Genomic DNA, 127,404 nt, shown 5'->3' with positions numbered 1-127,404 from the left:
CTATATTTAATATAGCGTTGAGAGCTATCGTTAATGTGGTTCGCAGTGCACCGGAGATTCCGATGAGCGCCGCTCTTTGGACTCGCTCAAGCTTTTTAGCCAGGGTAGTCTTTTCGAGCGCCCTCCACTAGACGAACACACCATAGAACAATATTGGCTTGACTACGGTTTCGTAGAGCCAGAACACCACCTTTGGTAAGAGTCGCAACTTTTTCCCTATAGCTCCCCTGCGGCAATATAAGGCGACCGATGCCTTCTTGACTCTCTCCTCGATGCTCGGCCTCCAAGAAAGCTTTCTATCAAGGATGAGCCCTAGGTATTTCCCCTTATTAACAGGTAGGAGACGTCAACCTCCTAGTAAATAAAACCATTTCGATTTTACTTGGGTTGACGGCTAGGCCGCTTCTATTTGCCCAGTTGGATACCACGTTTAGGTACCCTTCGGTGAGCTCATAGACGGTATTCAGGAATTCACCTTTAACCATAAGAACCACATCATCAGCAAAGGCTATCACCCGACAGCCTTGCTCCTCGAGTTCTATAAGTAGCTCGTTTACCACCAAGATCCAGAGCAGTGGGGAGAGTACTCCTCCCTGCGGAGTTCCCCTATTAACCTTTCTGGTTGACTTGGCACTACCCCACTCCGCTGCGATAGTTCTGTTTGAAGCATAAGAAACATTTCAATGCCATTTGTAAAAATTGCTGAGTTCATAAATTGGTTAATATGGTAAATTTATTCTCTCACTGAATTGCTGCCTTTCTCCTCTCAATGATCGCATTTCAGAAAGTTATACGGACTATTTCCAATAATTTGTTTGCCAATAATATTATTGAAAGAAATGTCAAGCCTATGTCAATTTTGGAGTAGAAATAGCGGACACAGCAAGTGTTTAAGCAGCGGGAACAAAAAGAGAAGTGCTACAAACACAACATAATGCCACCAATAGTTTTTATCTTTCTTTTAGTTTTACAATGTCATAACTTATCAACTACATAAACACAAGTTATTTCAACGCTACTACTCTGAAAGCCAACTATCGGCGAAGTCACCGGTTAATTACCCAACAGCGATACCAATGCTATCCGAAACTCTTCTGTAAGTGTGATCGTTTATCTTTACTTACGCAAAGTCATTATGAGTGGCTCGTTGTACTTGTGTTAGTTTCCCTGCTAATTCTTTCAATCTATCGGAGTTTCGGAAACCGTGGCTTGCTGGGTATTATGTTTAAAGAGTTTTAATATTTTCCAAGTGATCTTCAAAATACAAAAGTTTTTAAACTTGACGTATAGATGTCGCTATGAACTAGAAAAGTTTGGTTCTTAGCTAGATCTCTTGCTCAAAACTTTGATATAGTTCGTATTACTGATGCCTGGAAATACTTTCAAAAATTGTATAGAAAAGAAAAATATAATTATTTATTTCAATATAATAGCGATGTTTTTTTTTATGAAAGATTTATGCGTACGCGCGACAGCTGTTATATTCCTTGATGCTTATGGAAATAAAAAGAACACCGCATATTACCATGTTACGAGAAAAATTTTAAGTGATAAGATTACATTCAATCTATTCACTAATGTAGACTGCCCTCACTGCCGTTGAAGATTTATAAAATAGCTGTTTTTGACATTAAAAATTGCACAGCGTTTAACACTTATTAAAAGAACACATTGAAATGTCGTCTTTTTACTATAAAAGTGGCTAAATCGTCACATCTCGTCATGCTGATCATTTATAACATAAACGTATGTACTTTATGGTGTATCCGTCGTTTCTCTTTTGATGTTACAAATATCGTGGCAGACTTTATATAGCTGTCCCGTTCAGGGTATATATATATATGTATAAACTTACAAATATCTGTGGAAAGGTATAAGTAAATGTAACTAACCTCCATGTGCTGTGTGTTTCGGTATGTCGGTAACAGAAAAACTTAATCCTATTGTTTTAATCCACACATAGTGTTGGGGATACATATTTGATATTATATATATACATATTATCAAAATGAACATACAGTTGTGCTTTAAAAATAATAAAATTATGTACTGAGCTTATAAGCTTTTATAGTATGTACAATGGAAGGACGTACGTATAGTATGAGTAACATTAAGGAGTTGTTAGTGAACATATTTTCTAAGGAATATTTGCAGCCATTTTAATTTATAATAAATTTATAAAATAAGTTATAAAATTGTATAATAGTTGTAAAATTATTATTCATATATAAGTAAGATATGAATAGGCAATTTAATAAAAGCTTGATTCAACTTTTCTTCGTCATTATATTGCATTACTAGCTCAATTAGCATTGTAACTAATTCAAATTTTATATAGAAACTGCTTTGAATAGTAATAGTTCGATAATATTATTGCATTAATACATACAAGTTTAAAGGCTGATAACCATTTTTAAATTTTTTTTCCTTATAGAAGGAATCTAATGCAACCCAGAAACTCATAATAAGTATAATTTTTAAAAAACGGTGTTTAAATACTTTTTTTTTTAATTAGAAAGACAAATTATGCTTCAATTAATAGTCATATAATGCAAAAGGGTAAAGTCACTTATCATATAAGTACTACTACCTGAAAACATACACGTAATTGTATCATATTATAAAGGAACACCGCTTGACCGCATGTTAACCGTTTCCTTCACATAAAATTAAAATATTACTACTGCGACTTAAGTTGTAATTAAAACTTACACGAGCGCTCCTACATACTCACATACATAGTCACACATACAAATGTAATGAAATAATAATGTGTCCGGACATTTTGCCTGCTTTTGGCCGCGAAAACCAGCATAAGTTGAGCCCTTCTAACGACGTTGCAGTAATTAACAATAGTAATTTCATTACATATTTTTGTAATGTATTACAGCCATACTCAAGCATGTCGCCTAGCAGCCAGCATGAAAACAAAAAACTCATAAATAAACTTGCCTGAAAGCGCTAAGCTTTTTATGTGCATGTGTATTAATTTAAAACTCTCTTTTGTGCTTAGTGAGTACATGAAATTGTTAAAAATACATGGTTGTGTGTAAGTTTTTTAGCTCTGTATATGACCATAATCAGCGAAGGGCGTAAAGAAAATACGAGGAAATTTTAAATTTATTTCTGTTTCATATAGAGAATAAAATATGCATTTACACAGTAATTTGTCATTCTATATTATGCCGTATAGTGTAAGCCGGAACGTGTATTCAATGTGGGTTAGTATATCTAGTTATAATGTACCGTAATGAATTCAGCAAATTTTAATCAAGGCATAAATTTGCATAATATGAGCAATCGGACTAAAGCCTCGGCTACCTCACATTCCACCTTTCGGTATTTTACCAGATTATTTAATAAACGGCAAATCAATGAAGATGTCAAACTAAATCAAGGGGAATCTAAGATATAGCGATAAACATTTAAAAATTTGCGAAAGCAGTATAACAGAGTGAGTTGAAAAAAGAATCATTTTTTTCACTTGGTACTATAAAAAATATGTTCTTAGATGCTTCTAAGAAATCTCTCTCAGAGCTCTTAATGTAGCGGGAAGGTCCTCCGCCGCATAATTTTATATTTTATTCCTATTATCAGATAGAAAATTTCATATCTCGCTTCCAACTACTTGAAAAAAATATCTCGTTTAATAAATTTTAATTGCTGTAAACAAAAGTCTTCAACAAATTTTTCGCAAACCTAACCGTTCAAAATATATTAACGGTTAAATTTTATTATTTTAAGGCAAACTTGTTTTTCTTCTCGCTGAAAAAAAAATTATTGGAAATCAGAAAACTTACAATTTTGTTGGAAATTTACTGCTTAATAAAAATGGCCTGAATTATATTTTTAATCGACAAACATCTATAAAAAAAAAATTATAATACAAATAAAAAAAAATTTATTTTTTATGAATTTTACAGTACAATGAAAAAAAATTTTTTTTGTTTTGTTAAAAATTTAGTGCTTTATAAAAATGGGCTGTACTATTTTTTTAATCGACAAACATTAATAAAAAAAATTATAGTAAAAAAATTGGTAAAAAATATAAAAAAAAATAAGAGACCATTTTTTAGAGCATGCAGTGATCTACAAAATCTCTGAAACGAGATATATTTTTAAATAGTTGGAAACGAGTTTTCAATTTTACAATTTTTCTATCTGATAATTAGAAACAAATGGTATTTGTAAAGCGGAGTATCTTCCCGTTACAAATAACAGCTCATATTTGCAGAGACTTTGATACAGCTGTCTAAGAACCTATTTTCCAGAGTACCAAGGAAAAGAAATATTCGTTTATTTATCCACCCTACAGTAACTACAAGGTGCGTTCCAAAGTAAACAGAAAAAAAGTAACAAAGTAAACTCTAGTGGCGCCATCTATATGTCGACTAGTGCGTTAGAATCTGCTATCCTTTATCGACTTCCAGTAAAAATTTCATGACATTTCATTTATTGAAAGTGAAATTATTGCGTTTCAAGTGTCAGTATGTTTTTGTCATCGGTGCGAAAATGAGCTTCGAACAAAGAGCCATCATTATATTTTGTTTTAAAATTGGTAAAACTTTTACTGAAAATGATGATTGCCTATCCCGTAGCAGAGTGCACGAGTGGTTTCAACGTTTTCAAAGTGGTCATGAGGACATAAATGAGAAATGAGCCGAAACCCAAAAAATCGCGCCTGGAGAAGTCAAAAGTGAAAACAATGCTGATTTGTTTTTATGATTCCAAGGGTATTGTCCACAGAATTCCACCCGGCCAAAACGTTAAAGCGGTATTCTACCTTGGAGTTTTCAAGCATTTGGTAGCACGTATTCGTCGCATTCGGCCGGAATATCGCGAAGATGGAAGTTGGCGTTTGTTACAGGATAATGCGCCGTCTCATCGATCGACGCATGTGGCCGATTATTTGACCAAAAATCACATTTTAGTAATCACCCACTCCCCGTATTCACCTGATATGGCACCGTGCGGCTTCTACCTTTTCGGAAAAATGCATTTGCCGATGTAAGGAAAGCGTTATGCAGACATGGATGCCATTCAAAAGGCTTGCACCGGCATACTGGCGGCCATACCGGGCAACGAGCTAAAACACTCGTTCGAAATGCTTTTGGACCGTGCAAAAAGCTGTATTAAAGCAGAAGGAGACTATATTGTATAAAATTAATTGATTTTGCCGATAAAACCATTTATTCTGTCTTTTTTTTTAAAGTCCTGTTTACTTTGGAACGAACCTTGTATATACTATTTTAGCTATCTCCATAACCACTGCTGATTTCATGCCGAAAATATTATAATAATAAATAATTTTGTTACTAACTTTTGTGAAAAGTTTGGTACCAAAAAAATAAAATAACAAAAAAAATATATATATATATATTGTATATCATAGGACTGTGATATTTCCTTCTGGGTGCTACAAACTTCGTGGAGAATTTAATAAGTATATCCTGTTCAAAGTATAAAAACAGCATGTTTCCATTTTTACGATATCGAAATCTAGTTCTCGTCTAACTGAAAGGTGAGTTATATGTATGAATGTATAGTATACAAATATATACATATGTATGTACTGAATTAAAGCTTTAATATATACACTCATGTATTCAACTTTAATGTACACTTAACCCAATAATGTCAATGAACTAAATAAATGCTGTTGGCATTACAATAATAATAAAATCGATTTTCGCCAAAAGGGATGACAGCTAAATGACCTTAATATGCTTGGCAATCAATCACTAAAATAATATCAAAACTAAGCACATACATACACCGACGCCTCACTTGCAGCAAATATTTATAACCAGCCACACCTTTGACAATTCGAGCCGAAAGGTTGAATGTTTGCCGAAGAGCCTTGAAAGTTTCAACATTGACCATTTACTTACGTAACGCAAGGCAGGATGACAAGCGAGAAGGGTGTTAAAGTCTCCTAAACACCCAGTGCGAACCACTGTTAAATGATAATTGAGATAATATTAATTTTATATACACATCTATGAGCGGAGTGCAAAGTACCAAACTTCGGTAACTTGTGAAATATCATAAATATTTTCAGTGTTACGTTGCAAGTAATTAGTAAAAAAAAATTACTGAAATAAATATTTTTGTGCCATTTGTTGTATTTTGAAATCGATATATTGTACTTTATTAAAAATGAAGAAATATATTTAATACATATGGACAAAAAATGTATAGATATAATATATATTACAAATTATAGTATTTCCAGTTATCTGATCTGAAGACATGATAGGAAAATGCATCTCTAAATACATAATTGGATCTACAAATCCGTCGAACTTCGTTACATACATATATTTTGACTGCCAGCGCTTTCAAAAATTTTACTCTTAATAATTTATATAACGCAGCCAGCTCTTTTGGAACACGAGTACTAAAGAATTATTTTGAAACTGAAATGAAAAAACAGTAGTCGAAAGCATTTTTTTTTACATTATGACCTTAACACCCTTTTATTTTATTTTTACCCTGAATAGGGTATATCTAGTTTTCCAAGATGTTTCTAATACCCAGAAGGAAACGGCGGAATCCCTAAAAAGTATATAGGTATATATATGTAAATGATCAGCATGAAGAGTTGAGTCTGTCTGTCCGCCTGTTTGTATATACGCGAATTAGTCGTATAATTTTTGAGGTATCTGCAAGACCAACTAGAGCATATATATAGCTGCCATACAAACTGGTTCCTTTGGTGTAGCCGCAGAGAAAATTTTTTCTTCGGTTTTTATTTTTTTTTTCATCAAACTATATTAAATTTCCATTTTATCAGCAATTTATTAAATATTAAATAACTACGTGACTTTTCGCAAATTACAGAAAACATAATTATTTAATTTGCTTCGTATGAGCCCTTTCATGTCAACAGCATTTGATATGTAACTATATACGTACGTACTTCTTCCGCACGTGCTTCGTTTTAATATATTACTTTATGTATATTCAACGGCTTAATTGATAGTGCGCAGCTGCGCGTGGAGGCAATGAGCATACAATGACAGCAACAACAATGCAAATCGACTATTTATTGCAGTTAGGTGTGCTTTAAGGAAGCTGTTAATCGCAGTGATTAGATAATTTTACTAGATGCAAACAATTGCAGCAAATACTAACATTATCATTTTGTTAAAGAAAGCTTTAAAGTAATTCTAATAAAGCTTCTGTGCGAATTAAGCAAAGCTTCTCACCAAAGCTGCATACACTGTATAACAACAACACATTTAAATGAGCACAACGTTCGAAAGCTTTCACCTACTTCTCGTATGTTTGTTTCTGTGAAGCTTGTGAAATATATTCAACTGCTGTTTTACTAATGTTTTTACCGCTCACCCGTTTGTGCCGCTCCAATTGATGTCATAAAGCTTTTGGCTCACCAGCTGTCAGCTATTGTCAATTAGGCGATACTTATACTTTTTTCACTGCAAGCATTTTGTTTGCACACAAATGTATTTACTAATAATTTTGGTATATTTTTTTTAAAATGTGCAAAATGCGTAAATTTCGTTAGAGTAGAAGGAAATAAAAATGTGTTCTGTATTATTTAAGGTTACTCATACGCCTGGTATTTCTCCACAAATATATTGTTGTACAATAGTAGCAAGCTTTTCATTTTCAAAAAAAGCTTTGACTTTTGGGACTGTATACAAATTTTGTTGTATGACTTTTAGAGAAGTACTCGAAAGAAAATCAACAAAAAAACCGTTACGATATTACAGAATTAAAAATATTTTTAGCGCAATTTTACTAGAGTTCACTGATTACAAGTTTCCCCCCTAGTTAGTCTTATTTTGATCCTTTTTCATAAGAGTTAAGGATTTTTTAGCTAAAAAAAAACATTAAAATTTCACAGTTGAAAGTTTTAATAAAATAGCTTACATGGATTAAGTACCAAATATTTAAAAAAACAGCTTACATCGACAAAAACGCTACAAAAATTAATTTGAAATTATTTTCAAAATTTTGTATTGGATATTCAAATAATTTCCTTAGGTAATAACACTTTTTTTCAGCGTATTCATAATTTATATACATAGCTGTTTTCATGCCTTTGAATTTCTAAAATTTTAACTGTACAACCGGGCAGCTAAGAAGGTTGTTAACTATGATTTTTCTTAACTTGTTTGCATTATTTAAAATCACATATTTCATTTTATTAACTAGCTATTTATATTTTTTTTTACCGCATTCTCTAAACAAAACAACAACAATTATATAAGGTTATAATAACAAAGCGCCACTCAAGTAAATCTAACTTTGCTTTATTTGATTAACATTTAATCAAGTTTTAACTTCATTAGCACCTATTTAAGATTGTAATTGAAAATTGCTGCCCATTTGCATAATTGACACGAAATAGAAACCGCAACGAACCACAAAATTTCAAAATAAACCGAAATGTAACATGTGGGTGTGCTTAAAAAGAGCAACTCAATTGGCACTCGTGCTCTCATATGCAAAAAATCGGAAACAGCTGATTGCTGCTGTTAAAATACACAGCTGCATACATATAAGTATATTTCTACATAAACACTTATATTACATTTATATATCTATATAGGTATATATTATAAGCTTGCCGGCGGCACAAGCCCACCAGCAAAAGGCGCCTATGTATTATACATAAACACGTTCTTCTAGCGCTCGCATATATAGGTATGTATGTGTGTGTAATTAGAAAGAATTTCACACACACACACACACCAGTCAGCAAATATATTGAATTAGATTGTTGCGGCAAGCAGAAAGCATACATATGTGTTATCAGAACTTTTTACGTGCACAGTCACACAACTGAACCAACAGCGGCAACATATTGGTGCTGTGGTATCTGTAGAATTGCTAGCACAGCCAGTTGATGAGTTGCTATCGCGCTAAACGGTTGTCTTGCCAGTGTTTTACAAATTTACGTTGCGTTCGATACGCCGACTTCGACACCGACGTGTATTGGCGGTGACGCTTCAACATACAGACCAATCAACTAAACAACCAACTTATTTAGTTTACTAATAAATCAACAATATTGAAAGGAAAAATTCTTACGCTAATTAACGCTTGTAGATGTGTGTGCGCCGAAAACAGAAATTAAAACGTTTGCGTACACAAAAGAAATTATCTGAAAATATAGAATTGAATTGAAGCGTTTAATAAAAGTAAATTGAACTAAATTGCGTACAAAAGGAAGTGATGAATTAGTGAAAAGTTTTTGCAAATATTTTACTAAGTAGCTGAAAGCAAGCTTGTGATAGACATACATACATACGTAACATACATATATGTATACAAATTATTACATACATATGTGCGATTAAGTGTGAGTTTCTCAAGAAATAATTTTTGTGTACATCTTTCAGAAACAAAAATATTATATTTCAATATTGTTTGCAACGACAAAACATACGCATGTAACTGTATTTGTCTATATAAAATTGTTAACACTGCCCGAGCTTTTCGTCCTTGCAAGGATATGCAGGCGAAAGCTTTTCGAAAGCAAATAATTTAGGATGTACATACATTGTAAATCATGCACAGATACACAGAAAGCGGTATACACAAGTGTATGGATGTACAAACTTAGTTATACACATATATAACATATTCATATATAACATATGTATAGGTGTGCCTGCAACATATTGTAGCAGGCACAACTTTAAAAACACACTTATAATTATGAGTATATAAAGGGCTCTAAACTAAAAACAGCTGCTCACACTAGAGATTTTATTAAAATAACTAAAACTATAATGAAATAGAAAATTCTTTAAATATTTAATGTGTTAAGTTTTTCTCAAAAAAGTTTTAATTAATTAATTAATTAGCAAAATTTAAAAAATTAAAGTTGAAAATTAAAAGCATATAATGCAATTTGATTTATGTTGGCAAATTAATTGTTTTGACTAATAATTTTAATTTAATTATTTTTTTTTTTGCAACTAATTGTGTTTAGTTATTTATTAAATTAATTTGTCGAAATAAATTAAATGAAATTTTATGTTTAGATTAGATATTTTATTAGTAAAACTAATACAATAACGAAAGTGTCAAGTTTTAGTCAATAAAATTATTTATTTATTATTGAGAAAATTTAAAAATTAAAAATTTTAAGCAAATATTTCAACTTAATTTATTTCGACAAATAAAGTATGTGTTAACTAGTTAATTAATTTTGTTTTTGTTAAAATAAATTAATATTTTTGACAAATTTTTTATGTTTTATTTAATTAATTAATTTCCTAAAATAAATTAAATTGAATTAAAGGCTTAAAATTTCATATTTCCAATTTAAAATTCTGATAATTCTTTTAAATCTCGTCAATTGTTAATATTGTAATATGCTATTCATCACCTCGCTGGAATTTGCAATCGAACTTTTATCAAAGCAAATTATTTCAAAATATCAAACGCTGCCAAACCGTTCAAATATAAATATTTAGCGTTCATATGTGCATTGTACACACACATTAGGGCAAGCGAAAAAGCAAACAAAACTAACCTTGTACTTAACGGTTGTTATAAACCTATATACAGAGAAGAAAATATGCCGGAAAGTCCAAACTTTTTCCTTCATTTTAAAAGCTGTCAAAATATTCCTTAATTATTCGTTAATCTTACAAGTTTTTTTATACGAAATTTGTTTTAAAGTGGCAACGATGCACATTATACCAGCCTTAATTGAGCTTTCCTAAATCTTTTAAATTTGATTAATAAAAGCATTCTTAAACTACCTTGTTTTATTACATTTTAACAATTTGCTTATATTAATAATTATTATAATCTATATTTTCAGTTTTGAAAAAATGGCTACGCCTGTCAGTAAAAATGTTTTAATTCAGTTTTTTGAACATCCTTAGCTCGACTGCCATATTGCGCATATAATTTTTTTCCGATAATTTTTTTTAAACAGGTGGCAACATTTTAACGTAACGTAAATTTTATATAATATGCATATAGCGAGCGTGATGACTTTTTGTTACGTAACACAATTTCGTTGCAGGGAATCGGTTTTATTACCGTGCATCAAAGATTTTAACATCAAAATGTTTAAAAGCAATTCAGATAGAAGAAAATATTATTGTATGTTATACTGTGCCAGTTAAAGCCATACATAGTTACCGCTACATATCTCTATATGTGTGATTACATTCTACCTATTAATATATTAAATTACAATCTAAACATGTACCATTTTCTACAACAAATGTGTCTATTCAATTTCCAGTGAATGCCGTATAATTTAATTCTAACGCAAGTGATACCTAATATATATATATATATATATATATGTTATTTGACTATATCATTTTTTTGTGATTTAATAAAACTGTAATTCCTGCAAAAGCAAATGCATATATTTACGTTTTAAGTGCAAGTTTAAAATTTTAAAAACGAAACCAAATAATTTCAAATAACATGGCAGCTGTGCAAACCATCGATCAAATTAAGCTGGGCTTTAAGTAAGTAATCTTTACACTTAATTATACTGTTCGTAATTGCGAAAATATGTTATGTATTTAATAATATGTATTGTATTTACTGTATTCGTATTCAATATAAAACCAAACCACATTTGAAATTTTTTCAGAATTTAGTTGTAATTGTATTACGCAAGTTAACGAGCTTCTGGTATTTTTAGCACATTTAGGTTATAGTTTCCAACTATTTTTGTTTTCTTTATTATATTTTTATTTTATTTGAAAAAAAATTTTATTGATAGGAAGTTTCAAGCGAAATCTTACACGTTAATATTTCCATTGAGGATTTAACTTTTTTTCATATTACGTTCCTTACATTTATATTAAGTTTTACAGTAATACATTTAACATTTTTCATGCGGTGTTCTTAACACATTATCAATTTGTTCAGAAATAATAGGAAAATGGTAAAATATAGGAAAAAAATATATTGAATTAAAAAAGCAATTAATACAAAACTACATTATATTATATTATTACAATGCTGTAGTAATCGGATTTGTACATTTATTCTAACTACAAGTTTTTTCTTCATGTGCGTGAGTCTCATTACTTTTTGGTAACGATGGTCTTTTTAAAGTGCTCAGTATTTCCACGAAATTACTTATTGTTTTTTATTTATTTGTTCATATGTAAGTAATTGCATTTTGGTGCTATTTATACAATACTTTAAGTCCTCTATTTGTATAAAACAGTCAATGACTAATTGCACAAGTTTTGTTAAAAGAAACTACTTATAAACATATATACTACATATACAAAAAATAACTGGAATTATTGTGGCATACAATCTGGCAGTTGTTAATGTGAAGACTTAGAAGATACCATAGATATAGTCGGAACAGTGATTATATATATTTAAATTTTTCTTCTTAAAAGTTACGTATTACGAATGTGATATTTAAAATTATAAAAATTTTTGTTTTAAATAATACACAAAAACTTTAATAAAATTAATTATACCAAGCAAATTTTTTTTTTGAGCAGAATTGCGGTCTACCGTACATTTTACCGTAGACTTTTGATTTGACGTACCCTAAAAATATACAAGTAGTTTAATATATAGAAAAAGTAACATAACCTTCATACAAGTAGGTAGAAAATTACAACACTCAATTCTAGTAAGTCGTGCGGTCGTCAAAAATTCATCTTAATAAAGGGTTGGCTGGAGAAAGGCTACTAGTAAAACATTGTCTATAAATTCCTTTTTGTATTTCTTCTTCCAAGCTAAGCAACGATAAAAAATAATTTCTGGCATACTGTGACAGATTTTGTCGGAATATTGCAATTTAGATTTATATATTTATGAAAGCTAAGGTATGAACAGAGATATTGCTTAGTCTATAGTATAAAAATAAGAAATCGGAGGCAGTATTTATTAGGGATTATTGGTCTATAAATATAATTTACAGCGCCTACGAACAGGGATGACCTAAATTTGATAGCTCCTGGCAGACATGCTTGTTTACGGATTTGTGCCAAATTTTGTCATTGTGTTGAGTAAAGCTTGCCATTTCATCGTGTCATGATTCACTTTGTTTCAATGCTTGGAAATTATCTGAGATTATTACGCAAATGCACGTTTTCTGGAAAATCCAAAAATCCGAAAAAATTTGCATTTGTAATCACAAAAATTAACCGTTGAGTGCGGATTGTGGTATGACGGCATCATTGCGCCTTATTTCGTTCGCAATGAGTCAGCAAATACGATTTTACCCGGAATTTGATGAAATTGACGCAGACAATCTCTATTTACAACAAGACGGTACGTCGGATCATGCTTCACGTCTAAACCTGAATACACTGCGTGCAAAGTTTGGCCACCCGTCAATCTCGAGAATCGGCGCAGTAAAATGGCAGCCAAGATCGTGCGGTTTAATGCCTCTAGATTATTTTCTCTGTAGTTATGTTAAATCAAAGGTTTACGTCAAGCAACTAGCAACGCCCAAGGAGCTCGAAGACAACATTCAGCGCACTTAAGCTGAAATTCCAGCCGAAATGCTGCAGTGGGCCATCGAATACTGGCGTAAACGGATTGAGATATGCAAACGGAGACGTAGTGGTCATTTGGAAGACATTTTGTTCAAATCTGGCATAAATTTGTCTGCATAGTAACAAATAACGGAACCCATTTTTACAAAATTTAAATGTTTTTTTTTTTCAATTTAAGCTCCACTCGTTTAAGTGCATAACCATTTTTTTTTTTAATTTTTGAGAATTTTGTTCCAAATATTTAGTAAGATGTTATGAGTTGTAGTTCCGTCAATTAATAGCAAAATTCCTTAAAAAATTGTCGTATTTTTTCTCGATTTCTCTTGCAAACTTCTTCGATTACGAAATAAGTATATATTTTTGGTACAAATAAAAATAATCTGAGTTTTGTGATTTCGGAAGTTCTTAATCACAACGCCACCTAGCAAGTTCTTTGGTAAAACAAAGACGTAATCAGAGATTTTAGCTACTTTTATGTAAATGACTAACAAGCAATTACTATTTAAATACAATCTTTTGCACTACATACTCGTTACTTATTTAAACAACTTTCTTAATTAATATTTATTGATCATTAAAGAAATTGTATGCGTTCACGTAAAAACGCTTTATTTGCCATTTAAATAATATGTATATATAAATACATGTATGTAAATCTACAAGCCATGAAAATAAGAAAACAAATATTACAATGAATTTTATTAATAGCAAAAAGTTGGCATAGACTAGTAGTGGATTTGAAAGACACAATGACTATTTTTTTTAAGAATAACAGCAATGACAACAATCACTAATTATGAATGATCTCACTTTAACTGGCGCAAGCGTCGGTAAGAGTATTACATAATGCCGCCTTCAGGCAACGCTGAGTAACGGCAATGGCTAAAGAGCAAACATGTGAAATTAAAAATACGAAGGTGGGTGTCTACATATGTATATTTATGAAAATATCAACAGCTTAAAGGTAAATGGGCTAGTATTTAGCACGCTAGCCTGTCGTAAAACTTGATGGCATAAACAATGAGAGCCGGCGGCTATTTTGAAAAATAGAAGCTAGAATATATTCAAGGTCAGTGGGAATTATATCACTTATATTGTAATTTGCTTGGAAAATTAAAAACTTAATGGGATGAGTGTCAAATATTTCCAGATCTTAACAAATTCCAACAAAATTATTTTAGTAATTGAGGTTAGTTGTCGGCATGCAAATCTTAAAACTGTAAATTTTAAGCGACGTCAATTTCGTCGCTAGAAGTAGTTCATGTCGATGTGTTTTAGTATAGTTAGTGTTTTGAATAATTTAAATTTAATAAATTTCAAAGTGGATTACAAACTGGATTCAGTAGACCATACAGTGGATTCTAACAGAAATAAATTTTGTAGGTGCAAATTTGATGCCAATCTACCGATATACAAACGTACATTTTGTAAAATTCATTAAGACTTCAGATTTCGCGTTCCACATAATTGTAATGAGATCATAGTCCGGTGATCCAAGTTTCTGAATATCAGCTCCGATTGATCCATATGACATCTGATTTTAGAGTTCTACTTTGTAGTTTTAGAGACCGATACAATCACAAATAGATAATAATAACAACCCTACTGGCATTACAGACATGCCGTTATAAATCTGGGTAGAAGTAAATTTTTGAGCACATTTTCTGTTGCTGAACTCCTGTCGCTAGACGAAGGTGGCTGTTGCTGAATGGGCATAAAAAATCGCCAAGCAAACATATGATATAAGAAAATAGCATGATTAAAGTAAAATAAAAATAAAAATGTTTGCGTTGACTCAGACTTTACTCATGTTTATATATTTGGTTGCATTACATACATTACATTCGTTATTTCGCAGCTTTCAACACGTTCAGCCTAACCTCACACAATCCACTTTCAATGACCACTGCTTTTTGAAAGCTCTCCACTCTATGCAGTAGTTTTTTGGTTTTTCTTATATAAACTACAGACTCTACAGAATTCGAGCGATGCTGAAAAAGAGCTTTTCATCTCATTCACCAAACGCACACACAAACACGCAATGTGAAACGGAGAGGTCATGTTAAATGGAGATGAGAAAAATACACAGATTCATGCTCTCAGCAGCACGTGCAACCGCTGAAAGTTCTCTTGCTGTAACAGCGTAAGTTGATGTGTAAGTGCGTGTGTATATAGTAAATATATAAAAAGTCTTGTTTAGAAAAAAGGACAATAGCCTCGGGAAGGCGTGTACATATCTACACACACACATGTTTATTAAAGCTTCAGCTATGCGCAAAAAGTACATACTGCTGTGCAAATATTGTTGTTGTAACTAAGCTCTATTGTCAGTACTGCAAATATGCAGCAGCTCTTGCATGCATATGCATAAATGACAATACGTGAAGGTCATGGGATAGAGGGTAGATGTTTCCTAAGGCCATATATGCATATGTGTATGTTACAGTACCGAGTAAATATTGGTTGAAAACTATTGCAAACGCGAAAAAAAATAATATACTTTTTACATATTCGCTGTAGTTCATGTGAATTTGATAACCTTTGTCCGTGACCGTGATTTAATTTCATTTCAAAGCTACTTTAAACGAGAAAAAACGTAAACTTCATTTGCACCGCAACTACAACACACTAGAATACAATTATGATGCATATTATTATGCATTTATACGATCGAATAAATATTCCGAAACTAATTTCAACAAACACTGTCTTGATTTTTCTTATACGTAGTCAACGCATTAAAGACGGGTATGCTAGTAGCTATATATATATACTATGCCGAAGTCATACTTTTTCGAGTCTAAGAAAAGCTTAGTTTTTTATGAACTTACTGGATATTTCGTCCATCAATGATATCGAAATATACAAAGAGATTGTATTTAGTAAAAAGATTTTAATTTTGACGGAGAGCTGCTACAATGGATGACGTGTTCGCTAATCGATATTCTTATATCGATAGATTGTCAAAATTATTAAACAATTAAATTTTTTTGCGGTCTAATCAGACCAAATCAACAGGTTAAGCGCACGCTATAAAGAATGCCAGACCAAATTTGGTATATATATACAAGTATATATATATATATATATATTATATAGTTTTGGTACAAAAAAAATGTCTTTCGCGCCCCATAGTCTAATAATTTTCGTGAGTTACCTTCTATCGCTAATCTGTACTTGTACTTATTTTTATGTAATAATAATTTAATTAAATTATTAAATATTCTATATTTTCATTATTTTTTTTTTTTTTTTTTTTGCTATGATACTTTCCGTTCTTTTAATAATTTATCGCTTTCACGTGACACAGATGAGATCTGCAAACAACATTTTATAAAAATTTTGGTGCAACCTATCAAACTTTTGTTATGTCTAGAGCCTTCTAACAAATAATCTATATATAAGCGCATAAATCACGAGCCAACAAACAAATATTTATTTGTATAAGTATTTATTTGACAAATTATAATATAAATAGAATGTAGTACTTTTATTCGTAAATGTCAGCCAGCCAAAACAATATCTCTTGAGCGAAATTTTCAAATCCACAAAATCCATATATAATTGGCTTTATGATTTCTTCCGCTGGTGGAAATTTGGCGTCACTATTGGCATTGAGCCAAACCATTTTTGGTTTATCTTCTGTAAACAAAAAAATACTCAACGAGCTTTTGGGGCATATGTTTACATTTTGATAGATATACAAACCGCACATTACATTATATACATATCAGCGTATGTATTTACCTATGTGAATACATATATTTTTTTGTTAGTATATAGCTTTGTTTGCTTATGTTATAATACATATATGTGACTATTCAACAAGTTGCTGATTCTTTTTATGCTCGTCGGTATATTTTTGTTACAAAATTGATTCATTTTATTTTTCTTTTGAATGCATAACCAAATAGCAGAAATCGAATTTTTGAATTACTAAAAATATGAATCGGTATTTATGTATCTCAAGGTATATTTGTGATTGTGTTAGTAAATAGCCGTTTATGTTTGGGCTTAACTGCTAATATTAGGGATTTTACCAGTTATTTTTAACAATTTGTCATACACGGAATAGAAAAATATTTGTATACAAATTTATTTATATTTCAATCTATTTTTTATTTTTTTTTATTTTCCGCTTACCTAACACCCGCATCTCATTGTTCGTAAAGTTTCAGTTACTTAATTCCTTAGAATTTCGATTTCATGCCACTTTATTTGATTGACCGCACCTCTAAAGCAACAAATAAAATGCTTACAAAAGCAAGCATATGAAAACGCCGTAAAATGTGTCAAAATAAACACCGCGCAGAATGATGACTTTGATGACGACAGATAATTGGCTCAGCCACGTGAATATGCAGCAACACATTCATACTTGCATACAAATTTACCGTTATGTTAGCATTTACAAGTATATGTGTAGGTACATGAGTCCACTATATTTGGTAATAAAGTACAACTGGCGTTTGAGCAGCGAATGATGGCATCTATTTTTATTATAGCATCAATTTCATTTACCGCTTGCGTTCAAGGTCAATTTTGCGCCTAGTCAATGTTGACTTTCAAGAGAAATGGGTTATAAAACCATGGGGTTCAGTCATTTCAGTATTTCACTCTTTCCTATTTTTAGACAATTGACCACACCTGCCGTGGATTATTACATAATTGTAGGCTGACACGCAAAATGGTGAACAGAGTTTCAGAGAGTTTGTGTAAGGGTGCTTATAGCAAGTTGACTTGTTGAATGACACATATATAAGTATAAAGGGTGGTACAATCATTTAACCATTTTTTAAGACGGTTGAAGAACATATACTTTTTGACGTGCGAGTCATAAGAAGAAGCAATTTTTCCCATTGAAATTGAGCAATTTGATATAAGAAACCTTGATTTTCATTTTGATCATAAACCATGATATCATATAATGGTTTGTATTCTGAACCTACCTTATCTAACTATCTCTATAATAGCATTTTCTCTATCCATGCATTTAGGTCTACATAATACGAAAGGACTCAGTTCTATATCAGGTCAAAGGTCTTAGTCGCCTCGGCAATATTCCTGAAAATGATCACTTGAAACTATTCATATTTTTTGTCTCGCTTCTTCTGTCTTTTTGAAGGACCCAAGTCACGCGAAAATCACCCCTCAACGGAATACCTTACTGGCTTCAAGTCTGCAAATCGCCACCAAAGTTTTGGAAAATTTCTGCGAAACTGCGAAGATATCTAAAGTTCGCACGAATGGGTATTCGAAAAATAAAATAAATTTTCTAAAAAAGAATTCTTGTTATGTTGTTCTCAAACAGACAAACAGTTATTTTTTTAATAATGTAACAGTTATAATAACTGGTTAGTAGTGTGCCACCCTTTAAAGCTAAAGTGAAGTGAATTCCCTCATATTCTCCCTTGTCATATAATAATTTTTACATATATATATTCTAAATACTTTCTAGTTTAACCCCTTTTGTAACGCTAATAAACGTTGGCCGGGAACTTGAACGACCACAATGAAATCGACACCATACATACACGCGCGGAGGGGTGTGTAAAAAATTAAATACAAACGATTTTATTGCAAAAAAGGAATTATTGAATGAAACGATTGCAAACTGTGCTATAATTTTTTTCAATCAAATCAATTCCAGTCACGCCATAAAAAACGTAATATGAGTTTGAAGTGTATGTGTATACGAGTATGCAGGTGCATTTTATAGTATGCAAAATATCAAATAAAAACGCCGTACCGTGAAATCTTTTTGACACAGCAGCCAAATACATACATTGTATGGCAATTTCTGTTCTGCTCAACAATTGAATTCTACAAAGCTTTCCTTTGTTGTTGCCGCATTGTATTTGCATGTGTCGGTGCACACTATACTACCACGTACACCGATTCACGCTTTTAAATAGAATGGCATATGGGCAAAAATTCAAATGTCAAGTTTATTAGTCCAACCGCCTACGAGAAGTTTTGTTATTAGAGGTGTAAGCCTTAATTAGAAATATAATAAATTATTATATTATTTATGCCAATTTCTGAAAACTAATTTCAATTTTCGTTAACTCGCTTAATTTAGAAAATTTTTCTTTGCACTTTACGGTATATTTGGCAGCAGCTTATTGGCAATCACTGGCCTTGAAATATCAATATTGCACACTATCTTTTCATTAATTGAGAATAATTGAGTTTTATTCGCAGCATTTTTAATTATTTGTTGTAGCGAAAAGTTCAAAAATGTCAATTAAGATAATCGAAGTAATTGATTTTTTTTTTTAAATTCATCAACAAAGACACACATGGGAAAAAGCAACTGCGTACGATTCTAATATTAGCAACTTTTTTTTTCACAATTGACTCATAGCTTCTCACACAATTTTAAATTACAGCAGGCCCTTTCACTTTACAGCATAGTACCTAGGAAGATATCGACAATAAAGTTTGCACAAATAGTGCCCTCAAGGTATGAACTCTCTGGTTGAATTTTTATCAATATAAAATGTCTCAAAACGGTATGGCGATAATATTTCAATTAGCTTTATTTTACTATATTTGGTTGTAAAAATTATGACATTTAATATTTTCAATAAACATAACACTTTGTTGATGAATATAGTGATTAATGTTAGATTGATTAATTTTACATACATACAGATACAAATATGACGGACATAAAAAAATATAGTAATGAAACCTTGTACCAAATATCATTGTTATCTCTTCCCCAATAATGAATGTAGAATTCTTTTGCAACGTTTTTAAATATAAATTTTGCAAACCCCCGAAAATATTTCGCCGTCTTTAATCAATGTAAATCACGAAAGTATAAAATTTAAGGTTACACCCGTACTTGCGAACGCAGGAAGGGCCTTACTTGTTTAATAGAAGATTTTGCCAACACCTGAACGTATTTCGCTGCTTTTTAGTTTTGCGATAGTATAAAATTTTCGGTTACACCTCAACTTAGCTGTTTCTTTTCATGTTAATGACGTCATATAAACCAAGCAAACGATTTTTATACTCTCGCAACATGTTGATTATACTTGTTGTATAGAACAGTTTTGTTCACCTAATGGTTGTATGTATCTCATAAAACGAATCGAGCTAGATAAAGGGTTATATATAGATACATATATACATAAATGATCAGAATGACAAAACGTGTTGAAATACGAATGTCTGCCTGTCCTTTCGTCTGTCCGTGTAAGCGAAAACTTGAGTAAAAATTTAGATATTTCTAAGAAACTTTCTACATATGAGAGGTCAGTTTGCAGATGGAAGTAATTGTACCATAACTAAGTACTAAATTAAGACTCAGAACTTTGATTTGATGCAGAGGATCATAGAAGTGGAGGACACCTGCTAGCTAAAATTTTTTAAAGCGAACATGGCTCCGCCTCCTAAATGATTTAATGTACATATTTTCCAAATCGCTAAAGCTAAATCAACCAAACTTGCTGAAAGGAAGTTATTTTTAAACAAATGCGTACAATCAGATAATAACCACGCCCACTCCCTAACATATATAACGAATATGTTGCAACCTTTAAAAAAGCGCTAACTCACTGAAAAAATGCGCCACAAGCAATAAATTTCAAAAACAAAATGATAGAGAAAGGCTTTATAGGTGCTGGTATGAAAATTGGACAAAAGGCGTGCCACCGCCCACTTTCAGGTGAAAGCCCACATATCAGAAATTACTTGACCTCTTTCAACCAAATTTGCTGTAAGAGGTTACTAAAATACAACTACTAGACACTGCGAAAATGGGTGTAATCGAATGACAACTACGCCTACTTCCGTTTAACAAACTTTTAAATTCCATCTCAATTTTTCACTGCAGTATACAAATCAAACATCAATAAGCTATTAGCGTAAGATTTTGCCTAAATTGTGCACTCAAGATACTTAATGTTATTCCTAAATATTGTATTGTCGAAATCGTGCTATAACTTTTCAAGAACCCAAACACCAAATATGTGGACACCCCAGTGTATGTGGTTGATTTGTTTACTGAACATATCGGTCAATCTGTGAGTTCTTGTATTATTCTTTGAGGAGAATATTTTTGTGATGACTGCATGATCTTGTGGCAAAAATATTTAAAATCGGTTGAGTACTTCCTTTAGCCCCCATATATCTAACTTAAATATTTAGAACTTTCGGTTGATTTTATAATGCATCTGTCGTTCAATATGTAGGAAATCGCAATAAAATTCAGAAACAATCTCTTTCTAATCTTATTAGATGCAATACTTCCTACTTTTAATTAAAATATATTATATACGAAAATCACAATGCATATCACTTTACCCAGCAAGAGTATAAAATGTTCGGGTATACCAGAAGTCAGCCCTTCCTTATTAATTTTTCGATTGACATTTTACAATAAACTATTTAGAAAATAGATTCTGAAAAGTTTTTTCTCACCAGCCTTTATAGCCCAGATCTTACTACAATTGCTTCCGGTCGATTCAGAACACCCTCGTGTGTGTTCGAATATGAAGTTATTTTGCAAAAAATTCATAAACAAATAATGAAATTCTAATCTAAGTCACACATATACCAGTTTGTTAATGTGTGCTATATTCTTAATTTTTGGAACTAATCTAATAAGTCTCATTTCGAACCTCATTTCCAAGCCTTAATAGCTGCTGCTAAATGTAACAATGTAAAATTTTGAAAGGAAAACCGGTCTAGATTAATATATAAATATATGTGTCCGTATGTCAAGCCTCATTTATATGTAAGTAATTTAATATATTATGTCAACAAAAACTATGCTTACTCAGCAAATTGAGCTTGATTTGAAAAATATGTGAGATTATTTGTGAAATTGATAGCATAATTTCAGCTAAATTTGATTACATTTATGTTTGTTTCCAAGTAAGAAAGCAAAATTATATGGGATTAGTAATATTATACATTAGGGGCTTACCGGCGTTAGATCTAATTTTTTGTGATTTTTGCACCCAGCTATTAAGCGCTTTACAACTTGAGGTTACTTTATTTTGAAAAGGCATAATATTTAATAAATGTTGACTTGCCGAAAAATAACGTATGGGTTTTTATAAATAATAGCCGAAGTTATGCCCGGAGACCGCCTTATCAGCAAATGTTTACAAACATACAAGCAAACAAATATAAGCGTGACATTTGTATTTTGCAAGTGTTTTGAGTATTTAATTAATTAAGTTACAAAAAGTAAGGTTAAATCAAGAAACGACTACTCTTTGTTACCTATGAATTAAATGTTATTTTACTGTTCGTGCAGTTAGGTTTTTATTATTGAGAAAAAATCGAATGAAACGCTCAGAGCTCAGAGCAACTTAAATTTTATGAATATTTATTATTTAGACATAATGCCATCCAAAATGAATGACTTAAGTCACATTTTTCGAAAGAACTTTTCTAATGATTTTGGAAATTTCAGAGCTTACAATTATTAATTTTTTTGTATCAGGTGAATTCCCTTGAATAGTCAAATGTCGAATGTCATGTTTTAAAAAGTCCGTGTTTCCATAATTGATAAGAAAATACTCCTAATGGTTTCGAAATCAATCTTCTGTGTAACCACTAGGGTGGGTAAAAACAAACATTTTTTTTCGCTTTCTGAAAAATAAGTTCTTATACAACTCAAAGGAAATATCTCCAAGTATGAGCTCTTAAATGTAACGGGAAGATCCTCCGCCTTACATTTTTTTCTTATTACAAATTTCTATATAAAAAAATCATATCTAGCTTCCGACTAATTGAAGAAATATCTTGTTTCATAGATTTTGTAGGAACTTGAATGCTAAGAACTCACGCAACAAAAATAATACACAATATACAAGGTTCCGTTCTCAATATCATTTATAGTGTTGTAAGTTATGTATGCTAAGAAAGAGCATGGCATATGTTGCCTACATATTGGCGCATTTATTTTACAGTATTTCATTAACAACGTGTTGTTATACCGGTTTCAATGCAAATCATTTCATAATAGTGGGAACTACTCAGAGCGGAAATTAATCGATTACGATGGGTTCCAAGTGCAAAAATTCACACATTTTCAGAGCTATATGTAGGTAGAACTACGCATTATATTCCGATAAAAAATATAATATTCATAATTTTTTTACTTTATCAACTATGTCAAAGTAAAATATTATGTTTGTTTATCTAACGCTAAATGTGTCAGCTGAAATCAAAGCAGCAATTTATGAGCTTAATTTTGTGTACAGTTACGTGTGCTAGCAGAAACATCAAACACTTTGATAACAAGTACTTACAAATTTTTGGTTGTACTTATCTGCATAATTTGCATAGGAATGTCCGGGAAATTAGAAGCGCGTATCAATATCGTTTAGACCTCTAGACTATTCTATTATGAATACACTTTCAAGCCTTTAAGAATCAATATTAAATACCAGTTTGATGAATGACGATTTTCTGCTGACCCGTCTGATTATATTAAGTTCCTTTTGGGGGAATTGGCGTTGATAAAGGGTTGGCGATAACAGAAAATTACAGCGATATGATGAATCATCAGCATTATTTTGGTATATTTAGTATGTTGACATAACATAAACGAAAAATGTTTGAATTTGAATACATTTTTTTTTTTGTATAAACATAAAATGTTTTCTTTATGCTTTTCTGCGCACCCTTATCTACGCTTTTACATAACTTACCGTTAAATGCGCAGATAATGTTATTTAGTCACATGCAGCAATTGCTCTTCTTTAAAACAATACTTGAATGATTGATTTTTGTGCGGTACAACAGCAGGAAAAGAAATTTTTATAACGCATTACATAAGAGATATATAATTATATATAAATAGTTAATTATGAGAAGATATAAAAATACTTTTTCCATGCCTCCTATACCGATCAAACTTAGTCATAAAATCACGTTTTATAATAATAATAAAATAAATAAAAAATTATAATAAATTATATTGTCACAGGGTCGGCAACTTTACCTTTAAGATTATGTCTTATTTAAGCGATTTTATTTCAAAATAGAGTAGAAATAGGTATTTAATATAAAAACATTTTCAAAAGCAATACGCTCAGTCTGGTTTTATCAAACGCTCGAACATCTTATGTCCCAGCCGCTTTAGGCGTTGATTATGACTGAAAGGTTTCTTCTGCAGACAAGCTTGTTTCAGTATTTAATATTATATAACTTTAGCATACACTTTTTTATTGAAAATTATACATATTATCTTAATATATATATATCTACATTACAACTACTAGTAATGAAATATCTCTTCCATTTTCTTTCTTGCTCCTCTGCGCTATAGAATGGTCGACTTCAAAGTACAACAGCGACGCTTTCGCACTAATGAAAAAACAATTGTCAGCACCATATATGGACCCGTGAAAGGTGTTAAACGTAAGTCCATATATGGTGATTCATATTATAGTTTCGAAAAAATACCCTTTGCCAAGCCACCAGTAGGTGAGCTACGCTACAAAGCACCACAGCCGCCAGAACCTTGGATAGAAGTGAGAAGTTGTACGTCGCGTGGTCCCAAGCCACTACAAAAACATTTTGTATTCCAAATGACAGATGGCTCAGAGGATTGTCTCTACCTAAATGTTTATTCAAAGAATGTAAGTCTATTATATTTTACTACTTAGTTATAATATCATAAGTAAGATTTCATTTGTTTTGTAGTTAAGTCCGGATAAACTTAGGCCGGTCATGGTGTGGATTTATGGTGGCGGCTTTCAGTTTGGTGAAGCTTCACGTGAACTTTATAGTCCGGACTATTTGTTGCGCGAAGATGTTGTCATTATTTCAATAACCTACCGGCTAGGACCCTTCGGTAAGACATTGTTTAAGCAAAAGCTTTATAGTTGTATATATACTCGATAGTTTATAGTTCTCTTTTTTCCTTTCTCAGGCTTTCTTTGCATGGATAATCCCGCTTTTGATGTGCCTGGCAATGCCGGTCTCAAAGACCAAGTGATGGCACTACGTTGGGTTAAAGCAAATTGTGAACGTTTCGGTGGCGATAGCAATAATATAACAATTTTTGGAGATAGCGCCGGCGGTGCATCGGTACATTACATGATGATCACCGATCAAACGCGGGGACTATTTCACAAAGCGATCTCTATGTCTGGCAATACATTATCGCCATGGGCAGTTACGCCACAACACAATTGGCCATATCGCCTAGCTGTGGCTGCTGGTTATACGGGAGAAGATAATGATCAGGAGACTTTTGCTTTCTTACGCAAAGCAAGGGGTGCCGATATAGTTAAGGCTAATGAAGACTTATGTTCCGACGAAGAGAAACGTGAACGTATTGGCTTTTCCTTTGGCCCAGTAATCGAGCCGTATGTCACAGCTCATTGTGTGGTGCATAGAAAACCAATTGAAATGATGCGTACTGCATGGAGTAATCATATACCGATGATTATTGGTGGCGTGTCGAATGAAGGATTATTGTTATATTCGGGTAAGCTGCAACGTTTTGTGTTTCAATTATTTCAAAACCATATTGCGTTGCATTACTTATATATTATAGAAACGAAAACTAATCCCAAACTACTTAATGAACTCGGCGACTGTCGCTTTGTGATACCACTCGAACTCGGCATGGATCGTGAAAGCGAATTGTGCAAAGAATACGGCATGCAATTGAGACAAACGTATTATGGCGATAAAGAGCCCAGTTTAGAAACTTTACACGAGTATCTATTGGTAAGTTAAACAAATATTAAATAACACGACTTGGAAAATTTATTTAATTTCTACTTATTCTCAATACTTTACACAGATGGTTTCACATGAATACTTTTGGTTTCCCATCTATCGCTCAGTATTGTCGCGTATGACTTACGCCACAGCCCCCACCTATTTGTATCGTTTCGATTTCGATTCGAAGCATTTCAATCACCTGCGTATACTCAGCTGTGGTAAGAAGGTACGCGGCACATGTCACGGCGATGATCTCTCCTATTTATTTTATAATTCTGTTGCGCGTAAGCTGAAAAATCATACACGTGAGTACAAATGCATTGAACAGCTTGTGGGTATGTGGACACACTTTGCCGCGCACTCGGATCCCAACTATGATTCAGAACATGCTGACTTATGGCAGCCAGTATCGAAAGCCGCTGTGGAGAAACGACAATTAAAGTGCCTTAATATATCCGATGAATTGAAGGAGATCGATGTGCCAGAGTTAAAAAAATTGTTAGTTTGGGAGAACTTCTACAGTCCTGATCAGCTTATATGAATACTGGAGACAATGGTTTATTTATAGATTCAACGAATTTATATACCAAGCGAGACATACTTAACTTATTCTGAACATTTTTTAACAGACACTTTTCATAAAGGATTTGTATTGCCAAATCAAATGTCTGTAGTGTTAGCAAAGAATTCAATTTCAAAGACGAAGCGTAAAAGGCCAATTTGTTATGAGAAGTTTTTGTTTTCTTTGTAAATTTTTATAGAGCTTGAAAGCATTTAAGTAACTTTTCTATACTTGTAGTAAGCCAGTATATAAGATCAACATATCTTAAGAGCTTGCAGTAAGTGTTGCTAACATTAAAGACAATGTATTATATCAAATAATTATAGTTTTATAGATCTAGATAAATGTTATTAAAATAAAAGCTGTTTCCTTAAGCAACTTACGAAAGACAAAGCCTAAGCTTGCTAATATAAAACATTTTTATCGTAACATACAAAACGCTAAAAAAACTGTTAAAATTGACGCTACAAATGTACCACCAATTTTGTAAATGTTATCAATATAAACTGAAAACTGATGTATTCTAACTGTAACATATATTTTGAAATAGTTTATAAAAATAAGAACGTCTTGAATATTGCTTCGAAGTTCATATTTTAGAGCATCTAAAGTTATTTTTTGTAACTTTTGTAAATATAAACATTTAAGTGAAACTCAACAACAGAAATTTTTGCAAATTCACGATATTTTTAATAATTTCGCCAGCAAAATTGTTTCAGTAAAAGCTTTAAATCTTTATTAAATATCAAAACAGTGAGTAAAACTAACAAATTTTTAAATATTAGCTAAAAGCTTGTGCACATATTGCATTATACCTGAAGCTTTGAATGCATATAATTCGTAACAACATATTTTACATTAAACTCGATCACATTTCATTTCACTGACATACTTGTATTTAAAATAAAATAATACAAATAATATTCTGGTAGTTACAATGCAGCAAACGTATTTTTTACACTCCTCCAAATTGAAAAGTTACGAAGCTTTCAGAGCTTTTAGAGCTTTCATCCATGCGTGTTATTTGTATCGCTTTGAACGTGTAAAATATTTTTGAAAGCTAAGGAGCTTTTCAAAAAGACGTTTTAGAACTCAAATATGTTATTTAGTAGCTAATTTTTATTTTGCAAATGAAAAATAATTTTTACCGGATTAAAGCGAACAAAGTTTGCGGGAAAACAGTAATTTTTTAGTGTTTGTCTTGTTTCTAATTTTTATACAATAAAAGCTCGTAGATAAAGTTTCACAGGATTCTATGAACAAGGATTTTCAACGTTATATTTACTTGAAAAATTACGAGAAAGCAACACAAACAATAATAGTAATTATAATAATAAAGCAAACTATAAACTTGAAAAGTCACCGGAAATAGAAGAAAATGTATATTTAAAATATATTTGCAAAAACTTAAATGCCAGTTAATTACATATGTACCTAGGTAAATCAAAACAAAAGTACCTTTTTATGAAAATGTGACATTATATGTAATGAACAAAATGTGATTTTTAGAGTCAACTAACCGGAAAAAAATGGCAACTCTACAACAATGCAACGGAAGAAGAAATAAATCAAAATTTTAAATTTACATTGCTAGCCACCCAAACTTATGGGCTGTCTTCTAGCTCAAATGTACATCTCATATAACTAAGCCTACAACTTGGGTGTCTACAATACGAACCTTAACTTACAGAAGGCTAGAAATTTTATTCAGGAAAAGGTTGTGTCGCTTATCACACTAACTAAATACAAACAAACATACAAATTCCATGTGCAAAAAGCTTCCTTTATAAGATATGTATGTTAATGTATATTTAAATTAAGTGAATAAAATTAAATAATAGTTACAAATAAAAATAAAAAAATAAAAATAAGCACATTTAATTGTCAGAGGTTTTGAAATTAAACCGTCTTAAATGTGTATTTTTTTAAAAGTACTCCAGAAGATATCTGTGTAATTTTGTATATTTTGAAATATTTTTACAACGCTTATTACTACGGACAAGCATACCGTTAAAACTAAATGGATTGTGATTCTAATAATTATTAAAAATATTTTACTATAAATGTAATACATTCAAATGTTATAAATGTTGGAGAGAACAACTAAAAATATACTTCTCACAAGCAAGAAAATATTATTTTATTTCGCCAATTTATAGACTGTTTTATTCTCCAAGCAAATATAATTTCTGTCATGAAATTCATGTAGATTGCATTCTAGGACGCCTACTTTCTGCGATCAAAGACTTTACTAGGTTACGTGGTGGTTAAGGGAAGTATCACCGTTTACTAGACCTACTTACGTGTGACTTAATTTCTGCGTAACTTACCATAACATCCATTAAAACCTTTACTTATAATTACAACAGCTGAAAGACGTTAAATGAGGGACGGAGCTTATTTTCATATTTTAACACCAATAAAGATAAGAAAAAATATAAGAGACCATTTTGTAGAGCAGTAAATTTCCTATAAACTATGAGCTTTCCGATTTATAATGATTTTTTTTTTCACTGAGTTGTAAAATTCACGAGAAAAAAATTAATTTGCTTTAACATATATCAAATTCAACTGTTAATATCTTTTAAACTGTTAGGTTTACAAAAAAAATCGTAGGACACCTTTTTAGAGCAGCATTTAATTTTCTGCCTGCTATATTTGAAGGTATTGTAGTTGAAAGCGAGATATTATTTTTTTTTTCAGATAATAAAAAACAAATAGAAAAATGTGGGGCAGCGGACATTTTCGTTAAAATTAAGAGCTCATACTTGGAGAGATATTCTTAGAAAGCGAAAAAAAAATTTTTTTTTTTGATTTGCCCTAATATATATATACATATATAATCCCACAAATCTGGAAAACTCACGAGACAAATTCGAACAATAATAAGTTGCATATTCTTTATTTGTCTAAAATCATAATAATGTATGAGTGATGGTCTTTTAATTCGGAAAAAATAAACTCAGCTTAATTAGCTCATATTAGTATCTGAAAAATGTTTACGCGCACAACTAATAAAGAAGTGAAAATAAAGCGAAGCCAGATGGTGCGCAGATTTATGTAGAATCGTCATTGCTTCCAAATTTAACAAAAAGGAAATTTTTTTATGGAAATTATTGTTCTTTTTCCGGAAGAATATTCCTGCTGCGTGCCTAACATTTATTCATTTGGCTGCAATGTTACGAAAAATGTTTTCAGGTCCAATTCGCTGTGGGGTGTTGAAGCGTTCAGGGAAGCGAGCTTCAGCAACACGCTTTTTTCGAAACTGTATTTTTCACAAATTGGACGACGACAGTAATCGGAGTTTATGGAGTATGTGCAATACTACTAAAACTACTTATGATTTTTCTGTTATTATTGTCAAACGTTTTTATAATCAAAATAAAAAAATTACCCTTTTGACAAATCCGTTAAAAACATAAGTAGCCTTTTTCGAATTCCAAAGATCAAAACAAGTTTTGAAGTGTTTTCGTGATCAACCAGAAATTCGAAAATTTGTGTATAAGATTTGTGTGAATTAGGGAAACTATTGAACCGATTCTACTTATTATTTACACAAAGACACACTATTATTAGAAAAAGATACTCGCTGAAATTAATTAATATATCTCAGAGATTGACCGATATTTTTGGTTTATCTCGATTTCGCCCATTTTTACACGTTTACTTTATCAATTTAGTTAATATTGCTGCAGTAGCTTATGAAATACTCAATTCCACCAAAAAGTGGGCGGTGCCTACTTTTACCTTCCCTCGCCTACTTTCCAATTATTTTATTGAGTCTTATGCAACCCTCGCGCACCATCATGAATATAAAATTTAATGTTGCTGATGTATTTATTTAGTGAGGTATTGCACTTTCAGTTGTTTTCAACATAACCATTATATGGGAAATGGGCGTGGTTACGAACCGATTTCATCTATTTTCACACAGTATAAGAAGGTGTTGAAAAAACTTCTCCTCAAAATATTTAGTATTAAACGTGTCTCATCGTCCTAAGCCTTCATATAGGTATATTCAACTATATATCTATCTCTATAAGTTATAGGTATTCCAAACGATTGTTAGGTGAACAAACACTCTGCAGCAACATATTGCGTAGGTATAAAAATCTTAAGACTATATCGATCTTCTGTTGTATATTCGCAGCGGCATTAAATTACAAATCGTGCTGATATGCGCTGAACATTCACCATTTATACATATATTTATGTATAAAATAAATACGCGCCTAGATAGCGAAGAAACTCCAAGTTCAACATCATCAAATCTTCGCAAACGATAAGAAATACCCAAGCAAACAGCAGATCAATTAACACCAAATACATATATGTTGACACAAACAAATTTATGCATAGACAACATAAATCAGCGAAAACATATAGCCTTCGATAGCTCAGTTGGTAGAGCGGTGGACTGTAGAAAGATAATCGCTAAGTAGACATCCATAGGTCGCTGGTTCAAATCCGGCTCGAAGGAAAAAACTTCTTTTAATCATAAAATAATTATATTTTTATTGAAAACAGAACGTAACGGTACATTATGTTTAATAGTTATGCTAGTAATTATATTACATTGCGATAAGGATGTTAACTCGGTTAGGAAGTATGGAAAATTTTTTTATCTGGGAAGATATATTAACAAAATTTGACATGGCTTATTTTTCAAAGCATTACTATAACTTCCGAATACATCTTTTAGAATGTCTAAAGCATATAAATGCATATTAACTGAACGGTCGTAATCAAGTGCTTGTATGGAAAACTCTTTCATTTGACGAGATTTCTTCACAAAATTAGGCACGAGTTATTGTCTAAGGCAACAATGTTATATCCGGAGAAATTGTTCAGATCAGATCACTATAGCATTTAGCTGCCATACAAACCGATCGATCAAAGTCAAGTTCTTGTATGGAAACTTTTTTATTTGTCAAGGCTTTTGAGCTTTAGTGCAACCGAAGTTAATGATTATTCTGGTTTTTTTAATAAGATACTTTTCCGAAATCATATTTCTGTTACAATATTTATATATAAGTATTTACAATATCAAAGAACATGAATTGTATGAAGATTTACAGTAATTGGTGTGTAATTAACAACAATTCATTATTGTTTTCACCAGTTTTTCATCAAATGTGCTCCGTATTTGCATAATTTTCGTAATTATCTAACCACAAGCTGTAAACAAGTCAAAATATAGGACATAGTTTTGCATACAAATTTAAACATTTAGAATTGTACAAAGCGAGTTATAAAAAAAGCTTTAACAATATTACAATTTCACGCTCAAATAAAGCTAATGTTTGAAATTTTATTTTATACAAATAAAAAATAAAAAAAACAAAGACCTTGAAATAGGTATGTAATTATCTTAATGCAATTAATTTTTGTTTTTCGTGCAAATAAGTTTACGAATTATGAAATTAATAAAATATTATTCAATTGTGGTAATTAATTGTTGAATTTAACAATTAAATTTAATTTATAAATTAAACTGATTGCAATCAGAAATAATGAATATGAGTGGTGCCCATTGTCTAAAGCTTCGAAACTCTTTTTGTCAAAATAGACGTTAAGGGAAGTGAGTGAGTGCACTGAGTAGCAAAAAATATTTTAGTTTACTCCTCTCGATCATTACATCTAGTATCTTAATTTTTACAACAATAAACATGAACATCTTGTCAAATGTTGAGTTTTAAGATCTGAAGGTAAGAAATGCCCATTTATTTGCAAAAATATATATTAGAGAACTTACCATCCAATTACAGCAAAAATTCAGAAAAAATGTAAACTTCAGTTGGGCCGAAACTATAATACCCTTTACAAATATAAAATCTTAATTACAAGACTTTATTTTGATCGGTCAGTTTGTGTTATGATATAGTGATCCGATCGGAATAATTTCTTCGGAGATTGCACCGTTGCCTTAGGCAATAATCCTAACTATTTCGCGTATATACAGGCGAACAGACAGACAGACTTGGCTATATCGACTCAACCACAGCATGACTTGATAGAAACCCTCTCCTCGAAATTTGATATATTAAAAAGTTCACGAACCGATCCGGTAGGAAGGATTGTAGGCTGCTTCTACTTACCAAACTTTTCATTGAAATGAGTATTTAAAACATAATTTTGAGTGAAAAATCTAGCTACTTTGTTATGTTAATACTCAACTTCAACAAACGTGATGAAGCTGGTACATCGTTACAGTGTTTTTGGTCAAGAGTTTTTTTTTGAAATTTTAGACATACAAACACAGAACGAATTTGGTTATTTTAGTTAGAATGGTTTGGGAGATAAGTGCATTAAACTTTTTAGAGAGCGGGGCCACGCCCATTTTTTTAAAATTAGAAACAGGTGCTCTTTGCTACGCAATCACCTGTGCCGAACTACAGTTCCAAATCATAATTAAGTGCATAGTTATGGCACATTATAGAATTTTGTTTAATGGCGTCTTGCAGGCGTGGCAATGTTCCGATTACGCCCAACTAAGAACTCGTCCTTACACGTGTACCCAGTTTCATTAAGATATTTTAATTACTTATTATTTATTTATTTTATTTATTATTTATTATAAATAATTTACTCAGGTTACAGCTTGTATAGACAGACGGATCGACGGACAGACAGACAGATAGTCACCTGGATTTCAACTCGTCTTTTCGTCCTGATCATTTATATATACATAACCCTATATCGATCAATCGTTAGGTAAAAAAAACTATTATACTCTGTAGCAACATGTAGAAAGATTATAAAATTTTGACAACTGGAAACCCGCGAAGTCAAATCAGGAGGTTTCCTACTTAGTGTCTATATCATTGAATTAAAATAAAGGGTCTTAATAATTTTTATTGCCGAAAATCTGCATTTTATTCGTGTTGTTCACGGTAAAATTTAACCGGCCGACCGAAGATAACTCCTCTGAGATTCCTGGGTAAATGAAATGTACTATAAATGTTGCCAACTGCAAAAGTCATTCAGTTGTTTTGTAGAGTACGAATTGTGAACGACACTTAAAAAAAAAAAGCTTTTGAAGCTTTTATATGAGATCCATTCACATTAAAGTTGCCACCTGAAACCGTTTACTATATAAAATATTTCCTCCATAAATGCCAACCGGCTTGATCGCCGAACAAAACGCAAAAAACAACAACGAGTGTATATAAGCTAGCGAGAAATAAGTGAGATATATATAGAGAGAGAGAGAGAGAAAGTGAGTGAGAAAGGGAGCAGCACCAGCTGTTAAATCTAAATGCTCAGCTGTGATTTACACTCTTTTATTGCAAGAAGTGCATTAACGCTTCGCTAACCATTGTATGCGGTGGGCGCTTTAATGCAACTGTCAGGGATCTCACGGCCTTCATTAAACATATAGCGAACGCTTTGCTTTAGTCACAATTCAGTCGTATATAGCGTTAGCTGGTTTCGCGCATTGTATAAACAAAAGTCATTTTTTGTACAATTATTATTTGAAGTGGTTATTTGTGATTTCCATTTACCTATTTCAATTGTAGCGAAGAAGTTGTAGTTTTACTATACACTTAAGTTACTAATTACTTTAAATACTTTTGGCGATAGTCTTTTCAATAAGAAACAGAGAACAAAACCGCTTGCTACAACTAACAATAAACAATAACAACTCTGTATATACATATGGTACATATAGTACAACCAGTTTGTTAGTAGATTTCCATTTGATTGTGAAGCGCTGGCACACTTAGCCGCTGGCTTTTAGACGCTTTTGGTAACATTGTCGGTTTTGTAATGAAGTGATTCAGCAATTTGTGCTTTTTTGTTGTTGTTTACATATAACGTGAACATATGTATGTGTAGATAATTTGTGTGGAGCGTGCGCTGTTTTTACGCTAACTGAGTACGCTTATATATATACATAAAACATATATACATATGCATATACCTATGTATATGAGTTTTAATGCATCTTGATAAACTTTATCAAAAATTCTTCAAATAGCATTAGTAATCAAACTGTAATTACAGCGATACAAAGTGCGGCCGATTAAACCCATCTGCTGTGTTAAATTAAATAAATGAAAAATAGTTTTTTGCATAAACAATTTTTTAAAGTTTTTCGCCAAAAGTTTGAGCCAAAGTGTTTAATAAACGCGTACAAAATGAGCTCGCTCTCATTTATGGATATGCTAAAGCTGACCTTTAAGTGAGTTCAATAAGCATTACAAATACATATTTACCATTTATACTGAATACTTAAATATACGAGTACGAGTATATGTGCATCTAATTATGTACATACATAATACTTTCACATATACAAACAAGCGAACGAAATTCGCTAAACATATTACCGTTATGAAAAGTTAGCTGAATAGAAATGTGCGTATACACATTTGTACATGCGTATGTATATGTATCATATATATTTTGCGCACATCCGCTCGAAACAAGAAAATTTGCACAATGACCGCAAGCGACCATGGTGACACGGGGCGGTCGCTGCTGATGGCAGGTGGCAAATTACATTGTTTTTGATTTTGTAATAATTTGCTAGCGTGCCGTTTCAAAATGTTGCTGTTTATTTAAGTAAGCTCAAACTTTCCATAAGTTGGCTTATTTCGTGTGCGAAATTACGTATATTTTTGTTTATATGTATGGTAAGTATGTGTAGTTGAATGTACTAGGGTTATATACGATTTTGATCAAAATACTTCAGTTAATGTTTGCACTCAAATTCTTCATTTAGTTCATATAACCTTAGTTTTTTGAAAGTTTTAAAAATTTCAAATAACTCTATGTAAATAAATTTACATAGAAACCAATTTTAAAACAAACATTTTTGCAAATAACTTTATGACTTAAATGGTGAGATTAAAGTATAATGAACTATGCAATTTATGCAATATCAGCAGCATTTTGAAAATGTACGGGAATGTTTGAGAACAAAAAAGCAATCTGACTAGTCAGTGAGCTTTTATTGTGCTTTGATGGAACTTAACAATCAACTTTACGGTGAATTTTACCTAAATTAAATTCTAATCAGAAACTCTTGCAACGTTTCAGAGTCCAAAATTATTCAATCAACTTGATATGTGAGAGTTCTTTGATAAGTATAATATTTTGTAACAAAAAAAGTTAAAATACCACGAAGTTATAAAAATATATTGTACATAAAGGGTGTTTTTTAGACATGTGGTTCTCAAGAAGAAATATAACACCAAGAATTTAACTTTATTATAAATATCAGAATTCGCCATTTAAAATTTAATAGTATCGCCGCGGTTGGCTCGAATAAATTCCAAGCGAGAGAACCAATTTTCGACCGCTTTGTGCAGCAATTAAGGCCGTATGCCAGCAATAATTCGCCGAATATTCCATTTCAAAGCGGCAATCGTCATGTAGCGCCGTTTTGGGGGAATCAAAGGTCGTCCACATCAACATCCTTTAATTAAGGCACGAAAAGGTCAATAATCATGGCTCTATATCGTTCCCCATTAACTGTTATGCATGAAACACGATGAAAACGGCGGACGACGGGCAGCATCTGTCAAATATTAAAATAAACACGTTCTTATGGGCACATTTGATTTTTGATAACAGCAGCGACTTTACGGCAGCAGGCATGCAGTTATCGCTGTCGCCAAATTGAAACAATTTCTAATTTCGCCGACGACAATGGGCAGCTGTAGTGATAATATGTGAAATGTAAAACTATTTAGTGCTCTAACAAGTTTAACGTTATTTTACTAAACGTACTGACTTATTGAGGATGTAACGGTGTTTCAAACAGTGGCTTGTAGAGTATCGTTACTCCAAATACGACAAGTTTGTTTATAAGGGTACCCAAAATAGAGAGCTTCATCGCTGAACAAAAATTTCAACTGGATCGGTGACCATTTCGTTTTTGGTTCATTTACCGAACGTTGTTCCGGAGTAAGTCTGATAAACTGAGTATGCTCACAAGTCAAATAACAGCTGTCCAAAAGACTAACTCCGAAATAAGTATTGTCTGATTAAAAACCGCACGTCATCTATTTTAAATTTGATTACAAAAACTGATAACAATATCTGTAAGCTTTACAATAGTTGAACATCTAGTAAATATGACTAGTACTGCCGACCAAACTGCTGAACAGCTAAGTAGCTTTATCAGACTAGCGTCTTACGAATATACAGGAATATAACGCAACTGTTAACAAATTTATTAGCTGATAAGATTAAAATTAGATAGTAAAAAAGATTTTGCAGCGTTCTTGTGCAGTTTCGAACTTTATTTTGCAAACAACAGGTTGGAAAGATTAATTTGCGAGATTTTCAAAGAGAGGGAAAAATACAACTGTATTATACAATACAAAAGAAACACCTGTGTATTGGTAAAGAAGGAAAATCAGTAGTGGTTCTCTATGCGTATTAAATTTTTTAAAAATCGTCTCAAAAATATATGCAAAGGGGTTATTTAAAAATCTTTAGTTGAAACAATTCTTAAAACCATTTATTATAATATATAGCTCAAAGATTTATTCTATCTTATTTTATTTTTATTTTTTGTTTTTTATAAATCATATGCACTGTTCCATTAAGCTCATTTCTGAATCATATATATGATATTTCATTCATGCCGCTTGGCATAAAATATTTCGCTACTAAGACGCATATGCTGTTTTCGTTATGACAAATTCAATGACGTTAAACTGACAAGCACATTGTTTCAAATGCCAACAAGCTGTCAATTTAAATATGGTGGTATTTAGCTTTAACTTGAATGGTAAGCACAAATTTGAATTGCTTCATAGGGTTGTCAATTTATCTTCAGGAGAGTTATTAGTAACTAATATTAAACTAGCTTAATGAAGAGAATCGTTTGCAGTGGACTACAACTGTCATTGAATTTGGCATAATGCGACCGCATATACTATGTATGTAGTAAGGCGATAAATATATAAAATAGATCACAAATCTTTAGTGATCACAAGATGCTTTAAAATATGATAATTTTCTGCTTGGTGGCGCTCAGCATACCGTGGAATCTGATATTTTATTTATTAGTAACACTTCACCCTAGCTTTTGGGTATATACGACTTAAAATTATTCATAAAATTGAGATAGCTACTAGTTTTCTGAGCTGTCTTTGCATGTCCGTAATTTACTCGGTTGTATAGACGGTTTTCCCAGACAAAGGTTAAGCCCACTCTACTCTAAAACGATAGCCACATACTCAGCGCACACGACTATGGCAATCAACAGTTATTCAGAGCGACAATCGCGTACACATAAACTCAAAAGTCAACTTGCTTTAAATTCAATGATTCACAACTTTTGCCCACTTTTGCGAAACTCACGTTTTTTGTCATGCACAGACGCCAACGCGTATATTATTGTACAAGTCGACATGTTTCGTGTGAGTAGTATAAATATTTGTAACCACTTAAGTATGCCTATACAAATTTACACGCGAAAAGTAATGTATTTGACGCCAGCGCTCGCAATAAATTTCCATTTGTTTTATTAATACAATGTACCTATGTGTGAGAGTATATATGTACATACATACACATGTGGTACAAAGTTTTTATAAAGCTACATTTGCTGTAATTACTACAATACCACTGGGCATTACTTACGGCGAACAAATAACTTATTTAACTGTAAACTTAGATATTACATTTATTATAATTTAATGTATGAAGAGTTTTTTATACTTGTTGGGCTGGTGTTGTGTATAATTGAATTTGATTGTAGTAATTAAGTAATATAATATACACTTATAAATATATTTATATGAATTTATTATCAAGTGGCATATATTGCTATTGTTTTTCCTTAAATTATATAACTAACTTGTCGTGACCTGTCATTAGGCCAAAAACCTGCCTACAGTTCTTTCGAGACCGTGTTAGTACAAAACCTGCGTGATTTTCTTCGGGGCTGGCACTTTTGGCGATCTCTCCGCTTTACGGCAGGCACTACATTTACTACCTCCCTGGTTCTAAAGACATTCTCTGTCGTAATGCGATGTAAGATTATTGCCTTCATTGCCGCCAGCCTATCGACGTATATATTAATCTGCGTTATATTATTTCCTGCATGGTTAGCTATCTCAGGCACTTTTCTGACCGCAAAGACTTCCGCCTGGAAGATACTACAATATTTCGGAAGCTTGATCGGTTGCCTGAGATCTAGCTCGGAGCAATAGGTTCCCGCTCTCAATCCATTAAAACAAAACAAAGCAATAAAGAATTATTCCAATAAAATTTTGTTTAAAATTATATATACAAGTATAAATAATCCTTTTTCATTCATCTAATATTTTCGAGTTCTTTAAAATTTTCTTCAATATTCTTTGACCGAAACCGTTTAATAATTATTTCTTACCACTTGGCATTCTAATTTAAATTTACGGCTGTGTCGTAGAAAATAACTAAGTGCTATTTAATAACAAAAACAGTTTCATATTTATAAATATATGCAACAATAACTCTTTTTGTTAAGATTTCAATTACCAGTCATTATAGTCACTTAAATTTAATTGTTGACTGCCAGTAAAGTGTTTAATATATTGTAAGTTTTTGTTAAGCTAAGTATTTATAGCTTAAGTTTAGTGAGATAGGAAGTACGTCACTTTGAGAAAAATTAAAAGTAACAGAACGAGTCAAGTAAAATAATTTTTTAGTAATATTTTTGTATCAGGTAACTTTGAACATTATAACTAACTTGCTATTCAAGCTCTTAAGTGGAGTCAATAAATCATTTTCAGAGAAAAAAAATAACTTAAGAGACATTACTTGCAATTCTGTCAAAGGAACTACGACAGATTCGTTATACTTTGAAAGAAATGCTTACAAAGAACTCAACAAACTAGTTTAAACAGTGTATATTAATTTCATAATATTATTTACCTGCTACTTGGTGTCATAATTAGCGCTATATTATTTTTAATAAACTTTAATATTCCTTTATTGCGTTTATTATTTATTACGCCTTCCTAAAGTTAAGTATTGAGCGTGTGCTCAGGAGAACATTACGAAGCCAGGTGTTATCATTAGAATAATTGTCAAACTTGATTTGTTGAAGTCAAGGTCAAAGTGAAAATCAACATACAAGGTCCGTCTTGTGAATTCGGATTGGTTATCTCTCCATCAAATTTAATTTCCAATTCTATGCCATACTTTATATAATTATCACCTTATCTAACAAGTAGTGATTAAATCGTCAGTATTATGTTGTATATAATATTATCTGCGATGCGAGAAATTTTGTATGAACTTTTACAATCGCTACTATTTGATTAACATTTAAATTGCTGACAAATAATTTGGAATTACTCATGCGATGCTGTGAACTTTGAAACACTAAATACATTTATAGAGCTAGCGGTGAAAATACATTATACGATGACTGTTCTATTTGCGACTTTAACTTGAATATATTGCAAATTTAAATGAAAAGAAAAACAAGAGAAAACGGTAACTTCGGTTGTATCGAAGCTAGAATACGCTTCACAAATAAAAAGAGTTTCTTTACAAAAAATTTGATTTTGATCGTTCAGTGTATATGGCAGCTATATGCTATAGTGGTCCGATCTGAAAAATTTTTCCAAATGTTGTAGGTGTGTATTAGAAAATAATTCATGCCGAAATTCGTGAAGTTATTTCGTCAAATAAAAAAGTTTTCTTACAAGAATTTGATTTTGATCGTTCAGTTTATATGGCAGCCATATGCTATATTGGTCAGATATCGGTGGTCCCGACAAATGAGCAGCTTTTCATTACTTTTGTGATAGTTTACACCATCTACTGATTGATATGTGGGTTATTACTGAACCATAGGACATATACGGCAACCCGATAAAAATTCTGACAGCGTCAAATCACAGCTGTCAAAGAGTATTGTCATGACATCGTTAATACCGAGCTTAACTTACACACCATAACAACAACTGTGATATAAATTGTGGGACATGATGCATAATTTTGCTGAGTTACTAAGGATCTAAAATCATATCGTTTATTTTCAATCCCAAAAATTGTATATCGTACTTCGCATGCTGTGCATTTCCAAATGAACAGAAACGACACCAATCTGAAACTCTGACCAAATTACCATACTCTTAGAAATCACAATTTTCAGGCGAAATTCATTCGTTGTTCAATCTTTATACGATTAATTTGATTAATGTGTGTTAATGTTACTGTGTCAATACCATATTATTAGCGGAAAAGAACGGTCGCTTTCAAAGCACTTCAACTCAACACAGAAATTGTGGTAAGCAGCTGAAGGAGTTAAAGCAAATTTAAGAATTATAGCAATACTCTCTACCAGGCTGTTTAAAATTTAGTAATTGGGTCGCTTAAATACAATATATATATAATATTTGCTGGTCAGTAAAATTCCACAAAATAACGACGCAGTTACAGACAAATGCATATAACTGGACATTTTTTATTGACAATATGCATTTTTGCAATGAAAATCGTTAAATACATTCCGAAGGTGAATAAAAAACGAAAACTACATAAATACAAAGGCAATAAGATTCAATTGATTTGCGACGACAGCATGACGAAGGGTGAAGTGTTTTGTTTCGATTCACACTTCAAACTAAGTTGTTACGCTGACGTGTTGTTGCCGCTGTTTGCTACTCTTATATATATATTTTGTGTTCGTCTCTTTTGTTTATTTTTTACAGTGTTTACTTTACTTTCGATTATATAAGGAAACCGCTATTCGTAATTGTTCAAGTTTTGCGCTTAAAGCCGCTGGCATAACAAGTTATTAGCTACCTGTGTATGCCGGCAAAATATGCGATCGCTAACAGAAACAATAATTATAGTAACTGTATTACATTAAGCAAAAAATAAAAATAAAAATGCTAAAACGCTCACTAAGTGTATTTAGCGTTGCAATATGAACGCACCCGATTAGCATTGCGCATGCGTGAAGATTTATTTTGTGCACCCGCAGTTTTCAACATACATACATAACATAATATACTACGTATGCATATATAACGTTCCGCTTGGCATCGTTTACATAATAAACAACTTGTAATTTGCTTAAAATCGCAATAAATAATCCGGCAACGTTTGCCGTTTGCTTAATATTCACAAAATACAATTTTCATTTTCGTTTCAGGGCTCTCGAGTTTAAATATGAACAAAGTAAACACACTACTAAAATTTATGAGGTAGCCAAGACCACCAAAGGCGAAGTGAAAGGTGTGAAGCGTCTCACTATTTGGGGTGATTTGTATTTCAGCTTTGAACGCATACCTTATGCGAAACCACCATTGGATGAACTGCGTTTTCGCGCTCCCGTACCGGCTGAGTCTTGGCAGGGCGTGCTAGATGGTACTGGTCCCGCCGAGAAGCCCCTACAGACAAATGTTATATTTCGTAAATATAAAGGTTCGGAGGATTGTTTGTACTTGAATGTGTTTACTAAGAGTGTAAGTATTTCGTTTATTTCAGTTGCAGCTACTTACTCTAAAAATTTTTTCATACCATACATAGTATTATCACCAAATATTATATAAAAGTACAGTGTAAAACTAAAGGCAAACGTTTTACTCTTCTTTTCGAAGCTATGTCAACTTTCAAGATGTAAAAATGTCTAGCCAGCATAGTGCACTCATTCAAATTCACTTAGAAAGTCATAATCTTAATCACAACAAGAAAAAGCGTAACTTCGGTTGCACCGAAGCTATAATAACTTTCACAAATATAATTGGTTTCTTAAAAGAACTTCATTCCGATCGTCCAGTTTGTAGCAATATGCTACAGTGATCCGATCTGAACAATTTCTTCGAAGGCCTTAGGCAATAAATAACCTATGCCAAATTTCGTGAATGTATCTCGTAAAATGCAAAAGTTTTCCATGCACGCATTTAATTCCGATCGTTCAGTTTATTTAAATATCGGTCGTTTCGACAAGTGAGTAGCCTCTTAGTGAGGAAAGAGTAGGCGCAAAATTTCAAATTGATAGCTTAAAAACTGAGGAACTAGTTCGCATATATACAGACAGTGCCTTCTTTTGTCTGTTTAAAGTTCTGCCTTAATTTCGAAAAAACTTTAATTTTCCAAATATTTTTTTCATTTTGATAATATGTGAATTATACTACTTCTTATTGACTTTTTCCAGATCAAGCCGGAGAAACCTAAACCGGTTATGGTTTGGATATATGGGGGTGGCTTTCAAATAGGTGAGGCTACCCGTGACATGTATAGCCCAGACTTTTTCATGCAAAAGGATATTGTGCTGGTGACAATTGCCTACCGACTTGGACCATTTGGGTTTCTATGTTTGGACGATCCCAATTTGAAAGTACCCGGCAATGCTGGCATTAAAGATCAAATAATGGCACTACGTTGGGTAAAAGAAAATATCGCAGCTTTCGGTGGTGATACCAACAACATTACTGTTTTTGGTGAAAGCGCTGGTGGTGCGTCCACACATATTTGTCTGCTTAGCGAGCAGTCTAAAGGATTGGTAAACAAAGGTATTGTTATGTCCGGTAGCGCACTTTGCTCTTGGGCGAATGTACCAAACAAACGATGGGCATATCGACTAGCCAAGGCCTTAGGCTACCAGGGTGAAGATATGGATGCAGATGTATACGACTACCTGTTGAATACAAAAGGAACTGATCTTGTGCGTGGCAATGGTATGGTGCTAACAAAAGAAGAAAAACACAATCGAACACTTTTTGCTTTTGTCCCAACTGTGGAACCATATTGGACGGAACAATGTGTATTAAGTGAACACCCCTATGAGTTATTGAAAAAAACGTGGAGCAATGATATACCGATCATTATTGGTGGCACTAGTTTTGAGGGTTTAATTTTTTATCCAGGTGCGTAAAAAATGTTGTGAATTAAGTGATGAAAGTAAAGCTTTTTCTTTTATGCAGAAATAACACGCCGTCCCGCAACATTGGATGAAGTGAAGAACTGTAAAAACCTCGTGCCAACCGATGCCGGTTTCGAACGTGATTCGGAAAAGGCCGAAGCTTGTGGTCTACAACTAAAACGCACTTATTTCGGCGATGAGGAGTGTTCGCGTGCCACAATGATGAAGTTTTTGGAGGTGAAAACGGTTTATATTATTTTATTCTTACTCACTCACTTTACAATTGTTTATATTGTTCTTGTAACTCTTTACCAAACAGCTGAATTCCTATCGTGAATTCTGGGTACCCATATATCGTACTGTGCTCGCTCGTCAACGTTACAGCACCGCATCGACATATGTGTATCGCTTCGATTATGACTCCCGCGATGGTAATGCCATACGTAATATTCTCTGCGGTCGCGATGTTCAAGGCACTTGCCATGGAGATGATCTCTGCTATCTCTTTTATGCTTTATTTTCGCATAAGCCGACGAAGGATTCCAAAGAGTATGAAATTACGCGCACCATGGTTGATATATGGACCAGTTTCGCGGCGAATAGTGACCCGAATTGTGATATGTTGGAAGATCTGATATTCGAACCGGTGACACACGACGTGGGCGACATTAAATGCTTGAACATTAGTGAGAAAATAGAATTAGTGGAATTGCCTGGCATGGACCAGATCAAAGTGTGGAGTCAATTTTATGCGCCGGAAAAACTATAAACGGACTGCGATGCAGGGAGCTTTCATTGCTGCGTGGCCGATTGTCTACCTCAATGTTATTAACTTTTTAGACAGCATGCTTTCAATCTTATCTGTTAAGTATATATTTTGTATTACTACGGATGGCTTTTAAAATGAAATGATTTCAAGCATAAAGCTGGCAATTTTTAATCTTTGTCAATTGTAAATATTGTAAATTTTAATAACTTACATAATTATAAAGTTTAGTCTTAAAGACAGTGTTTCGGTGTGAAAAGTTAAGGTTATTCCTTGTTATAGTGTAATACTTTTAGCTGTTATAGAAAAAATAAATTTATGGTGAGATTTATAATTTAAAATTTAAAAACTAATGAAACAATATGCTTTTTTCTTTAAATATTTTCTTGAAGAGAGCATTATCAGGCATCAACTATGATATTTAAGAAAATGTAATAGGAGGTTTAAATAAACTTCACTGTCAGCAAAAGCTAGTCTGTTTAGAGGGGAATAAGAATAAAAAGCTCCTTTTTGAAAACATTTGCTCATGTAAAAACATGGTTTCGAAATTCAAAAATCGATTTAGAGAAGCATTTAAATTTACATAATTAATTTTCGGCCGCAACGCCCAACCATTCTACGGCTGTCAAGGGTTTTGATGCTTCCACTGCTTTTCAAAAATGATTGACGAAATTCAAGTGCATACAGTAAGCAATTTCCAACCCTTATATAGCAATTGTATTTAGCTTAATGATAAAGTAAAACTACTACAGCATTTTATTATATAATGATAAGATTATCAGAGGATTTCTCTTCGAATTGTATAGCACTTCTCAAATGATTGCAGGCCGTCCTTAAATACTAGGTGACAACGGAAAATTACAGCAACTCCTCAAGGTCACTATCGTGATATTAAAAATTTTAATATTAATTTTGAGATAATATTAAAATTGTGGAAAAAAACATTGTATATATGTATCTGCTGCTATATTAGCTTACTTTCAAAAAGTCTTAATTGAAAATGTATTGTATGAAATAAGAATTTATGTTCTAAATTTTCAACCACATAAACTCAAAATGATGTTGATAGAAAAACACTAACGCCATGATGCATCCACATGGCGTATGAGTGACTTTTCTATATATCCATAGTGACACAAATAGAAAAAATTTAAGTATACTGGTTGGTTGAGCTCACCAAGAAATAGCACAACTATCTGCAACCCTTTTTTTCAGTTGCTATATCTGTCATAAGAACAAATGCAAGACAACAAGTTATTCTGTCAATTTATTCTTTGTTTACAAGCCATTTGAAGTTGACGTGTCAGAGTATTTTTTTAATATTGAAAAAATTTATTATCGCGCAGTGATTAGAATCTTTGTTTTGAAAGGTTTCAAAGCAGAGAAAATGTATGTATAATTTTAAGAAGTGTATAAGGAGTCCTCACTTTCAAAACGCACCATTGAATTTTGGGCTGGTGAATTGAAACGTGGTCGTACTAGGCTTGAAGACAATCCACGTGAAGAACGACCAAAAACCGCAACCACACCAGAAATCATTGAGCAAATTCATAATATTGTTAGTGAAGATCCAAGTTACGTAAATTGCTAAAGCCAAAGACAATTCAGATGAACTAGTACTTCATATTTTACATGGAAAATTACATATGAAAAAGCCTTTTTGGAAAGTTAGTGCCGCACACCTTAACAATTCAACTAAAAATGGATCGAAAAAAATGTCTCAGCATAATTTGGAGGGTTTAAAAAGAATAAAACCGATTTCTTTTATAATTATGGATGAGCCTTGGATCTACCAGCATTATCCTAAATTGAAACTAGAACGTTTGCAGTGAACTGAAGCGTGTTGTTCAGCACCAAAGCAAGTGCAACTATAACGATCAACAGCGAAGGTTATGGCAACAGCTATTTGGAATGCAGAAGGAATTTTGTTGATTGATTAGCTGCAAAAAGGTAAAACAGTCAAATCTGTAGACGGGTATTTTGCAGAAATGGATCGCAATACGCTCAAGTAATGCACAAATTCAGTGGTGAAGGTTTAAAAAAGTTATTATAAATCATAAAACTTTTCTACTTAAAAACATTTGCATACCAATTTCACTTACTTGAATACACATTTAATGCCATTTTGTTCAAAAACTGACTAATTGTAAGCGTAAATGCGAAATTTCGCTATTATTAATTGCAATAATCAAAGTAAAGTTTTTTTTTTTGTTATTGTAAGCATAAGTTTACGCTTATCCTGCCAGCAACACTCTTGAACAATGTGTTCTCCAATTTGCATAGCTAATGGAAAGCCATTTCATTGAGCTGAATTTTCACTACAAAAAGATGGCTTTACCAGCTTTAGAGTGAATACCTTGTTGAAATAATTGTACTTAATATCAAAGCAAATGCGGCGAACTTCGATTTGTTTAATTAAATAAAACTTTTCTCATTAACGTTCATATTTTATAAGTTGTGAAGTAAAAGTTGTGGCATTTGTGCCTACTTATACATATCAATAGAAAATAATAGTCTGCGTTGCTGCCGTGTGCAAAACTTTGCAATTTCAAAGTATTGCTGCGTTTTGGAAATCAATTTGTCAAACAATGGTAGCGGCATTTGCTTAATAAGTTCTTATATCTCGCAACCTAAAGGCTTTAGCTGTGTGAGTTACCTTCTGCAGTTGGCAAGAGAATTGCCGTTTCCTCTACAGTCGCATTTCTGCTTTTAGTTTGAGTTGCTTTATAAAATATAGATAAGTAGAACTAAATATTTGAATATATTTGTACATACTTTAGGAAAGCAGAAATTATACATTCGATAATCTAATTATCTCGAAAAAGCACTACTTTCTAGAGGTAAGGAAGTTCTATGTTATATATACGAAATTACAAAAGAAATTTATCTTTAGTTGGCGCTATGGTTCAATTTTGAAGATGTCACGCCCGGTTCTCATAATACGATTTAGACTGTATTTCGAAGTGCCTTCAGCAACTATAAGAATCGTTCACAACTGAGCTTCGGAAACCAAGCTGTTTCAAACAGAGTTGCTCACTGACTACATAATCGGTCATCACTGGCTTCGGCTACCAGGCTACAAAGTATACCGCTAATGTAATCCTACTTTATATCACAAAAACTTGTTTGACTTAACGATAGTTAGCGCTTTTAAGTTCATACTTTAAAAAACAGAAACTTCATGAGCGTAAAAATGCACGTGGCGCTCTTTATAAGAAAATTCAATATCAAGACCCCAAATCGATATGCCACAACCTCTAATAAGAAATACAGATACCCGAATAATATTTTCAATAATAATATAGAAATCAGATATTTCAATATATTTCACACATAATGCAATCCCTACATTCAATCTGAGGGACTTCACCCACGTTAGCCATTACAGTAGTTAGCTACGAAATTTTCGCCATAGATTTGTCAAAGCATTAGTTTGTGAATGTGCGGGAGTCTACAGCCAACATGGCGTGCATTAATTAACGATACAACGTAAGTGTTCGGTCAATGCACACATATCCAAGCGACACTGCGCGAATTAGAGCCACCACCAATGAACCGAGAGAGATGCGGGAATAATAGCGACACGCTCGCGATAAGGTGGTGCTAATGCAATGAGAAAATAGCCAACAAAAGTTAACGAACTTTGTCACCGTCACTAGCGCGCTGTACAAAATTTCGGGTGTCCTCTCACCACTTGTGTTTGTTTGACCCCGCTTTGTTCGCTCGAATCTGTTTATTTATGTGCCAGCTAACAAAGCCACAAATATGCGGTTTCGACAAATTCGGATGTCGCTGCTATCGACGTTGTTACAGCTCCAATCAATTGCTATGTATTTTTAGTTTGTGTGTGCGAGTGTGTGTGTGTCTGCTGGACACTGTCCACTTGTGGCGACTTTTTGTTAGATTTACAGCGTTGTTGTCTTTTGCGGCAGACTCTCGCACGAATTGATGCTGTTGCATTTGTTGTAGAGTCGTGACTTAGTCCTGTGCAGTTTTGTGTTGGTTTTCTGCGACAACATGGGTATAGTTACTCATGTGTACGTTTAAATATATAAAAAGACTTGCTTTAACTATGGTTGGGAGAACAGAGGGGCCGAACTTAGGAATGTCCACCTTTAGCGTTAGGTGAGGGTATTCACAGTAACGAACGATCTCACTTGAACAGCTACACACGGATCCCTGAGGTTAGGTTAGGTTAGACTGGTAGGCTAATGAGTCACGCATATACGAGTTTTGGTCCATTGCGATACCAGATGGAGTTCACTATGTGGCCTCATTATCGTTACTACTTCCAGTGTTTCATACCATGGAGCCGCCTAATACTTAACGCGTAGCCTTACCAATGCGGGACAAGTGCACAAGAGTTGCTCCATTGTTTCCCTGGTGCCTTGTTCGTGACATTTTCTGCAGTCTGCACAATCTGTCAGTTTCATTTTGCAGGAGTGTGCCGTCATGTCTTCTTGATTTTCCTTGGCACCCGATAGAAGTGAAGTCGCTTACTTCTGGCAACAATCTGCGCTGCTGCTTTCTAAAACACTTCTGGCGAAACGAGCTTAAAGCCTTGATTGCCTGTTGGCTGTTCACGTAGATGATAACTATCAAACAGCAAGGTAAAGAGAATTGTGGCTGAGGTAATAGCGGCTACACGGCTAGATTCTCTTTAATTCTAGAAAACTTAGATCAAGGGTAACCGATTTAACTCAGGTGTACCCGTGTGAGTAAAGTGTTAAAATCTTATTTGCGTATAGTTTGAAACGTTTCTTTGTAAAGTATACTGGGCATATTTCTCTGTAACAAAATTTAACAAAAAACATAACTGTTTAATTTTTTTTCGACTTTAACTCACATTTACGCTTAGAAGTGCGCCCAAATAATAAAGGACGCGTAACATAAGCGATTATGAGGTAAGTTGAATACTTCAAAGCAACTAACGTGGCACACCCTGACTTTGATGCTGAAAACATATGCACAACAAAGCAATACTTTTAAATTATTTTCAAGTTTGCCAACAAAGTGACATATACGAATATATAGATACATATTAATACATATACCATACAACTAAGTTCACATACACATATTATATTACAAAAGGGAAAGCAATAATATTAATACTTGCCTTTTTCCTAACTTTATTGGCATGGAAATGAGAGGAGGAACCGGGTACCACGCCTAAAAGCTAATATTTGCTGGCGAAGTGTGTAAAGTATCTACATATATTTAAAAGTGTATATGCGGCTATGTCCGGTCTTTGGAATAAGCTTCAGTTTGCCCGGCTTGTCGGAGTGTGCCAATCAATTTTGTAGTTGAGAGTGTGTCATGGGTTGTCGAAGGCGGAAATGCGGTGACATAGTAAAGCAATAACAACAGTTTTGTGTAATATTTTGCTATGAGGTTTTTATCAGTGAGATACCAAAAAAGACACTCATATATAATATACATACATCACATATATGATAATACTTGTAGTAACCTGCAACGCTTTACACTGCAATATACTGTTGAGATCCACTGACTCAACACTTTCAATGAATTTACTTTCAATTTTTGAACTATTTATATAATTTCAAATTTATGTAATCTCTCTGAATTTGGATGGCACTAAACTAAGCGCTTTACTTAATTAAAATTGATTTTTACTACTATAAGTTTTCACTCTTAGCTAGTTATAGACAAAACTGAAACATTCTTGTTTTTTGATACATGGTAAAATATTTTCATATATATTTTGATTGATTTTTTATGTGTTACATTCAATGTTTATGTTTAACCTTAATATAGACTGGTTCCTATTAAAAACATGAAGGTTTTTCTTCTGAAAAAAAGCATAGTCGTTTCCTCTCTTTAAAATAGTTACCATCAGCAAATGTGTTCAAATCCTACCCTATTAGTTGCATTGATACTTCTTTATCGTTTACTCAATTCACAAAATGGCTTTATTGAAACCAGACTAGATTTAGTTTGAATCTTGTACAATGTACAATATGTATATGTATGAATTTACGAGTGGATAATACTCTTAAATGGCCATAGTCCGTTTCGTCTCATGTTTCACATATGTATGTATATGTACGAGTATACTTGTATATGTTTCGGTCTGCAAAATAATGATCGTAAATTATCAATTTATATACATTTTAAAACAAGAAAAAACACTAAAAAACAAAAATTATTAATTTGAAGCCAAGAAAACTCCAAGTTTTGTGGCAGTTTTCATCTGGCAATAATATCAAAATTTAAATAATTTAATAAATTTATTAGACGTGTCCGACTGTAGTTTACTGATCAAAACTACAGACAACCTGTTTTTCTTTATTCTGATAAGAAAATCTCAATACCTCCGAAACCAATTGATACGGATCGAACTGTAGAAACTATGTAAATTGTTTTTTTTTTAATTATTATATTCCGATCATATTGCCTTACCGATCTGAACAATTTCTTCGGAGATTTTATTATTTCCTAAGGTAATGATCCGTTCCAAATTTCATGAAGATATCTCGTCAAATGAAAAAGTTAGAGATCGGCCATTCCAACAAATGAGCAGCTCTGTGATGAGAAACGGGCATATGCTAAATTTAAGTCTGAGCAATGAGCAAAGCAGGGGAAATACCTTCAGGTGAAGGCATATTAAAACGACGTAATCGTGAATATATTACGATCAAATTTGTAACTTTGTTAAGCTACTAATTATAGTGCAGTTCATTTTGCTAAGTTATCTTACATATTGAGCGATATATACGGTATAAGGCCAACCGGAAGTTCAAACATTTTTTAATAGGTATATCGGAGATAGGTATCCAAGTAGTATTGACTCGATTTTATTTAGTTTTGGCATTACTACATTATATTAACAGAAGCAGATGTTCGCGAAGTATCATTAGGATACCTGAATAATATATAATATAAGGAGTAAAGTCAACCGGATGTTTGAAAATCCTGATATTAGTTATACGGGGGCTAGGGAAAGTTTTGACACAATTTTAGGCGCACAGATGCACTGTTATTATTAAAATTCGCTCTCTCATTTTCATTTAAATAACTCACATATTCGCCGATATATGGGGTATAAAGTCACCCTAAAACTTTATTAGGTATATGGGAACTAAACAAATTATGTATTCGATTCAATCAAACTTTGCTACACAGGCATACTATTATTATAAAAGGATTTTCTAATCGAATTTCTATAATATATCTCGCAAATTGACCGATATTGTCGATCAAACTTTCGCAATAGGGACTGAGGTCTACATATTCGGTATCTAAGAGCTTAAATAGTTTTAGTTCGATTTGGAAAAATTTTGATCATAAGGTGGCATACTTTAAGAGCACTTTTCGTGCGAAGTTTTACCCCAATATATTCATTGGTGCTTGATTTGCATGCTGGAAAGTAAAAGAAGAAGATGTTATATAAGCAGTAGGCGTAGTTGTAGTCCGATTTCGACCGTAGCATAAAAATAAATAAATATTATTTTCTACCGATTTTGGTTAAAGGCGATAAAGTAGATCCCGAGATATGGGCCTTCTTGTATTATCTCAGGTGTAAGATTGTATGTCTCTGAAGAATATATTTATAGGTTTATCACACTTTAAGTAGTTTATAACAAAACTGTTATATGGGAAGTGGGCAGGTTCATCATCCCATCTCACTTATTTTCAAACTTTCCGGGGGTGCTAAATATATTAGTCCTTTGTAAATTTGGTGATTATAGGTTTAGTGGTTTAGGAGATATACACATTAAACCAATAAAAGGCGGGACCACGCCCACTTTTTAAAACTTTTTCAAAGCGAAGATGCCCCTCCCTAATGGGGTTCATTAAACCACCAAATAATAGTCTTGTATCTTATTTTGGAGCTTGGTTATGGCAATTTATTGCTTATCGATTAATGCCGTTTTGTGGCCTTGGCAGTGGTCCGACTACTCCCTTCTACAATACCAATCGTCTTACGATACCAACAAACATGTGTACCAAGTTTGATCAAGAATTATTTCCCAGTTTTTACTCAAGTTACAGCTTGAACAGACGGACAGATAGTCACCAATTCAACTCACCGCTTCATCCTTATCTTTTATATACAAGTATACATAACCCTTTGGTCTAACTTAATTATTTTTAGGTGACAAAACTATTGTACTCTGTAGCAACATGTTGCAATATCTCGAAGAAAATGTAAAATTCCATCAACCCGAATCACCCTACGTAAATTTTTTTTGGAATTTTGAAAAGATTCTTTGTATTGCAGTATCCTTTTGGGAAAACTAAAATAACTTAGTTCTTATGACCTGGAAGCAGGGTCCTTGAAATGTCCTGTTGCCATATGGCAACGCTAGGTAAGCTAGATTACTGAGTTACATATTTGTACATAGAAAATCATTTCGCAACCCTCAAAAATTAAATTCCATTTTATTTGTGCGAGTTTATTTGTTTCTAAAAATTTCGATTGAGAGAATGTCAATCAGAGTTTTGTGTAATAAGTTTCGAAGTGAGGCAAACAAAGTCCAACATCACATTTTTTGCAGGATGTTCGCATGTGTGTTTAGTTTTTGAAACATTTTCGGTTGGACGTCGTGGTGCTTGCAGTAGTTAGTGACTACTTCTCACCTGAAATCTTTAAGTGACTTGAATTTCCTTCAAAAAAGTATGTTTTCTAGTTGGCATCTAGAACCGGGATTTTCAAAAATGGAAATACAGTCATCCTGTAACCAGTAAACGGAAGAAAAGGCTACCAAAAATATGATAGTTATTAGCAAATATTAAGAAAATATAAAAAATACCATCAAAATATTTTCCTTTCTGTTCTTGTTTTTCAAAATGTGGTTCATTTGTTGAACATAAAGCTACCAGCATTTCAAAAATTGTTGAAAATAAATTTAATGGATTTTCAACGCTTAAATTCTTACAGTAGTAACAGAAAAAATTGGCCAATTATAAATCAAGCAACGGCACATAATTTCACAGAAAATACCGACAAAGTAAATTTTTTTTAGTTATATCCATGCATCGCACGTGTAATTAAATGTACATATGTACCGTATATGAGAGAGAACAAATGCATATGCATGTACCATATAAATGTATACATACATCTCTATATTAGCATGCATTAGTACGTTCTTCTGTTAGATTCCTTTTAATTTAACACAATTTATTAGCCGCATATGTGACCTGGTAACCAGGCATCGTTAGGCAGCAACCGGCAGCGTTAGGTTGCCGCACAACTGGCAATGTCAATTCATATTGTTGGCGAGCTAGTTGACTCCTACCACTACGTACACACATACAATATATAGTCAGTGCATATGTTGGCGACAGGCAGTTGTTGCAATTGTTAAGCGGGTTGCAGATGAACCATATACGTGCATCACACACACAAATGCCATATCGGCCATGCATTGCACTTCATTGGACTTTTTTACTAATAATGAAAAAATAATATTAAAAAAATAAAATTAAAAAAATAAAATTAAAAAAACAACAACTAAAGCCACAGCATTGCCAGAGTTGGATAAAAAACGAAGATTAAATATGGCAAAAAAGCGCAAAGAGCCAACCACACACAAATTGCCACAACGCAATGTGCTAGTTTTTGTTGTCGTTGCATATGGTGTGCTGGCAGTCAACTAGCTAACGAGTCAACCAATTGACAGTGCTAGGAAAGGCGCGGCTAAGTCTTAACTTAAGTCGAGCTAAAACGAGAGAATGTTTGGAAAAGTGGCGCACCCACTACAGCTATGCATAACCCGGCTGTAACACAAACATAGAGAGATAGAGTGAGAGGGAAAGAGAGACGGCCGAAAAGGACGAGCAGTCAATTTTACAAAATCACACAAACAGCTGCACTTAATTGGCGGCGAAAGGAAGGAAGTGAAGTGAAAAGCGCAGTCAGTGCATGCGGCCAAGATTATTGCAGTCGCTCGTAAATTAAATAAAGTTCAAATGGTGGCAATTAATATACTTAAAAAGTTAATATGCAGCATGTAGGTTCACGTAGCTGTGCTAGTGAGCGTGACTACATGCGCCCAGCTAAGCGCATGAGTGTCGTACGTACATATGTGAAAACGTATGCGGCACGCTATATGCTGTAAGCAATTCAATTAAAAAAATTTGTTAAGCTGCAGCTGCGGTTGCACACATACACAGAATTATACAAATGCTGCCTATGCTCAGGCGAACATGCGCAAGTTTGTTTTTACATAAATATTATATTAGAGTGAGAGGTTTTAAAACAAATTCTGAACATTTGATATTGATAGTCTAAAACTTAATATTTTATTGGTAGGCGAATTTCCAAAAAAAAAATTATTTCTATATTAGAAATATATCAAATCAAAATTTTAATAATAGCATCATAAGAACACAAAAATATTGTGTTTTCAAAAACGACGCATCCTAATGCTCTCACGTACAAAGTGTTATGCGCTGCTATGCGATCTGTTGCAATGCTCTTGTTATTTCCTTCATATTTTGAGCAGCGCCGTATGCCTGCAAGCGGCAACATGCTTACTAATTGCTGTGGTTATACAATTCTCAAGTTATTTTTCACAATTTTCTTTCCTACAGCAATAACATATTCATATAAACTACCGGCAAATTGTGCGCTACCATTGCTCCTATATTGCCCTTGTGCTATTAATTTGTTAACTACTTGGCTGAGTCTTTGCCAGCTTGAACGTATTGTAGCTGCAATTACTAAGGTCACGATGGTTGGGTGTCATTCGCGGGTATGTCTATTAGATTTATCTGCAACAACTAATACATACTCGTCACTGAGTGCAATTTTTTTAACAACATTGTCATGGAAAGGTCATGAGAACGCAAGTGTCATACGTCGTATGTTTCGAAATGACTTAAGCTGTGATCTGCCGCAGCTAAAGTCTAAGGGATTTAGCGATATTTAACATAAGTCAAGCCATCACAGATTTTAGTAAAAACAATGCAGAAGACCTTTGACATAAGTCGAAGGAGTTCAGATGTTCCGAAAGCCCTTTACTTCACTGCAGAATCCCCCGAAGAAGTAACTTAGCTGAAAAAAAGCTAATGCAGGTGATAAAATTTACTGCTGACTGAGCCATTGTAATACAAAGGTAATAAGCTGATGAAATGTAAACATTAATTACCATGGAGAATATGGGCATATGAAAGCTTGCCTGCCAAAAGAATAAGTGTTTTTGCCCTTATTGCATTAGCCTGCTTATTAGTTTGATATTGAAGGTAGTTGTATAAACATGAATGTTTAAAAAGGATGTTTGGTGGAAAAAAATATTTTTTTATACCTTGCTTCGTCACTCAAACCGCTTTTCCCATGCAATGGAATATAATATATATAATATGTAAGAAAAAGATCTCAAACTTCTTATAGGTATAAAGCAAAATTATATCCCGCTCCACATGAGTTTTACGCCACAATCGTTATCTAAGGGTGTAACATACTTAGAGCTAAGTATTTTTTTTAAAGCACGCAATTAGTAAAGTAAAATCATCTGCCTTTTATTGTCAACTGAAGGCAATGATTTTTCCACGAGCACGATTTCAGTAATAGCTGGATTCTAGTTTAATAACCTACCTCTTATACAAGTATACAAGTAGTATATTCAGACATAGCAATAGCACTCTTGGTCTAACTATTGTTGTCTGATAAGTGTAAGTTACAATAATTTTTTATATTCTGTTGACTTTACGAAACAATAACTGGAAGAAATTTTCCTTTGTCACCCTCATGATAAAAATATGCTACGTGGCGTATGAGCAACATATAATATAAGGCAATATTACATACTATGGGTATAAAATAGTATAGACACTAAATAATTTATACAACACATTTCAATTTGCACATTTTAATATCTAATAATAAACGAATTTTATGAATTTTATAAATTCAAGCCCAATTGCGCTTACTTTATGCGCCGCAAAGTTCATTCATTATTCGCTCTTTACGCAATAAACCCAACTGACCACTACACGCATTAACTTCTATTTACATACAACATTCGTACATACTCAAGCATTTCTATAGAAGTATATAATAGCCGCCGCCACAAGCCGACCATAATGCAATCAAAAATTCAACAATGAGTTGAATCAACTTTTTATTGGCACACAAGTAAACAAACGCTCACAGTTTTAATGCGGACAGCAGACAGCAAAGATTTGTGGTCAACGAATACAAAAAAATAATAATAATAAAGCGCACAATAAGCCTGCTAAGAATTTCAATTTATGCACCCCACTCACAAGCGCCGCTGCTCCGTTAACGATCAATGCATTTTAGTGACCCATTGCAAGGACGAAAAACAATCATAGACGTCGGTTAATACAGTGGCAATAAATATGCGCTACCGCTGAGTACAAGCATCAAATATGAATATACATACATATACGTATTTCTTTATTGTTTGACAATTCTTTGTCTCTTCTTTTTCAATTTATGTGCTTTGTTTGCTGTCGTTTGGGCATTTGGGCGCAGATTGTGTCGATAACGGCGTTGGTTTGTTACTTTCTTTATATTTTGTTTATTTCACACTGTCTGCAAATTTGCATAAATTCATTGAATTTTGAATTTATACAAAAAATAATATATATGACATCAAGACTTATAAAGTCAGACGACGTGGTGTTAGGCAGTCAAATGGCACGATCACGTGATGGCATAAAAGGGATGCTTTAGTATGTTACGTAACTTTTGAATATTGATATACTCGTAGAGTGTGTGGTATAACTAGGCTGTGTTTAAAATATCGATTTTGCATTTGCATAAAGGCATTGAGTTTTGCATTCAATATTCATTGCATTATTCGTAGTTAACAATGTAAGCATTTAAGCGCAGCCAAGCAAGTGGAATCTATTTAGTTTCTGCTTTTTTGAATGAAATTTTTGATAACACTCAATTTTGAGACTCCAATACTACAAAACGCAAACAAGTTTTTTTAGGGCTGTCAGCTTCTTAATTGGATAGTTTCTTTATTTAAAGCTCTCTCTCTCTCAGTCGAACGTTATAAGATTTATATCCATATTAAATCACAACTCGAGTCCATAGTTCATGAATTTGAATAAATACATTAGGTGCGTTGAAACAACCGTTCTTATTTTTGAAAAGTTCGATTAAAATATGAATTAATTAATTAATTCTCATTACTAATAGACCAAGGTATATAATGTTTGAAAGCAGAATATAATCAAAGTAGGATTAAACTTATTAGGAAACATAAAATAACAAAAATGAAAGTAACAAGTAAGGAAGGGCTAAGTTCGGATGTAACCGAACATTTTATACTCTCGCAAAGTCAAATAGTATACTCGTTTGAGATTTCTTTGTGGATTGGCTGATATTTTCGGTAGAAGGTCAACTATAGGCACTGGGGTCCAAACATTTAGTACTTACGGGCTTAAACAGTTTTGGTTCGATTTAGACAATTTTTGGCCACAAGGTGGCATACTTTAATCGCATTATTCACGCAAAGTTTTATCCCGATACAGTCATTGTTGCCTGATTTGCATAGTGGAAAGTGAAATAATCAGATGGAATTTAAAATGGTGTTATATGGAAAGTAGGCGTGGTTGTAGTCCGATTTCGCCCATTTTTGCACTGTGACATAGAAACATGAAAAGAACGTTATGCACCGAATTTGGTTGAAATCGGTTGAGCAGATCTCAAGATATGGGTTTTCACCTAAAAGTGGGCTGTGCCACGCCCACTGTCTAATTTTGAACGCGGTTCCTATAAAGTCATCTCATACCATCCCAGAGATAAAATTTAATGACTCTGGCGTGTTTAGTGCTTGATTTATCGCGCTTTTAGTAGTTTTTAACAGTACCGTTATATGGGGAGTGGGCGGAGTTGCCACTCGATTTCAACTATTTTCACACCGTCAATAGAAGTGCTAAAAATATTTGCTTCCAGTGAATTTTGTTATTATAGCATTAGCGGTTTAGGAGATATGCACATTAAACCTATTAGAGGCGGGACCACGCCCACTTTTTTAAAAAAAATTTTAACTGCAGATGCCCCTCCCTAATGTGATCCTGTGTACCAAATAACAGTCTTGTATCTTATTGCGGAGCTTAGTTATGGCAAGTTATTTGTTTTTGATTAGTGGCGTTTTGTGGGCGTGGCAGTGGTCCGATTACGCCCATCTGCAATACCAACCGTCTCACGGTACCATGAAACATGTCTACCAAGTTTCATAAAGATATCTCAATTTTTACTCAAGTTAGAGCTTGCACGGACGGACGGACAGACGGACAGACGGACGGACAGACGGACGGACGGACAGACAGTCACCCGGATTTCAACTCGTCTCTTCATCCTGATCATTTATATATATATAACCCTATATCTAACTCGATTAGTTTTAGGTGATACAAACAACCGTTAGGTGAACAAAACTATTATACTCTGTAGCAACAGGTTGCGAGAGTATAAAAATAATTTAGGGCGATCTGATTTCGGGAAGTGGAAAGATAGGCGCGTGGTTGAATTTTTAAGTGTTAAAAACAATTTATCAAGAGTGGGATCTTTTTGCATTCTCTGAAAAAATTTAGCACATAAATGTATATATTTTTTATACCATCAGAAAGTAGATATTTCAGAAAATTTAAAGCCTTTTAATTTTTTAAAAATCTTTGCTGTTTTGATTAGGAAATTGTTGATTGAAAATTAGGATTTTTTTGGATTTAAGTAGAAATATGGCTTCCTCCTTAATATTTTAAATAAAAACAACATAACGTGGCTTTGGAACATAAGAAGGAAAGTTTACTCAAAATTTCGCAAAGAAAGCTGCGGTTTTTTTGTACAAGATAAAAGTACAAAGTAAAATTCTGGATATTTGAATTTTTCACATATATTATAAGGTTATGTGAAAAGGTAGTAAAGTAAAAACAGCCATTAAATATAGCGTATGTGAGCTAAACTATAATACTCCAAAAGTGTGGAGTATAGAAAATTGGTTTATGCCAGAAAATTAGAGTGCCACTTAATAAGTATTGAAATCTGAACTTCTAGTTGTCGCTTTGCCGAGCGTGAAACACCACGTTTCAACTTATGGACAAATTGCGCTTACAAGAACTATACGCTATTTTTACTAAAAATTCTTAATAATAAATTCTCTAGTTTTTTAAAAAATAAACTCAAAAATCTATTATTATTCACCTACTTGTGGCTATCAGCTCACTCTTCTTTACCGGTCTACAAATTGTGCACATACACGTACATAAATGTTATTGTATATATGTTTGCTCTCCAACTCTTCTGCCTCTTCTTTTGTTCATGTAAAATTGTGCACTTTAAGCAAGTTGCGAAATAAAAGCAACCCGTGCAAAGATATTAACGAAGCCAAAATAAGAGTAAAGTTCACTTTCCATTTGCTCAGTAACCTCGATAGTATGTGAAGTATGTAACCTGCACCGGCTACTGCACCGTGTTTTTACATGAAATTTATACATGAACCGGCACTTATTTATAGCAGCCACTTCTGCAAGTACTTGCGCCTCCTGCATTACGAGCAACATAGCAGCCGTGGCGCGGCGTTGCAAGCATGTATAGTATGTATGAAGTGCGCGGGCATTTCGGTGGCCACTTTTAACAATCCACTAATTGATATATACTTTTTGCAATTTCGCTTGCAGTGAAGCGATTTAATGCGATAGACTTGCTGTTATTTACCTTTATTTGGAAGTTATTTATTTTGTTGCCTTACCTACCTAACTTACCATACCATAGATAACGCAAGTGTGCAGTGAGGTGAGTGCGCAAGAGATGTTTTTATGGTATATATAGCACACATGTGTTACCGTATATGTATATAGGTGTGTTAGGGCCAGAATATATATTTAACAGTTTATATATATATCCTTTAAAAGCGTTCAAGCGCATGGCTATGCGGCACGTCCACTTGCCGGGTAATTTTAAAAACGCAAAAACAAAAAAAAAATAAATAAAATAACTCTTGTGCAACATTTTTCACCGATGGTGCAACATTTTAATTACGCATTCAGTTGGCGCATTCAAGAATTATTGCAACGAAGCAGTTCAGTGCTTGTCAGTATATATAAGTATAGGTATATTCTGGAATATATGTTTGTATATTTTTTTTTAAATTTTCAAGAAAAACTACATTGCTGATTTTCTTTTGGTAAACAGATAAATTGGCAAACTTTGGGGTTTCACAGAGATGCATACTTTAGGGTTAGATAAAACAGCTGTAAAGAGCGCATATGTTCTGTTGTTGTTGTTGGGATGAATTCTAGCTGCTGTTATCGCAGTCATTCTACGTGAGATCAAGGTAACGAGTTATTTCGACAAGTTCGGAACGGAATGAGAAGTGTGTTCGATGTGTTAATTTGAGTGAGCATTTGCAAAGTTTGCAAAGCGATTAAATACCTCTCTTTGAATGACATTATGTGTTTGTCATAAGAACACTTCCTTCATTGTATTGTTCGTAATGGTGAATATATTGTTCACGTTTTCTAAGAGTATTCTTTTGATGCTCGTGGCAAGGCTTTTGTTTTGTTTTAGTATTGAACCAGACATTGCTTTGAAAGGAGTGCGCTATAGTCCCCTACTAGAAGAAAGCAGGCATTACTATGAAGATGTGTACTTTGTCATTTTCGTTCTATTAGTCAGTGTACCATTATATAAGACTCTGAATAGTATCTCTTCTATGGTTAACTCTTATTTTTTGAGTAGAAATAAGAATAAGGAAAGTGAAATGGAACAGAAATTCTGAACAAGTCAAGATTTCTGGGCTATTCAGTTAATCCAAAGACTTCCAATGACTGCTATAACCACCTCTTATAAAATATGTATTTCGAAAAATATTTTCAAAATTCTGCTCTATTGCAGACTGATCATCATATTTTGACTGAAAAACTATATTTTGTTTGGGAATTAAGAAAGTAAGTTTACACCAAATTTAGTGAAAGACAGTTTTTTTGTAAAAAACCCAAAACCTTGGATATTTGAATTTTTCACATAAATTTTGAGCTCATGTGAATGTAGCAAAGTTATAAATATTTTCATTACCAACAACTTTGCCATATACATTTTTCCTATAGTTTTGCTGCAAAATGGAATAAACGGTTTCTGGCCCTTAAAAATTTAAGCCAGTAAACTATTTTTTCATGCGTGTTTTTTATCTTTCATATGCAATGAGTTTCATACAATGATTTTTTTGCTTACAAGAATTATCTACAATGGTCTATCAGAAATATTCTAGCAAACTTTCACTACCGCTTTCTACAGAAAAAAAGAAAAAATTAGAAAACACATACTATAACAGCAGTTATTTGCAGCTTGCAGCATGATGGCCGTACAGACCTGTGTTTACTAAATATTTTATACGTTCGTTTGTGGGGAAAGAAAGACCAATTACAGTTACAAATTATATTCGAATTTACACATATAAGTACTTATTGTCTATCTAAGCGCCGTGTTACGTTTGCAAAAGTTCTTTAGATGTGCAAAACTTTGTTTAGATTTTAGTTTCGGTAAAAATACCTTTACCAATATCGAAAAGCATTACTTCGTACGAAGTTTGAGCGAATTACCGCCAACTTAAAGTTTAATGCTAAAAGCACGAGCAAAGTTTAGCTGCGTCACAAACAAAACCTTTCACCAACGCTTAAATTATTAATTAATTTTAATTCGATTTTGCTTTAGTTTTCAGATTAGGGTTATGCAACTTTAAACTGTTATATAAAACATCAATAATAAATACACAGAAAGTGAAGTGCGGTCAAAATACCAGCTCAGTTACAAGTGGAAATCATAACCATTTACGACTATATATATACAGGTTGCTTTGGCGTTTATGTCGATATACAGGCAGGTTAAAAAGTTTCTGCTCTCACCAAAAAATAGCACTACCAGCTCCGATATTTATTTCTAATGCTGGCACATCTGTCGTGGGAACAAATGTTATAAAGTCATTCTGTCAGTTAATTCTTTGTTTACAAGCCATTTGAAGTTGACGTGTTTTTTTTTTGTATGGAAGTATTTTTTTAATATGGAAAAAAGTGAATATTGCGAGGTGATTAGCTTCTCCGTTTTGAAAAGTTTAAGAGCAACGGAAAGTTATGAATAATTGTTAGAAATGTATAAGGAGTCCTAACGTTCAAAACGCACCGTTGAATTTTGGGCTGGCGAATTTAAACGTTGTCGGACTAAGTTTGAAGACAATCCACGCGAAGGACGACCAAAAACCGCAACCACACCAGAAATCATTGAGCTAGTTCATAAGACTGTTAGTGAAGATCCAAATTTGACTAAGCGTGAAATTGCTAAAGCCATAGGTTTCTCACTCGAGCAAGTACTTTACACACTTTAACAGTTCAACAAAAACTGGATCGAAAAAAATGTCTCAGTTCAATTTGAAGCGTTCTAAGCAGAATAAAACCGATTTCTTGCTCGTTTTATAACTATGGATGAGACTTTCATCTACCAGCATGATCCTAAAATTAAACAAGAACGTTGCCAGTAGACTAAAGCTGGTTGTTCAGCTCCAAAGCAGTTGAAGTCACAACGTTCAGCAAAGAAGGTTATGCGCGTCAGTTTTTGGGATACAAAAGGAATTTTGTTAATTCTTTCGTATTTGTGCAGGTTATTCTTTTTTGGTTTGGTTTCTATTTAATTTAACAATTATAATTTATTTGGACTACTACTGCTTGATTACAAAAATTATCAGTTTTAATTGTTTCGGAAATTTGTTCCAATGTGAAGCGATTACGGGTGTGAATTGAGGTTTTCAAAACAAATCCACTCAATCGATTTTTTTGTATCAAAGTTATTCTATGTTTATACATCATCATAGAAGATGACGCATCTTGTATTTTTATCTAGTACTTAAATATGTATAGGTGTTGGGCCTATATAAAATATATTAAACATCTATTTATTTACAGCTTGGAAATCTTTTCATTTTTCTCAAATTTCGTAAATTCAGTTTCATATCTCGGCGACATAATAAAAATACTGTGAACTTTCTGTTCTTCTTTTTTCTAAGACAATTCAATTCACTTGCGAAAAATGCATATTAAATTGCGTTATGCTATGAGTAAATCTAATATTTTTTATAGTAACCATATTTATAATGAACAATATATTCGCAAAATTTTGCATTTTCTGTATTCTCTTTCTCTCTTTACTTTGCTTTCTTGCTTGTATTCTTGCATACACTCGTATACTCACAAAGTATATTTGTATGCATTCACGCATTATTCTTATAACAGTAAGACATTTACACATCTTGTCTTCGTGTGCTGCAATATGAGTAAATTTATGCATACTAGATATATTTATATGCTTATAAAATGAGCAATACTGTAGTGTGTTTGATTTTAGGAAACTTAGTAAATGTATTTGAATGCATATATATGTATTTGTCAACATGATAGAAAATATGTGTTGAAAGGGTGCTCTTTTGGTGGTAAAAAAAAACACGAAAAAATTAATGCATGCTTGGTATTTTATTTCGTTATATTAGTTCATATATGTATCTTAGGTCCTATTCGCATTTGTACAGATTTTCAGGCATGTATGTAAATACAGTGACTGCTTCTTATGAAAACGTACGTACGTTCGTGAATTTAATACTTCCCGAAAGTTTAGGAAATTCCCGTCATAAATTTGGCCTTGCAAATATTAATAGCGGGCATTTAATATATTTTGAAAATATGAGGCCACCATACCAACATACAAATGAATGACACGCGACTCGACGCCGAAAAACGCCTCCAAACTGATTTTCTCGCATTGATTAGTTTTACGCTCGCTGATTTCTCGCATTCGTCAGCTTTGCGCTCGGCTCTGCTTTAATCGTTCACTCTGCAGGCATCCTTATTCCTGCTAGAATAATCAAGCACTAAGTGTCGAGTGATTTAGTTGTATCCTTAGTTTTCAAAAATCGTAAGAAAATAATGGCTTCATGGGGACGAGATTCTCCTCAGGCGTTTTTCATAATTAATTGTGCACTTGAAATATGTCTCATTTCTGATGTGTGCGAAGTGATCTGTAAATTTTTCGTATAATTTTGTTCAGAGCTAAGTCTTTGCGTGGCAATTCGTTTAATTATACTAAATATAAATGTCAAAGACTTGAGTTTACCTTAACAATCGACTGAGAGCTATAAAGGTAGGAAACGCCATTAAAACAACACCCTATATATAATATATGCAATTTCATAAATATTTCCATATATTTAATGCACTTTCTTCGTTCTCACTTTGAGAGCAGTTCATCGTATAGTTAAAAATACATTTTTGTTGATATATCATGCATATACACACATAAATATATATGTATTCTTGAAGTACATACACGCATATGTGTACTATATATTATATGATTTCCGGCTTGTTTCTCTCATGATTTCAACTTTAACTCAAAACATGAATGACTGCAATACAAAAGACTTTTCATGTACTTTCTTCTATTTTCTATATAACAAATATTCGATTTGATATGCACATACGAGTACATGTTTATACCATATACTCGTATATGCACAATACGTACACATTCATGAGCATTATAATCCTGTTTCAAATTTGCATATTTTTATAAAAAATTACCCAGTGAGAATTTAAAGCAAAGCAGACAATACTTTAAACTATCAAATAAGTCAGAAAACGAATTTTTTTTCTGATGTATTAACGCCTTTATTATTTTAGTAAGTAGTACTATAGTACATATGCGTAAAAACGTTCCGAAAATAAACATATTGCTTTAGTTTTTGGTGTATAGTATATCAGAACCTAGATGGTTTGTCAATCCAATCAAATATTATTCTGCGATTCGGGTCAGTTGAGAATTGCTTAGAATAAATTTGATATATGTAAAAGACTTCATGGAATTAAAGTTAATTAGAACTTTTGCTTCAGTTTTCTATAAAATATTTTCTCCAAACAAGGTTTTTATAACCTGAAAAGGTATATTAAGTTCGCCACGAAATTTTTCTTCCCAAACAGCTGCTGATTTGTAAGAACCACTGATATTCGACCAAAATAGGATGCAGCAGCCATACAAACTGAACGATCAAAATCAAGTTATTGTATGAAATTTGTTTATTTTTCAGGGGTACAACAGAAGTCAACGATTTTTCTTGTTAAATAACGACATCAATTTGTTGAATAGCAATATAAAAAAAAAAAAAAATTGCTCGGCAATCGTTGGTAAAAATTTAATTTTGCCTCGTCGAGGCAAACTTTTGATCTGAACAAAGTCGTGCATTTTGAGCATAATTAGATTTTGGTAAGGTCTTATTGGTGTGTAAAAATAATGCACAACATATTCGTCAAGGTCCTCTTAAAAGTTCTATTTAAAAAAATATTCGGAATAATATTAAGTATTAAGGGGGTATTCTAGTCTAGAGACATAAATTTTAGGTAGCTTTGAAAGTGTAGTAAAATAAGGCAATCAATAATTTTACTATCGATTTCTTATCAGCTATTTATTAATATTACAAGAGTACAGAAAAAATGTAAAAAAATAAGTTAAAAATTTAAAAAACTGGCAGCTAAAAATTGCCACATTAGCATAGCCATGATTTCAACCCTCCCAGTCATCTAAAATGATTATTAACCTGCAATGATGTCGCAATTGTGCGAACTAGCGATAAGCAAAAAAAAATTTTTTTTTAACAAAATGGCGACTGAAAAAAACGATATTTTTCCGATTTTTTTATTTTTTCGTATTTTTTAAAAATGTTAAAAATTTATTGGGATTGCGGCTATTTCGTACCCGAGAGATGACTATAAAGAAGATTCTTGGAAACTGTCAAGTAAATTACTCCCGTAGTAAAAATAATCGATTTGTAAATTAAATGCTACACTATAAGTATATTTTCTTCTTCATTTCAATTTATTCCTTCAAGGCTTGAATTAGGTATTATAGGTAGTATATGCATTTAGTATATGACCCGATTCTGAACGCAAGCTAAGATTCGTTTGTTTTCTCAAGTGGCTTTTGCAGGTATTTTATAGAATAAAACACACATACACAAGAAACTTTAATGGAAATTACTCTAGCACATGTAGCAAATCATGCGTAGATGCGTATGTCCATATGTACATATATGTATGTTCTTAAATATTTTTAGATATCCACATATGAATATCAAATTTGTTAAGCGACTAAAATTGTTATATATACCATATATACCTATATACGTAAATGTTTGAAAACATAACGTTTTTGTTTTAAGTAATCGAAAGAAAATATGAGCTTTCCAGGAAAGCAATTTCGAACTGTGTGCTTGCTTTCGAACTTTCTTTATTAGACCACAAATAATTGAAAAAGGTAAATTTGACAGATTAAGTTAGAATTTCAGTTTGTTGAGAAGTTAGAAGTTATTAAGGAATTTAGTAAAATAAAGGCACAGAAAAAGGGACCTAAACATTTTTAAGTATTTCAAAAAAAAATATTCTTTATAGTCAATGAAGAGCTGACAGTGATGGAAAGAACTGCAACAAAAAATATTCAGCAGAACATGAACGAAACATTGGTTTGATGAAAATATTGATGATATGGTTTTAGCTACGACCAAACTTTCCTGAAATTAAGTAGACAGCTTTGAGTGGACTTACTACTCGACAAAGTGGAAGTGACTCTGCTCGACACTTTTTTGTGGCGTTCCCTGGAATGTGCTAATAAGCCGCTAATCATCATGTGATCTTAATGTAAATCACCAGGTAACAAGAAAAAACATTAACTTCGGTTGTACGGAAGCTATAATACCCTCCATATATACAAAATATTCCTTACAAGAACTTGATTTTGATCGGTCAGTTTGTATGGCAGCTACATGACTCGATCTGAACAATTTCTTCGAAGGTTGCAGCGTTTCCTTGGGCAATAACTCAACCTTAAATTTAATGGAGATTTTTCTTAAAATTTTAAAGCTAGATTCACTAACACTTGATTCCGATCGTTTAGTTTGTATGGCAGTAACATGCAATAGTAGTCCAATATCTGCGCTTCCGATAAATGAGCAGCTTCGTAGTGAGAAACAGACGTGTGAAAAATTTCGGATCCTTCTAGGGTTTACAAATTTCGTGGCAAACTTAGTATACCCTGTTGATGATACAAAAATGAATAGCTTAAGCCCATATAGTGCGCAAAATTTTTTTTTTTTTAACACTAACAAAAGTCAAGTCTTTCTGAATTTTGTCTCCGGGAAGAATAGGTCTTTGTCTTCATCTGGTGGCATCGATAATAATTGAAAACATAAGTGGTTAAGCTGAGGATATCGTTATCACATAAGCTGTTTTCATATTTTCTGTTCGCAGTTAAACGACACTTGAAGTCAGCAGCTCGAAAAAGACCGAGTTCCAACAACAAGGCTGTTTTTTGGGTATCCACGAAAGCCTACATGAGGATCTGCTGTGCATTTTGTTCAAGGATTGTCCTTGTTAACAGAAATAGTTGCACTTAAAAATTACAATACCTTCATCTTATAGTTATAACTTATTCAAAAAATTGTCTTAAAGCGGCTAAAGAAACCGGCTTAGTCCATGCCGAATTGAACATTATATACTCTCGCAATATACAAACCTTAATAAAACAAGTAAGTAAATCATTGTATAGGGTATTTTATGGGCAGAGAAATGAAAGGGCTGATTGCATTAATTTTTGACATTGCTCAAGTATACTTGAGAACTTATTTTGAAGCAATTTTATAAATATAAAATATAAGCATACACAGGGGTATTCAAAGGTAAAGGAGAATTTTGATTTTTCGGGGGCTGTGTACATTCGATTATCGATATTTGATTTTTGTTATAATCGGACACATATGTTTATCATGTGCTTGCAATAGGAGGCAATTTCGGTCAGTAGTTAGTCATGCTTTTGTGTGCTCATCGTATTTTCACTTTTGAAAGAAATGGATCAAAGAATATGTATTAAATGTTGCGCTAAAATTGGAATAAAGTGATCCAAGACAACAAGCGATAAAACATCGAAACATTGAAAAATTTTGTTCTTGAAAATCGTCGAATCACTATTATAAAAGTTGCAGAGGATGATGGCATACCAATCGGCTTATGCCGTTCAACTTTCTCAAATGTTTTGGGCATGAAACGTGTCGCAGCTAAGTTTGTTCCGAAATTGCTAAATCTGAGCAAACGCAATGTCGGATTAGTATCGCTTAGGATGTCGTTAGCACAAGTGTACTATATCCGAGGGAGGTTAGGTTAGGTTAGGAGGTCGACCCCAGAAGGGATCCCACTTGGACAGCTTAAGACGCCGGTCCGTTGTGATAAGGGAGGTTACTTTGAACACACCTCGTATATGGAGTCAAGTGAGACGGACGTTTTAAAACCCTGAATATCAGTTATATGGGGACTAATGCAAGTTTTCATCCGATCTTATCCATTTTAGGCACAAAGATACACTGCTAGGAGTAAAACACGCTTTCTCAATTTCAATAAAATTGGCTGATATATGTATGAATGTGGTAAGTGGAATAAGAGTACACAATTACAAAAAATACATAGTACATATTACCTGAAATCCAGCAATATATCTCATAGACTGATCGACTAAAAGTCATACTCATATATTCAGTGTGTGTGGGCTTGAACAGTTTTGATCGAATTTTGACAATTTTCAGACCCGAGATGGCATACCTCAAAAGCACGATTTGCGCAAAATTTTACTCGAATATATTCATTAGTGTTTTATTTGTATGCATAATCTTTAGCAACATGTTGCAAGAGATAACAAAAAAATACCGGATATAGAAGCTATAAGTTTAACCGAAAGGTAACCATTTTATTTGAGTTCGCAGTTTCGAGTTTCATTCTATGAAATTTAAGTAAAATTATTGTAGGTGATTGGGTTCCAGTCCGTTTGCTAAAAATTGTGTACAACATTGAAGCCCTTCTGCAACGTCAGGCTGCGTGCTAGCCGGAGGCAATTATCCGTGAAATACAGTGCTACATGCCACACACGTTGCAAAATGCTAGTAAGTATGTACAATACATAAGGGTGAGCCAAAACAAAAAAAAAAAAACCAATTCGATATTTTCAAAGCTTTTGAATGGGTATATGAATTTTGAATAAAAAACAAATCATCTAAGCTAGATTTTTTTAAAGAAATTTTGTACTCTTCAAATTGCACATTTGTAAAAAGTTGTATCCTAAACGGCTCAAAAGTTTTTTTATTTTTACTTAAAACAGAATTTTATGTATTATTTATATGGGAGAATTTCAATACTAAGCGACAGCTTTCAAAATTAACCTAAAAATCCTGCCCTGCTGGGATATTCTATTCTGTATATAGGTTCATTTTAAACCATACATTAACCTAAGAAGTATATAGGTTAATTTTAAGCCATAAATTTGTTTTACCTTTTTTTTTTGGCTTACACTAATGTAGGTACATATATGCGTTTTCACACATGCATGTGCCTTTAAAAGTTCATTAAGCATTCGCACAGTTTTGCACCAGCCACTAACTAATAACTCTTTGCTGCACATCTAACACCTTACTTTATTTCTATTGTTGTGCTTTGTTGACAGCTGCCATTGTTGTTGATGGCCATGTTGCAGTTAGATAAAGTGCTGAAATTACGCGCGAAAAGTAGTGCGCACAAAAGCAACGGGCTACAACAACAACTGGCGTGGCCACACCAGTACGAAAATTGCTGGGAACACACATTTTCCGACCGCAATTTTCCAACTCGCTTTTAATCATTTAATTTTACAACTTGAAGAAAATTATTTTCGCTGGCACAATTTAGCCAGCACGTAGCAAATTCGCAGTAAGTGCATGAGTATTACGGGCATTTGGTGTATGTATGTATGTGTGTGTGGTGGCAGTGCATTGCTTGCAGTTCCTCGTACGTGTGTTAGGTCTTCGCTGCATACGCTTGTGCATACATACATACATATATATTTACGTATGTGTGTGTGTGTGTGTCATGTTAAACGGTTGACCCGGCAATGCTTGGCTGTTGAATGGTCATTATAAGAATTATGTGCTTACTACTCAAAGTCTAAGCATTTAATTGCCTCGGGCATTTAGTGTGAAATTATTTTGAATGCAACAACGCATACTGGCACACTTTATGAGTGTTTAATTGTTAGCGCTTCCTCGACTGCACGCTTAATGGTGTTAAAACACTTGAGAAATCGGGTTCGCTTTGAATGTTAATATTTACATAACTAAATTAAAATCAATTAGGAAAACTATTTGCCTTGTGAAAATTTCATCTCCTTCATTTGCGAATTCTTATAAGATTGTGGTTGATATTTCGAATAATTGAATATTCGGCAGAGGAAATATAATATAAATAAATAAAGGCTGTATATAATATGTATATTAGTATTAGCGATACAATTAATGATATGTTTATAAGAAATATATAAATTTATTTAAAATTGTATACAAAATGTTTCTGAGCTACTGTTGTAGTAGTTCCATAGACACTCTAAAGTCTCCAAATGAATTTCTGTCATGAAAAAGCGTCAGACAAGTATAAAGGAAAAGCATGTAAAATGTGAGTTATGACAATACTTCTTGTAATACCTATTAAAATGCGTACATTGCCAAAGTCATTAAACGAAACCCTTAGAAAAGTTTGTAACTACTTAGAAAGAGTCAAAGCCTGAAAAAGTTCTTCAGGTGCTCCATGAAAACGTGAATAAATTACGATTAAATTTGGTATCTTCTTGATTTATATTGAAGATCATAAACTTAGACTACGTTTTATTGTTATATTTTAGTTTGCGTCAGATAAAACTATTTAAAAAAAAAAAATCAAATGTGAGATATGTATGTGATATTAACTCAACCGAAGAAGCTAAATCTCATACATTGAGTTGATGTGCAAAACGTCTACCAGATGATCAGAATTAATTGTATTAAGGATATGAGGTTTAGACCAAGGCACATATTTTAACTCAGGGCCAAGCCACATAATTTGTAAGAAATCTTTTCCCTTTAATTTCATTAAAATATTTTATTTTGACCAACCTGAATGGTTTAAAGTCATGTGGAAAGATGGAAGTCATTATATGGGGTATACTAGGGGCATTAAACGTCATAGTCACCATAAAACTTGTTAGAAACACGAAATTCAAATCATTGTTTATGTTGTATACGGAAGTTGGGGGTAGTATTGATTCGATTTTACCTACTTACTACATACTAATAAAATGCTTCCTGGGTTTCATTAAGGTGCCTCTCATACCAAACCAATCTTTATGATTTAAAATCAGCCGACTGTTCAAAAATCCTGATATTAGTTATAAAGGGGCTATGTCAAGCTTTCACCCAATTTTATTTATTTTAGGTTATGCGTAACACATGCCCTTTCATTTTCATTGAGATAGCTCACACATTGGTGGATATATGCTGTATAAAGTCAGCCAGAAGTTCAAAATCTTTATATCAAGAATATGGCAGCTAAGGGGAGTATTCCCCTATATTGGGAGTAGGCGTTGTATGGGGAGTGGACGGGGCTATCACCTGATTTCATTCTCTTAACACCGTCGATAGAGGTGCTAAAAATATATTTCTTGTGTGAATTCGGTGGTTAAAGCTTTATTGGATAAAGAGATATGCACATTAAACATTATAGGGCGGGGATGTACACACTTTTAAAAATTATTTAAACCGAAGATGCCGTCACTAATAGGATTCACTATACCAAACAAGAGTATTGTATCTTATTTTTGAGCTTAGTTATGGCAATTTATTGATTTTCGATTAATGGCGTTTTGTGGGCGTGGCAGTGGTCCGATTATGCCCATCTGCCACACTACCCTTCACAAATAAAAAATTTTCCATACAAGAACCAAATTTTCATCGTTCAGTTGGTATGATAGCTATATGCTATAGTAATCTGATCTGAAAAATTTTTTTTGAGATTCCACCATTGCGCTAGACAATAACCCTTGCCAAATTTTGTGAAGATATTTTCTCAGATAAAAAGTTTTCCATATAACAGCGAATAAAATTTACTATACCCTTTTTAGGGTATAAAAACTGTGCATTCTGTTGCAACTCGACTTTATCAATATTCTATAACCAACGTTTTTGCTAAGTGTTTTTTACGCATTTATAAAATACGGTTGAACATTATTTGCACAACAACAAAATCGCAATTAATTTAATTTAATGTATTCGTTCAAATAGGAAATAGATAATTTATTTAATTAGCATGTCAATTGCAAGAGCTTTAATTTTTAAAAGGATGTAATAAAAATTATATTGTGTCAGCACAATCATGTGTTGAAATCGCATATTTTCGTAATTTATGCAAACGATTTTTTTACAAATTAATTTCATGTGCATTAGTGTGAAAATTTAGTTTTTCTGGTATAGATATTATTTTTATTAGAGGCTATTTGCTTAGAAACAAACAAAAAGTATGTAACTAATAACAAGCGGGCTACATTAGCACTTGCTGAAAATCTTTCAATATAAGAATAGTGACAGATAGCTAATGGAGAACTAAATTGTATACAAAAACAATACTTAATTATTATATATATATGTGTTTCATTCAATTAGCTTTTTATTGCAAATCACTTGTTGATATATGCCAACCTTCGAAATTTTATTTAAAATATTTAAATAAGCGAAACATACATGTGTGTGTCGAACCAGTTGCGCTACCGAAATCCTAATAACCAAAAATCAATAGTGGTCATTTGTACAAAAAATCCAATTTGAAAATGTTTAGATTTCAATTTAAATTGACACATGCAATCATGCAAAGTGTGCTAAACCGCAAAGCGTTTTTGGTCAAATCCGTCAAGCATAGTTTAGAATATTTCCAAATTTATTTTATTAACGCTTTAGTGAGTTGCGTACATTTGTTATACGATATGATATCATATTAGTTGTATTTAAAACCAATCGTATACGTGTGAAAAATTGTGGCGCCCTACCACTTTGGTGGTTCGTAAATAATAAAACGAATGCTTTTTGTTTTCAAATTCTCGCTCTTCGCCGAAAGTAAGGCCAAGCTCAACACAGCACATGTATGTATCTATAAAATCCTGCATATGTATATTCAGTTTATCACACCTGACTATAGCCAATTGGTTCTGAAATTAATATATACTATTATATTTTTAGCTACAATTTAGCAAAAGTTTAAGGAATCCTTTGCAAAATTTTAAATAGAGAAGATTTTCTTACACCGATATTGAGCACTGAACGCTACTTATATAATTTACTATTAAAATTAAAGAGGTTTTTGTTGATTTGATGTTAATTACCTGTCGAAGTTTTTATTTCTCTTTTCGGCAGCGGCGTACAGGGTTTTGTTAAAAGAAATTCACTAGCTTTTGCCAACGTGTAATTTTTTATTGTTTAATATAATGCATTACGTCAATGATTCATCAAATTATATTTACTCTTTCAACTGATCAAAATTCGCAAATGCAAAAAGTGCTTATTAAACGATATCCAGACTTCTGGGCTGTCGACAGAGAGTTGAAATGCTGTTTGTCTGTGTGTTTCTTTGAGATATCGTTTTGAATTTTTCTATGCATTTCTTGTTTCCATTGAGTGCGGAGTCTGCTCTTATGTTTCGAATCATTGTCTTTTTGACGTGTCCAAAATATTACAAAAATAAGGTTATCAACGAAAACAAGGAATGATTTAAACATTTCTCTTGAAGTATCAAGCTGTTCAAGCTCAATAATGAGCGAAATAAGATGACGACAGATCACAGAATGTAACAATATATCGTTCATTTCGTTGAAGAAGTAGCGTGTCACAATCTTGTCCATATCAGTCTAGGTTTTGAATGAGAGGATAAAAAATTGAGTTGTAGATGAACTTCGTAGTGAAAAAGATTTCATGCTCCAAATGCCAAACTTTTGCCATTTGGATAGCAGGTAAATGGATTAGGTTTAATGGGCCTACAACAGTCAAGGTCTTTGGGTTACCCTTTGCTAGGAAATTTATTAATTATCCTTGAAGCTTTAGATTTAAAACATATTATTACTAACCAAAATAGTTCGTTATTATTTTTTCATTAAAGTTAAAAAGAGCTCTTTATATAAAATTATTTGTGTATTACACTAATTTGTGGTAGCGTTGATTGTTAAATATTTCATTTTCTATTAAATAACTGTTGAAATTTTAATTTATTTTTGTACAAGCAATTTAAACAAATATAATTGTGGTGAAATTGGCAATTAATGGCGTCTAAGCAATAGATTAAAATACATACATATTCATATTAGGAGTGAAGTGAGTCAGTGTGGCTACGAATTGCTGTTAATGGAAAATATTTTGCATGGATTCGCGCGAAATAGTGATTATTTTATAAAATACAATTAACTGCAGTGAAAAACATGTAACTAATTTAAAACTAGCTGTTCACGTCAATGCTCTCAGGGTTGGTTATGAATTTTGTTGTGAATGAAATAAGAACGCACTTGGTTCGAGCCGAAATTGAGTCAAAAGACTAGACGACAAAGAATTTCTAAAGCTATAAGACTACTATTTTGGTCATACCAAAGATCAGGTACTTTAAATCACTTACAATTATGAAGAATGTACTCAAACTTTATTCCAAGTGACCACAGATTTATTAGCTTTTTCTCTTAACTACAAGCAAGTTTTTGATGGAAAATCGTTTCCTAACCCAAAAAAAACAAAAAAAAAAAAAAAAAAAAAAACAACACGTTAACTTTTTTCGGTTCCGAAAAATAAGCAGCTTCTTGGAGAGAAAATTACGTGTGCCAAATTTCATAACGATATCTCAAAAACTGAGTGACTAGTTCGTGTATACACAAACAGACACTTAATCAATTCAGCAGGGCATGCTAATCGTTCATATATATACTTTACAGGCCCTTCGACGTTTCCTTTGGGTGTTACAAATATAGTGGCAAAGGTAATTTACCTTATTAAAGGTATAACAAACAGAAGAGCGCATTAATTGAGAGCGTTAAATTGTAGACAGAGCTGATACTTTCTGCTAGTGAAATTTCTGTTGGCAGAAAAAAGCTTCTGCAATGTGAAGAAATAGTTGTTAAAACACATTTCTAAATAAACGATATTTGACACATTTGCTTTGATTTTGTTTAACTTAATCGTTTTGAATTGTGAAAATAAAATTCTGTTGATATTTTCGTGCTAATTTCTGCTAGTTTTCCGTTTCTTTACGTTTTCGTTATTTCGTTCTTTGTGAGAGTAATTGCATTATTGTTCTTCCAGATAGCTAGCAACTTTTAACAGCTAGAAAACAAACCTGCTGTGTAACTTCAACAAGTTCTGACACTTTGCAGTTTTGGAAAAAAAATGTAATTATCTTATATCAGAGCATATTCAATCATAGAGTTACAAAAAGAAAAATATTAATCGTAAAAAGTAATGTTTGCAAAAAGCAGAGCCGGAATTACTATGTACATAGGTATGAAAAAATTTCTACTATAATTCTGGCTGTATAACTTTGCTGGTACATATTTTATTTTAAAGTGACAAGTAATTAAATAAACGGTGCTTCTTATAAAAGGTATGTTTATAAAAATAAGATATAAATATATACATTTATTGTTATTTGTATGCACTTCGGCTTATGCGCAGCGTTAACATGGACCCGAATACGATGAAACGCAGTTTTAAACAGGACGACAATGCTTGCGGTTCTTTGCGTAGTAAAAAAATGAAAACTCAATTCTATGGAATTCTACTGTTTTTGCTTGCTGTGGCTTTGTTTATTGTTTGTTGTAGTTATTTTTGCCCAAAATTAGGTGATAAGCTAATTGGTGTAATAATAACGCTGTTTTGAAAACTGGCCGCATTTCTAAAGATTAAATAAACGCATAAATTGTACAAAACGTAACTTTTTCCAATTTACTGAAGTGAAAATCGTATTCTGTCTCATTAAAATGTATGTAAAAGCTGCATCATATGTATAAATAAAATTACAATTCAACACAAGAGAGTGACATCATTAAAATTGCATAAATACTTCCTATTATTTTAGCTCTCTTGGTTTATTTATATAGTTCATACCAAATGATTGTTTGATTCGCCAGTAAAAACCAATGACAAGCAATGAAAATGAAATGGAAGGGCTTATTGTTTAAATATACTTGTAATAGTTTTAATGGAACTGGGATTATCATGCTGAAATTAGTACCAAAATAAACCTATAAGTAGTTACCCATCGCAGCTTAGCCCAATTCAGATATAAATACCAATTTCAGAAGAACTTTTTTATTATTGAGAACTATCGATGCTTGCAACTTATTACCTGAAAGCATTTAAAGTGGCATGAATTTTGAGTACTATTTCGAGTGCTCATTACGAATATTTTTACTAACAATTTTTAGCACGAAACGTGCATTTATTCAGTTAAAACCTGAAATATAAGATATAAATAAAATGTTAAAAATTAAAATTCAAAACTTTTATAACAGCTGTTGAAGAGGGTATTTTAAAAACATCCAAATCCGATTGCAATCATCCAAAAGATTCGAAAAAAAATTAAAAGGATATTTATCCAGTTAAATGCTGCAAACATATTACTAAAAATTGTATACTAAACATTTTTTAATTTTTTTTTAATATAAAAAATATTTTTAATAATAAAATAAATAAAATTGTAGAATATTAATTAAAAATTTTCGAGAAAAACGTTTTTAAGAAAGCGGATAAAATTACCAGTTTTGGTTTGGCTGTGATTCTAATGGGTGTTTTTTCAGAAGTGTAGTTTTAAATGAGGCAATCCTTTTTTCTGAATTGATATTTTTGACAGCTGTTTATTGATTTATACCCAGTTTGGTTTGTTGTTTTGTAAAGAATAGACTTACTCCGGAACAATGCTAAATGAATGGGTCCGATTTTCACTAGAAAATTTTGTTTAGCGATAAAGCTCTCATTTTGTTGAATGGGTACGTTAATAAACAAAATTGTTACATTTGGAGTAATGATAATCTACAAGCCATTGCATGATGTTAGATCATCAAAAAGTCACGGTTTGGTGACCTCTATGGGCAGAGGGAATCATTGGCTCATAATTCTTCAAAAATAAATCCGGCCATAATGTTTCATACAATGGGGTATGCTATAGAGCTATGATTAGTAAACTTTTCTGGGATGCTGATGTGTACAACCTTTAATTCCAACAAGACGGCGATACATGCCATAGAGCCAACGAAACAATCAATTTATTGAAGGAAACTTTTGCTTAGTGCATTATTTTCGCTGGAATTTATTGGAGCCAGCGGCGACGGTCACTTGCCTTAAAACGTTTTGTAAACATAACGGCAAACCCTTATTATAGATTATCTGACTTAATTCCATAAGTTCAATCTATTATATATATTAAGTACTTCAAACGCATATACAGGTTAGTTGAAAAGTTTGAACTCTCTCACCAAGAAATAGCACTATTAGCTCCGATATTTATTTCTAATGTTGGTGAGAACACATGCAAAGTTGCAAGTCCTTCTGTCCCTTAATTCTTTGTTTACAAGCCATTGTAAGTTGACGTGTTAGAGTATTTTTTTAATATGGAAAAAATTGAATATCGCGTAATGATTAGATTTAGATTTAGATTAGATAATTTTGAAAGGCTTTTAAATCTATGAACAATTGGAAGAAATGTATAAGTTGTCCTCACCACCAAAATGCACCGTTGAATTCTGGGTTCGTAAATTTAAACGCGGTCGGATTAGGCTTAAAGAGGATCCAGGCGAAGGACGACCAAAAAGCGCAACTACGCCAAAAATCATTAAGCCAGTCATAATATTGCACACGTTAACAATTCAACAAAAACTGGATGATAAACAAATTACTCAGCATCACTTTAAGCGTTCTAAGCAGCATAAAACCGATTTCTTGCTCGATTTATAACTATGAATGAGACTTGGATCTACCAGCATGATCCTATAATGAAACAAGAACGTTTAGTTTGCACTGAAGCTGGTTGTTCAACTCCATAGCAGGTGAAGTCACAACGTTCAGCAAAGAATGTTATGGCATCAATTTTTTGCAGTACAAAAAATAATTTTTCACCAAGACAATGCACATGCTCACCAAGGTGTTTTAACAATGGCAAAATTCAACGTATTTAAGTACGAATTGCTTGAGCATTCACCGTATTCCCCAGGCGTTTTTCGTCGAATGAAGAATGAAGCCGTAGACGGGTATTGTGCAGAGCTTCCGGAAAGTCATCATAGGGATGGCATACATTTTTTGGAGCATCATTAGAATAAATGTATTGAAGTTAAGGAAGATTATATTGAAAAAAATATATATTACGTACCAACAGTATTTTTTCATTTCGAGCGCAGAAACTTTTCAACCAAACTGTATTTGTAGGTAAAATTGAATCCAGCAGAAGTGCATTTTTTGGCGTAATCGTACATATCAAATTTTGCACCAGGAAACGTGGTAACTTCAAATTGCATAAATTTATTGTGTTGTATATACTTTAGCGTAAATATATATGCACTTTCGCCAATATCTTTACAATACTAATGAAAATACGCTTTACTCAAATTTAATGCTAGATAAAACAGGAAGCAAATTGTTGTTGAGTGCACAGTTTGGCGGCTGTCAGTTGATATTATCGCGGATGTTAGTGGCACATTACGATTTGTTGTTGTTGTGCACATACTTTTAGTTTAATTAAAGCATAGTAATTGCAAATACATACAGGAAACGCAACGCAACACATCTAAAAGCTGCAAAAACATACATATACATATATAGTACATACACAAATACATATTATAATATATTTACAAATATACATAAGTACGAAATATTCTGCTGCTGAGTATCCAGTACTTGTGTGTAGTGCAATAGCAATAACAACAAACAAAATTCCATTGGAATTTCGGTGGAAATGGAAAATTGCTTGGTTCTAAAAGCAATTGCAATACAAAAGTGAAATTGCAAATACATACATACATACATACTCAAATGTATAGATGTAGAAAGCAAGATGCGAAAGACATTGCAGTTCTTGTAGCGTCTTAAGTGAAACAATGAAATTATCTCGCCTTATGCGCCAAGCTCGACGCTGCCGGAACGCATACCTTCATATATACATATGGATGTATAAACTTTGGAGCATACTCATATTCAAATATATATATATATATATGTATATATATATGGCACATAAGTATTTATATATAAGTATCTGTTCAGAAGTGCCTCCAAATTTTAGATTTACAAATTCCGTGTAGTAACTTATCGCTACTTGTTAGTAATACTCTTAGTCAGCGCCTTTTGCGTACCACATCTTATGGCACACACTGTAATAAGCAATTTTGTGTGTGTTTCTGTTGCTTTGCATAAGTCTTGGCTTGGCATCACATCTACAATGGCTGCATTTAGCAAATAAGCTTTTCAGGCATGCAGCAATGACAACAAAGTAATCCAAAATGTTTATCTGTGTGTGTGTGGCAATTTCAAGCTTGTAGTGAAAGTGCAATGCTAAGAAAGCCAAGATAAGTATGGTGCAGTTGGAGTGGAATGCTGAAATACGTTTAAGCAAATAATGGTTAGATTTGCTGTAATTTTACACAGATTTTTAGCTCAAGAAATGCAACTTTTATTAAAATATTAAATTTTATTAAGACAAATACAAATAATTCAAGAAGACTTTACAAAAAGTAGAAGTAAAGAGAAACTTCATTGTCATACAAAAATTCATTATTCGCTTAGTGAAGGGCAAAACACACTGAAAGGCTGCAAATAATTATTTAACTATGGTTTTAAACATTTATATAAAATATACAATAGTTTTGTAAAAAATTAAGTTATTTACCTTTTTTTTTCATATTTAGCGCAATAAGTTTTCTTTCAGGTTGCACCATTCTAACAGGCGGCCATATTTTTAATTAACCTATTCAACATAAAAAACCTAAAATAAGTATCAATACTCTCTTCTTGTACTCGTATGTGTCATAATCCTGTCATCAGCCATCAATGCTGTTCAATGTAGATGTTGTAAGTAAAAGAAGCGAAAGCTCTAAGAGTTTTGAAACGAACAAACAACTGGTATAAATCACATACACTGGCATAACTTAATAGTGATAGATGCTGTTAGCACTTTGATGAGCTGAGTTGATTTATCCATGTCCGTCTATTCGCATAACTGTATATACGCGAACTAGTACCTCAATTTTTGAAATATCGCTCCAAAATTTTACACCCGTCCTCATCTCTCCAAACAGCTACACATTTTTCGGAATCGTCGATATTGGACCGCTATAGCATATAGCTGCGTTACAAACTAAACGATCAAAACCAAGTACCTGTATGAAAAACATTTTTATTTGCAAGATATCTTCACGAATTTTGTCATATATTACCACTAAAGTGAATGGTACAATCTTCGAAGAACTTGTTTAGATCGGACCACTATAGCATAAGTCTGTCATACAAACCGACCGATCAAAATTTAAATCTTGTATTGAAACTTTTTTAGTTATGAAGGGTATTCTAGCTTATTTCTTATTTTTGTCCAAATTTCCAACGGTAAAGAACTGTTATATTCAAAATAGGAAATGATTGAGAAAAGAAGCTATGCTTTGCGTACCTAAGAAAATTTCCACACAAAAAAATTTAATCGGAATTTTTCTTGTAGAAACATTTTTGAATACAATCTTTAATTTATAAAGTCCTCTAGAGTATAAAATATAATATGGCCATAAATAAAGCAGCTATGTAAGTAGGTACACACAAGACATAAGGTGCAGAAGCGTATGATTAAAAGAAGTCCAGCGAGACGCTAAAATGCAGTCAACTTAAGCATTATTAAGCAATTCAGAAAAACTCTGAAATTAGTTTTGTATTTGTAGAAAAGAAAACCGTAGTAAAAAAGCTAAATGTAAAAAAAAGAAAATAGGTAATCACGCTTGATTGAGCGCAAACTGCCAATGCGCTACCAAAAATGACAAGCTGGAGCTGAAGCCATGTTGCGCGATGACGTTGTCACTTTGCTATTGTTGTAGATATTTTTTTGTTGCTGCTTTTCATGCTTAGCTCTCCGCTCTACATATAGGTATTATATGATAAGTATGGCGCTATTTATATACTCACGACATATGGTGTTGCTGCTCAGCTAATATACACACTCAATTTATCATTTTTCACCGCTATATATAAAAATGTCTATATTTACACATACCTATACATACATATGTATGCGTCTAAGGATTTGTAAGCACTTTTCCATATTCACGATTTTCATTTTCATATATGAGAAAACACGCACAGTGATGTATCTATATTAGTAATATGTTTGTTAAAGTTAATCTAAAATTTCAGCTTCAATGGACTTCATACAGCGTCACGAACAAGTCGCACTCATACCGTTAGTCCTTGCCATGCAGCTAAGCTTTTCTAAGACAACAGAATTCCCTTAGGTTCAATAATACTGTCATAGTATACGAGAGGTATAGCCTTATTATATAGCTACATGGCAATATTATTAGTTATAATGTTGTTTTTGTTAATACATACATAGTTTTTAACAACCAATTTATAAGTAACCCTAAAGGAGAGGTTTACATGTGCTGCAAACGAATGCCTGGTAGTCTAATCATCAAAGCAAAGAAGATAAAATTTCATATTAAAATTTTTTTTGTATTATATATATTTACACTAACAACAACCAACTACACTTTGAGACAACTCACAAACTCACAAATTATACATATGTACATATATACTTGTATGTATAATACTTGTATTATATAATATATATGGCTCCCCAAAGAGCAACTTAGACTGCGCTCAAGCTTTCAAAAACGCTTAACGACATACTCGTTCAAGTCAATTTGCGCAGATAAGAATGCACTATTGTGTGTAACATAGGCGATACTAACTATTTACCAGCACGGTATTAGTGGCAATGGTGGCCAATTGTAGTGCGTCCATCCAAACGATGAGGAGCTGTACACGGCACTGTATTTGCCACTGAACAATATACATATGTACATACAACAAAGAACTATTCCTTTGCTCAGCGGGGTGTAAAATTAAATGCTGCTTCTGCATTTGCCACTCCTTGTACGAGAATGTGATGTGGCCTAGGCAAGGAAAATGATGTTATTTTATGAGAATGAAAGGAAAGCGGATTAAATTCAGTTTGTGTGGTCGACCACCGCATTCTATTTTTTAATAAATAAATAATTTTTTTTTTTAAATCATATAACTCACAGACAATATTTTATAATTTTAATTATGTAGCTTCATATATATATATACATTCGGGTTGGTCAAATAAGCGAACAATTTTTTTTCCGCTTGGTACTCTGCAAAATAGATTCTTAGACATCTCTATGAAAATTTCTCCAAAAATGAGCTCTTAATTGTAACGGGAAGCTCTTTGGCCTTACATCGCAATTTTTTAGAGATGTAAAATTCCTACAAAACTATGAGTTCTGATATTCGAAAAGATGTCTAAGAATCTTGTTTTTATGCAATAAGCGAAAATGCATTTTTTTAACCATCCTAATATAAATACATATGTATATATATATATAAATAAAAGAATATATATACAATATATAAACAGTAACAGTGTGTTTTTATTTATTTTGAAATACTGCGTTATATACCATAGCAAACTATAGTGGTCTGAACAGACGAATTTCTTAGGAGATTGCACCGTTACCTTAGACAATAATGCTTGCCAAACTTCGTGAAAATATTTCGCCAAATACAAAAATTTTCCATATACTGGTAGGGGTTTCATTCTCATCATTCAGTTTGTATGGCAGTTATATTCTATAGAGATGCGATCTGAACAATTTCTTCGGAGATTTTACCGTTACCTTTTACAATCATATATGCCAAATATCGTGAAGATTTTTTGTCAAATACAGAGACTTGATTCAGATTATTCAGTTTGTATGCCAGCAGTACGCTGTAGTGGTCCGATATCGACGGTTGAGACAAACACGCAGTTATTTTGGGAAAAATAGGCTCCTTTAATATACACTGTTCAAGATATAAATATTACACATACATACATGTACTTCCAATTTTTACCATTTTAGATTTGCAACTTTCTTGTCCTCTCACACAAATCATCTTTCGATATTTTTACGTTTTTTGCAAGTCCACGTGGGTAAGCGCTTTCTTGAAATTTTCCTACGACCACTGAACTGGAACGTCAATCCCTTTTTCATAATCACTAGTCACCAATCAGAAGATATGAACACGTTTTTAAGTGGATGATTATATATATTTTGTAGCGTAGATAATAGTGCGTTTTGAGAGAATAAATTTCAGCCAAAACGTAATAAAGTTACTTGGGTGATTTGAAAAAAAAAAAAAAACAAAAAAAAAAAAAAAAAACATCTATAATCTAAGCAGAAACGTTATAAATATGTTCCACAATGTGTGTGCATATGTATCTATACTTACATATGTATGTGTGCGCGTGCGCGCGTTTAATTTACAGTTCACTGATGCATATTATTTTTGCTGCCACAAGCACACCACACCCATACACACTCGTACAATTTAAGTAACATCAGAAAGCCATTTCTCATTGCTTTTTTTTTGTATGTGCTGTCACATGTTCTACTAATTGGCTGGAAAACGCCGCGCTACACCCACACGCGCTACCGCAGCCTCACAGCTATTCTCGCATGCAGTGGCGCTAACTTAATATTCATATGCTGTTAGTTTTGCTTCAATAGTTTTTCAGTGTCGTTTATGTAAATAAATTTTGATAAATTATGATATCGCCAATATCCTTGTCTACATATGAATTATACCGTTATATATTGTATGTGTGAGTGTGTTGAATAGCGTGCGTGTAGCATGCTAATGAAGCGTCTCTGTTTTCTAGTTGCTTAAATTAGAGTGTTTTCTATATGATAAACTGCCAGGGGTACAAACTATAACATTATATGCATAGTATGTACACCTATATATGTATGTAACACATGCATATATGCGTTTATATGGGCACAGCTATATTGTTGCCTACTAGTTTGCCACTAAATATGCAAATATTTAGCCACTATATTGCTTATTCGTAAGCAATGCCATTAGTATGTGGATTTGGTTCGCACCCGCACTTATTTACATATTCATTGTCATTAATCATTGACAAATAACTGTAACACTATACTAACTAGCGAATTTTGCTTTAAAATAAAAACAACCTCCATTGGGAGTCGCGCTGTAAATAAATTAGAGCACTTATTTTATTGTAGTTTTGAGTTGTTTGATATATGCAATACATTGTAGTAAAGTTTTTGTAAACACTATAATGGAATTATAAAATATTATTATACAATACATATTATATATGTAGAGATATGGGGAAAAAAAAGAATTTTTTTCGCTTGGTACTCTGAAAAATATGTTCTTATACACCTCTAAAGAAGTCGCGGAGAAAGTCTTTCGCCTTACAGTTTTCTGTTTTTCTCTTATTATCAGATAGAAAAATTCGAATCTCGCTTCCAACTACTTGAAAAAATATTTAGTTTCATAGGTTTTGTTGGAAATTTAATTTTGGATAAATGGTCTTTTACGATTTTTTCGTAAGCCTAACTGTTGCAAAATGTTGCTACAGAGTATAATAATGTTGTTCAACTAAAAATTAGGATATCGTGATGAAACTTGATACACGTATTCCATGGCACTCAGAGGGGCTGATTTTGCATATGGGCGTAACCGGACCAATTGTGGCTTTAAAAATTTTCAAAACATGGGCGTAGCTACGCCCTCTAAATGGTTTAGAGTACATATTTTCCAAATCACTGAAGCCAAATCAACCAAAGCTGCTGAGAAAAAGTATTTTTAGCACTTTTTCATATAGTGAAAATCAGGTAATAACTGCGCTCACTCCATATACACGTATAACGGTAATGTTAAAAACTATCAAAAGTGCTATAGCTTAATTAAGAGCTGTTTAGGTTTGGGTGCAAACATTTGAAAGGAGCGTTGACCCGCCCACCGTTGGATGATATCTTATAGGTATCTCACGAACTACTTGAGCAATTTCAACCAAATTTGGTGCATGAAGTTGTTACTATTACACACTTTTAGGGCGAATGACAACCTCGCCAACTTTCTATAAAACAAACTTTTAAAATTTAAATATTTTTATATCGCATCTAGCGATCAATTTGTTACAAATCTTAATGAAATTCTGAAAGCACATCTTATTAATAACCTCTTCAAATGGGTGAAATCAGCGTAATACTTCGCCTAGCTATTTATATAGCTATATAAAGCTTTACCAACACCTTAAGATATTTCCTCGGCCTGCTTGCAAGTTGCGAGAGTATAAAATGCTTGGTTACACCGTAAGCTCTTCTTACTTCATAAGTTTGATTTCGTGCTCTAACTAACGATTTTTAGCAAATTACAGGCTCAAATTTGCAAAAGAGAAAGTTTCGATTGAACTCCATCATAGGTAGATGGTAAAGTCGAAAGTAAATGCTACACTTTATCCACATCTTTGATTTTTGCTTTTATTATTATTTTTATTAGTTACTTTATAAATTTTATTAAAATGAATAACAAGTGGAATGTCACACTTTAATTTAAAGGGATAATCTAGTCTACAGGCATGAATTTCAGGTAATTTTTGAAGTGTCGTAAGAGTAAGGCAATTAATATCTTAAATATCCATTTTTTATAAGTTATTTATTAACAATAGCAATCTGAAACCAAAAAATAAAATAACAAGAAAACTTCGATTGCACCAAAGCTATAATACCTTCACAAATACAAATGTTTCTTACAAAAACTTGATTTCGATCGTTCAGTTTGTATGGCAGCTATATGATGTAAAGCTCTGATCTGAACACTTTCTACCGATATTACATTTTAGCTTCAAATAATAATCCATGCCACATTTCGTGAAGACATTTCGTCAAATCAAAAAGTTTCCCATACAAGCACTTGATTCCTATATGTTATAGTGGTCTGATAGCGACCGTTCCTATAAACGAGCAGCTTCTACTTGTAAGTGAAGAAAGAGCAGGTACAAAGTTTCAGATCGATAGCTTATGAACTGAGGGACTAGTTCGTATATATACAGACAGACAGACGGACATGGCTAACTCAACTGAGGTCTACATGCTGATCATTTATATATATAATTTAGAAGGTCTCCGACGTATCCTTCTGGGCAAACTTAATATACCCTGTTCAGGTTATAAGTATTAATCTAGAATATTGTTACAATGTCTGGAACTAGGGAAAAGTTGGAACAAAAAATTTTCACAAAATGGTCTGAAAAAAAGCAACCTTTTTACCACTTTTTCGAATTTTTTAAAAATGGTAAAAATTGAAATTTTAAGATGCTAGTTCCGCACATAGACAAGTCTGTCTAAGAAGCTCTCTTAAAATTTTAGGTACATCGGTCCGGTAGAACTTAAGAAATTGCGGTTAACGATTCGAAAAAAAGTTTCAAGAAGAACGCGCTTATAGTTTTAAGTTAGAACTAAACCGGCCAAGTTGCAACGACAATAAAACGGCCATAATTTTGGAAATAATTTTCCTTTCAAAGAGAAATTTTTGAATATCTAAACTGTAATATGTAAGAGAAAAATTTTAGATACTTCAAACTTGCTAGACTAGAATACAACCTTAAATATTAGCAATTGTTTTCTAATTTATAGCTATGGCACCAAACTTTAAAATTTCCTTAGCAGAGATACATAGCATCATCGGCAAATGAAAGAAAATAATCACTTAGATTCCAGAACATGCAAACTTTCACTTTCTGCCAACAAACACGCAATTTCATATTGAAAATTTCTCCCAATTAAAAGCAGATATGTCCTTTTAATTTGGTTTCTTTTTGCATTGTATTTGCCGTTACTTTCAAAAATTACAGTTTTTCCTCAGAAATTTTACTTGTCATTTCAATGTTGTGGCACTTGAATTTTTAATGTTACTAGTAAAATGCGTAAATGCACACGCACACAGCTATACATACATGTTGCATGGAAAAGTAGTGATAGGAGGCAACAATTTTGGAGTTACTAATATGTTACATACCGGCTGGATATTCCAACGAGCTGTGTATACAAATGATCAGCGCAACCACCAGTTCAAATTTACACTTCCTTATTCTTTTTGACATACAGTCTCGATGTAAAATTCGTTTAGCATGAAACGCGATATGGCAATAACTAGTTGTACATAGAGATGTCATTAACTAAAACAGAAATTTAGACGCGCACATAACATTACATATAAAGGATCACACAGCAGATAAAAAAAATAAAGCTGAGTCGTCGTTGCGTGTTCAATTATGCGTCAGGCATTTCGTGTGTATGGTTTTTGATATCATAATACACATCACTCACTTTGCTGGTGTCATCTGCTGTGGCTTGCCAATGTTGGCAACCGCAAACGCATAATGAAAACCCTAATAAATTATTGAAAAATAATTGAAATTTGTGCACATGGAAAATTGTGCATAATGCGTAGCTCTGTTCTACGTACATACATTATAAGTAGAAGCGCAAACAGTACACAATGCAAATTCTCATATTTGTGTTTATGCATTAGGGTGGTAATATACATAACTATAAGTATACATTCAAAAATTGTATATTGCATTTTCTATTACTTTATAACCTAAATATTCAAATACGTATTTTTTACACTCGATATTACTACAACCGCAATACCTACAACTACAAGTATACTACAATACCTAACACTAAAGGTTAGGTTTTCGTATGTTGAAAGCTTGGGTGTGTGTTTTGCATAAGTCAATATTGAGATACATACATCAGTACAGAAACCAGCCAAAATCCGCACTAAAACTTAAAAATATGTGTATATTAGACTATATTACTATCATGACGAGAGTTTTTTTCAAACTTGTGGTTTTCAATGAGGCAATACGTTTTTCGGAGTTGGTTTTTTAACAGCTGCCAAAGCCATTTTATAATGAACAGACTTACTACGCAACTAAGTTTACTAATCGTGCAAAGTTATTGCCAAAATAGTGGTTCGGTTCGAGCGACGCATAACAAGAAAATTTTGTTCAGCGATTAAGCTCACTTTTGTTTGATTGGGTAGGTCAATAAACAAAATTGTCCCATTTGGAGTGATGATGATGGATGATCCACTAGTCATTGTTGAGACGCCATTACATTCTCCAAAAATCACTGTTTGATGTGGTCTATGGGCAGAGTTAATCATTGGTCCTTCTTTCTTCAAAACGGATGCCGGTCATAGTGTTACAGTCAATGGGGCACGCTTTAAAGTCATGAAATTGGAACAATCAATTTATTGAAGGAAACTTTAGGTAATCGCATGGTTTTATGGCGTGGCCTTCAAGATCGTGCGATTGAACAACGCTGAACTAAATTTTGTGGGGTTATGTGAAGTCACTTGTTTACGCAGATTAAGCCTGAGTTGGTTGAAGTTTTGAAAGAGGCGTGCTATTGCTATTATTACGGCTCCAACTGCTGCAAAAAGTTGTCGAAACTTGGGACTCTCGTTTAAAATTTTTTTGAGTCAGTCGCGGCGGTCTTTTGCCAGAAATCATTTTTAAATCAAACATTTTCTTGTCATAATAAAACTAAATTAAGTAGTTAGGGCTACTAACTTTAAACTATATGCATTTTTTTTTTTGTTTGAAAACCTCATGTCTAAAAAAACATCCTTCATATGTCAACGGTTAAAATTCATTGCACTAAGTATTAGTTTAAAAATAAGCCTCTTCGGATTTCAACTGCATGTTACCTGCCTTGACGTTCCATTCCTTGACATTCGTTATTTCGACCATAGCAGTCCCGTTTTAGAGTGTAATCATTAGAAATCAAAATTTAGAACCACCCTAAATGCCAACATGCTATGTATAACACACTTTTTAGTAACATTCTGGTCACACTTTAGCTGCTGGTGTGTAACAAAATTTTACACAATACGACACTTGCATACAAAAAAAAATAAATAAAAAAATTGTATGACTACTGTATTTTTGGTGGTCGACATTAACATGAAAGTGAGATTGTAAAATTTTATTAATGTAATTGAGTTGCAAAACAACAAGAACAACGATTGGCGCAAAAAACCGATACAAATCAAAATAAAAAACTATGTGTGCACAGTTTGTATCCCGATATTTTCAAATGACGGTTAAGTTTGATCGAATCTGTTTGGATTACGCCAATTGGTTTCTGTGTAATGAAATATTTATGGCAACACCAACAAACTGTGTACTCAGCAGCCAACGTGCCCAGCAGTATTATTTGCTGCAGTGTTACAATTTTACTGTAACAAAATACACAGTTGTATTATGGCGACTTAAAATTATTTTCCCCAATTGCAAATACTATAAATTGTTGCGAAATGTGGCAATGTAAATACGCTATATTTATGGGCATATGGCGAGCAATGAAAATTTAAGAGTTTCGCAAAGATTTACAAGAAATATAATAATTTGTGCGAAACCTTTTTTCCGGGTATGAGTTTTCTGTAAATAAAAATTTAAAATAGTTTTGACTAATATAAGCGGTAGGAATTGGTCTGTGTGCAGATAGAACAGAGTCGGTTTTGAATATGCTAACCGCTGCTGCTAGGTTCGGAAGTCGTTGGCCATGAATATTTTTTCTTGTATGAAAATAGGAAAAAATAAATATATTTAGTTAAAATAAGAAAAACCATTAACTTTGGCTGCACCTAAGTAATAAGACCCCACACAAAAAACGGTTCCAAATTGATTTTTTTATATACTATAGTAATCCGATCTGAACAATTTGTTCAGAGATCATATCATTGTTCTGAATAATAGTTCGAACCAATTTTGTGAAGATACCTTGTCAAATAAAAAGGTTTTTATTACAAGAACTTGATTCCGATCATTCAGTTTGTATGGCAGCTATATGCTATAGTGGTACAATTTGAACAATTTCTCCGAAGCTTATATTGTTGCGCTAATAAATAATCCATGCCAAATTTTGTGAAGATATTATATCTTGTCCAATAAAAAACATACTCTCTTCAGGGTGTAATGGGCTATACATGAAAATTGGGTTAATAGGATGAATATTTTATCTCATCTACTCATTATGCACAGCTCTTGAATGTGCTTGAAGTAGACAACGTTAAAATATTCTTAGCGCCCAATTTTCGTTTGATTTTCTTTTCCAACTGCCAGCTATTCTATAAAGGCATGTGATTAACTGACGGTGAGTAAGGAGACCATGCATTTTGAATGCTTAAGCTACGAGAAATCAAATAGTATCCAATTTCGGTGACTAGTATATGCAGACTACCAAGGAGCTTAAATAAAAGCTACCAGCTGTATTGCTTAAAACCTAGAAACCTTGAGGTCGATGAAAATTCAAATCAAAGTGCATTCACAGTTTTTTTGTCTATTTTCTATGGCTGAGCTAAAAAATTTTAGAGATAATGTTGAAACGTGCGGTCATGCCATTTCTTCATATACGAGAACAACCATATTTGTAAAACCGAGTATGCTAGTGACCTTGCTGTTCACACATGTTAACTTGGTAATGCTAACCTAAAGCAGTAGAAACGAGAATCTGTGCCGCTTGAAAGTTATACAGTTTTCATTGTTCTTTGGTAAGAATGTATACTCATATTAACGAATTCATAATTCTAAATCACTCAAAGTATCAGAAATCTATTTTGTTTGGATTATTGAATTTTTAAAGAAGTCATTTATAAATCGAACCCTTAAAACCATATTAATCGAGATTAAATGATATCAGTATTGAGCATTGTAAGTCTTCAAATAAAATCGCTAAAGTTGCAACTTTTCCCCCGACTAATATTTTATGGCGCATTGCATTTTCACTACTTCGAATCAGCATGCATTATACTCTGCGAATAGCAATCATTATGCGCATTGATACAGTTAGCAAGTGGAAAATCAACAAATCTAAACCCACTCATTAAACTTGAATAGCAGAGGAAAATGTGTAGCAGTTCGAAGCATTTAGACCACAGCGCTGCCTACTGCAATACAAGCGAGCTGAAAGTGGCAAAACTAAACTGCATCTAGTTCAACTAAGTGATGTCAATCAATAGCTTAGAAAATGTGCACTTCAACGAAGACAGCCTATAAGCTCTTTTGTTAATACGAGTTGCATACAAGTATCCATGGGAAACGTCTGGTAGTTGACATTTGTAATATATGTGAGCTATGAGGCTCCGTCGCGGCGCGCTTTGCAATCAATTCGCTGTGCTCATTAACTTTTACACTACAATGACAGGCGGAGAGTTAGCACAACAGCAAAGTGACAGCTGACAGTGACTGCTCTTAGGAATACTCGCATCATTGTTATCAGTTCGCTGCCATTTGCATTTGCCGCTGGCGGAGTCGACATGTTTAGACATTTTACAACTCGATGCATTTGCACTCGTTAAGGCTTTGTTGGCATTTACCAATTGCAGTAGAAGTTGATTGACTTCAATGCACTTCAAATGAAGGATGAGCTGAATACATTTGTTTTTAAATTTGAGTACAACTGAAGACAGTCTTTGAGCGCTTAATGTTCGATTTGCGATTTATGTATTGTAATTTACAGTTATGATCCTTTAAGCTAACTCGCGGAAAGTACAATATACTTGCATGTTTAAGCAGTTACGAAAATTGTCATTGAATTCAGGAAAGCAAGTCGGAACCTTTGTAAACACCAACGAATTAATCAGACTTCAACGGGATTCATTACGTACCACAAAGCGTTTACTTACGTAGGCCGCTCTTAGTCAGAACTCTTAGCAAACGTTCCGTTTAATTAACACCTAGAAGGACACCCTATAAATTGTATATATAATTGAACAGCTTGAGGATTTTAGTAGATTTAGTCATGTTCCTCAGTTCGTTCGTCTTTCTGAATCTACGCGAACTATCTCTCAGGTTTTGAGATATCGACAAATTGAGATATCGATGAATTTGACCCCGACTACACAAGCTTTATGAGATATCGGTTATATTTAATATAATCAAGAATATCAACTTAGTCGATACCCATCCAATAAAATTTTCATAGAACCATTGATATAATTAAATGGATCTTGATATAAATAATTTAAATAAACAAGAAAAAACGTTAACCTCGCCTGCATCGATGTTATAATATCCTTCAAAAATACAAAAGATTCCTTACAAGAACTTGATTCCGTTCGGTCAGTTTGTATGGCAGCTGTATGCAATAGTGCCCAGATATCGGCGGTTCCGCCAAATGAACAGCTTCTCAATATCTCAAAAACTGCGTGACCAGTTCGCGTATATCCGTCCAGACAGACTGACTGGCTAAATCGATTTAGCTCGTCATGCTAATCATGTATATATAAATTATATGGGGTCTCTTATATTTCCTTCTGGGTATTACAAACTTAGGGTATAAAAAACCGACTGAACTAAGTAAAATCTGGCTCAAACACAAGTGCACAACATTTTACCAGTTGGAAATCGATGAGTTAGCCCTCTACTCTACTAAAGCATAATCCAATACATATAAAATATTGTACAGGCATACATGTGTAAATTATACACTGGCCGCTTTCGATCCATGCAGGTCAATCGTGCAATTGAGAACTATTATGTATGTATTGATGAAAGGAATGAAAAATCAATCAAATCCAATTGACTGCTTTATTGACCTATTTTGCCATAAACCATATTAGATAACGCAACAGAGCCGCTATACCAACAACTACTATACGTATATGGTAAATGCCCATAAGAGCACATCTTTCATTTGCACCGGAGGTGTTTGCATCTCCCACACATATGTACGTGTGTATATTACGAAATGCTGTTGTGAATGAATGGATTCAAATTAATGCACTTGTATACATCAAAACGACAATTGCCGCCTTTGATTGCGATATGATTTCATAATTTACACACGCACATGAAGATGTTTATTTGTAAACCTTTATTTATAAGTATATAACCAAATTGCATGTGCTTATAGTATGTGCTTATACCTTAAACATATTCATTTCTACCTTACATAATATATATATATATATATATATATATATATTTATATATAAAGCTATCTATTTCATTTTATTACCCCAATCGCTGACTGTAATTCGCCATTGTCGCGCGCATCATCAGCTATTCAAGGAATGCTAATAACACAAGGAAAACAAGTAAGGCAGTACAAGACTAGATTGCAACCGAAAAGAAATTATATAAAGCTAACGTTGTATAACATGACGGTTTTTACACACAACTAACTATCTCTTTTTTATATAAATGGCCAATCTTAATATGGCTAATAAATGTCTCTAATTTTGCCAGGAGTTCGTAATACTGAGGATTGAGTTGGAGATCCCATTTCCTCTGTGTAGTAAAAGTAGACACTTTCTACGGTTTATTTTATATATTTATAAAATCAACTAATGCTGCCTAGGGAAGCGATCCTTTATTTCGCCAAATATCAGTTACTCATCTTGTTTTACCAGCTGGTCAATATTTTTAAGCTTTTTCTCTCTTTAACTTGATTTTCATCGATCAGTTTGTATGGCAGCTATATGCTGTAGTAACCCGATTGGAGATTGTTTAGTTGCCTTGCACAATAATCCGGGTCAAAATGCGGGAAGATATCTCGTCAAATACAAAAGTTTTCTCTACTTGAACTGTATTTTAATCGATTAGTTTGTTCCAAAGTTCGTGAAGATATCTCGTAAAATAAAAAAGGTTTTACATACTATCCCTGTATTTTAATCTATCAGTTTGTATGGTAGAAAAATATGTGTGCAGAAATTCATATCGATATCTTAAAAATTGAGTGACTAGTTCGTGTACATAGATACACGCAATTAAACGGGCAGACGGCCAGAGAGAGGGAAAGGCTCATCGAAACCACTGGCAGTGTACCGCAGGTGCCTGAAGTAAATTTTTGAATTTTCGAAGCCAAAAACTCTTTTCTGGCAATCATTTGACCACTGACCGACCTCTATGTAATTTTTGCATTCTGCGGTTGATTCAGAACGCTTCTCGAGAATATTGTCTGTAACTGCCTGCGAGTTTAGCCGGATTGTTCATATGTAACAGCAAGAAATATCGGCGATATTGCAACATCCGGGGAATATGCTGCAGTACAATTATGATTGCTATATTTTCCGTAAGTGAAAATATACAAAAATCTATATTCCTGGAAATGACAGTGCCTTCTGAGTGTGCAAGTGACTTGCAGTACCTAGTGGAACCCGGTGATTGAATCTTGTTATTATACACATTTGAAACAAATTACGCTTGGCACCATGAAGAACACGCAAAACTATCATCACTTGCCAGTAGCCATCTGTTCAATGACTTTGCGTAAGTGTGTGCTGCATCGTTACCCTAGCAATTGTTGCGTCATTCTGATACTTAGATATGTCTGCAGGTATGGTGAGAGTCGTGCATATGTGCACGCAATTGCATGACAGCAATGCAATTTTCTTTAATGCGCAGCTATTCTACAACTATGCGCGCTTATCTTTTGCATATAATTATATGAGCAGCATGCAGTTATACATGAAGAGGTGCATATCACAATATATACTTCTATATATACAGATAATGGGGCTTGTTAACAGCACACATATACATACATATGTTTTATATAAATGTGCGTGTTTATGGTTTTATTATATCGGGTTTACCAATATGGAAGATATGGTATCTAAGTGCCGTTTCGGCCATTTTAACATGTCATGATCTTTAATTTTTTTCCAATTCATTCACTAATGTTTACAATTTCATCATAGAAAGATATACGCAAGAACAACGTTTACAGATTATTAAAGTGCCAATACGGCAAAGAACTGCTCGAAGTAATGAAAATATTTCTGCCGTTCAGACAAGCGTTGCTGAAGACCTCACTTTGTCGATTCTAAGAATTTGGAATGTCTCAACCCACAACCTGGTGAATTTTAAGAAAGGATTCGGGCTTGCGTCCATATAAAATTGTTCTCACCCAAGAACTGAAGCCATAGGAGCACCATAAACGTCGTGAATTTACTGATTCATTTTCTCCCATGAGGCTTACTTTCATCTGAGTGGTGTGATACATAAACAATACTGTTGATTCTGGTGCAACAAAAATCCACAAATTATTCATGAACAACCATTATATTCACCTAAATTGACAGTTTCAGTGGCCTCTAAGAAATTGTGATTCAACACCATTAGACTTCTTCTTGTGGGGTTATTTAAAGTCTAAGCGATAAACCAGGCTCCCTTCATACGGCTTGATTTAATGGAAAAAATACTAGAAATTGGGTTCATTAAATTCGTTTCTGCAAAAAAATGTGGTTTAGGCCATTTGAACGATGTTACAATCAGAACTGAATTGTATCGATTGTACTTCACATCAAATTTGAATCACTCTTATTGGAAAACCCTTTATATGACATATACGCAAGGGCTTCGTGGCAATGTGTTGGTGAATATCGTAAAAATTCCGTAAAGATCAATTGTGTACGCCGTTTTTTACACTACTATATACCTAAGTGGTAATACGAAATGACTTCTGGTATTGACATACTCCAAACCTGAAGATTTAAGTATAGAGAGATCTCTGCTCCCATTAATTTCTTTATTAATTGATAATGTTAAGAAAAAGATTTTTCGTTTTCTAATAACAAGGGTATTTGTTTTTTTAGGAAGTGGTTTTAATAGGACTCACCTTAGAAATAGCAATGGGAGAATATAAGATAATGTATTATTAATCCATCTCCCTATCATGCAATAATTGGAGTGGTACGGAAGAAGAAATTCAAAGTGCTGCCGTGGTTAAAACATCATAAAAAATTTCGAACTGCACCATAATAATCGACTTAGAAAATAAAACACACATACACACATCTTCATGAATATTCTACGATTGCTAGTAATCGTATCATTTTTTATTGATGACTGAGTCAGAAAATTCTTACGAGCACTTTGTAGTAATAATGACGAAAAGTTATGCCTTTGGGAAATTATAAGAATGAATGTGCACTTGAAAAAGAAAAGTTTTTTTTTTATTAAATATTTTAGCACTGGAAAATTATTCGCTGTAAAATAATAGTTTTGTTGTCAATTCTTATACTAAAGTGTCGATATTTATAATATATGTTTATATAATTTTTTTTTATATATTTATAAATTTTACATAATATATATATACTTTATGCAGTAATAAATTTTTAATGCAAGCACTTCATTCCCCTAAAAATTATTTGCCATCTCCATGCCTTTTTATACATCCCCAAGGCGCCTTATTTATGTGCACTCTCATTTCAATTTCAGGAGTTTCGAAATCACTTCACTTTCCAGCACCCCTATTGTGGTGTTTCACTTTGACGTCCAGCTGTGTTACAGCAAATTGCTTATTAATATGTGTTTATTATTTCATTATTACTTTGATTGTTTAACACAAATTTTTATATGTCTTTAGTTCATCTCTTGTGGTGTCGAAGTTATGCACTTGAACAAACACAATCTTGCAGATATTAAATATGACATCAGCTATTACTTTTATGCATATTTACGCATTTAATATTTATATATTTATGATTATATTTATGAGCATATTTTTAACTTTCCGAAATCCAAAAAAAAAAAAAAATACTAAGTCTGGAGTCTGGAGTTCTGAGATCCCTTTCACATGCTTTACGAGGACAGTTCTTAAATAGAAGTTTAGAACCAGGTCAATATACTTTATGGCAAAAAGAAAGATAATCCTTTAAATAATTAATCTTATTAATATAATTAATGAACTATTATTTCAACTCGTTTCTCCCGAAATATTTAATGCTTTTATGAGTTCTGTGAATAAAGTCAAAAGTTGATTTAAAGTTTTCTTTATATTTTTAGGTTTCGTCGACAATTTCATACTATTTGCAGTATAACGTTCGGAATTTATTATATACCTATCGTCAGAAACAACCGCCATATTTAGCCGCAGTACTAAAGCCCAATTTTAACACTTTAGGGTAGAAAACAGCTCGTTGTTTAGTTTCAATTTTCTATTTTTTGCTTCCCAAATTAGCATCTTAGATAAACTTACGTCTACATCTGCGCTAAAACATAATTCTTCCAAAAATATCCAGATTCTAACAAGTAGATTACAGTACCTTGGAAAGGCGAGGCGAGCCGTAGAAAATCTTATACATAATTTCAAAGATAAATGTAGATTTCTTTTTATTTCTAATTTACACCGATTTAGGCACTTAAAAAAAGTGGACTAACCTGCCCATGGTGGGCATCGAACGAGTCTGACATTTCAACACCTCCTAAATAATTATGGAAAGTATATGAATTTTTAGTACCCCTCATCTGACACGAAGTGCAAAATTACCACGAAATGGAATATTTTCAAATGATGTCTATTACTATAGTTTCCTTTGTTATCTTACCTACTTTCTTTATAAAATTCTTTTTTGAAGAAAACAACGAAACTGCCTCTATTTTCCAGTATGCATTTCCAGCGATTGCATTTGTGTTCTTCAAACTACAAAACACTTAGCAAAATATTAATTTCAAAATTTGTACAACAGTTTTACGGTGCATCTGTTTAACTACTGAGATCATAGTGAAGACATTTTAAGCCACATGTTGTTTTTCAAATTAACACTAGATATTCACAGCAAAGGTTTCTCGAAAAACTTCAAATATTAATAAAATTATTTTTAGAGGAATCTGCTAAATCGTAACTAACCTTATAAATTTTCATCTTTCAATATTTTTAAGCGCTATATTTATGAAATTTTCTAAAAATAAGGCAATATAACGGAAAATATCCTCTAATGATAGTTTTCGCTAAAGTTTAAGTCAAGTGTAGATACATATATTGTATAATATCTATACATATAATATAATGGAGTCAAATATATATTACTTTTAGATTTACAATATCATTAGCATAAGAAATAACTACTAACACCATGCGCCTACCACAATTATAAGTTTTATTATACACACACATACTTAAAACAATAAATCCTTATTTCGATCATAGGTAGTCGCCCAGACCTTAGCCTTTTCCATTTCTGGCCAATTTATGATTTTTAGCTCCTCACCAATATTCAAACACTTGTAAGCTGGTTCAGGTGTACGGACGGGTTCCCATGTAAGTGACTCCATGCCATAGATATGCTTATCATTTGGATTACCAGTTGTGGCAAATTGAGTCCAAATGCCAACCATGCGTTGGATTGTACGATATTCAGGACTCTCCTTGGAGACTACGTTGGTCATTGCATGCGAGAAGAGATAAGCTAGCTCATCGCCATGAGCAACGCCCTTCAGACCACGACCTAAACGCCAAATACGGCTGGGATATGGTAATTTTTCCGAGTCATAGTCGAAGCGGTACAGATATGTGGGCACAGACGTGGCGTTAGACAAACGCGAGAGCAGTACACGATGAAGAGGAAAGTGGAAAAGCCAATAGGCGTTGATCTGAAATAATATTTTGTAATGACATGTAGTTTAATTATAAAGGATTATTGTATAAACATTGATATGGCTCTTACTACTATATGAAATGATCAGTTGATATAAAAATCATATGAAGCCTAATGAAAAGTGATTTGCCGAAAAAAACACTTTAGTTTTTGAGATCGTGATGGTGAGGTGTAACGTTGTAAATTTTAAAATTCAAAACGGCGCCTAACACGAAAATTTTATTGGTGGCTAACCACAATTCTAACGTGGGGAATGATCATAGTTGAGATTGTTAATAAGTTGAATTGAAGTTGAAGCAGTCAAAACAATTTAATTTAGTGGTGAAGAAAAGGTGAATTATTATTTAATTGGTTATTAGTTTTGATTTATATTACGATGACAAAAATGTTGAGGCCAAACCTGCTGAGATGACGCATAAGAAAATGCCTTCGTGTTCACTTAAATCCATTCGAATTTCCTAACATCAAGTAAGCCCACGTTTTATTGACTAATATACGGCTTTTGAATAATGTGTATTGTAGATTCATAAGTTATTTTCGTTTAAATAAGGAATCATTTTGTTTTTTACTAAATTAAATGAAGGAAAATAGTTATCAAGAATGTGGTTTTAATGATTTTAACTTTGGGCTGAAGCAACCTACGATATCTGTGGTTGTTTCAAAACCTGCTTTCAAATACCATGAACAAACTTGTATGGTGTGCTGTGGATAAAACATCAATAACTGAAGAGTAGCAAAACGCTTCAGAAATTTAATTTTACTCAAAAAAATCAGTAGTAGATTGTATCAACTTTTTATCTTCGAAACAATTTGTACGATTCTCTAATTTTATTTTTACTGTTTCTAAATTGTAACTTGCCTCGTCCAGTTACGGGAATTTACTCCACGAACTCAACAAATGTTTCACCTTTCTATGTACAAAAATAATAACTGAGTAAATTAGATTAAAATTATAAATGAAATAGTTTAAAAAGCTAGTTTTCCATTTTCTATTAATATTTTCCTAAATGAATTCATTAATATTTAACTACAACCGTTTGGTGGCAGTTGAATATTTTTTAAACTCTAGTCAACGCCACTGGCTCAAAATTAAAAACCGCATTACCTAAAAAAAGTTAACAACACTTCAACCGAAATTGTTGAAATTGCGAGTTGATAACCGCAATGCCGAATTTCAAGACTGCAACTGATATGAACTTGTGTTGAAAACCGCCATTGCGACCGTAGTTAAAAAAAATTGGTCATCGGTGTACAGACAAGTCACTGCGGTCGGCGCTGAGCGGATGTTTCTAAACTGGAATGCACACTATACACGTATGCTGCGACAGCCACACAACTAGTTAAAATAAACTCTCTTACAAAATACCTGAGAGAAGAAACTATAATCATCAGAATATAAACATGAATAAATATTCTGAGTCTTTGAATTTAAAAAAAATGGAAAATTATATGAGATGAAACGAATGAAATGTTGAGCTTTGTAATGTAGTACATACATCTATATATTCGTCAGCTGAAAGGTCTGCACTGTCGGCATGCATTTTTTTCAGCTTCGCAGCATTTTCCGCGATATCCACGTCATCCACAACTTCATATGGTACGAAGCTACGGCACGTTTCCAATTCATTCAGAAAACTTGGCATTGCTTTAAAAACTGTAAGTTTAGTGAATGCATTATATTATAAGTATTATATTATATATATTAAGGCTTATAAAGAAACTTGACATATAAAAATTATAGTTTTTCAGCACTCACATGGCACCATTACTAAGCCCTCCGCTGAAGTATGACCCGCCAGTATGGGTATTGAATTACTCCAGGCTGTTCTCATTAGTTCACGTGGATTCTTTGGAATTACACAGTCCGGTGTTTCATATGGTTCTACACAAGGAGCAAAAGGAAACAATATTTTACGTTTTAACTCAACGGTGGCCAGCACTTTCTGCTCCAACTGTGCCAGATCGGTCGCTTTGCATTTTTTTAGATATTCCAAGACATGCTGCTCATCATGTTCCCCCTTAAAACCGGCTAGCTTGGCAAGTGGATAAGCATGACGCTCCTGACCATTGTGCGCCCAAGAAGCAATAGCAGTGCCAGACATTAAAATAGCGCGATGAAATAGACCTCTGGTTTGTTCAGTTATGCCGAGATAATGTGTTGAGGCAGCACCAGCACTTTCACCGAATACGGTTATGCAATTTGGATCACCACCAAAGTGGGCTATATTATTTTTAATCCACTTTAGTGCTAACACTTGATCTTTCAAACCAGCATTACCAGGTATATTCAACTCCGGTGCGTTGAGTGTAAGAAAACCTTAAAATAGTCGATTAAGTTTTTAAAATTATGAATACGCAAAACACTGTTTACAAACCGAAAACGCCCAACCGATATTGCACTGTAACCAATATCACATCTTTCTCCATGAAATATTCTGGTCCATACCAATCACGGTTCGCTTCACCAGTAACAAAACCACCACCGTGTATCCAAACCAAAACGGGTTGTGGCTTATCGCGTTCTAACTATTATTTAGGTATATTATTGTAGCAATAATAAATTTTCCTCAATCTTGCTTAGATATACTGACTCACATTCTTCGCATACACATTCAAGTAGAGGCAATCTTCCGAACCTTCTGCATTATTTGTTATTAAATGTAATTGCACGGCCCGGTCTTTTGGATGCAGACAATCTAGTACACCAGTCCATGGCTCTGGTCGTTCAGGCGCTTTGAAACGTAGCTCGCCTACCGGTGGCTTAGCATAGGGGACGCCCTCGAAGCTATAATATGGCACTTCGTACATTGTTCTCCGCTTGATGCCTTTTACTTTGCCATATTCGGTGTCAACTACAGCGGTTTCGTTTGTGGTTAAGCGATATTGGGCATATTTATTTCCAAGCACGCTGAAATATTAAAGTTCCATTAATTAAATAATCCACTAAAATTACTATTTAGTAACTGATTATTGCTATAGCTTAATAGGCTCATTCATAAACACAGTGCGAAATTGAACGCTGATAGTTTTGATCTATGGTCGCCATTGATAGGAAAAACGGTCACAATTCAATTAACATATGAATAAAGCAGAGAACTCTAACATAAGCACGAAAGCTTTTTCGGAAGGGTGAAAGTTTACTTTAATGTAGGCAGTGTAATCGTTACAAAGTACCTCACCAAGTTGATGAACATTTTGTTCATATTTTTTACACTTATCATGTTTAAAAGAGGTAAGGTTTTAATTTTTTGTTTTTTTACTCTTGCAAGATGTTGCTACAGAGCATAAGAGTTTAAACGATTATTTATATCACCCTAAACTAATAGAGATCGATAGAGGGTTATGTATATATATAGTTTTCCAATAATAGTGATATGATTTTTTATCAAAAAAAAAAAGAAAAAACACTAATTGTAAAAGAAATTCGAATGTTTTTTTTATTTAATGTGAAGTACAATCGATAAAATTAAGTTCAGAATGTAAAACCATTCAAATGGTGTTTAAATAACTATAAACTCCCCTCTCCAAGTACACCGCTCCATCAGGGTAAATAGTGACACACCCTAATGCAACACAGCACACCTTGGAAAACAACTCACACTCACAACATACACGATCACACTACACAAGATGTCACCACACAAGTTACCACCACTCACGATAACACCCCACACAAACAACAATAAAAAAGGGATTGAATCTTCAATTCAACTCATTCGTTTTCGTCTGCGAACCTGAGCGCCGCATCAACATTTTTTTCTTATTTTTGATTCGTAAACCCGTGCGATCAACATACGGCAAGCGACAACTTTGATAACTCGTAATGCCGATTTATTTCGGACATATGCCTTAAGTCGTTACCTACTTTTTCCACTAAATCAAGCCGTATGAAGAGAGACTAGTTTATCGCTAAGACTTTAAATAACCCCACAAGAAGTAGTCTAATAGTGCTGAATCACAATTGCTTAGAGGCCATTAAATGTCACAATTTCTGGAAATTATCGAATCTTCAAACTTTTCTCGCAATAATTCGGTTGTTGCATGTAGCTCCTTGTTGTTGTGGTACCAGATGTTGCCAGAATCAACTTCTTACAACTGCGGATTAGTTGGTTATCATCGAAATGTACTGCTCTCTATTGACTGTAACGGTGTCAACAGCTAAATTTTGAAAGAAGTACGGACCGATGACTCCACCAGACCAAAAACCACACCAAACTGTCAATTTAGGTGAATGTAATGGTGGTTCATGAAGAATTTGTGAATTTTCTATGCACCAGAATCGACAATTTTGTTTATTTAAAAGTATACGAGCAAATTTGCATGATTATTACGACCATAAAATGGCAAAAGCGCACGAAAAGTAGCAATTTGAGAATGATTATTTTGATAATAAAATTGAGTAATTTGTAAACGATTATCTTGCGTATATCTTTCCATGATGAAATTGTAAATATTACTGAATACAATAAAAAAAAAATTACAGAACATGACACATTGAAAATGACCGAAACGACATTGAAATAGCGTGTTTTTCTAATAACAATGTATCAGTATACCTAAAATATTTTCCCAGCTTTTACCCAAGCAAGTTGCAAGAATATAAATATAATTTTTTTCTTCTTTTATTTAATACATATTAATTCAAATTCATCAAAATTTTGAAGTTAAACAAATTGACATTCGTTAGGAGTACTTTGATATTTGTCGTAACTTCTAGGATGTCGCTTTCGCTGCTCCACTTCTATATTATATATGAGCATTGTTATCTCAAAACAAATTGCATGTGAAAGCATCAGTTGTTCAACTGAATTCAATAAAGCAAAGTTTATTGAAACTGTATAACCTCTGTAGTCCATTCACATATATATTTAATTTACGCTGTAAATAATCCATTTATAACCTTTTCGCTTTTCTGTAACTCTTCTTTCTTTGATTTGATGAAACGCATGCATCTAACCACATAATTTTTTTCAAAATCACAACTTACTTTAAACGCCAACGCAATTTGTCTATAAAACCGACATTAGAATGCATTTCATACAATAAATTTTAAGAAACAAATCGTAATATAAAAAAACTAGAATGTCTTCAGACTTAGAAATGTATATATATATATAAATATTTCTCGCCGCTTTTATTCTACACCGTTATATCGCCACACCCAAACTAGGCGAATTGTTTCATTAAACTGAATTGTGTTTGCATTATAATCTTTGTATAAAGTAGATCATAAGCAAAAATAAAAATAAAATAAATTAAAAATCTATCAAATAAAAATTTTCCATGTAATCACGCACACTCACCAATACAAGAAAATACTTTAAACAGACAACGAAAAATTTAGCTCTGTAATTAATACTGTTGGGCTTTATGTGTATTTAATAAGCTATTAAATTTATATATTACATTATTATTTGTATACATATACAGCGTATGTACATACATTTGCGTCTTTATACCATATTTGCAACACCACAAGTTAATCAATGTTTATAAATATATAGATAGTGCGCTAAATGTGATAAAGCAAATAAAATCAGTCGATTACACTCTCAATCTAGCTCTCATTGCATTTACATATGTATATATATGAGTATGTTTTTTTTATTGCTGATATAATGTTTATACTCTTACAACAGATTGCTACAGAGCATAATAGTCTTGTTAACCGAACGGTTGTTTTGTATCACTTAAAACTAATCGAGTTAGATTCTTATAAATAAATGATCACTCAAACTCAGACTCAAAAAAACTGCTCAAGCGCCCAGATACTTCTGAGCTCTTATTGCGAACTTTTAAAATATCGATCAATCTTTGAGATGTGTTATAGAAATAAGGAAGTAATCTTTTTCTGATAATAGTATGTCTATACGTCAAAAATGGGTTGAATCGAAACAATAATTCCATTAGCCCCCATATACCTAATAGAAAGATTTTCGAATTTCCTGACTTTATACCACATAGGTATATCGGTCAATATGTGTGTTATCTTAATGAAATTGAAAGAGCGTGTTTTTCTAATAACAGTGTATTGGTATTTTTCCAGCTTTGATCCTGGCAACTAGCAATAGTATGAAATGTTTAGGTACCCTCGAACTTAGCCATTCCTCACTTGTTGTAAATATAATTTCATATATCAAGTAATATATGCATTTTTGCCCTTTTAACATGTTGCTCTGAGTTTCAAAGTTATTTGCACATGCATGTTGCGTGTACGAACAAAAAAAAAATATTTTACGTGGATTTTATTACACGCGTCAACACAACTTTGACCTAAGCTTCAAGGTATTAAATTTCGATTTTTTAGTTCCTAATTAGACAAGAAAAAAATACATAGCATGAAAAATTTTGCTTTTGTATTTAGGAGAACGATATTTTTCAAAAACTGTGGTTTAATTATCAATTAAAGATGAAGCCATTTAAATACACCATTTTATTATTTTTATTAAACTTTACTGTCGAAATAAGTTTCAAACGACTTTTACTTTTTCTTTTATGTTCGTTTAAGTACTTTCCCTCAATAAACCCCAAAAATAATTGGTTTATAGCAACTGAGAGATGGGCTATTTTTCTGTGATAATTTTTTCGGTGACTCTTTAGTTAAATAATGAAGTTTGAATTTTTTCATCAGCAATTGACTCTTCAATGGCAATGAGGAGCCACAGAGGTACTTAAAAGTATTCAACCAAATGTTCTATGTTGCTAATGTAGGTGTATTACAATACATAATATAGTATAATATACATATTTATTTCATGTGGCGCACTTACATAGAAAACATATGTGCAGATATATGCTTGATAAGCAATATAGGTAAAACACTCGCCTATTAATATAAATATTTGTGCTGGTTTTTATTATTCAACGCAGCATAAAATGGCTTCTATGTGGAGAAATATATATATAAATAACTGCGTATATGTATATTTATATAGGTATAAATATATATACCTGACATATTTAGTTTATGTGTTATGTGCTATATTTTTGAAAGCGAAAAATTTGCAATATAGCTTATACATAATCCTTTTTATTGGCTTAAGAAAAATTTATTTTATTGAAATATTGTGTAAGTAAGCCAATATGTACATAAATGCAACCAGCTGGAATAATGGCTTAACTTGATTTTAAGAAATTGCGATGGCACAGTTAACACAAAGCTCATTTATTGGAGCTTTGAGACATTAATTTTAACATCTCCAAATCGTGATTTGTTGAAGCAATACCAATGAATAAAGCTGGAATACCGGTCGCAAATAAACAAGTTTCATACAAGAACTTTATTTTGATCGTTCATGGTGTAAGACAACTATATGATATAGTGATCCAATCTTGAAAAAAATTTCTGATATTTAGGGATTATCTTGGCTATAACCCATGCTAAATTTCGGGAAGATATCTCGCAAAATAAAAAAGTGTTTCATATAAGAACTTGATGGGAAGAAAAGAACGTGTGCAAAATTTCAGAGCGATATCTCAAAAACTCAGGGACAAGCTCGCGATAAACAGACAAACGGTCATGGCTAAATCAACTCAAGTCGTCACGCTGATCAGATATACAGGGTCCCGACATTTCTCTCTGGGTGTTAAAAACTTCGTAGCGTACCCTATTCAGGGCATAAAAATATAAAATAAATATTCTTTTCGTTACAAAAAATAGCTCTAGCTCAAAGATTTTCCATTTCTTCCATTTTTCAATTAGTTATTTTTGACTTAACACCCAGCGTGTTAAGAATTTACCATAATATAATTTTTCTTCTGCAAATGTGACACAAATTTTTCAACTTTTCTGACAGACAGTAAAATTTTTAAATGTGCAACGGATGTCACGTTACAAGCTAGTGAAAATTGGATTCGCCTTTCAAAGCTCATATAATATGTTTGGGACTAATTAATACCTTCGCCTTTGTTCATTCGTTTACATGTATGTTAAAGCCAGATACTGAAAAATTTAAAAGCCTAAACAAGAAGAGCAAATAGACCACTTATTGCGCTCAATAACGTCAGAAGCATGGCATTTCATCCATAACGCCAGCTGTAATTAACTTGTTTTTTGAGTTTTTGCAATATTGGCATGCAGCCTGACTGAAAATGTCAAGCTAATGCACTGAAATTACTCAGAAATCTATAAGATTATGAAGAAATGTTTATATGTACATACATATGTATATAAGCAAATACTTTACAGAAGACGACTTCTGCACAGCAGAAAATTTTTTTGGAAATAGATAAGAAGAGCTTATATTTTAGAATTTTAATTGCTAGTAAATATGCAAAACCATAAATTTGTTTAATTTATATATACTTTTTACAATTTTTACATTTATGTGTGTATAGTTTAAAAGATTTGCTTCGCACAAAAGACCACAAATTCATCTCACACTGTTGCATTTTTTATATATATTTAAGCCAAATTTATGACATATAAAAAAGATATACACAAACATAACACAATATAAACATATATAAGTAAATCTATAACACATGCATGCCAGCAAGTGGGGCCGCAAGTGTAATAAAATAAAATACATTCGCCAATTTCAAATTAGTTCAAGTGCGACAATTTATACTTAACTCGCCTGCATTTAAATGCGACGTTTTGCGCATAATGTTTGGAATTTTAATGTTAACAACAGCATTCTAACAGCAACTACGAGACACATTTGAGAAATCAATGAAATTTTTAATCCAATTAGTGTTTAGGGTGCTATATGTACAGTGCATATTTCTTCAAAAATACAACCGGTCATAATGTACCACTCAAAAGGGAATATTTTACAGCCATGATTGGTGACTTTGTCGTTGGAGGATGTTGATGTAGACGACCTTTGGTTCAAACAAGACGGCGCTATATGCCATACAGCGAACAAAAAAATCAATGTGTTGAAGTAACCTTTTGGTAAGCGCATTATCTCGCGTCGTAACTATTTTTTTGTAGTTATGTGAAGCCACATGTCTCTTAACATATATGGTATTTCGAATTCATTGACTCCTCCAGCAGCCCTCTTTTATGCTCACAAGTAAAGTTTCGTTCGTCCAGATTGTCACAAGTGTATGTGTGCGGGTATTTTGCATATTCACCCATGACATTTTCGCACAGATTGAATTTAGTAATGTGGACAAATACGCGCGGACCCCAATAGAGCCACAAAGCGGACAGAAATGTCCGTAAATTAAACAAAGCATTTAGCAGTATTTGCTCAATATATGTATAGACGTAATTTTATACCCTGCGCCTAAAATTTGGGTTAATTAGCGCTACTCAACAGCAATTGTTTATAACGCCGTACGTTTTACAGTAAATAATATTAACACAGTAAGTACAAAAAAAAAATTACTGCAATCATTATTTTAAACATTCCCTAAAAGTCCAAATTTTTTTCGAGATAAACCGGTTTTAAATTTATAATATATGTACGAGAGATATCAGCAACTGCATAAAATGGTTAGAAGTTTATTAAAATTACATGAGCAGCCTTATTGTTCAGCTTCATCAAACATACATATACGCATACAATTGAATTTGAAGGATTTTCTATATCCGTATTATCCATTAAAGCATATATCAGCCAAGAGCTGACTATGTTCCTTCGAGCAATTCGAGATTATTGACTTAGTGCAAAGGCATAACTGCAGTGTTATTGTTGTTGTTTTCTAATTCAAATCACATTTCGTAGAATGTACTATACGAGCATATACTAAGCGCGTTAACCTTTAATCTCTTTCTTATCGCCGCTCAGCAGGAATGTACGAAATTGCATGCTAACCATCGAATATCATAACTCATTGAGCATCTTCAGTCATCATTGAATGTGATTAAGGCGTAACGCCAGCACAACAACGCACTCTGTTGGGTATACTCATAATTCATGTAAGAATATGCACAGCTACCCTATAGAGGAATTCATTATGACTAGTAAGCCATGGTTTATTACAGGAAACCCTACCACAGATATTTACGGCTTCGTATTCTATTCCACTTAAGCGAGAGGGGTTTCATAATATAATCTAGAATTAGTTTGCTTAGATTTTCTCAATTATTAAGAGAATATTTATATAGGTATATAAGTATGTATGTGATAATACAAATATTATATAATGCTAGATAACTCAATATAATGCCAAGTTCTCAGTTAAAGCAAAATACTGATTTACTTTGCTTTGATAAATAATTTCGTGGAAATATATGTTGATGCTGCCGTTTAAATTGAAACGGCTCTCAACTTCTTTTCATGCTCTACAGTTCAACATTGTCAAGGATCAAAATTTAATTTACGCCATACGATACACATTTCATAAATAAAATTTCAAACATTGCTCTCAACGTAAAAAAGCAAAACGGAAGTTCGTCAACAAAACAAAGCTCAAAGCTACATATAATACCCTTCACAAATATAAAAATTTCCGTACAAAAACTTAATTTCGAACGGTAAGTTTGTCTGACAGCTATATGCTATAATGGTTCAATCCAAACAATTACGCACAATTTTAAGATTGTGCCATTGCCGTAACTACAGTGCTAATTTCGCAAAGAGATTTTGCCAAATAAAAAAAAATTTCCGTTCTAGGACTTTATTCTGATCACTCAGTTTGTATGACATCTATTGGTAAGATATAATGATCCAATATCGACGGTTTATACAATTGAGGAGAAATAAACGCTTGCAAAGTTTCAGATTGATATATTATTAACTGAGTAACTAGTTCGCGTATATACAGACAGACGTATGAACGGACATGGCTAAATCTATTCATCTCGTCATGCTTATCATTTATTTATATATATATTTTATATAGTCTCCGACATTTCTATCTGGGTTTTACAAACTACGTGGCGAACTTAATATATATAGGTACTTTGTTTAGGGTATAAAACTATGTGTAATCGCTTTTTTACGGAAATGTAGTATACCATATGGTGTGAAATGTTTGAAAAGGAAATGAGAAAACGCTTAACCTTCACATTTCTGTCATAAACACTGTGAGATGTATGAAGTTTCTTAAAATTGTATTTCCAGAAAATATAAAAAAATAAAAAAGTTTTTTCAGAATTATAACGGGCCTTCCCTTTATGGTACTCGTTTCTTGGGAACATTTTAAATGTGTGATGTAATATTGCGTTTAAGTATTACGTATGGCTACTCTTCCAATATATTTTTAATTGTTATCTGTCTTAATTTCTTCTTTAAAAAAATGTTTAACGTAATTTCTTTGAACAGGTGATAAGACGTTATCATAAAGAATATATTTTATAAGTTACTCTATAGTTTTCGCCAAGTGACGGTTTGTCATAGGTTAAGTGAAAGAGAGAGTGAGAACAAAGAGATGGTACACGATGTTAAAAATCTGTTTTTTTCAATTTCATATGAAACTTTCTTAGGTTCTTAAATAGACACCAAGCAACAATCGTTTTTTTACGCTCCTACAGCCTACACGGGTATATAAAAGTATAATCAAATTGCTTTTCAGCAATATTTGAATTTTGTAGAAGACATATCGAGATACATGTTGCGAAAAATAATTAAATCTGTGATACCTCGAAAATATTTCCTATTCTGGGGTACTAAATCATAAATTACTGCTTGGTAGTTATGTTCTTATGCTGCGGCCGGTTGTTGTCTCGGCGAATCGACTACAAATTGCTTACTAGGATGTGCTATTTAGCAAACTTTACACTTTAGCAACTGTTATTGATTTTAATGGTTTGTTTTTAAAATCAAAAGTTTGCCTCAATAAATATTAATTTTTAATTAATCATTTAATATATAATACATTAATATGTTATATATATATATATATATGACCTCGCATCTCGTAATTTTGACCTATACAAGTAGGTTTGCTTGATTATGTTGACTTATACAGCGTATCCTTTACAATAACGGTTAACAGCGCAACAACAGTGTTGTTGTGTTGTTGGCATACGCGCAAGCGGAAGTACTTAAGCATAGCACAAACGGAAGTAAACGAAACTAAAGTTGAGTACTGCTTGTTTTACCGCTAAAAGAGTTCAGCAGGCGAAATGGGGGTGTGTGTGTGCGGGTAGATTGCATACCTTATGCTATGAGCTTAGTTTCGTCTCTTTCATGTCTTGTTTTAGTGGTTTCTTTGTTGATGGTTAGTCTTTTTGCGCTTTCTAACCGCAGCTTAGCACATGCAGGCCACACTACGCCCCGCACGCATGGCGCGTCCTTCCCGGCTTTGATATGCAAAATAAGTAGCAACATCACCGCTTTCTCCGTTATTGTGCGGCGCTTTTTGTACTCCTTTTTGGCTTACAATTTCTCGCAATTTTTACTTTACTTTTCTTCTACTTTCCCCCTCTCAAGCTTTCGCTCTACCGCTGTTGCACGACTTGAATTTCAAGTTTCCCCTTGTTTACTGGGCAAACGCAAACAAGCCGCGCGCAAAGCGGAACTGAGGGCGAATTTCGACAGGATGTACTATTCGTAGTTTTATGCACTTTTATTACTGTTGTAATGATGATTTCGTAGTTGTTATATGCTTTGTTGTTGTTTTCTTTTTTTTTTTCATTTTTAGCGACTATTGTGCCAGTACAAGCGTTAAGTAGTAGCCAAGTGGCCAAGTCGGCAGCGCACACGGGCGACACGTCTCCAACCGTGTTTACGACGACTATGCAGCGCTGTAACAATGGCGGCTTCGTGTAAATATTAAAAGAAAACAAATTATTCGGGCTTATAGTGTTGGCAGCGCTGCTAAAATGTAAACAACAACTACAACGAGTACCCCAGACTTGTTGTGGTACTACTTCAGCTGCTGCTGCAGCCTTGCGGTTTTGCACTTTTTTGTTTGTATGTATTTACACGAAAGTAATTTTCTTGCTGTTTTATTCTCGTAAAGGCTGCATGCACTTGAATTGCATTTACATTTTTGGCAGCTTTGTAAAAGGAATCGCATGGTAACAAAGGCTCTACACTTCTAAGAAAATGTTGAAAATAATTACGAAAAGCGAATCCAAAAAGTTGGAAAATCTTTGGCAAAAGCATTCCATTCAAATTGAAGTGCAAAGCACTTCTTCAAAATCAAAGCTGTAGCTGCAATTATTCTTTGGAGTGCGAATTAAATCGCTAAATTGCAAAAAGGATATTTATATTTAGGTTTTTCTTTGAGCTTAGCAAATCAGTAGATTGCAGTAACAAAGTCTATTTTTATATAATAGCACCACTAACTAATATATTAAGATTTAGTAGATAAAATTTCTATGAAATAAAACGAGACTCTACTCTAAATATACTAAATTGAAGTATTAAAGAATTTAAAGCTCTAACAAAAACCTTTTTTTTCTCACCCCATTTAGGTAAACAGTCTATACTTTCGTAAATCTATACTTATTGGCTTCTATTTCAAACTATATATAAAAGAGAGATATAATAAGAAAGTCTAAGTCGACAACGAATACTATTAATTAAAGGCACGTTAGAGATTATTCTGTGTATTAATGTAGACTCGTTTAAATAAGCTTATGACGAGTTCGCAACATAATACTCGTTTTCTTAATTATAGAACTAGATTTCGATCGATAAATGCGTACGCTAACTATGTGGTATACTGATTCGATCTAAACAGTTTGTTTGGAGACTGCACCGTTGTCTTGGACAATAATTTATGCCAAGTTTCGTGAAAATATCTCGTCAAAAACAAAAGTTTTCCATACACCTACTGTATTTTGATCGATCAGTTTATCCGATCAGATTATGTTGTTACATTTGACAAAATTTTCACACATGAACTTAATACCGATCGTTCAGTTTGTCAGGCAGCTACATTCTATAGTTGCTCCTTCTGAGCAGATTCTTGATAAGAAAAGAATGTGTGTAAAATCTCAGATCGATATATCAAAAACTAAGGGACTAGTTCAGCTCAGCAATGCTGTTATTTTTTATATAGTAGATATTTTATAGGATTTCCCACGTTTCCTTTTGGGTGTTCCAAACTTCATCTCACGCTAACGTGATTGGTTGGAAAAGCATTTAAATAAATAATTATGTATTTTAATGGTAGAGCCATGTTACTGAGCAGAAAGAGCAGCTATACTAACAGTAATACAATAAGCGATGAAGAAATATGATTTGGCTTGCTTAGCTTACGATTTCAGCTTGAGTACGTGGTTTTGTGTTGGCTTTTAAGCATATATCTGAAATGAATTTATTGAAGAGATGAAAGATGAAAATGCGAATTGAGTGAATACTCAAAATGTTTAGAAAACGTGGGGCATTATTATATAAGACTTCTTCTCTGATATAGTGTACGGCTGCTGCATGGAAATAATCAAATAATGCATGCAACATCAATACTCGTTGCAGCGTCAGGGGTTTAAGCACATTTATTAGCAGAACAAGAAACCTCAAAATTTGAATAACAAACGCTGTCTGGATAATTAAACATCTTTAGCGTTCTTTGCAATATTTATTACAAATATATTAACGTGTGTACAAAAAATTGCCTATACGCCAAATATGGCCGAACTCATTTATGTTACTCATACGCAGGGTAGGTCACGAAAGCCGTGAATATTGAAATTTACTTTCTTTAAACAAGGTTTTCTAAATTTGCCAAAAGTATAAATATTTAAACTAATTCAAAGCTATTTCAATTTCTCCAAAAATGTAAATGATATTTACAGTCAAATTCTTCCGAGAATTTTATAATATTATATTAATATATAATATTTTATATTTAAAAAATATTTGCGTTGAAAGCTAAATTACTGCTTTGACCGGCAAATAAACACAAGGCATAAAAACGACTGCTACAGGTATTTATAATACAACTATTGAAACTATTTTCTAAATATTTAAACATTTATAATTACTTGCTAAAGTTCTTCGTTAGGCTTCAGGCATTATACAAAGACGTTGTAACACTAAAGTTAACTTGTTTGGTCGCAATTCTCGAATTGGCAATAAAAACCGAACACATAATCTGCATAACATTCAAGGGCTTCAGAGCTATTAAAGTTTAGCTTGACGAAATAGCGCTTGCAGTGGATCATGTGAGACCAACTCAAGAGCAATAAAACTTTAATGTGCTTCTTCTCAACAGCAAATAATTTCAAAATGTTGTTTAGAAGAATGCTTATATGTGCATGCAAACAAGCTTGTGCTTAAAACTTAGCCGTTTCCCTTATCAACTTACAGTCATTCTTAATAAGGCATGCCAACAACTACTTGAGCGGGGTCAAACGTGCGGTTTCATAATAAAATTATATTTTTATATGGAAAATGGCAAAACTTTCACTAACACGTATTCTGTAATTTTGCAATGTGTTACAGCAGATACAATGAGGTCTCATTCCATGCCATCGGGGTGGGAATAGTTTTGTTAAATATATACAATAGTTTAATACAAATTCTAGATTTTGTGGCTAGTTTTATGGTTATGAATTCAACTTAAGTAGAGTGTGTGGTAAATTGCGAAAATATGAATTGATGGCAAACAGTCTCCGTCGGAGAGTAGTTTCATTCATTGTCGCAAACATAGCGGTCACACTTTAAAAGCGAATATATCGAAATACGCACATAAATTATAGGATTTAACCCAAAAAAATTTTGAATTTCTTTAAATATAATACTTGGGTTGTGTGATTACAATAGAAACACCTAGGCAAATGAGTAATGATTAGGACACTTGGGTGCATCGAATTGTTTAATTCTTATTATCATAATTTTTAAATAAATTTACCAAGAAGATCTAACTGAAATTAAAATGACCTTATGTTTTTATACTGTTGCCACATGTTACTACTGAGTATAATAGTTTTCTTCTCCTAACGGTTGTTTGTATCACCTAATATTAATCGAGATAGATATAAGAATATATATTATAAGTTATCAGATTGACGGCACGAGTTGAAATCCGGATGTCTTGGCAAGCTCCGGCCGTTTGTCAGTGCAAGCTGTAAATTGAGTTGAAATTGAGATATCGCAACAAAGTTTCCTTAGAGTAAGGACGATTTCGTAGTACAATCAGAACACTGCCACACCCACAAAATGTCATTAATCGAAAATCTATAAATACCGCAACTAAGCACTAAATTAAGAAGTAAACCTGTTGTATGATACAGAGGATTGCAGTAGCATGGGGCATCTGTGAAAATAGAATTTTGAATAATAATAAACCAATAACCAATTTCGCTTATAACATATCCCATAAGAACCCCTACCGACGGCCTACTAAGTATAATCGATTTAGAAGGCAATAAATTCAGTACGGATTTATTTTTATTTACTTCAAAATACAGCATGTTAAAATAATCAAAAATTTAGAATCAATTACATTTTGCCGATATAAATTGATAGAATTTATTTGACCGAACGTATATACGAAAATTTGAATTAACGGTTGGCCACCAAAAGGCACCCACCCGACACAAGCAATGGCTTGAGCCGCTGTAACCACAGATGGGCGCTCTCAAATCGTTTTCATTGAGCTTGGTGTCAGAGCAAGTGCGACATATTATCGGGAAAGTATTTTGGAGGCTGCCTTGAAGTCGTGGGCAGACAAACGTTACGGTCGCATACCATGGAGATTCCAACACGACTTGGCATTGTATCACAAAATGCGAGTAAACTAAGAATGGCTAAAAACCTACTTTTCGAATTTCATTTCGAGCACACAATGTCTTACGAATTCACCAGGCGCTAATCCAATAGATTATTTTCGCTGGTTCGTTTTTGAGAAAGGTCCGAAGTAAAAAATACATCAGCCTCAAAACGCCAAATACCGGGCCATATTAAACGCAAAAGGAGGTTATATCGAGCAAATATTAATTGATTCTGAATTTTTGATTATTTTTACACATTCTGTAATTTTTAAATAAAAATTAATATTGAAACTGAATTTATGGCTGTTTTAATAAGTTACACTTCGAGTGCCGAACCCTGCCGAACAGCCAAAATGTCAAACTTTACGATAAAGTTGTGAGTTTACAGATCATTAAGATTGCCAAAACCCAAAATATTAAAAGCAACCTACGTATAAAACTTTACTAATTAATTACTGTTACTATGTGCAAATATAATATATGAGCATATTGTAAAAATCTCTAAACCTCTCAAAGCTTCTACATTTGAGCATGTAATTGCTCATAGTGTTACTTTGAAACCCTTAGAGCTTATAAATATGTATGTATGTATATAAAAGATGGGAATTAAATATCTTGAACATCTTATGACATCAAAGGTTTAAAAAGACCAACGCCTAAAAGAAATTTTCCAAAAATTATATGTCACACAATTGACTCGCTGTTGCACATGAAAGCGCAATATCTTTCATTGACAAAGTGATTATAACCCAGCGCTAGCAACTGCGGAAGCGACTGTTTATTCGCATAATTTAAGCATAATTTTCAACCAGTCCACAGAAAGACATAAAAAATGAAAACAATTAAAATATTATTACATTAAAAGACATAAAATAGAATGACAAAATAAAATAAAAAGCAGCGAAGTAAACATCAAACAAGTAAACGACAAACCAAACGAAATTTCACTGCGAGCCTACAAATTAACACCCATTAACCTCCTCGTTGGTAATAAACGGAGCGCGAAATGAAAAACACAAACAATAAATGTGGCAAAATAGCGCAGAATTTTTAAAGAAATTGTTAACTAAGCGAAACGCCAGCGACATGACACCAAAGCGTGTCAAGCAAATACGAATACTATGCATAACAACGAACGGTTTCGGCGAAAAATGTCTGACCATGTAAAGGCGCTGTAGTGCAGTGAAGAAAGGAAAAAAATGTGTAATTAAATTTTAAAATTTGTTGACCGCAACGTGCTGAGCATGCAAATAGAATTGGTAATTGGACAACGCATAGCAGAGCAGAGCGCAATAGTAAAAAACACGCAGAGTGCAACAAAAATTTATTCTATAAAAACACACTTTAACGCGACTGAGTCGTTACACGCGACATGACATTGTAAGCAACAGCTAAATATAATAGCGAGAAAAGGTTTGGAGAATATAATAATGGAAATGTGCAAGGGTACACATTTCGAGTGGTGTATGTGTATGTGCATTTGTATACCATATATGGAAAAAGTCACATTTTTGCTTCATATGAAAAAGGCGCTGATTTATGCATAAAATTCAAGCATGTGTATATTTAAATATGCATAGATTAAATATATGAATTAGGGGGTTAAGAAAAGTTATTTTCGGAATATTTTCAAAATGATTATGATGAAGATATCACGTACCATATTTACCGCACCTCGCTGGGTTTAATTGAAGTAATATTTTATATCTTCAGATATTTCTTCTCAACTTAATCACCTTAATTACCTTTTTACAGAAGAATGGAGATAATAATTAATATGTTGTGGTTAAACCTTATATCCATGCACTCACATATATTAGTCTATAAGTACTTGCTTTAAAAGTTTCAAATAAAATTTGTTGGATTTGTGGCTCAACAAAAAAGTTATGATCCCCTTGGCAAACATGAAAAACTTGTTGCAGATGAAGAAAATACAAGAAAATATTTTTCTGTGTCTTTACGACTTATCATGTACTGAGTTACTTAATACCTGGCAACCGACTCCAACCTTAAAATCGACTGTGTTAGTTTAGTGGTTTTGTGCCAAGCAAATGGAAGCTTTAGCACTTTTTAAAGGCAGAAAGTAAATATGTGAATTCTGAAAGGTTTTTACAACGCCTCCGAACAACCTTTTTATTGAATTCAAATATAAAAAAATATTTATTATTTTTATTAAACCACCTTAATGCGTTGTACATTTATATATCTACTCATACGTGCATATATAATAATTTATCAAGCCTTGTGCCCTTAAAAAATTTTTAGACATAATGATGGAGGCGTAAATACTTTCTAGATGAAGAAATCAATTATTTCACTCCTTAGAATGTGAAATATTAAAATAAAATAATAAAGTAATAATTTAAATTTTTTTTAGAACCACCCTAATAGGCACACACACTTACACATAATCTTTACACATGCTTGCATATGATTTATCAAAAAACAAATAAGTTGCTCTTTTTGGCCGTCGTGTGCCAAGTGTGGTTGATTGCTATACCAACAGTCACTGTAGAAAAAAATTATTTATAACCGCACTCATACACATGCACATATACATATGTATATGCAAGTAAATATGTAGGAACATGCCTGGCAATATATTGCACATCGATTGCACTATTAAAAGCATCCGTGCTGATGCTGATGCCCATGCCGATGACCAATGGCAATTGCCGACGGCCAGTTGCAGCGTCAACGCTTTTGTCAGCGCCAGCAGTCAAGCGATTTGCATATTCGTTTGTTACTGAAAACTGTGATATTTTTACAGCTTGCAGTTGCAATATAACGATTGTTCACGTACCGACTCCACAGCAACCAATTCGTTTGGCTTCCCTTTATCGGAAAGAATTGCTGTTGGCTAGCAGTAAGTAAAAGTCGCCACAAATGCTGGCATAAAGCAATTGATTGGAGGTTGAAAGGGTGAAAGGTTGGGCTGGGAGGAAAACAGTGTTGTAACTACACATTCAATGTTCTACATTAGGCTTGGTGTGACTTTCGCATGCCGCGCTCAAGTGGCAAGGAAAGTTCTCTACCTGACTACAACACGACGGTTAGTGGGCTCAATTTTCCGGCGAAGTAAGTTTCGCAATGACGACGCTCGTCACCAGTAATCATTGAACAAGTTTATAATATTGTTAGTGAAGATCCACGTTTGACTAAACGGGAAATTGCTAACGCCAGACGAACGAGTACTTCATAATTTACATGCAAATTACATATCAAAAAGCTGTTTGGAAAGTTAGTGCCGCACACCTTAACAATTCAACAAAAACTGGATCGAAAAAAATTTCTCAGCATAACTTCAAGCGTTTGAAGCAAAATAAAACCGATTTCTTGCGTTGTTATATAACTATACAAGTAGATGAGACTTGGATCTACCATCATGATCTCAAATTAAAACAACCACGTTAACAGTGGACTGAAGCTAGTTGTTCAGCTCCAAAGCAAGTGAAACTACAACGATCAGCAAAGAAGTTTATGGCAACAGCTTTTTGTGATGAAAAAGGAATTTTGTTGATTGATTATCTGCAAAAAGGTAAAACAATCAACTCTATATATTACTGCAGCTGGATATACAAATTCGTGAGAAAATATTTTTTTTTTTTTATCAAGCCAATGCACCTGCTCACAAAGGTGTGTTTACAATGACAAAATTCAATGAATTAAAGTACGAAGTGCTTCAGTAACCACAGTATTCACCAGATTTGGCTCGCTGCGACTAGTATGCCTTCAGAAACCTGAAACAGCTCCTTCGTTTAAAGCGTTTTTCGTCGAATGAAGAAGTTCGTACAGCCGCAGACCGGTTTGTTAAGAGCTTCCGGAAAGTCTTTATTGGGATGGCATAAAGTTATTGAAGGATCATTGGAATAAGTGTTTTGAACTTAAAGAAGACTATATTGAAAAAAATATATATATTTCGTACGAAAACCAGTTTTTTTATCATTTTGAGGACAGAAACTTTTCAACCAACCTGTAAGTTTACTTGCTTAATGCAATATAACAAAAAGTCTCATCTTGTATACATATGTAGATGAGAAAGAAAGGAAAAAATTTTTAGCAAAAAGCTTGTTTACGTAGAATAATTTGTTGTAGGGCAAAAACAGAAACTTCATGGTATATCTGGAAAAAAATCAGCTTGTAAAATAACTGACACCCTAATATATATACATACATATATGTGAAGAAGTAGATATACGTATGTCTACGTATAGCTATAGTTGCAACATTTGTAAAACTCCATTTTGCAGCGCTTGTGGCAGACTTGAACGCCAGGCGTGTTACCCATACAATGTTGCAATATATTTTATTACCATTGGCAAATGCATTTCACTGAAGTTTCATTTTATTCAGCAACAGTTTGGATTATCGCTTCTTACCACAATTGCTCCGGTTTGCCCGCCACATACCTAACTATATATGTGTAAATACATATGTAGTGAAATACTTTTAACAATTGTATTAAAAGTAGCAATCTCAGCAAGTTTCAACGCAGCCACATTTCATTTCTTACCATCGTTAAACAATTTTTTATTACCATACTATTGCCGCATTGCATAGTAATTGAGTTGCAATTGCTTTTTTTAACTTTATTTACCTATTTGCTGTTGCTGTTGTTATTGCAATTTTTTGGTATTTTCATATCGTAACTGGCCTTTTGTATCGTTTATTCGCAAGTTTGCCAGTTTTCTGCCACGCATCGTTCCAATAACTCTGACAAAAAATGTATAGATTGCAGTCGCGCATCCGTTTCATGCGCGAACCGCATCAACATCCGTTGCAATAAAGAATAAAATGAATGCAACGGTATCACTGGCAGACGTTGCAGGCACAACGAGATCGTTTGTTTATTAAATGTATGTGTGTGTGTGAGTGTGTGCAAATGTACATGCACATACACAAACAAACCAGAATGTCATTATACTTCCGTCACATTTGCAATATATTTTTTTTATTTTTGTTTGTTCTTTTTCAGATATATCAATAGCATTATTGTTTTCATTATTGCTACCGCTTGGCTGTTGTGCACTGATTGTTGCTCAACTGCTGATTGGCTCATGCAAAGGTTGAGTTTAAAATGTCACAGAAGGTCGATAAAAAATTGATTCTTTTTCGCCTTTTTTTTCATTAAACGTCTATTTGCTTCTCAGCGCGATTCATTATACTACAATGCAATGTTCGTCAATGTACCACGTATTTTTAATACCAAACTCAATACCCAGATCTGACAGGAGCATGGCTTCTTTGAAACGTGATGTTGTTATTCTTGTTGCAGCAATATGGTTGAAACTAGTTTTAGCACAATTGTATCTATAAAGCATATAAGCATATGGCAGAGGGCGTTCTTGAACTATGCACAAGGCAGCCAACCAGACTTATTAAGGGGTTAAGTCTATAAAGTCGAAAAATCTATTAATTTACTACTTTTTTATTGTTTTAGGAAAAGTATTAAAATTTTGCGATTGGATGAGGGATAATATAGTAGTTATGTATACATGTAAACACATTTTATATTATATTATACTCCCGAAATTTGAAAAAAGTTGGCGACTATACAATTTCTTGCAGGTCTGCCGTGTTGTAAACTCAGAATTGCCGAATATGATCGTTAATAGTAATGTTAATTGTAATGATTATTTTCATTGTCATTTCGCACTCATAATGTGCAATTATCGCTTTCGCAAGTTCGCTGTTATTAAAAAGCGATATTTTTTGGAAACAACACCAAAACAGCAGGGATTCATTTATTTAAGAAATTATGCAACAATAAGTAAGAAAACAAAAACGAGCAGAAAACTTTAAGGTGTGGATTTGTACCAGCAAAGCACTTTAAATTAATCAGTATAATTTTATATGTGCCGAAAATGTCAAATAAACTTAATATAGTATTTAATAAAGTAAAAATTGTAATAAACATTATTTTAGAAAGACAATCTTACAAATACTGTCGTTTCCATGGCAATCGAGTCTAAGTGGCCGCAACGAGCCCAGATTTTAATGCGGCCAAGGACTGTCAACTCTTTTTTTTCTGCCGTTTTCTGCCGCTACAACAGTACTTAATCTTAATACAAAGACGTATTTGCACATGCCACAAGCATTTGCTTGTTACTTTGAGTTATTAATATATTATCTAATTGCTAATAACTAAATTATAAATATTAAATTTTGCCAAAAATTACTATAAATTTAACCAAAACATAAAAATTACGCTTATGCGATTACATGTGTGGCTGCGGTTTACCTTCGTACATATGGGCACCGCTGCGTATGAGTGACCAACAAATTTCACTTTAATACTGTTTAAACTGGCATTTCATTAACTCACAACAATTTCTATAGAACGAAATGAATGCAATTTGAATATGACTCAGCATTGACGCAACTGCCTGTATAACTGAAAGAATGAATGAGTGACATAATAAATGAATGAATCGAGTGAATGAATGGCAGTACTGCGGTAACAGCGCGTTAATGAAAGCCACTTATGTACATTTTCCAGACCATTTGATTGCAGTGCATTGTTGTTATTGTTTTTGGTTTTTATACTTAATGCGATTACATTACGGTCTTGTTGTAAAGCAAGCAACAAAGCATCTGACCGAATGATTGACCAAATGCTGCCTGCAGCTGTTGTAATTCGTTGAATGGCTTGCTGTTTTCTTGTCATTGCTTGTGTCAAGCAGACAAATTGACCGTCTGTACTTCCGGTTATTTTTCCGAGTCATTAATTATGCAAAGATGAAAATAATAAACATAATTATACATATTATACTGAAAAAAGTAAGAAGGATGGAAATTTTCAAGGCGCAAATGCATATTTATATACATATATACCTATATATATATATATATATAGGTTTTTCATAAATTACTTAAGACAATTAAAACTATACTTATTTGCTTACATTTTAAAGCTGACTGCAAAGCTTGTTGCTAGCAATTATTATTCATTAAAATATTGCAACTAACAGTTACGATGACAGTTATAGTTGGCGTATAAATTATAAAAGCAAATGAAAAAACGTTTGCATGCAGCAAAAATGTTTAATAAAAAATATGGCAACATGGAATATATGAAAACTAAAAGTAAATGCGTTAACAATGCATGAAATTTTGTTAAGTTTGTTGCATGTTGGAGTGCATGCGCAATAAATTTGCAGTTAATTATATTACGTGCACACAGACATACAACTCACACATATACCGAACTAAAAATAAATTATAAATCGCCACTTCGTTATGCAAAATACAGTCATAAAAGCATTTTACAAACGTGTGTGTGTGTGTTGGCATGCAAAGCCGTAAAAATTAATTTTTTGCAGTTAAGTAAAATTTTAAATTGCAACATTATATTATTTATAAATTCATAAAGCAGAATAATTACAAAGTTCGAAAGTCCAAAAAAAATCGCTTAATACAATTACATTATTCATAAATTAATTTAATTTATAAGCACATAATATAATTATGGATGTGTGTTGTTGTACTGTATGTTACGTTGCTGTATTGCTGTATCTTTTCGTGCATATCGTTGAATGACTTTATTGTTTGGTATGTGCAATTAGTGTATATTATTTAAATGCTTTTGTCTCTGCTAAAACTCCGTTAAAGCTGATACAGATAATTAATGAACTCAAATATTTTTGCAATGATTGCGTGGTGGGGGATCAAGCTTTATTTCCATGTAAAATTAAGGCAGCTTACAGTTTTCTCGTAAGCGATTTTTGGGTTTGCTGCAGTATAAACACCACAAAATTTGTCAAAACCATTCACTGGAATATTTCAAAGAGGAAACTTTAACGAATTGGTATTTTTTCTTATACGTTAATAGTTTTGAAGAACAAATAAACGCATTTACTTACGCCAGAATGTGTTTCGCGCGCTTCGCTCAACTTATGGTCAACATAATCGGCCTACTGAGCGTACTATTCGCAACACCAACACTCATCTTGAGACCCAGCATTCATTATGGGATAATATTCCACCGAATATAGGACGTCTAGCACGTAGTGTAAGTAAGAAAATAGAGTGAGTGTACACGAAGACGGTGGATAGTCGATTCGGCACCGTTCCTAAGCGACATCGCTTCGATCTATGGACTCTTGAAAAGTTACAAGAAGATACGACGTTTTCGAGCCAATTTTGTTCAGCGATGACGCCCATTTCTGGCTCATTTGGATACTGCTGAGAACGTTACCGTCATTGGCCACCGTTATAACGCCATGATAACCAACTATTTGATGCGTGAAATTGAAGCTCGTGATCTCGGCGACATTTGGTTTCAACAAGACGGTGCCACTTCTTCCACATCGCATCAATCAGTGGATTTATTGATAAAACAATTCGGTGAGCAGATAATTTCACATTTTGGACCAGTCAATTGGACGCCAAGATATTGGATGATATCACACCATTAGCCTTTTTTCTATGGAGATATGTAAAGTGTAAAGTATATGCGGACAATTCCGCTTCGATTAATTTTTAATCTTCAAAAAATAAATGCCAAATAATGTTATTTTGAATAATAATAAACATTTACCATTAAATTAGAATTTTCTGTGCTTTTTCCTTTGAAATGTAAGAATACTCGAAATGGGTAAGCAAATAAAGTATTATATATATGGAAAATGACTATTACAAAACGAAAATATTTTCTTTTTAAGCAATTATAGGAATTTCACCATTTTCAATTTTTGCGCCCATATGATATCGGTTTTCGAGGGTTGTTGCCGTCAAAAGAGAACGAGGAGAGTGAAAAATAGTGTCGCTTGCAATGGAATGAAGAACGAGTTCTAATCAGATGTTCGATACCTTTAAATAAATGAATTATATAAAAATAAGGTATGTATAACGCGTGAGCAAAAATGCTATTAACCAGTGTTATTAATCAGGTAACAGCTGTCAAAAAGACCAACTCGGAAAAAAATATATCCACATTAAATACCACACGTCTAAAAAAGCACCCTTTACTAGTGAAACTTTTAATATGAGAAATTTTATGAATTTTATTTTATTAGTCGAGAGAATAAATTATTATTGCCTCATCTACTCAGTCTTCAAAGTTATGAGAGACAACATTTAAATTTTTTCGCTTTTTATATAATGAAATATCGACTTAATCAGCATAATGTGCGGTAATTTGCAAGAATAATGAATGAATAATGAAGTATCACTGGAAAGCGCCAGCTGACCTATGCTCTTCCGATATATTAAACATACGATTATTTTTCTACTTCTCGAACTTAATGCTGAGAATCGCCCTATTTAAGAATATATGTGATTTGAAATGACTCGAAGAGCATTGTTTAAATTTTTTATAGCTTTTCTGGAATAGCTGCTGTAAACAGCGTGGAAGCGATACAGTCTTTTTTTAATACTGACAAATGTTATATGTAGAATGCAACCTAACCTAACAAGACTCAGTGATTAGTTGACGGAATGCAATATAATAATTGTTTAGTTAACATATCTTTGAACTATATAGATCACAATTAAAATTTTAAAATTAAGTTTTTAAGTTAATTTTGTACCACGATGCGAACATATTATAATATATAAGATATTTGGTCGCATTTTCTTCTCTACTTCTAATTAAAAATTGTATACTTTTCACTCATCTACCATATATGGCACAAGTATGCTAACAGGCATTCACTACAGCCCCTACCAACAATAGTACAATTTACCTTCAAAATATTAATTTCATATTTTTTTAGGGAATCGAAGTGCTATTGCGTAAACATAAAGCTGTCATCAAATCAGATAGCTTTAATATTAAGTACAGTTACAAGCACCACCGTAAACTCTGCTTGGTCACAGTATTAAAATGGCAATACCCGCAACAAACAACAACAAAATTAACAAGCACCTTAAAATTTGACATGAAAATGTTTCCGCTTGAGTGTTAAGAAATTTGGTGACATTTGCAAGTGTTGGCGCATGTGTCTTGTTTGGCCTGATTTTGCATAGATTCGACTGGAAGGACATCATGTCGAGCGCAGTACGTGATGTTCAGATAAAAGATGCAACTGTGTTTTCAAACGCAAAATGTGCCAGCTATTTTAACGTAGCACGCTGATATGTATATTAATACACACATACACAAGTAGACTCGTTTTTATAGCGAAGTAATTTAAATCCAGCTTCTAAAGATTCAAGCAAAATTATCTCTCATTGCTTTAAAGTATTCCCAAATGGTTGCGGCGGACTATTTCTACCCTCTCAAGTGTTATAACTGTTAGCGTTTATAGTGTATACCGTGCTCGAGTATATCTACATATCTAATAATATTTTATAGAATTTCTATTGCATTATCTTCTGGCCATCACTAGACGTAGAAAAGAAGAAGTTGAATGCTTTAAAACCCATAAAATTAATATTTATTTTATATTATGCATTTTATAGTAGGCGAACTACGTTAAAAGTCAATGATTACAATTTCAAAATTTGAGTTAGACATGCAAACGCCTAAACATTAGGGTGATAGATATACATATTAAATTCGCATTAGCAATACCCTTCCGCTATCAATATTTTCACGAATATTTTCAATTTAGGATTTTAAGACCTACAACTTCTAAACTTTCAAATTTTAGTTATGTTTAGGGTCTTCAAAGTGAAATCTGATATTTGATCAACTTTCAAAAGGCCTAAGCTCTTTACTTTTAAGATCAAACATTAATTTCTGCCACTTTATTACTATAAAGTATAATGCAAATTTTCACTCTTCATTGAGAATGCACGATTGTAACTACTTATAATTTTTATAATTTATGAGGTGACTCCTCATAGAAGACTATTTAAATCGTTAGCTTGTGTAATACCGAAATATGAACCAATGAAAATGTTTATTGAACAACAACTGTAAAAGCTCACACATTTAGTGGCCAATTACTTCACTTAAAAAAATGTGGCCATTTAATTCGTTTGAGTTAAAAGGGCGTCTGCTTTGAGCAGCTGCCACTACCGGCGACAGCTGTGTCGCTGGATATTTGCTAGTAAATATAATAAGTCTGCAAGAATATACTTCAGTGATTAGCGATTTTTAAGAAACTAATAAATATAATAAAAAGCAGAGCTTGTGGTTATTACAGAAGGCACTAAATGGGCTTAGATTTTATCTGATAAGTTTCACAGCTTCTTATTATGCAATTAATGCACTGTCGATACACTTTCGATGGGGAATAAGATAAAAAGAAACACAACCAACAAACTGTAGATAACTCAATATGAAACAAGGTGAATACTAGTTGGGAACCCTGCCACTTAAAGGCATTCTTCCAACACAGTTTTCACGCTGCTGAGTCAGAATATATGCCACTACGTTTAATAGTCTATAAGTACAGTATTAACACGACATTTGGATTAACGTAACCGAAAGGGATACTACAATAACTTAGCAGCATTTATTAAAATAATTTAATGAATTTGCTAACTCTATAACCGCTAAATACTCTTCGCAAGCGTAGAAGATGTTGTAAGTGCGTTTACATATTTGCGGTTACCTCATGTACGACTTCGCTTTTGAATCAGCATACTCATGGGTGGATCTAAAACTGCACACTGTTTAGATACTTACTTACACAACTTTCATGCAAAGCTTCTTTCATTCTTAATATCTCCTGCCGCACTTAGCTTAGTAATCATTTGGCTTGTTTAAAAATAAAATGTAAACTTTAATAGTTATTTCTACAATTGTTTTAAATTGCATTTTTTATTTAGCTGTCAAATCCATTTCTTGTTTCACATCACTTTGCAATAAATCCCACGGAATTGCCAATTACTCACAGCTATTTTTTAGTGCATTTTTGCCCTATTTGCATTAATCAGTTTCTTCTTATGTGTGTATGAGAGCGCATAAAAACTTCTGTTTATTTAGAAAAAAATATATTTGACGCACACTTGTTGGCACGTAAAGCTATTGTCACAAAGTAATTTAAATTGATGCGTAAATTCCAATACAGACTTTGATGTAACGATTTTCATTTAATTATTGCATTTTGTTTGTTTTAGCATTTTTTCATTCCAAGTTGCATTTGCCATCGTTAAACTTTTAATTTAAATTTATTTATTGCATTTTTTTAATTTTTTTTTTTGCGAGCGGTTTATTTGTTACTGGCGTTAGCTAATA

General features: G+C 33.0%; 3 protein-coding genes, 1 long non-coding RNA gene and 1 other non-coding gene across 9 annotated transcripts; 4 read left to right on the top strand and 1 right to left on the bottom strand.

The window, feature by feature from the left end:
• Window positions 1-8,800: 8,800 nt before the first annotated feature.
• On the top strand, window positions 8,801-28,060 carry LOC106618996 (esterase B1). The gene is made up of 7 exons (XM_036378140.2): window positions 8,801-9,334; window positions 11,243-11,477; window positions 24,787-25,099; window positions 25,164-25,314; window positions 25,393-25,953; window positions 26,023-26,198; window positions 26,275-28,060. The coding sequence occupies exons 2-7, from the start codon at window positions 11,434-11,436 to the stop codon at window positions 26,734-26,736; spliced, it is 1,707 nt and encodes a 568-aa protein (XP_036234033.2). The 5' UTR covers window positions 8,801-9,334; window positions 11,243-11,433; the 3' UTR covers window positions 26,737-28,060.
• Window positions 28,061-31,143: 3,083 nt separating this feature from the next.
• TRNAY-GUA (transfer RNA tyrosine (anticodon GUA)) lies at window positions 31,144-31,237 on the top strand. The gene is made up of 2 exons: window positions 31,144-31,180; window positions 31,202-31,237. It is a non-coding gene; the product is annotated as a tRNA-Tyr (tRNA).
• Window positions 31,238-34,221: 2,984 nt separating this feature from the next.
• LOC106618997 (esterase B1) lies at window positions 34,222-44,700 on the top strand. 5 transcript variants are annotated; one of them, XM_070109346.1, is made up of 6 exons: window positions 34,222-34,507; window positions 34,765-34,942; window positions 41,873-42,185; window positions 42,878-43,589; window positions 43,647-43,822; window positions 43,905-44,700. In XM_070109346.1, exons 2-6 carry the CDS (start codon window positions 34,815-34,817, stop codon window positions 44,352-44,354), a joined length of 1,779 nt encoding a protein of 592 aa, XP_069965447.1. In that variant the 5' UTR covers window positions 34,222-34,507; window positions 34,765-34,814; the 3' UTR covers window positions 44,355-44,700. The 5 variants fall into 5 exon arrangements, with proteins under 5 accessions (XP_069965447.1, XP_069965439.1, XP_069965440.1 ...); XM_070109338.1 differs by having other exon boundaries at window positions 34,739-34,942; XM_070109339.1 differs by having other exon boundaries at window positions 34,222-34,515.
• A 1,265-nt stretch (window positions 44,701-45,965) lies between these two features.
• LOC118683783 (uncharacterized) lies at window positions 45,966-76,126 on the top strand. Its single transcript, XR_011396851.1, has 3 exons — window positions 45,966-46,301; window positions 75,539-75,836; window positions 75,908-76,126. It is a non-coding gene; the product is annotated as an uncharacterized lncRNA (long non-coding RNA).
• Window positions 76,127-98,194: 22,068 nt separating this feature from the next.
• Window positions 98,195-103,887, bottom strand: alpha-Est7 (alpha-Esterase-7). The gene is made up of 6 exons (XM_036378141.2): window positions 103,698-103,887; window positions 101,306-101,618; window positions 101,086-101,236; window positions 100,467-101,027; window positions 100,207-100,364; window positions 98,195-98,705 (listed from the first exon to the last, which is right to left on the bottom strand). Exons 1-6 carry the CDS (start codon window positions 103,742-103,744, stop codon window positions 98,232-98,234), a joined length of 1,704 nt encoding a protein of 567 aa, XP_036234034.1. The 5' UTR covers window positions 103,745-103,887; the 3' UTR covers window positions 98,195-98,231.
• Between the last annotated feature and the right edge of the window lie 23,517 nt (window positions 103,888-127,404).

This window comes from Bactrocera oleae, chromosome 2 (genome assembly GCF_042242935.1).
Source record: "Bactrocera oleae isolate idBacOlea1 chromosome 2, idBacOlea1, whole genome shotgun sequence".
NCBI lineage: Eukaryota > Metazoa > Arthropoda > Insecta > Diptera > Tephritidae > Bactrocera > Bactrocera oleae.
Note: the sequence above shows the minus strand (reverse complement) of the source record. Positions and strands in the feature narration are given on the sequence as shown.

What these genes read in the sequence shown, in the direction of transcription:
- LOC106618996 (XM_036378140.2), top strand. Translation starts at nt 11,434, where the DNA reads ATGGCAGCTGTGCAAACCATCGATCAAATTAAGCTGGGCTTTAA. An exon ending in TAAATGTTTATTCAAAGAAT is followed by an intron (nt 25,100 to 25,163) that starts GTAAGTCTATTA and finishes TTTGTTTTGTAG; the next exon opens with TTAAGTCCGGATAAACTTAG. An exon ending in CTACCGGCTAGGACCCTTCG is followed by an intron (nt 25,315 to 25,392) that starts GTAAGACATTGT and finishes TTCCTTTCTCAG; the next exon opens with GCTTTCTTTGCATGGATAAT.
- LOC106618997 (XM_070109346.1), top strand. Translation starts at nt 34,815, where the DNA reads ATGAAAAATAGTTTTTTGCATAAACAATTTTTTAAAGTTTTTCGCCAA. An exon ending in TGAATGTGTTTACTAAGAGT is followed by an intron (nt 42,186 to 42,877) that starts GTAAGTATTTCG and finishes GACTTTTTCCAG; the next exon opens with ATCAAGCCGGAGAAACCTAA. An exon ending in CAATGATGAAGTTTTTGGAG is followed by an intron (nt 43,823 to 43,904) that starts GTGAAAACGGTT and finishes TTTACCAAACAG; the next exon opens with CTGAATTCCTATCGTGAATT.
- alpha-Est7 (XM_036378141.2), bottom strand. Translation starts at nt 103,744, where the DNA reads ATGCATTCTAATGTCGGTTTTATAGACAAATTGCGTTGGCGTTTAAA. An exon ending in AAATTGCGTTGGCGTTTAAA is followed by an intron (nt 101,619 to 103,697) that starts GTAAGTTGTGAT and finishes TTAATATTTCAG; the next exon opens with CGTGCTTGGAAATAAATATG. An exon ending in TGAATGTGTATGCGAAGAAT is followed by an intron (nt 101,237 to 101,305) that starts GTGAGTCAGTAT and finishes CCTAAATAATAG; the next exon opens with TTAGAACGCGATAAGCCACA.